Source organism: Apteryx mantelli, chromosome 5 (assembly GCF_036417845.1).
Source record: "Apteryx mantelli isolate bAptMan1 chromosome 5, bAptMan1.hap1, whole genome shotgun sequence".
Taxonomy (NCBI): domain Eukaryota; kingdom Metazoa; phylum Chordata; class Aves; order Apterygiformes; family Apterygidae; genus Apteryx; species Apteryx mantelli.
In genome coordinates, this window is record NC_089982.1 from 12798556 (window position 1) to 12930093 (window position 131538).

Genomic DNA, 131538 nt, shown 5'->3' on the forward strand with positions numbered 1-131538 from the left:
GATAGCTATAAAAATCGACTTTGGTAGGCTTTGGCTCAGAATAAGAGGAACATTGCTGTACAGCGTATATTAAAACCCAGAATCATTCAGATTAGGAAAAGAAATATAGGGATTAATTCCCGAACCCAGGCATGCACCTCCAGCATATTTTAATGCTGAACTGTCCAAGAAATTTGAAGAGGATATGATCTGTCAAGTTCCTATTTCCTCATGTAGTACCTTTTTCATTTCCCTCATTGGTACACTTAAATACCAGTGATAGAGCAGCCTGTATGTTTGTGGTATCCAAGTTTTATAGTTGCTATTAGGGAGTAAAGATTCAGATTGTTTGCAAATTACAGCATCTTCTTCCTGTAAATTCCACAGCATGCTTCTAGCACTGTGATCTATGTAGCCTTTCTTAGTTTCTTTTTTACATGCACCAGGTTGCTGGGAATAAGAGACTAAAATGAGAAAACTTTGTAACACAAACATAAGCAACTTCATTCTCAAATGCAATTACAACAACTCAAAGCTGAAGAGCACAAGCAAAGGAAAGCAAATTAAACGGTTTAAGTACTAATACTTTTTCACAGTTTAAAGACAAAAGGAAGCCTTGAGGGAAAGGAGCTTTGTAACCTCAGTTCAGTCTGTAGTGAACAGGGGTCCAATTACCCTGTGTCTTTTGGCATATTATATAGGCTAAAATCAGGAGTGGTCCAAAAACAATAGAGGTCAGAAACTTTTGATGGCTACAGAATCAACAGGCAATGCAAAACTATGTATACCTTTATGTTACACGTTCTTAAAAGTGAATTAAAAAAAGGTCTTTTTTAATGACCAAAGGCCAGAGGAAATTGCTAAAATAAACAAACTTTAATTCTTTTCTCCATTTGTTTCAAAATATCCTTTATTTAAAGTGAGAGGATTACCTTTTTTTCTGCAAATCAACGCCAGATCTGCTAAACCTACTGAGTGCCTACTTTCTTCCTGCCGACTGCTGCCAAAGAATTACTGAATAAAGCAATGCAAACATATGAAAAACTGCCAGAATCGAGTCTTTAGCTGATGATGATATGGTTTTTATTATTGCTCCTAAATAGAGTGGAATGAACTCTCTCAAGTGGATGTAGTATTAAAAAAATAATAATATCCAAATACTTATGGTTTAATCAAGCAACACCCGTTTGTGTCTGTTTTCAGAAGTGAGCAAGCAATTATCTGCTGGCTTTAACAGTCACATGAACAGTGAAGGAAATTATTTCTGTGCATACTACGGCACAGGACAGAAATTCAAAAGACATAGTATACACCACTAATTTTGACATGCATAATAATTTTTGCAATATCAACATTCAAAAAGAAGAAGGAAAATGACCCAGAAAAGAACAGACCAATTAAGTTGACATCAGTACCAAGTCAAATCATGGAGAAACTGATGTAAGATTCAACTGATAGACAATTAAAGGATGTAATTAACACTGTCAAGACAGCTTTGTGAAAAATAGGTCATACTGATAATCTCATTTTATTCCTTGAGGATTTATGGTTGGCTTGCTGGAGAGACCTTTGTATGTGTAGTGTATGTAGGCCTTGTTCAAGTGCCCAGCTTAGCTTTGCAGTTTGTTCTGATAAAAACTAGCTCATATAAGCGGATTTGACCTGACAGGCTGGCAGATTTCAAGAACACAGTCTTATTAAGGAACAATTCATAGAAATCACATCGTTTCTAGTGAGTTTTTGCATGGAAGTATATTAGGTCTGTTGCCACTCAATGTTTTCACAAATGACCCAGAAATATTTTCCAGAACTTTGATGATCAAATTTATAGATGACAAAGACTGGCAGAATGAAAATACTGAGATGGACAAGCCATACAGAGCAAGAGAGAGAATCTGAGAAGCTGGGCCTAGGCACAAAATTTTCATTTTAACAGATTTCTGGGCAAAGCACCATATCTAGACACAGGGACAACAGAACAAGCTTACAGAATGGCAGTCTGCATCCTGGAGCAGCTCAGGGAAGGATCTGCAAGTCAGTATCCTGAAAACCCACCACGAGCTTCTAACGTCATACTATTAAAAAACAAACAAACAAACAAACCCCCAAACAGTCCTGCAACAGAAAGAGTCGTGTATGATAGTGACATACATATGCATGTATATGTGTGCGTGCGTGTGCGTGTATGTGTGTATAAAACCTACATTTATCTAGGAATTTAAAATCCATCTGCAAAGGTTTGGAAAAGATGCAGAAAAGAGTTTCCACAGTGATCCAAGAGACATAGAATATGCCTTACACTTAAAAGCTTTAAAGAGGCCAATCTGTTTAGTTAGCATCAAAACGAAGATTGAGAGGTGATGTGATTACAATGTACGAGTACTTCCCTGGAAGGAAACAAGCCAGTCCTGAAGTGCTCTTTAATCTAGCAAGGAGAGGCGTAACCTGAAACAATTATTGGAAGCTAAAGCCAGAGAAATTCGAATTGGGAGAAAAGGACAGTTTTTAATTATGGGAACGATTAACCACTGAAGCAAATTATGAAGGAAAGCAATGGGTTCTCCAGCTTTGGATGTCTTAGTCAAGACCTGGTGCTCTTCTGGAGCACACACGAATGCAGCAGTATTAAGCTTGAACAAAGGCTAGCTTAGCGAGATAGACTGAGCTGTGGCCAGGGTAGTAGGAGAAGGGTTCTCACCATGGTCTGGGCTCTGGGAAGAGAACCAAGCTGGACCAGTAGCAGCTCAAGGAGTAGGGGCCATCCTAATGCCTGCTGGTGGAGACAAGGGCACAGCTTTGCTTGGAGGAGGCTTTGGGTGGGGGGCAGCAGCCCAGTTTATTCCCCTCTGGCCCAGACTCTGCCCACAGTTCCCTGACAGCAGTACTCACTCTGGGAAAGAGCTTTGGAGAGAAGGGTCGAGGTCCCACATGGACTATGGCTGTGCGTGCTCCCCCTGCCTGGCAGCTCTTCGACTCTCTGATATGAAAGAGGAGGAAAAAATGTGGCTGGCTGCTCACATTGTGAGCTCAGCTGGGCATAGCTCCTCCTGGGAGCATCTCTCCCACTCTGGTGGTGCAGGGCCAAGAGGAACTCGGAGTTGCCATTTCACGTTAGGGGCCTGCACACCTTGCTATCACTCTAATGCTTCACAAACACAGAAGAAAAAGTAGCATCTGCTACCCCTGGAAATCAAACAGCACGGACACAATAGAAGCAAAGCTACCAACAACTGGAAACCACAATTCCCATGTTTCTGCACTATTCACATGGATTTGCTTTAGAGGCCAATTAAAACAGCACATCAGCTACCAAATTAAATGTATCAGAACATAAGGATAAACATCACGTGCGAAAAAGGGTAGGCATGACTGCATAAACCTTACTGCATTTCTCAAGTTGAGCAAGGAAAGAGAAACTGCCTGGACACAAAGGTCTCCAAAACAAAGTCCTGCAACTGAGCCAAACAAGCCTATGTGATTCATGGAGTTAATGATCCTGGCTTCTGGGGAGATCTGACATCTTGTACAACAGCTGCAACAGCCAGCTGGACACAGATCAACCCAAACAGCAACAGCACCAATAGCACGTGCTATAGATGGAAACAATTAATGCTGAGGGGAGGTTCAAGGGTTTAATGTGCTTAAATTAACCTGCACTGTTTCAAATTTCTGCTCCCCCACCACCCTTCCTTGGCTAATACCTTCTTAACAAGGTTTCTTTTGCATTGCTGTCTAGGGGGATTGCAGGAGCTGGCATCTGATCCTGAATAAAGGCTATTTTAGCAGGAGGGGTCAGCTTTCAGTCACAGCAGCTCCAGTCTTGACCCTGGCAAAAAGTCAGAGCAACCTAGGCCTGTTCTAATCTCTGATAACCAGTTAGGACCACTAAAGGACCACTAACCATTAGAAATTTGGCATCTATATGAAACTCTTCCCTATTCCACTCTCATTCATCCTTCCAACAACATGCCTTCTCGTTGGAGACCTACACTATTAGGATTACGCTGATGGTCCTCTAAGGGCTTCCCTTACTTACTCTAGGTAGCCATAGCCACAGTCGTTTTTTGCACAGGCAGCTCAAAAGAACCAGATTACAGAGGAGGAACTGGCCTAATCTGTCAATTCTTTCTGACATTTCTAAAGCTGGGGAGACACCCTCCACATCGCCATGGGGGGACAACCAGTGACCTAAAACTGATACCAGGATGCTTCTGTAGAGCACAGAGGAATCAGATGTGAATGAATTTGTCTTTTTTAGAAATTCTGCCTCAATAATGGAAGGCAGCAATGGCCTCTTCCTTTCTCTGCAGACAGATCGAGTTGCTAAGATTTGTCTGCAGCACAGGAAGAGACTGGAAAAGCTGCCATCTCCAACACATGTAACAGACATTTTGCTTTTACAAATTCAATCTTTGGTCAGCTGTATTTTACTCAAACAGCAGTTCTTGCTCTCATACCATGCATAATACTGGGAGTTTGTAGCCTATATACATGAGCTAGAAAATGGAAAAAAAAAACCCAAACTCTTACCATCTTATATTACTGAAAAAGCCAGTGAAAAATATTGGGGGAACAAGCTCTTTATCCTAAGAAGTCTGGATATTAGTAAATTCATTTTTAATCTCTATCTATAAAGTTTCCTAATGTGTTCTTTTGTTTCACAAAAGCCCAGCATGTTATCTGCTTCAGGCACAAAACCATAAAAGAAATTCTGCTGACAGCAAAAGAACAGCTGCTATAATGTAAAAAGGATGATACATAAAGTCTCCTAAACACCTAGCTCTAGCCTTCATCTATAGTAACAAAGTTAGCAGGAGCAGTGTTGCGTCAAGTTTGCATATAATAACACTTGAAGACACTTTTCGGCATCTCTCCCCACCTATGACAGCCACTCAGGGCCAAGCACAGTCTCTTCCACACTCACCCCTGGTCCAAGATGCAGGATGTGCAAGCACACACAGTGCCCTGTTGGAGACAGCTAAGCTCATTGCTTCCAGATCTCTGCAGGAGAAAGTCTCCACTCCACAGATTATATTTGATTCAAAGAGCCCCAAATGTGGCATGTTACAGAACAATGATATAGATATCATTCATTTATATCTCATAATTCCTGAACTTGCAAGCAGATAAGGATATTAATATTGATGTCTGATTTTTTTCCCCTTCATCAAAATTAACCAGGTTCACCAGCACCAAACCAGGTCTATGACAGAACTGAAATGTTGAGTTGATTTGAGGCCTTTACATAAATGTCACATTACAACATTTTTCATAATCTGAAGTATGAAAAATCCTAACCAGGCTGCAATTATCCAAACAGCCAGTGTCAGCCATGGTTCTGTAAGCAGACAGCGTCAATGCTTATCAGCAGGTAGGCGACACACTTCCAGAGGAGGTGTCACACCAAGCTCTGTAACGCTTCCCTTTCCTCAGAGACATGCTTAGCATCCAGCTTCACTGGACAGAGATTAAAACCCCGAGTCCCTGAAGAAAAGCTCTGCAGCTGTGGTTACATGTGACATTTATCATATTGCATGAAAGACCTTTGAGCTCCAATAAATGAAACTGGGTGATCATAAACTTATTAAACATTGCCCTTTACTGTGCATGCAGACTGGTACAACATATTCCTTCCTTTTTCCGTCATTATGATATAATACCATTTTGTAAGGCAAATTTGCTTTAAAATTATGTGAAAAGTAGGCATCTGCCATTCCCTGATTCCTGGTAAGTGTGTAGCACCTGGCTTCTCAAAAAATCCGTACAAAATGAAACAAAATCAATAATTAAATGGGTGTTGCTTATCAACACAATGCCCCAAAGGAGCTATTAGAAAGCATTTGGAGCACAAAATATGCTGTTATGATTGTATAACATCTAACACACAAGAGTTTTGAATCCTGATTAGGCTGAAACCTGTGAGTACCACCACCCTGCAATGAATAGCAGCATTAATGTTAAGAATTAAAATACAAGCTCATCATGAAATGGAAAATTCTGCTATGGAAATTGCTCTCTGCTGATCAGACATGCGGTAGCCAGAGTCCACCCCTCTGCCTCAGCGCAGTGAAATCAATACCAAACGCAAAGTGAAAAAATGTTATTTGTTCACTCCATCCTGATCCCAGTCAACTCAAGACTGGCTTAAGGCCTAAATCCTAAAGTTTAATATCCTTTCCAATCCCTACTGTCACATTAATAATTACAGTTCTGGCGTACAGGACTGCCTCACACTGGTAATGTCACCAGCTCTGGAACATCCTTAAGGCTTTTTCCATGTTCTTTTCTTGGAGGGAGGCTCTAAGTCACATAGCACAACTGCAAGAACGCAGCTTTCACAGCCCCCTGGGGGCACATCAGAGGATTGGCCATTATACATTTCAAAGCAGGTAATCTAGTGAAAAAGATCAGCCCACAGTAGCAAAAAGCAGAATAGGAAGCCTTCAACCATAGCTTTCAGGATGCAGCACAGGCAGGCATTTTAATGTTGAACTGACCCTAAATTAAACGCGCTCTTTCGCTTTTTCCACAGAGAATTCCTACCGGCCCTGTCAGGCATCTGCCTGAGCATAAGGGTTTGCCCCATGCATTTGCATGTGTTTAAGAGGATATTTGAGCTCCTGAAACGTGTGGGGCTGTCCTCAAGACACACACATACACCCTTCTGAATAGCAGCCAGTAACTGGGAATGACAGAAAGGAAATGAGCATAAAATTAATTACAAAAATAAATAGGATTTATTTCAAAAAGGAAAGAAAAAGCCTAGCTCTCTCATGCAGCAGGAAGTAGAGCTACATGAATATTTGCACTAATCTTTATCTCAGCTAATAACATTTCCCATTGTATAACTGAACAAGATAGAAAGAAGAAAAATAAAGCAAAGAATCATATGGGGGGAGGTAAATGTGGTTATTAATTTTAAATCTTTCAAAAGCACAAACTTGTTGTCTTGACATAAACCACATCCCTTCCATTTCTGGTTTGAAAAAAAGACATTATATAATACATCAGGATAAACAATTCAAGGTCCAAAAGAATAAGAAAGGGCCATCCTTCACTGAAAATTCATATACAGGCACAACAGAGACATCTGAAAGAGCAAGATGATCTACGGACTTCCCCTCATTCATGTGGTAACTTTCAATCAGACTGTGCAGCACCAGGCCTGAGTCTGCCTGTGCACTGCTGTTATTTAAGGGAGGTGGCAGCATCTATCAGGTCACAGTTCTTCCAAAGCTCTTTGGCTGACTCCAGCTTACTGAGACACTGGCTGTCACAAACCCAGCTGAAGCCAAAAGAGGTCTTACCCCCGATTTCAATGGATTTTGGAGCAAACCTTGAAATATTTAAAAATTAAAGTTGCCTTACTCCTGACGATATATATATATATATATATTTTTTTTTTATTTTGGTGAAAGGATCCAGGCTAACTGGACTGACCATATCTGTTAGGGTTAGAAGAAAATCGGAAGGTACTCGCTTTGAGACACATACATTATTTGTCAGGCAGTCTAAGACATCAATCAGCCAGCCTTTAGATCACGCTGATTCTTTTTGCTGCATTTAACATAAACACTGCAACAGCTGAGTTGCTTTCAGGCCTCAGTTACATTCCAGAAAAAGATGGCAGAATAAGGTGAAAAGGAAATATGATTTTGTACAAGACAGCAGGATGGATGGGGTTCACAACAGGATTTTACCTTTGGAGAACTGAAACAAAATGCTGTGTGTGAAAGCAGTTCTCTTGCAATTACATTTCCAGGGATTTCTTTAAAACAAAACCTATTGTTTAAAAAGGGTGAAAGAGAACATGATTCATATTCACAGTATATAGTGTCTGGAATTTTAATAAAAGTATGTCATCTAGGAAGACCTTGAATTTTTTATTCTTTCTTGTCAAGAGGGGGAGACAGGCATTAAAATATCACATCTGCCCAGTTCTCTGCTGCTCTTTATTCCCATTTCTTAAGAGCACAGAAATGGGACAGATTTCCAGGGTGAACCACTCCAACCTGCAGTCCCTTAGGCACCCATATGTTCTCCCAGCCTACCATGAAGAGACACCGTCAGCTGCTTGCAGCTCTTCATGCAGCATCTAGAAGCATCAGATGATGTCAGGACGCTGCTGTTTTAGATATAGACCACATACTAAATCACAGTCCCACACACTGAGCAAGGCAGAAAGATAGATACTGTTATCCCCACCTCACCGACAGCATCCAAGGGAGGAGGGAGTAGGTGAATCGTGGTAGAGGAGATGTTCAAAGTCCAATGCTAAAATTTCCAAGCAGTTCTCCTTTCTTCTCATGCTGAGTATTTGCCAGGGGTACTTTCCTCAAGGTACTGTCAGAGTGGGATAAATGTGATGTAGGGCTGTAAGGCAGGAGAATGTGAAGGCTTTATAGGGACAGTCTCTCTGAATGAGACAGAGCCCATGCAGAACATAGCATGCACATGTAATTACAGTCAATTATTATGAATTCATACATAGGGGACAAAGACAACTTCCACTACTACTACTTTTTTGAGTACTTGACTTTGAAATCTTTATATTCATTTTGGTATACACTCCTATATATTTATTTTGTTAACATAGAAACAAACAACATTTAGAAATCCCATTATTTTTCATCTCTTCGGGAGATCATCACCATCACCTCCTCAGCAACTCCTGAGATTCTATAGGACTTCATTATAGGTTCAATCTTTTGATTAATTGCAGAGTCTTTTACCACTTGAGTTGACAGGGTAATTAAAAGTAGTCATAAACTGCCTGCCCCTGTGGATCAGAGAAAAAGCAGAATTAAACAATTTGCAGATAAACTTCATAGAAAGGCAGTGGAGAGGCCCAGGAAATAAGTGTTATTTCAGGAAGGAAATGAGCCAAAGTGAACAGAAATGTATTCATTTTCCTTTCCCCACAAAGCAGTCCATCTCCTGAGAGGAGGCTTGCTTTCATCTGTTGAGGGAAACCTGCATCTAACAATTTCTCATGGGATTGCCTTCCCTATAGTCCCTTCAGTTGCACTTGTACCTAAGAAGTCTTTGTTGATTTGTTTTTGTACTATTCTCATAGCTACTGGAAATTTCATCATGTGTACTGGGAGTTATCCCCCAGCAGAAGTGATTAATGCCCTCAAAAACACCAGAATGTTTCCTGAATAAAACATTAATTTTCTGTGGTGGCATGCTCTTGTGTTGATCTTCTCTCAGTATTATGGCTGAGGATCTTATTCTATCATTTTTCTGTTCCAGTGTCTCACATCTTTTCAGAGTCATTGCTACGATATCTAAGTCTTAGGCAATACTCCACCTTGTGAAATCATTTCTTAAAGACACACCTCCCTTCTAAACATGAGGAGGTAGTGAAGATATTCCCCTGTCCTCAAGCACACACACATCTGCAGCGATAGCTCACTGCACTGCCTAGACATTTGCATGAGGTGATGCAAGAGTTCCGCTCATTTCCCCAATTTCTTTATCCATGGATTGCCCCACTCAGCGCTCATGGACACGGAACACATCCAGATCAAAGGTGCAGTTTGCTCATATGGAGATTTAAGCAATAAAGGGTAGAGAGCAAGAAAATACATGTGTAAACAACCTCTATCTACCAACTCTCAGTCTTGCCCTGTGTGTGAGGCCAGTGCACACAGCCAAAAGCTATGCTGGTCCCCAGCTAAGCAGCTTGACTTTATAAACAAATGCCTAATGAATTAGATATCTCTCCATTCATATCCCAGTAATGTTTTGTACTCTTCCTTCCTTGTAGACAGTACATGGAAATATATTAATATTAATTTAAATCCTAGGAGTTATGAAAACTGTTTCAGTAAAATAGAGCTTGATAGCAGAAAAACTTCACTAGTCTTTACAAATAGAAAAAAAATCCATAACAGATAGGAAAAAAAGGATTAAAAGCAGCATTTCATTTTTCATTTAAAAACACCACCACCAAAAAACCCAGTTCTTTGCCCTGCCTGTAAGCTCCCCTATAGGAAGACTCCATCATTTTGCCTTAGTCTTGGAGTTTTAGCAAAAAATACTAAGAGAAGATGTAAGGATTACTCCAACAGACCAGTTTATTTAGAGTTTACTTTATGTATGAAAACTGGCACATATTTAAATCCCATAGGCTCCTTTGAAAAAATCCCTTGCTATATTAGAGCAGTGACAGGCAAGCCTGCTTTTCCTTTTATTGCTCTGAATTTTAACTGTTGAATATTAGGGTCATTGACTAGGGATATTTTTCACCCAGGACCTACCAATCAACTACACCTTAGTGGTGATTACTGAATGCACAGCAAAACATCATCCTTTATAATGAGAATACACTGAATATTAAGTTAACAAGCAGAGAACATGAGTGTATTAAAACCAGACTAACTGCATATAAAAATATTTGCAGACTGCAATTTGCAGCTTTTTCTTAACAACACAAGAGTATTGCAGTGAACACTGTATTTTCTTTAGTGTTACTCCTTTTAAGGCCATATATATTCCCCATAGTTTCACACGGTAATAGAGTTGCAGCCCATAAGATATATGATGCTCTGTATGTAATGCGTGTATTCCCCCCAAATTTCTTTCAAACTAGAATTCTGTTCACTAGGCATGCAAGTGTAATTGTGTGTGTGGGCAGGGAAGGCTTAAACTCAAGTGTAATCTAAGCCCTCTTTAAACTATCAAATCAGTGCATAAGGGCCTTGATGTAATGTGAAACAATCTATTATGGTTGTTATGCACCACTTTACTAGAAAAAATCATGGACTTCTAATTAACTGAAGATTAGAATTTATAAACAAACTTCTGATAAATCACTGAACCTTGATAAAAATATATTAAAAAAAGAAGAAATATATGTCTTTAAGAAAGAATGTAATTGGAAAATAATGATGAGTTTGACAGTGTCACTGTTCCAGCCATTGCCATCAACTGAAATCTTTCTGATTGTTTCTTGCAAAACATTACTGGAGAAAAAACAGATTTGGAAAGAAGAAATATCAGCAATGAAGACAGAATACTTTATGTCAAATAGAGAGAGAAGTCTGTGTCATGCCAGTATTTTGAGCAGCAGGGTATACTCAATACAGGCCTTGTCTGGAAACCTAATTTACTGTTTATATTTGACAGGCAGCTTTCCAGTAGCTGGGCCAATCATGTAACTATGTTTCTAATATTTTCAGAATGTTGCACAGAGATTTCAGGCAGTATGTCAGATACTCAATTGAGAACCCATGTACGGTACCCTGTCACAGTTGCTTCATCTTCATATTTTCCAAATTCTTCCACTATACAAGAATCACAGCCATACATTTGACTGGGTCAGCAAAGTAGCTGGAACCTGAACTGACAGCAGTTTCCCTATTGCCCACACGCAGTGACGGAGAAATCTTAAGAAGCCAAATGCTCTGTTTGGCCAAGTACCCAATACATTTGTGCGCATTCAAACCATGCAGTGAACTTCTGTAACTGAGAAGCTGGATTGGCAACTGCCTGAGGACCAGATCATGCACAGGCTTATTTTTAACTCCTCATCTAGCAAGGCTGAAAACATCAGTAGAACTATCTTAGTGTACTTGAAAAGAACTAGACTGACACTAGGCATGAAGAAAAATCCTCTGCTTTGGTAACCAAATGTGAATGCAATACAGCAACTCAGGAGCTTGTGAAAAGGCTACAAACCTGAGCAGAAGCGATAGAAGCCATTTGTTTCCATGCTTTCTGAATTCCAGCAAAGGTGCTGCTGGGAACTGGATGACAGTGAGAGATCTAGACTATATTGACAAGCTAACAGCTTCTTTTACTGACTTGTGATACATTCAGACCTGTGGAAAAAAAATGCCATTATAGAAGCCATTATGGAGCACTTGGTGTCTCAGGAGATCTGTCAGCATTATTTGTAAATATGCTAGCATTAAAAGCCAAAATTTTATTGCAACCCTCCAGCCCTCTCTCCCCCAGCACAGGTGACCTCCCCGCCATATGGTTCAATGCTCAAGGAGTAGGAAGCTTCCTAAGAGGTGACTAAGCACTGAAGGGCAATTTAAGAGAATGGGTGCATTGTAGCTATGCATGCCAGGGTTTATTTAAAGGTTGCTTGCTTGTCTTTTATATTCTGTTATCGTTAATAATGCACTTGAGATTTAAATGTTGCATACAAGGTCTCTGGTGAGAAGAAAAGTCTTTGCAGATAAATCATTTTAACTAGCCAACAGCTTCCTTTTCTGTAAGCATTGTCTGAACCACCAGCTGTGTCTGCTAGAGTGAGTGTTACCTTAAATAACTCCCTCTCAAGACAATTAAGGTGATGCTGGCAACAAGACAAATCTTCTTGGAACATGTTGGAAAAAAAGAAAAAGAAAAAAAACCCAGGCCGTTAAGAGCTCTGTAGAAGTGACAATTCTCACCTATCCCTTTTTAATTAATAGGCTGAGCACTTTCAAAAGGTGGAGCTTTACAACTAAGCATCTCAGTTCTACCCCTCATTGCTGAGGTCCCCCACATGTGAGACTGTGCCAGGACCCACCTCTACAGCTGTCGCCCCAGCACCCTGTCTTCTTTGAGCTTACCTGATGCGCAGCGCACAGCAGATGCCCGAAGCTCCCCTTATTCTTTCAGCCACGGACCCTCTTCAGTCAAGTTTCTGCCCTCTTCATTCTGTTGAAAGAGCTTTCAAAGCCTCTGCTGTGCTGTTCCTTAGCTTTTTCTACTGTGCTCATTTCTGTTGCTACTCATTTCATTACAGTTCTTCCATGTGCCCCAAATCCACTTTCTGTAGGATTTTTACCAGGCTTCACCTTTGCCTCTTCCCATTTCCCTTGCTTCTTCCATGATCTCAATGACAAACGAGTCCCTGTAGCAGCTGGAAGGTCCACAGTTTGCCTCGGTGCAGGCACCAACTTCCTAGGCACTATGCTCATTCCTTTGCTTAGGGAATGTGTATATGGCACTTGTCTTCTGAAAAATATGAAATAAAGTGTTGAGTACTCAGCTGGGAGTAAAGCTGCACCTCAGAGCATTGCCTTAACCTAAGTTTTCACATCTTAGCACTGAGCAAATACCCTAAAGCTCAAGGAGACTGACCACGACACAGATCTCTTTTGGGAAAAAAATTTGGCTGGTGTAAATATTTTTTCACTTACTAGGTAGTTATCAGCCTCCAGACTATATTTTACAGTCCCAAAATTCCTGCTGTTAACATTCATCACCTACTAACAGTATCAAAGGATCACATGACAGGAAAAAAGAAAAGCCCTGTTACACCTTCACACATTTACCAGTTTTCAGGTTTAGGGTCCTTTTTCAAGAGCTTTTGTTGATAAGAACAGACAAAAAATTCAAACCAGGGGAATATTTGTCCATGCAACCTTTAAGAGCAGTACATCTGGAGCAGAGAGGAGGACAAAGCCTGAAAAGAAGAAAACCTCTATTAGAGCAGTTACACGTCAGAATTTGTCAGCAGTATGACTCACTCAGCACTCATATCTAGTGTAATAAATTATTGCTTTCTTAGGCTTGAATTTTCTTACTTGCTGTTTTGCTGTGGCACTGCATGAAATAATCTGTTGTTGATCACACTGCAGGAATGCCACATGCAGTTAATCATTAGCAATATAATTTGGGCAAAGGATGGAAAAGCAAGGTAGAATGTACAAATCAAGAAATATTAAACAAGTAAATAAAAAAAAAGCAGCAGGTGGATTAGAAATAAATGGCATGGCATAATTACTGTATACTTTCTTGCACTAAGTCATCAATTTGAGTCCAGGCTGATTTTGTTAATGCTACTGCTTTAAAACAGCAACTATAGTAGTAGCCACAGTCCCTCTGAAGTGGCCAGATTTTCAAGCATGCAGAGCATACTCACCAGTAACTAGAGACAGAAAAAAAAGTGAAACATCCATCTGTCTGCATTCTTCCCTTCTTTGCAATAGACCTTTCTCTTGCTTTTTTCATTTGTTTCGTTTATTCAGCTTCACTCCATCCTCACTATGTCTCCTTTGTCCTAGTCTTTGCCTCGTTGGTGCAAGATCCAGCCAGCTGTTTCCTAGAAGCCACAGCTGGATGCTGCCAAGTGTCAGTGAATTCTGGAAGACTCCCAAACACCTGAGGTCACCTTGTGCTCCACAGTGGGTAAGCTGAGAAAGTCAAAGCTGGTGGGGGAAAAGGCATGAAAAAAGAAAGGAGGCTTCTGGTGTGAAAAGGACAAGACTGGTAGACTTGCCTTGTTGGATGTTTCTACAGTAGGTTTTTCCCTCAGGTTGTGGGCAGATAAGAAAAGTGGAAAAAAGCCAGTTCTTAGGGATTTGTTACTCCACCCCCCTCTTTTTTCAAAGAAATTCAGAACTAAGATTCAAAATCAGCCTACCAAAACCCCCCACACTATGTCTCCTTTAAAATGACACTTGAGAGCTAGATAGGCCAATGTGAGTGTGATGTGGAAGACGAGACTTGGTGAAAGTCAAGCTGATTCAAGAAATATGAATTCGCTAATAAAGGGTCTTGATACATTTAGCGCAGAGTTAAATGGGTGGTTTTAGAGTTGCTTAAACAGAGCAAGCCTGTTTTCTTCCATTTGAGCAGATGTTGTTTTTCATCTGAGTTACAAACTACATGCAACAAAAGGATCATAACTTCTAATTAACAGGAATTTAGAGAAATCAAGAGCAGTCTCTTCAGTGTGAGTGCTTGCCCAGAAATACTCTGCAGGCTTCAAAGACAGTAACCTCCCACATAAAAAGGCAAAACAACAAAACCTTACCAGTGGTCTCCATCACACAGGCTTCTGTCCTGACATCTCTAGGGCTAAAAATTTGAGATCAGATTTTTAAAAGTGCTCAGCATCCACAAATAGACTCCTATTTAAATACCTAGGTAAGGTGTGTTAGGTGATAACAGGGTAATCCTGGCTTCCCAGAAACGTGCTTAGACAAAAGGTTATGCCTGTTTGTAACCCTGGTATTTGTATTTCTATGTGTCCACTAGCAAATAATCTAAGGATTCAACCTGGAAATTCACCAGACTTCGAGTTGTTCGATACAGACTTTATCAAGTTCTTCAACTTCCCGTGACATTTCAGGCTGCATATACTTATGTCTCAAAGAAAGCAGGAAACACAGAGCAGGAGAAGCAGCAGGAGGCAGTGATGAGTAAGCAGAACTCAAATGTGATGCTGTTTCCACTGATAGCCCGATTTGCTTAGAATTAATTTAGTACCATTTTATCACTAGATTAACTGAAGATAGTGTTCTGTAAACAGAGCACTATCATTTGGTGAATCATTAGTTCAAAAAAGTCTTATATCTAATCTGATTCTCTGCTTCTCAGATCCTCTTTTGATGGCCTGAATGACAAATAGTGTTTAAAAAGAAGGGGGGGGGAAGATTTGGCATATTGGTGCTACAAATCAGCTGGGTTTTTGTTGTTTTTGTTTTTAAGTGTTCTTAGAAGAACCTATTCAAAAACTGTGTTTCTGCAGTAGGTAAATGGCTGTGTATGAATGTCCATTTGTGGCAGGATTTTTAAAATATATTCAGATGTAAAGCCCAAAAGGTGAGGTTGGTTTTCAAGATACTCTACAACAGGGGTGGTGCTTGTTAGTCTCCGAAGGTGGGCAATCACTCATCTAAAAATAATAGTAACAATAAATCTACAAAACCAGAATTTCCTGCAGGTGGAAGATGGGCCTAAGATATCTCTGTCCAGTAACTAATACTGACAGTGGAAATACTGGAAAGATCTTAGTAGAGTATGTAGTGCTGCAAGTAACACGAGAAATTTTTACAAATTTCCATCCAAACTAAAGTCCTTCATGGAGCAGAGTGAATTTTGCCAAAAACTCATTTAGCAGAAAAAGCTGAAGTTCCTAAGTATTTTTGGAAACATAAGTATGGATTTCCTTTCTGTTTTGAAACCTTCCAGTTTATAAACTTAAACTGTATTATAAAATACAGCTCTTATTTCAAAGAGTTGACACAGTGTTTATTCAGGACTAGCAGAGCCACACTCATTTTTAATAATTTGCTCATAAGGAACTAATGAGAAATAGCATGGTATTTGTGCAGAGTTTTCTGCTCTATGCTCAAGCCACTACGGGGTGCACAGCAAACTTTTCATTAGCTATAAAAAGCAGTAGGCAAGTCTTTGAAGGCTGATTATTCAGGGAGGTTACTGTTAAACACAATTGATCACTAGCACTCATACTCCACACATTCAAAGGCTTGGGCTAATAGGCAAATTAGATTATTGGTTCTCAAATAATGTGTCTATGCCACTGGGGATGCCCCGTATTGAATCTTTGCTCCTTGTCTGCGCTGTGGGGCGAGAATACCACTTGAAAAAAACAAAACAAAACAAAACAAAACAAAACAACCCCACCCTGCTTCAGCACTGAGTCACAGGTCCTCCTCTTCAGAGGGCTCCCGTTCCTGCATTCAAGAAGTAAGGCGCGTTCATCCCTTACAATAGGGAACATGTTTGGCCTTGGCCTTGCTGTGACATCCTAACAAAGAGATGAGCACACTGAGCACAGACTTACCCTGTTATCTTGTGCTCATTCACCAAGCATACTCTCAAGTTTACCTACACTTTAATCACACAAAATACAACATAGGCAAATATGAGAAAGAAGTTTAGGGTTACAAAAACACTGTACGCAAGGGTCAGTACACAGTCCTCAGCAGAACAACCTATAATCTAGTTATTTTTCCAATTGATTTGAAAACCAGTCCCCCTCACCCTCAGGCAATTTGAGGTGAATGGGGGACTGACGGTTTTTAAAGCAAAAGTATTTCACAGCTTTTCCTTGCAATGTGGTTGCTTATTTGTGTGACAGTGGGTCCGTGCCAGATGTTCTAAAAGTCACAAAAAACCTCATCTCCCTTTCAGCTTTGTAAACAGCATCAAATCCATTTACACTTTGTCAGATCTGTTTCTTCAACCAGATATTTTAAAGCTCCTGCCCCAGTCATGTCTGGGGCCTGGGGATGTTCTCCTAACACAGACAATAAATAATAATAATAACTGGAACACCTGGGATTTCATAGATATATGACTGCTATGAAAGTAAGATCTGAAACAAGCTGTGGTCCTGTCTAGAGAACCAGCGAGCTGACCAATAAACTGTACACTACAGTCACAAATACTAATTTTCTTAAAATCAGTACCACTAAAAATGGCAGCGAAGGCATACTACTGTGTGAACCTGTGTGAATGCCAATGGGAAACTGATAGCACACTCTATACTTCAGTAATCTTTTCTCAAGTGACAGATAAAGCCTTGCACACACAAAGTTTGTAGCAAATTACTTTTGGAGAAAGTAAATCTGATGCACACCAGCAAAGAGGAAGGCAGAAATCTGCAGCCAGGATATTCTCAGTGACAGTAAGAAGAAATGGGTTCTTTTAGGATCTTTGAATAGGCAAGTAGTGCATGGAGTGGGATTTAAAAACAGTAAGATGCCCACAGAATCCCCTCTGGAGAAGGAAATCAGATAGACGGGCATGAAAATAAACTTAGATCACAGTAAGCAGAATAATTAAATCTGGACTCTGAGGTCTGCCTGATATTTAATTGTCCCTATTATTGAAAAGGGACATTGCTTCTCTAGTGCCTGTTCTCACCTGGACCTCTTATTCCAATGTTCCCTCTTGGCTCAGCAAACCCAAACTCATTATACTGTGAGATGTAACCAGAATCACTCATACAGAAAGATAATTATGAAGAAGCCATAACAATGCTGCTTTCTGTTCTCTAGCTGTGTTGTTCTATTTCTCTTTAGATGTCCAAGCTACCTACTCACGAACCAGAAATATACCCACAAAATAAACACCTTCAGCTAATATTATTTCCACAGTAAATGGTTGTGAAGTTTAAAAAAAAAAAAAAAGAAAGACTTTCTTTACATCAGTGCATCTCCAATTGTCCCAACACTGTGCTTTTTGTATGTCATGTCTCTAAAGAGATTCCACTAGGAATGAGGGATGTGCAAAGTTATGACCCTAGAATAGTCAACACATTTTTGACTTTGTAACTGAGCACTAAAAGATCAGCAGAAATGTAAGGACAGAAGATAAAAAGATAAAAAGACATTATTCCTGTGGCAGGAGTGCTTTGGGAACAGCGTCGGAACAAACCATTCATTTCTGAGAGTGGAATTCTTTCCACACCCTCGAGGATTAGATGATCCATAAAATAATCCACTGTGGAAGAAAAACCAAAAAGGCTAGGAAGGATGCACAATATTCCTAGCACTCAGACAACAGCACCAGAGCACAAATTAGTCTTGCTGACGCAATTACCCAGTTCAGACATGATCAGAGCAAATCATGGCTCTCCTCTAGCTCAGGAGTCCAGGGGCCTTTGCAGTGGGGATCCAGGTCTCAGCCTAGTATAGAGGGCCAGAACATTGCATGTCCACAGATCTGGGAGGCTGGAAGCACTGAGCCAAAGATTATAAAAGCCCAGCTGACATTAATCTTCAGGAACCATTTTTCACCTGCAAGTTGATGTTGTGCAAATTGATAAGAACAAATTAAACACTCATGTTTCAATTTATTTCATGAGAAAACTGGGGAAGTTCCCCATTTTAGATTCAGCTGAACCCATTCTTTGTTTTCAGTTTAAATTTAGAAGTTGGAGGAAAAGATCTCTTGATCTTTGCCACCAGTAGAATGATAATTGCTATATTCAAGAAAACTTGTAGTTTTTTTTTTTTTTTTAAGTCAGCCTTCTGTGAGCAGTATGGTTAGGATAACTTATCAGTAATACCCGCATGACACAGAAGAGTCTGCTGTCTCACTCTTTTGCATTTTCAGGCTCAGTTGTCTTGACCTCATGCTGTAATTTAACTCCATGCTCTTGTGCTTTCCTTCAAGTCAGGATAACCATTCAGTTCTGGTAAAAGACAAAGACATGTGACAAGCATTAGAAGGCAGAGAAAAAGAAACATCCAACTGTAGAAATTAGCTAAAATTAATTTCTAGTTCTGCATTTCTCTCTACTGCATTAGGTCCATACTTGTCAAAGGCATCAGCTTAGCTTCAGAATTAGCAGTAATAACACCTCCCAGATCTGTGAACACTTTTCAAGTATGACTATGTCTGTTTTACAGATAGGGGAACAAATAGTCAGCTGGGGGGACTTTCCTACAATGACACCATGAGCAATTAGTAGATATTGAATTAAAGTCTGTCTCTATATCTTACATTACCAAGCATGCCCTTGCTGTGCATCCACTGATTACAGCTACCATGTTGCAGGATTTGCACTTGCCCATTGATTTTAATTTGCTAATGGCAATCCTTCATCCCCATCACAGACACAAGCAGAAGGCAAGCCCTATTTTGGATGCACTACTTCTGCAGGTACTGAAGAAACAGCAAAGCTGGCATGCCCCCACATATTTCTAGAAAGCACATCCACTTTTTGTAACAGTGCAGCTGCATGTTCTTCTCCATGCCTCCTCTCCTTACGTGTCTCCCTGATGAGATGAGGTAAATCTCACTTTAAGTCAGCATCTTCTCTAAAAAATTAGGTCCCTGTCAGTAAGGTGGAGAAAGAGCTGCCTTTAGATACTCAGCAATGGGAGCTGGGCAAGCACAGGCAATTCACCTTAAATAATGCCAATGTTCTTTGCATTTAACTAAACACAAACTTTATTTTACATGGCAGTACCTGTGTTTTGTATTCAGCAGCAGTAATTAGAAAGCTGGCAGGAAGTCAGAGAACAGTTTATGAAGAGTCTAAGTGGCCTGCAGGGGTTGAGAGAGCTGAACTCTGAATGAATTCCACCCACAGCATCCTCAGAGTTTCCAAAAGGGTCTCCAGAGGCAACATACTTGGCTCATGAACCTTCAATTTAACAGTATTATCCTTATGTTTCAGTTATGTTTCAGTAATATCTGGGGTCCCATTCTGCTAGGCAGTAAACAGTCATAGAACAGACAGTGCCCTTTCCTCCAACAGTCTTGTAACATATAAGACAAGACGAAGTGATTAAAGAGAGAAAATAGACAGGTGATTTATCAACATGTTAAAGGCAATTTCTCTCCAAAGTGCAATCCTCTCAGCCAATTCTTTCTCACTCCAGCCCTCTGTCAATTCCCTTCAGTGTCCCCAGGTTTCTTTTTTCAGATCTACCCACCCTCCTGTGCAAACTTGCACTTTTGATCCAATTCCATCAAAACTGGCTTGTATTAGTCAGCTAACACCCCCCTAAGAGCTGCCGTGCAATCAAGCTAATACTTTCATAGATGCCATAGGTGTTACAGGCAGAAATTCCAGTGTAGATTCTGTGTGAATTGTGAGAGAAGCTGACACAGCTGGGACATAGCTGCTCTGCTAACACTCATCTATTCAGGTGTATATTCAACTTCAAAATAATTTCCTCTATTTAAGCACTGTAGCTTACCTCTTCATGAAAGAGAGACAGACTACGCTGTATTTCACATGAGAGTCTGAGCATGGGCAGTTGACATGAATAACTTGTTCATGGTCACACAGGAGCCAACATCCCACTGACAGTCAGTGGTTAAAAAAAAAGAAAAAGACTCCTAGGAGCAGAAGGCCATGCCTACATAATAAAAGCTTGCCAAGAAAGCTAACATGTAGCTAGGTGAAGCCAGAGTTTCTAGGTAGGGTGCTTTTATTATCATGTTCAGTCAGGTGGAACTGGCACTGTAGCAAGCATTTTTAGGCCCTGAAAGAGCACTAAGCACAATGGGGGTGTGAATAAATATGGTTTTTGACTGATATAGCTGTATCAAGAGTACCTAAGCCAGAAGCATAATGGCAACAATGCATTTTTATTAAGATAGCAAATTTCACTGTAATGGTTATACACACTAAACTACATTGGTAACCCTGCACTGTTGCAAGGATAAGCCACTCCTGAGTTTATGCAGTTATCAGCAAAACTGCTGATAACCTGATGAAGACTTGGCCTGTTAAAAGCTTCCACATTCTAGCTTCACAGTTAAATACATTACCCAATGCTTGTATTAAATGCCCTTAAAAATGCACTCCTTGAATTTGGGATAATCTCCTCCCCTCTAAGGAAGACCATTATTACAATTCCAGCACTACTGGACTTAATAGTAATGCCCATACATAGACACATATGTAGGCACGCACACCCACACAGTATCCCTTCATAAAAAAAAATAAATATACATCTGTATATATTTATATATGTAAAAAAACACATTTTTAAAGATGGACACTTTTCTAAGGGAGGATGCTTTGAAAAGCACCCAAAGCAACACAGGCAAACAGGAAAAAAAGGTATCTACAACATTATCCATGTCGGTTTCCATAAGGATATATAAAATCTTATTTTAGGCACATTCTTTCATTTCTTCAAGCATTTTTCAAACAGAGTTCCCTGCAGCTCTCCATCAGGTGCAGTGAACAATAAACCAGATTATAAACATGCAGGCATTGAACAACAACTATTTAATGAGAGGAAAAAACCATCTGTCCATGAAATGCATTAATATAGGAGATCTGTCCTTTTAGTGCACAGCAGCTCTCTCACAGACTAACACACTAGAATCATCATATTTGAATTTGTTGAGCTTTCATAAAACTGAGAAAGGAAAAGAAAATTAAAGGCTTTGAATTCACCTTCATTTATTTCACACCTATTCAAACAAAATATATCACTGCTTTGCTGCAATTCTACGCCAAGAATGAACTAGATTTTGGAGTGAGGAGGCTGAATAAATGGGAGGAGGGGCTTTTATTTATATCAGTTTTGTTACAAAATCCCAGCACAATGTGATTAGTTACCCTAGATGCAAAGTATTTCATGGGAGCTGCCATCACCTTTTCTTGCCAATTACCATTGTCACTTAGTGGACTGAGATAACAGATTCCATTTATTTTTGGCCATATAATGTGGCATTCGTAAATTGGCCTTTACACTTTCACCATTAACACATTTGTTCTGTTCCACTCAACAGCAGTGTCTTGTCTTCTTGGTATCACTGCTCCTTGTAAGAATTTTTCTGGCTTTGGAAAATGAGCAATATAACTGAATCAGCACAATGTTGTCTTACCAAATGCTAATATTAGATGACCATCTTTGTTATTTTTGCAAGGCTTCTTGGAATTTTACAACTGAAATCCATAGGAGTAAACTAAGAATCAAACAATAGAGCATAGCAATCAGCATTGCACAATTTCCTTTTCTTTGGCATTGCAGAATTCCCTTTTCTATACAGCAGATTGATAAAATCAGCTTTCATACTTCGTGTTATATTTATTAATCTAGAACAGTCCCTTGATCAACCACTTTTACTTTGTTTGCGCTGAGGACTTCAGGTGGCAGAAAAATAGGAAAGGGAATTCGATATAAAAAAAGCTAGGTCTCCCCAGATAGCAAGGGAATTTTGCTTTGTGGAGAGCAAAGCAGCCCTATTTGGAATTTACTTGAAGTGCCCTTTGGAGCATTATAAAACCACACTATTTTTTATCATTAGTCCCTGAAACAAGAAGTGGTGTCTAGGGGAGGGAAGCAGGGCAGAGCAGGACGACAGCCAAATTTTTTACCTAGGCTTTCGCATCTATTCTTGCTTCTCTGACTTCCTCCTCTGCCTTCTTTAAACAGACACAGTGCCTTTCCTCGACAAAATACAGCCTCCATGCTTCACTGCTTTTGCGTAGTTCATGTATCTTGCCATGTCTGAGGATACAATAATCATGGGAGCATCTTGGAGGAGGACATGAGCTGTAGTCGCTCCTCAATTCAGAGAGAGGGTCAAAGACTAAACCCTGGCTCTCTAGGCACGCTTACAGCCTCACCACAATATATTAGAACCAACACTGGGAAAAAGATTTCCCAATAAAATTGACACTTGGCAGTGGGGACAGGGTAAAAAATAACCCTGTCTGAAAATTTAGATTAATGGAGGTAAAAAAAACAAATGGGAAAAAATGGTGAATAGAGAGGAACAGAAAAGAAGTCAAGGTAAAGTGCAAGAATCCACACATCCCAGCAGTTCCCTGGTCACACATTCTCCTTGTTAAATCTTTTAAGTTAATCAGAAACACATGGGTGGCTCTAGCCTCTTACAAACAGATCTCCTGTGGCACAGCTCAAATGAGCACAATCATAAATCTCAAACTTCCACCTTTTCCACAGGAATATACCATACAGATGTATCAGACAGTTCTAAACTATGACCTGTATAGATTCAAGTATTAACTGAAGTAGCCCAAAACCCACACTTTAAGTCTCCACTGGAGGAAACATTTTCAAAGCATTTCTTCCAACACAGAAGTCTCTTCCGACCTAGTTTCCCACCTTGTTTGCTACCTTCTAGCTGTCTCATCTGAGGTCCCACCTGCTGTTTCTCCATCTGCTAGGCTTTTTTAGATCAGAGAAACCTCCTGAGTTACACACTAAATGTCAAACAGGCTTAAGAAAGGTTGTTTACGTCTGCTTTTAAACAGATGATATTTTCCATTAAAATGCAGCATGGAGACACTAAAGGTTAAGATTTCATTTTTTTTGTTTTGTTTTGTTACTGTAATTCAAAAGTAAGACTGGTTATGTGAAAACAGATGCTATTGGTTCAGACCTGTGCATAATCAAGCAGAATGCTACCCTGTGAAGACCATTACTAGCATCGTTTCCAGTAATACTGAAAGCCACAAACTGGGGGCCAAAGAATACCAGATAGTTTAGTCAAGTCACTGGGAGCCTTGTGTGGACTAAAATCAAATCCAAATCCAGTACCATAATCAGAGAGCCATCTGTCCTTTCCCACTTACCTTCCAAGTTATGCTAGTGTAGAAGACAAAGGTTTAGTTTGCATAAATATGTTAGTAAGTGTCAATTTGCAGGAGAGACTGTGGTTACAACCTGCAAAGTTGCAATACTTAAGGAAACTACTCCATTCAAGCCCAATATCCAGGATAGAGCACTTTATAGTGCAGCATCTACAGTACAGTATTCTGCCAGTGTATAAGACTATATATAGCACTGCTGAGAAAGCTGGATGAGGTTTCAGCTGTGGGATTTTAATGTTTGTTTTACTGGTCCTCTTACCACTCTTACATATTTCTGCATAGGGACCTTGATGTTCTCACCTCTGCCAACTCTGATTTCTCTGCAGACTAAAGACAAGTACCAGGAATCATCCATACCCATGTAAATCAATAAAAAAGACTCCCTTTATTTTCACTGAGTCAGGGACAAGAGCCCTGGAATATCACCTCCACTGTGCACCACCTACCTGACAAAAGGTGCAGCAGAACCAGTGCTTTAGAAAACCCTAGAAAACAAAGATTTCAACAGTTATTCTCTCTCCAACATTTGTAGAGAAAAGAACTGGAAATTCATCACATCAGTACAGATGGCAACATGTAATTTGTACAAGAGGAGCAAATATATATTGGAGCTATGGGAATTAACATCCGTGTGAAGTTGGTAAAAATCTTTACATTGGTTTCAATGAACTTTGGCTCAAACCTAGAGGCAATTAAATAGTTGTGTAGTATATTAATATTTTATGAATATCTGTAGGTAGTTGTTCTGTACCTGTTCACTACAGTGCTCTTGAAAGAGTTTCAGCCATTAAATGCCCAGCTCTGAATTTTCCAGTCTCCCGGTTCTTGAAGACAGCAGTCTCTGCTCTGAATTTGATGTAGCTTATTGACCCACTGTCCACATGAGAGGCTTTCATACGAGAATCACTGGGTCTGGAGTACCCAAGCAATGAAAATCAAGATGAAGCAGGCCTAAAGAGTTTTCTCCCTAATTGCGAGGCTTTTGTGGTTTGCAGAGACCACATCAGGAATGACTTCTGCAGTAGCATCAGGGGAAAAAAAATAAAATAAAAATGTGGAGATGTTTTAATGGACAAGGAACTTCAACTAGAAAGGAAGGCATATCACCCAAAGAGTAAAATAGGTGCTTCTTAAGGATAGCTATGCAGGTTTTTCCTTGAGTTTTAGGACAACATAATTTACCTTAACTGCCTATTAATGTCTTGAGGGAATGAAGGGAAGTCCTCAGTGAGGGGAGGAGGGCATTTCTCGCTATATCCCTTTGACACATACAATTACTTCAAAGTCATTATACCAAAGGCATGTAACAAGTATTAACACTATGATTTACAGTAATAAAAACATTATTACAGTGTGTCTAATTAGGAACCATTACAGGACCAATTAAAACTGTCAAAATAGAAAAAAAGCAACAGCTGATTTTCCCTGGAGGACTGGGATGCAGTGAGACTCATTATTAACGCATTATAAATTGAGGACAGAAGATCATTTTCAGTTTGAGTAGAAATCTGGACTCCTAAGGAAAAGAGAGCTCTAAGTATACTCCTTTTTGGCAGGAATTGCTTAAGCAAACCTTACCATAACAGTATTTTTAATACCCAGGGCAGACACTTTTTACATCTGAATACAACAATTTCTGTTTAGTTCAGCTTTAGCATCTAACAGTTCTGACATTTGCAGTTCACATTTCAGTATTCATCACGCTGCAGGAAATAAGACGAAATGGCCTTTAGTTTACCTGAAAAGAATGGTTGGACAACCCTTAAGGACTAATTAAAATGCATCTCGTTACCACAGCACTGCATATCACTGCCGCTATAGTAACCACAGGTCCCATGGACCTTCAGGGCCATTTGAGGCCATGTTTGCAAGAGGCATGAGAACTAAACCTGTCACCTACAGTACATCTTAAATGACCTGAGAACTATGAATGATTTGCTGATGTTAACTTAGAAAATAATCAACTATTACAATCTTAGACAAGAGGCATGTCTCAGGAGTCAATTTATATATATGCACACACACACACACACATTTATATATAACATACTGCTCCCCACAGCTTTTTCAAGTGCATGACTTCTTTGCAGCACCTGAGCAACAAAATAGTTTGATTCCTTAATACAATAAACAATAAAGCAGTCCAGACCTGTGGACCAGGGAAGAGAAGACAAAAAAAAAAAAAAAAATATATATATAATATCTGCTATTTCCAAAGTGTTTTGACGTAGCAGGCACCTGACTGCTCTCATTAGCCAGGTAACTCAGTTGCTTCCTTTGGAGGCCCAGAGTCTCCGCTAGCATGCTGGGAAATCATACTACAGCACTGGGCTTTTCTTCCCCATTCCTTTTACTAAAGGAAAAAGACACTTATTCAACATTAATAATTATAAAACTGGAATCTTACATTATTCACTGTCCTGATATCAATTTGCTATGGAAGTAATCAACAGACTTGCTGCTGAGACCTCAAAACGAATTTCAACATTAAAGAGACGTCCACTTCAAGAGATTTTTTTGACATGCAGCCTATGAAGGAGAAGGAGAGCAATCAATAATGGGCTGTTGCAGATTATCACAGAAGAGCTCTGCAGAAAAGCATAGGAATCTAAGCTTCATTAAGCAATTTAATTATTGATGAAACTATTCATGAATTGTTTGAAATGACCAAGCAGATTCATTGTTTTTAAAAAGAACTTGACGACTATTCTTCTGAAATAAATGTATTTCCTTAGAAATATGGGGCTACTAAAATAGACTGGGGGATGACAAATATGCAAAACTGAAATACCAGTTTGCATTGCACAGTGAAACCAATATGTTCATGTGATTACGGATCATAATACTATCACATCAGCTCCCATCGTACACAACTGGGATGAGTGCATACCTGGAAAGATCTGTTCCATTCTGGACATGCTAATACCAGAAAGGCTGCAGAAAGCCATAAAGGAACTCAGTATGAGAACAGGTTGGAGACTTCAACCTCAGGAAACTTAGGTCTGTTGTTGCACACACCAGCGACATGCAGTGAGACTAGAGGCATAATATGTTATTTCTTTGTGCCCAAGTTTCCCTATCTGTAAAATGAAGACAATGGTATTTACCTGTTTTAAGATCCATGCCCTGGAACACTGGAAGCTCTAAAGAAAGTTCAATATCCTACCTAGGACTAGAAAATTTTAAATGGAAAAAACACTACATCATTCAGGTTAGAGGCAACATTTGATCCAAAATTAATAGCAGATAATAAAACATGAAAGAAGTAAAAATTTCTCCTTATGTTTAAATCCTTTTACTGTATGGGAAAACATCCAGGCAGCATAATAACTAAAATTACTGTCTCTAAAAACTGGCAATACTTTTTCAAAATAAATGAGACTTTATACCAGACATTCATTGCAACTAATCCATCACTTTTCTGGTACCCCCATATCCCAATATTTTAACCACCTTGAAACAATAGTTCTTCAAAGAGCCTCACAATTTCCTGATCATCTGCTGCATCCATTATTAATGACCTCATTAATTCTTAGGTTCTCTTTACAGCTGAAAGTTTATTAGCTCTACAAATACATCTATTTTGTCAACAGTTTACTCAAGCTGAGGAACTAGTGCTGATATTCTAATCCTTCATGCTGCTTTTGGTATAAACTGGGCCTCTGTTTTTGTTTTGTTGCTCTGTTTCCTTCACAAGAAGCAATATAGCCTGAATTATTTAACCTGTGCTCTTGGAAAGGAAATAAGGTGTTATAAATCATCACTAATCTGTAAGTTCATTTTTAACGGGTTACTTTTTATTTGCTTCAGTTGAACACCATTATTTACAGACACAAGTTAATAAAACACATCACAAAACAATAAATTTCAACAGTTAATATTTATAGGTGCATAGTTCATGCTCAATTACTTATATATTTATATATATATTACATACACATATATAAAGCTCTCACAATAAGTCATTTCTGCACAGAAAGAATAATTATAGGGAACAAAAAAATCTTGTATCATAAACAATACCAAATTACTGACAACCTATCAACAAAACATGTACAGAGTTAGAAATAAGCAGTAGACACTTAGGTGTTTTTATTTAATATTTTCTTAACTTTTAAACTTGAAGCCACAATATCCACAGCACAACAATGACCCTGCCAACCAGCTTTCATTTCAGCAGGAGGGAAATGCTGAAAACAAGGTGGATGCAGTCACAGATACTCCAATCATTGCTGATGGAAGACTTCAAAATACACCGTAAAAACTGTAAAAAAATTTTACGACTGGGCACATTGGAACTCAGCACTTGTACAGGATGGGACATCTTTGTTAGTGGATTTCAGGAGATATAAAGAAGGAAAGCATTCTCACGCTTCAGGTTCATAATCTTGATACTCTTCCTAATAAGGAGAGCAAAAATCAGTGCTAATAATACTGCAGATAAATACATCCTATTTTTAGTTCTTATTCTACTCATAGTGGATTCAATGACAAAATACCACTGATTTTCATGAGATCAGAATCTTGCCGTTTATTATTTTCTCACGTCTTCCAGAAAATGCATCTTTGAAGCTATGGTATTTACAGAAGAATTAGGCTTTCACAGTGGTTAACACACCATTCAGTTTCTGGGTCAGTTACCAAAATGACTCACAGCAATTAATTTGTGGATAATTCCCAGCAGGAATAATGGTCCAGGGAAGGGGAGAAAATCAGCTTGCTGTATGTGTAATATACATAAGCAGTCCTTTAGCTTTTTTTTTTTTAATCCTGTTCACTTTGGTGGAAGCAAGCTATTATACCTAAACCTCGATCCAGTAAAACACTTAGGCATGTGCTTCAACTATAAGGACCATGAATATTTGACTACATATAACAAGGACAATAGGTCTGTTTACAATGAATTACATGAACACGTCCTTGAAGAATCAGGACCGAAAACTGTCTTACAAGGGTCCATTGTGAAACTCTCCATACCTCAAATGGTTTATTTGGTCATCAGAGGCAGGTAAACATTATTTCCATACTGAATTTCAGTATGGACAATGAACAAATGAAATTCAGGCACATTATTTGTATCACTACAGAACTTGATCCATCTCATTCAGTTACACAGACCTCTTCTGGTCCCATTGATATTGCCAGGAACTCAGTGACACCACCCACAGCAATTCATTCAGAGAGGGAGCACCACCTTTGAGCTGAACAATATACCAGGTGCTCCAGATACACATACAAGTCAATAATCATTTAAATGTGTATGTGTGCACATGAGCAGTCCCATTAATTTCAATGATATTCAAGGTGTTAATAGTCAAGCACCCATTTAAGTTTTTTACTGATTATGGCCTAGTCTTTTATGACTCTTATTTTCAGCCTAATTATCTGTACTTCTGTAAACCTGCCACTTTAATTACTCATGCATTGTAGTCCCAGACATTGTAGTAATATTTTACATAGTAGGATCAGTATTGGTTCATGAAAAAAACAATAATTTATTCCCATAATTACATTAACCCAAGGGTATAATCATGAATCACCATGCTTTACGAAACATGATGCCAAGAAATATGTTAAATGGCCAACTGTTAAAAGAATCTATACAGATCTAGCTTTTCCCTATATTCCCTATTGAATGAAAGGTGCAAACTTACTGTGGATTATTCAGAAATTGAGGCACAAGTGTTTCCAAAATGCACACAATATTCTCCTGTTAAATATCCTTATTATAAAGAAAGTATCACAACAGATTTTCCATTTCCCAGCACTATACCCCTAGGAGACCTTGCTGAAAGAAGTCGCATTTCAGCCATTTCCTTGCAGCTTACAACACCCGTCCCGTCTGTGCCCAACCATGCTCTGAAGCAGAGGCACAGAATCACCTTCCTGTCTCCCACCCGTGACCTCTGCCGCACATTAACATCGCTCAAGCATGCAGTTGCTCTTGTGTGCCTGTGTTCGTTCACAGAAAATACCACAACAGATTTACCTCTGGAGGCATTTCGTAAGCCTCGTTCTCAGGATCCAGAGGAACACCTGTATTATTCACCATGCCTTCCTGCGGAATACCGTCTTCATTCTACATTTAAAAGAGGGAGAGAAAAGTGACAGACTATTTGCCTCATCATTTACTCTGAAACACATCTTTTTTTAGGAATTGTTTTCCCTTGAGCAGTAGTTACTGACTGCGAAGGAATTTTTAATCCTGTCTCATGAAGAAAGGACAAAAGCTCCAGGAAGTCCCACAATAACAGGACCCAACCTGACTCCTCTCCTCCAGTGTCTTGGACACTGCAGCTCTGTTAAGCATTTGACTGCTTAAGTGCCATGATGATTTCCATATAATTCAGTCAGTGGGGCTGCTGCAGTTGTGGGACATTGCCGGGGGTTGCGAAGGGCTAGAGGGTGTCAGTTCCAGAGAGTTGTCAGGTTTCCACAGGAGTATCCATGGGAATTACTCCAAACCTCTTTTCATAGAGCAAAAGTATTGCTATCCCATTTCTCTCCTGTCACGAATAGGCCAAGAAATCAATCTAAACAAAAAAATGATACTACCACCAACTTGCTGAATATCTTTGAAAACATTTTAATCCCATAGCAAATGCTCTGGTCAAGTCACAAAATAAAACAAGGGCTTTTTTTTTTTTTTTTTAAACCTCCTAAGACATTGATCTGGAAAATATAGTCCCAAATAAACTGCTCAAGTAGGTTGCTTCACTAGTTTCTGTTTAACTAGGCAGGGAAATACAGTCCCATGAATGCAAAAGCATTTGTAAGAGCAGATCAAAAGAACTGGGCAATATCAGGATACAAAACTGCAATAGCAATTCTATTATGTATTTTGTTATGCCACAGTCATAAATCACCATTTATTTTAGAGCTTTATCCTTTTCACAGAGTATGTTTCAAACAAAGCGGCCAGAAGAGGCAGAACTACTAGAATTCAGACTACTGCATGCTGCTTTTTTTCTTCAGTTGGAGAATCTAACTATATTGGAAAAAAAGAGTTTTTTTCCCTAATAGGTTATAGTTTTCAATGTTTTCTTATGTCAAATAGCATCTTACTCTTTGCAGTATTACTATATGATACATGACACTACATGATACACCACTGCTTACCTTCTCACACTCTTTTCTGGGCATCTGTTTTTGACCATTATAGAAGTGCTTTTATTTTATATGGCAGCTTTTAACAGTTACTAGAATTAACATGATTGCAATGGTGCAAGGAATAATTCACTTACTAAGATTATGGAGATGTCATCCTCGAACTAGAGATACTACTTACCATCTAAAACTTAAACACGCTTAAATTATGAAGGAAAGAACATGCCAGATGGACCAATTCTTGTAGCTGTTGTTACTACAGAAGTTCACAGGGAAGTATGAGCTTTGTCTGAGCAAAGGCTGTTGAAATTAGTCCTAAATTGTAAGCAAATTGATATGAAAACAGTCTGATTAGTTCAGTGCAACTACTGTGGCTATGCTGATTTACACCAGTTGACAGTCGAGAGAAATGTACTAAAAAAACAATTACAGGAACTCAGGAAGAACTTCACTTCAACCTGCATGCTGGTAGTGTAGAGAGAAATAAAAAATTAAATAAGCCACAGATAAGTCAGACTGAGGTAATTCCTTAAAATTTGGGATTTCTAGGATAGTCATGCTAAAGTAATTTTAGGACATAGATAAAATGGGAAAAAGAGCAGTTAAACCTGAAACTCACCCCTGCTAGTTTAACACAAAGTAGAAACTAATACACAAAACAGGTGGCACCAAACCCTCTCTACCTTCAAACTGTATTTGTCATCCTCCTTCAATGATTCCTGATGACTGTCTTAACTTTATGATAGATTAAGTACATGAGGTTGGCATCAGCTTCTGAACAAGTAATGTTTCCACTGTGAGAACCAGAGCTAAGAATTTACCTCTCCTATGACAAACAGCTATCTGGAATGAACACTAGGGGAAATGAAATGAAGAGATGGGCACATTAATCTTCAGTGTCATGAGAGATGTCATGCATCCCAGCGCTCCTGAACAAGGGTGGAGGCTGGGTGGAAATACATGGAAAATCTCCATATGATATGACTTTCCAGAATGCTCAGGAATGCAGCACAGCCATTTGGAGTATATGAACTATCTTTATCTTTACCTATTTCTGTAAATTTTTTGAAATAACAGGACAAGTGCTTAAAATGCTACCAGCTACTTCTTCAATGATATACTGAGATTTATGCAACTAAAACTGAAATTTCAATCTCAAGTTGAATACTTGTTTAACACACACTGACCAAAAATTCTTCATCATAACTGAATTCAGTCCCTCCATCTGTTCTTTTTAATTCTTCCTCCTCTTCAGCCTTTTAGTTTTCCTCCTTTTATTATCTTCTTCATATAATCATTTTGTACATCATAGATACAATATGTATTCAGCAACACCAAGAACCCTACGATGTCAGCACTGCAAACACAAGGAAAAGGAGATAGGCCTTGCTTATCTCAGTTTCAGGTTCTCAATTTCAAATACTTTTTATCCTGCACATTGTCCTACTTCAGACACAATTTTGAATGATTAATTCTCTTTCACTTCCCCTACTTTTCTCTTCCCCCCTTATAAATAAATAGCTTTTAGCACTGACTTCCATCTTCATTCAGATATTCCTTTCCCTCCGTTTGCTGTTTCACCCTTTTCATTGTTCCTTTCTAGTCTCATTCTTCTGCTATTCAGCCTTTGCCAGGTATTGACTCTGTCCTAACCAGGTGACCCTTTGTTATATTCTGTCCTTACTTGCTCTGCTGCTCCATCTCTCCATGCACAGATTGTGTCTTCATCTGCCAAATATGAATCTTTTTTTCCTTGGTTCTGTAACCTCTTCTTTTTGGCACTTGTGTACTCTAAGCCTATGATGTGCAGAATTTACTTCCATAATGTGAATTCTCTCTTGCTGTTACTTCAAACTAGTATTGTAAGCCAGAATGACAGAGCAGAGTCAGCAGCTCTCCTGGCACCTTTCTTTTATACCAAGACTAAAACCTCAATCAGATATGGCTGTCTCTTAGGAGAGAAGGATACAGTCTTTGATCAAGATCTATTGATGCCCTCCACACATGTGCCTGCTATAAATTAATGTTCTGTGCTGCTCTATGGCATAGGTAACATGGAGAATTTCCAAAAGTCAAGGGACAGTCATGAACAAAGCTGCTAATACCTTTATTTAGCCCCGTGTTTTCCAGAAGAACTAACAATTTTGGATGTTCAACATGACACCTAACTTTCCAAGCATGAAACTATCAGAAAAGCTGTTCCCCATTACTGTCCTACCCTGGCTTACCAAAGTATTCAAGCTCCTAGGATTATCTGATGTGTGACATTTAATTACTCTAGCTTATAAACAAATTTTTAGAAATATTTATGCCTACCTATTTCTGAGAAGGTGGATCAATCCCTATCATATTTGACTGAAATAGCTAAATAGTGTGCGTGATGCAATTTTTAAAGCCATTACTGTGCACCTCATCTAACACTTCTGTTCTAAGGACCTACACGTCCTGCCTAGAGCTTGCTCTTTTATTCCAAGTCAATATTTCATTTCTGCTTCCCCCATCATTAAAAAACAGATTTGGCTAGCAATCAGTATGTCAAGTCAACCTGTGCCCAAAATCAGTCTTGATGTTGCACAAGGAAGAAAGCATGCAGCTCAGTGTTATCTATAACAGGAGAACAGAAGGCAAGTGAAACTGCCAGGGCTATTAGTAAGGATGAAGCGAATGATTTACCAGCAGAATTTCAAAGAGAAGCTTCAAAGAGCAGTCACTGTTTGTTTGCTAGGGAGCTCCATCACAGATCTGAACTGTCCATCAGGATTGTGGAGACAAAATGCCTAAAAAAGGCTGAAATTAGCATGCTTAATTCCCTTAGCAAGTTCCAACCACAAGTTTAGGATGGAGATTTCTTTACAGCTTCAACAGCAACAGTGAAACACAGTGATCACAACACTAATTTTTTTGTGAAGCAAATCATAAGCCATACCAAACCACCAAGGGAACTCTTTGCCTGGGAATAGTTTATCACCTTTATCCAGCAGCAAACAGTAACCCAAACATGACCTCTCATTCTGATGTCATTGAAGTTCAGATGAGAATGACACTACTCGAGGTCACATTTGTTGCATTTAAACATGTAGCACATGTGGCCACATCATTTTTAATGGCAGTTTTCTGCCTCAGATATACTGTCCCTCCAAAGTTAGGGCATCACAAAAGTAAACAATCATCTCCAATAATACAGAGCCAGCTAAGGTATGCCTTATATCATCATTTACTTCAAACAAAGTATCATCAAAAAATCATTTACTTTAAAACAAAGAAATGCAATTTTACCTTCCCATGATCAGTAATTCCATATCCCCATTCAGTAAGGGAAGAAAAATACTACATAATAGAGCAATTCTTGTTGTATTATGAAAGACAAATTTTCTCTGGAACAAAATTCTCTTGAAGCTGCCACCTATATTTTTAAACTATACGGAAGGGCAAATCCAGAGGGAAAGCTTTGTATTAGAAGATTTGAAAGGCCATACATAAAGCTTGGAGATGAAATAAGATTTTGCCTGGAGAGCGTTAGCTCTTTTACAGTGAGAACACCTCCCCCCCATATATTTACAAATCATGTAATAAGCTGTTATAGGGACAGAAAGATGAAAACTTCCACTTGCCCTCTGATTCTTCCAAAAAACAAAAACAAACAACCCCCAGCAATGCCTGTCCATACCTTTAGGGAAACAGGATCACTTAGGGTGCTATTTGTACTTCTGCATTCTCCAGCCTTATGCCCTCAAACCCCGGTTTACAGGAAGCAAGCCTCCTTGGCTAGCCAGAACAGAGCACACCACACTGCCCTTCCCAGTTACAAGTAAAAGTATTAGTTTGTCAAGGCAGGAAGGAGTGTCAACAGCAGAAAGCTTTGTGATTATCAGACTTGCACAGTCCCAGACTTATGCTCCATCAGGCTGCCTACCCAGCCCTCCTATACATTCCCTGGGAACTAGCTGCTACTGGGCATGCCCGCTCTTCCAGCAAAACATGCTGTGTTCTCATTTTGAAAAGCAACTTCTGCCATTTTATAAATGAATGGGAGATAGTATCCTTAAGCTATCAGTACGAATGGTGTATTTGCACAACTCTAGATAACAGTTCTCAATCAGTGAACAGTTACAAAATAACTATACTGCAAGAGCAGTGAAAATAAAATAGGGTTTTATTATATACCTTATTTCCTGTAACAGCTCCAAAACTTCCTCCTCCTCCAGTGTGGAGTTTAATCCTACTAAAAGCAGTATGTGTGACAGTGTTAAGTGTCCCACATTTGCAGTAAAGTATTAATCAGTTAATAAAAAAGTCCATCTGAAGGTCTGACCCTGTTTAAATTATATGAATACTTGCCTAAATTTCAGGTTATACGTTTTACAAGGAAAAAGTAAACCAAGGATTTTCTCTTACTTCACTACTTTTTTTTGTGAAAAAACACATCCTGCTCCTTTCCCTCACCCTCTTCCCAAGTTCAGACCGCTGATGGTAGAAGGGAAGAGACTGCTGAAGCTCCACCACAGATGGAAAACAGACCAAGCGATCTGCTCATGCTATCCCATTTCTTCCAGCACCATGTAGCTAGCTGGTCATCATAAGGAGAGTGTGTTCAGTCTTCTCAGTGAATTGTCTCTGAATGCCAAGTTATTTTCATCAGAAATAAATCACTTCATCTCAAATAAAAAAAAAACAACTTAAAAAAGTGTTGTAATTGTAATTTAGCAGTTGATCTAAGCATTATAATTTACCATTTCTCTGGCTAGTAACACATTTTTTCTTTATGAATGCTAAAGGAGTACTGCAGTCATGTATGTTCTCAGGATTACTGATGACTAATTCCTGCTGGGGTAGCTTCACATTCTGAGGTAAAACCAGAGTACTGAAGTACCTGACCTTAAAAAGTTTATGTTGGCAAGAGAGGATCACCTCGAAAATCACAGAGACTCACAGAATGGCTGAGGTTGGAAGGCAACTCTGGAGATCATCTCATCCAACCCCCCTGCGCAGAGCAGGGTCAGCTGGAGCAGGCTGCCCAGGGCTGTGTCCAGCCAGGTTTTGAGTATCTCCCAGGATGGAGACTCCACAGGCTCTCTAGGCAATCTGCTCCTGTGCTCAACTACTCTCACGGTGAAAAAAGCTTACTGTTTAACAAAACTTCCTGTGTTTCAGTTTGTGCCCCTTGCCTCTTGCCCTTTCAGTGGTTGCCACTGAGAGGAGTTTGACTGTTTCTTTACCCCTCCCCAGTCAGGTATTTATACACATTGATAAGATTCCCCTCCCCCCTCCCACCCCCAGCACACACACTGTCATATCAGTATATCTAACACTTGCTGATTTTTTGTTTATTCTTGGGAAACCTGAAATTTCCCATTCAAATATTTTGGGAATAGTGTTTCTCTAGCAGAAACATCTACTGTCCATAGTCATTAATTACATACATAAAAATAAGGTGGGGGTGCCCTAAACACCTAACAAATTCATGTAAGATGAGAAGCTATAGCTAATTTCAACAAAGCAGATGATTATAAACTGAGTATTGGTTACACCACATGAGTTACCAGTCTAATTGTTATTGAGTGTTGTAATTATTAAGCAGTTGTGAACCAAGAGAAAAGGCACTAGGGAGAAAGCTGTAAACCAGAAAAGAGAAGCAACTGGTTTACATGATAATTTTAATAAGCTTTGTTCGCAAAGACATCTCAAGTCCCTTTTGTAAAGATCTTTGAGATCCCTAACAAAACTTATCATTTACAGGTGTTTTGACCACAAAGCCCAACTTTCCTAATAGGAGCAAAATTCCTCAAAATGGCAAATTCCAATGTGCAAAACAAAGACATGCCAAAATTGCTTTGATTCATTTGCTTTAGTCCTGATATATTCACTATGTGGCACTGACTGGTTATAGCTTCAAGTTGTAAGGTCACTTTAGGACACCCTAAAGGTCCTGCTCACTCACTGCAATAGTCAGTGCCTCCCCACCAGTGCACAGCTGGAAACCTCTGCAGTGAATGACAAATGCAGAGCAACAGCCTAGTGATTTCACCCTGGTGATACAGGGACATATAGGCAAGAAACTTATCTGTGCACTAACTAGAAAGTAGTAAACTTGTTTAATTATCCCTAAGCTAAACATGTAAGTGAAGAAAATCATGAGAAAGCATTATGGTTACATACAGCCTCAGTGGGGAGAAAACTGGCAGTTCCCATGCACGGCACATTTAGAACGCTAATAAGGAAGTGGGACTACTGCTCCTCTTCTCTTTAAACAGAGTTTAAGTGAAGCAGAAGAGACATTTAATTAAACAAATGCCAGAGCAATAGCACAATTCCAGTGAAAGGCTAGCACAGGGTCTGCAAGTGCTGCAGGCTGCATTTTCAGTCAGTTTTATGCCCTTCAGTTGGCAATGACAAAAAGAGCGAAGAGGATAAAGACTGAGGCCTATTCAGAAAGGAGTAAGTGTGGAGACTGCCTAAGTGTCTGTAGCTACAGGCCCATCTTGGTGTTCAGAAGTGGGTGCATTAAATGCTTGCTGTTTACAAGGGTTTACAAATTGTCGTAAATTCCTAGAAAAACAAGTTTTTAAATGTAGAATGTGTATACTACCTCTATTTCCATCCTTTAAAATTCCCCTTGTAGTACTACTGTGTAAAGGTGATGAGACTGAACTCCTGAGTAAAATAGGAATGTTTTCTTGAGCAATCAATCTTCCTCAAAATCAGAGATATGTTTTGCATTAACCAGGCTGGTAAAATTACCTAGGTAGAGCTGCCAGCAAAATTACCCAGTTAGAGCTGCTGATATTTTGTTATTTACTAATAAATGCATGCAGTTTATAGTGAGAACCTCTCCTTCTCCCAAGTCAGGAAGTCAGATGAGTTCTGAAGTGACAGACATACATTAATTGCAGGTGACCTAAATAACAGCTTGCCTAGGAGTTGAGTAAATGTACCATTAGTAATCCATATAAACAGATCCAGAACACAGAGCCGTCCCAGCTTCATCACTTTCAGTTTCCAAATCTAAGGTGACATTGAAAACTCCATAGCTAGTGAAAGAAAAAGCTAGAGTTTACCATTTAGAAAGACTGAAGTAATTTTTAATTGCAAAGTAGCAGGAATGATACATGCTAACTAATAGTCAAATCAGGGGGCATTGTTCACAGCTGCAGCAAAGCCCCAAACTTTTTCAGCTGCAAGGGGAGAAAGCTATAATAAAGACTTGTAAATAGGATCCAGGTCATTCTTGGCTTGTAAAAGCTGCCCAGAGTTTGGAGGCTCTCAGTCAAGTCATCAGTGAAGTGAAAGCTGAGTCAGGCATGTCAGATTTTTTCCAGAACCCTAAGAACCTGCTTATTTATGCAATTAGTGCCACCACTCAAGCCTTCCTTTAAGCTTTATTTTTTTTTCTTTAGTTAGTGGGAAGAAAGATTACAGACAGCGAGGACAGTCCTCCCTGCTTTCCATCCTACTCTATTATATACAATATAGACCATTTCCTTATTGAGAATGCCATATGCTATCATAAAGAAGATTCAGCCAGAGGTCCCTGAACTGTTTTGAACTCCCCAGGACAGACTATTTCATATCACTGCAGGAGACCCCTCAGGCTTACACAAAAAAGAGTGTTAGCAGACAGTAATACCTGAGAATTTATGAAAGATGGATGAGGAACTGGTATTTTGGAAGAGGGCCAACTTGTACTTATCTTTACTAAGAAAGGAAAGAAGGGTAGAGTTGGAGCATGACAGACTAGCCAGCTAAGTGCAGTTGCTAGAAAAATACCCAAATAAACAAACATCTGTTTGAAACTAACAAGAGAAAACAGAGAAATGGGTCCAAACCAAAATCAAAAACAAATCATGTCGAAACACACCATTTCTCCTGTGTCAGTGTAACTCTCCTTGTGGATGTCAGGTATCTTTATTTTACTAAAGGTTTTGAAGAGTCTCACTTGACATTCTGCTGAACAAGCTATAGCAGTATAGTCCAGTAAGAATTTTAATAGTAACAATAGTTACTAGTTATGGATGAAAAACCATGTTGATAGTGGTCATTGTTCAAGCAGTTCTTTCTCAAAATGGAAGTCTATCAACTGCAGTTTCATAGAGATCCTGAGTCCAATATTACTTAATATTTTCATTAAGAATTTGGAAGAAGGACCAAAGAGTACACTTATTGTATTTTCAGACTTTACCATTATGGAAGATAAATAGATACCCTGAATTTATTTTTGTTGTTCTTACTGCAACTCCAAGTTGCCCTGACAAAATTGAAAGTGTCACTGAAATAAGATGCAATTAAATAGGAAAAAATGTTAAGATATTGCACTTAGGCATTGACCAAATAGAAAAAGAGGAACAACTGGTTTACAGAAAAGAATTACAAAGTCAGCAAAGAATAATATGAGTCAGTCATGTCATGTTACTGCAAAAAGGCTGGGGCAATTCTCTCATATGTCTTTAAAAAGTATGTGAGATGATCTATTTGGTCTAATCCAGCCCAGGGATGCCTCCTCTTGAATACAGAATTCAGTCTACATGATGTATTTTAAGACAGATGTTGACAGAGCCCAAAGCAGAAAAACAGGAATGATCAGGAGCCTAGAACATATGAGGAAAGATGGAAGAACCTGTGAAAAAAGTATGAGTGAATGGGTTATATAAACCTAAAGAAGTCACCTGAATTAGAATTCTTCAAGAACAGGTTGGCCCTTCGTCTGTCATGAGGTCTAGGGGACTAGTTAAACCCAGCTCTCCTCCCCTTCCAGATGGGAGGTTCTGATCCCTATGAATCTATCATTGAGAACAGCCTCCAAGTATGGTATCTGAGCTTTATCTTCGTTAAATAAAACTAGAATATAATAGTATATCTTGATTGGTCATATGAACTAAACCAATAGAAAAAGTTTAGCTTTGCAGTCAGCATATGAATGAGCAGTGTTCAGAGTTGGCTCCATTAGGATTTATTTTAAAGTGAGTAAAAATGACTTTAAATAGCTTGGTCCCAAACAATGCTGTAGCTATTTTATCATACTTCACTAAATACTGCTTGAATGTCATAATCATATTCCAACATTACATAAGTTTTTAGTGCAGATAAATTCCAGAAGAGGTTATTGTGTAGACTGCTTGAGAATATATTCTCTTACTAAGAGAAGAAATTAAAGGAAGAAAATAAGTTTCCTCTATAAAAATACTCCCCTCAGATAAATTGTTTGTTCAGTGCTTTACCATTTAAAAGAGCAATTTCTGGAACATAATTAGTTCTTCTATTCTTAGAAAAAGTCCCATATATAGAGTCGCAGAACCAGTCACACTCTAGCATCATCAACAGCATGAGCTTCCTACTCTGTTACACAGTCCCAGAGACAGCGCACACCTCCTCAGTTCTGTAACACATCGTCTGTGTGTTGTATATTCACAAAATAATGAAGTAGCTTCACTCATTTGTAATTTGTCCATGGAAAAATGCCAGACAACAAAATATAAATAAATATACATGTATACATATACACACACATATATACACGCAAACATATAAGCCTGTATGTGTATGCACAAAGTCTAATAAAATCCCATTTGCTTTTAATAGAATCAACTTTTTACTGAGCAGCAAAATATTATAACTACAGTCAAATCCTGATATAATAGCTACTACCACAAATGTTCAGAAGAATTTTTCCAAAGGGATTCTTGAAGAAATTCAACAGATTCTTTGTGAGAACAAAAATGACAAATGTGAACACAAGTAGTCTGATAACAGAAACCAAAAAACTAAAACCTAAAACTTACTCAAATGAATTGACAGCATCTGCCTTGAGTAGTTAGTTCTATGGAAGGCAAAGCTTTTACATAGGCTTAATACTCACGGTAGTGAATCAAGAACTAACTTTAGGAACTTGAACTGTTTCAAGAGCCAAAAAAATACCACTTAACATAAGGCACAAGTTCTTTGAAATCTGATGCAAACCATTTTTGATCCAGTGAGATAGACAAACTCAGCATTTATCCATCTGTAATTATACAAATTAAATTATTGACAAGAGAGCTCTTCTACTGTGCCCTCTATGCAAGAGCAGTAAGGTTCACATAAAAGAACAACATTCAAGCAAAGAGTGCTATTTCATGTTCCAAGACCCACACAGAAACAAAGATTTATGCAAGTCGAAGAAAAATTTCAGAACGCAGATATGAGACAATGTTCCTGCAATCTAATGATTCACTTCACAAACAGAACCCCTACAGCACTGAAGTTACTTTTTATACAGAGCTGCTGATTACCTTGTGCAAAAGAAAAACGCTCCAGTGCTTTGTATTGTGTGGGTGATGCTCCCATTTCCCAATTGAGTAGCAGGTGTAGGTAAAGTATTCTAATTTGGCTTGCATCTCTACAGTGACTCAGTGCTCACTGAGCAAGTGGGAGGATCTTAAGCATTTGATATTGCTTCTCATGTTCTTGCTGTCAAATGCAAATATTACAGACTTTAAACTCATTTTTATCTTGCTATTTTAAAATCATATAGGGGACTTGGATCATTCAACAGCCTGTTAAATATTTGGCAGTTGGGAAAAGAGGGTTTTTAAAATTTTATTTCCCATGATTGCTTAACTGGTTTCAAATCTAATATCAGTTCCTTCATGTCAATATAATTTATCACGATTTGCCAATTTCTCCAAAAGTGATGCTCAAATTAAAAAGTGAAATTTCTCCTAAACTTGAATGAAAAAAGAAGGTAGAATTAGTATAGGCAGAAGATGGGGTTCATAACCTCACGAGCTACGCAATCTGTATGCACAAAATGTATATACCTTGGGGGCTTCCTTAAAGTACATTTTCATGACTGTGAACCCTTTTCTTCTTAAGTGCCTTGCAAATAGAGGCTGGACATATGCTCAGCTCATTGAATTAATATAAAATTAACACAGTCCTCTTCAAGGCGCAGGATGCCAGTCCTACTGGCACCAATACGTGAAAGCACTTCAGCATGTTAATCCTGAAATTAAAACCCTATGAGTACTCTGATTTAACCAGACGCGTTGGTCAGTCTCTCCTTTGTTAGCAACCTTAAGGAGAGACAGCTCCCTCATCCTCCCACACTGATGCTTTCCCATGCTTGTTAGCTTGTCTGTTATATTAATGACTCGTCTACATTATAAAACCCCAGTTCAGACTCTTCACTAATCACCCTGAGTGCACAGGGCTCTGCCACCGTTTGCACAAAGCCTCAGAATCCCTATTCTGAATAATTTAGGTTTCAGCCTTACAACACAGGGAAAGAATTCATGATCTCAGAGCAGGCCTAGTACTTTAACAATGACTTTATAACTTCACAGAAAATACCTTTCTGTCATAATCCCCTTTTTAACCCAATATTGGGCATCTCCTGAGCATTTGTTATCAGCCAAAATATTACGTTCAAATTGTTAAACTGCTTGAATGCCCAGGCCATCACTGCTGGTGTATGCCTATGTTCATGTATAGCCACAAAGAATTAGTAGTGTACCCAAGCCTAACCTAAGTTTCCTGGAAAAGTGTTGACTAGCTTGTTCAACTGTATGAAAAACCTAGAGTAAATAATGAATGCACTGTACTACAAATTAATTTCTTTGGGGGAGAAACTTTCTCTCTCAAAATATTCTCTAACAGGCATTATATACTTCCTGTGAATTAAAAGGCCACCAAAAAACTGCAGGTTGGAGGGAGGGCCGTTTCCAATAACCCATTGCCACTTGTTTCCATATCCCACCCACTGCTATCACATTATCATAACTGTGCACGAGACTACTGCCTTGGAGGGATTTTCTCCTTTCTGTTCAAGAGTAGGAAGAGCCAAGAAAGCAAACACCATCACCCTAAATTAGTTAAAAACAAGGTTTATGTAGACCCAAGTGTTTCTAGGAACCAGGCTGAGGTCTCTCTTGCAGCAGGCAGACTACATTTATTTGCAGGTTGCTGGGAACAGCGGGGAAGGGGCCAGCCCATGCAGCCTGCAGCAAGCGGAGTTACAGGACGCATGTGGAGATGGCGCAGGGAACAGCTGGGGCACAGGCTGGAGTCAGGCACTGTCACCCCTAAGCCCCATCTCCCAGGTCACTCTGAGACACCATGCCAGTCCCTCCATTCCTCCTTTGTCCAGCTGCAAGCCTCCAAGCTTTGGCCTGGTGCTGGCAATCATCCATAAGAGAGAAATATTAATCCTACTACCCCGAATGCGAGTCTTTCATCTAAACTGATCTTTCTTCACATCCGATAGACAGACTGCATTATATGATTCACAGCTCCTTCCTTATATCCCTTTTAATTTTAATTAACTCTTAGCTATTTCTGCAACATCACTTTTTTCCCCCCATTTGGCAAAACACTTCCTTTTATTAACTTTAATCACAAGTAATTTGGCCTCACACCCTAGATTAAAACTGGTTTCACACAGGGCAAAGTGCACTGTTAGCATAAACAAGTGAAGTGCAAGTGATGTAAATTTATGTCAACCCAGTTAGCCCAATGTGTTCTTTGCTAAGACTTCAAAATCATTGTCAGTCACGCTAAGCACTCAACAGCCTTTATCACACAGACTAATAGAATAACTCTCCCTTCTAACTTTTTACTACCAATCAATGTATTATTTGAGATAGTGATTAGAGCTCAGACATAGTAGCACAAGAAATAAGATGGATATGTAAGTGATACATCAGGGCTGTACAGCTCCTTGACATATCACTTCCTTAAAATCTATATTTTCTAAGTATTCAGGATCACATGCTTAGCAGGAATATATCAGAGCAGTTCCACTGACAATTAGATCCCATGATCGATCACTGCTTATCTACCAAGATTATAGTTTACCTCAAGTCATTACAACTCTAAATGTGAAACTCACTAAGGTTACAAACCTCTTTGGAGAGGTTTTTATACAGTTCTAATTGAACACTTCAATGCAAGATTTAATTAACTGGAATATAAAATACTGATACAATTTCAGAGAGGGAGCGTGAGTGCGCGGTCAATCGTATTTCCACAGACAAAGCAGCCAAGTGAGAAACAAATCTCAGTATACACAAAATAACTGAAGATCTGAGATGGAGATGGTCCTGATTAGGCATAAACACTTTCTTGTTTGACTACATTGTGCGAACACAGATAACTCCAGCAGGGATTTTCTTCTGAACGATCTCACTTGTTCTATTGAAAAACAAGCTGCTCCACAGCAGCTGATGGAGTTTCAGTTGTACACAAAACTACATTTATAAGCTAGTTTTTATAGGGAACATACCAGGGAGAATAACACAAAAATCTCAGGAACACTATCAACAAAAACAAAGTTCACACTAATGAATATATGGATAGAATTTCATGAAAAATAGTAATTTTCTTAATATTATACAGCTAGCTATCCTCTACCATGTTGAGGAAAAAATAACTTGCATCAAGTAATAGAACTTTAATTATGCAAATGATCCTAAATGAGGAAATATACTCATTCTGTCACTGAGGGCTCACACTGCTGCAGTTAATCATTTCCTGGGCTTTACTCTGAAAAATAGTGCGGCAATCTAAGCTCTCCTTTTGCAATTACCATGGCTAAAACAGTCATCTGGATATCAGATTTTGGGCTCGTGGCATAGTAACCATTCCTTACTTTTATGTTCTGGTGTTGCTCCATCATAATTGCTTTTAAATGACACAGTTTTAAATCTCATATAAAGCAATGATTTTTGGTTTTCTTCTTTCTTTCTTTGAATGGGACAAGTAATTTCCACTTCCAATTATAAAAACTGAACTTTTACAGTCTTAACAATTGCCTTGGAAGTTCCAGACTATAAATTCAGAAGAAAGAAAAGATTATAGCAATATAAGTCTGTTCAGGAGGGATGAACATTTCATAAAGGAACAGGCCAGGACCTCAGATCGGGAAAAACAGGTGTCATTGAGCATCTGCTCCAGAACATTGAGTTTAATTGCAGAAAATTTTCCTAGAGTCCACAAAGATTTGCTCAGATATTCCTGGTCTCCATTAACACTCACAAAACTGTGGGTTTGCTTGCATTATACAGTCAAGTCAGAATGTTTGCAGCTTTATCTGATAGCTTTACAGTACCAAATGATTTGACAACTCAGTTGTCACCTTGCAATAAGTAACTAGGAAGGTTTAAATTGAGGAATATCTCACTGTGGTGTGACATGTAAGACAGATGGAAATAAGTGACCCTGAGTCAAAAAAATCATAAAATCAAAGTAACCTGGACATCAAGTGAGAAGGCGCATTTGCATATTTATGGACCAAACACCACCTCCCACGGAGTTAAATTCAGCTCCAGCCAAGTTTGCTTCAGCCAAGTCAAAGGCACAAATCCTGATGCATGGCTCACTCCAGACAGGAGGTGGAAAGCTTCTTCCCTGAGTCTGGCTGCCAGACTCAACCCACAAAATCCTACAGGGCAATTAAGACAGGATGGGTCAGTGGATAATTTCTTAGCACCTGTGCCCTGGATCCACTGTTCTTAATTTCCTCCTACAGGACAAGCAACTCTACTCCTCAGTTAGTCAAAATAAATATTCATTCCTCCTCTTGCTTGCCTGTACACCCTTCTGGCATAGAAGTGGCTGGGCACAGAAAATAACCTACTTTATTCATGCTACATGCAGTGATACGTTTTGCAGTCAGACGACAACCTCAGACCTGAACACATCACAGAGCAGGCAGCCCACAGCTGCCAAGACTCCAACCCAGCTGAGCTCGTGCCTTGTGGGGCTTTACTTTTCTGCCTGAAATATATTTGTTTTCCCTTCTGCTTTTTTATTTTGAATGTGTTAGGCTTTTTAGGATCACAGTTCCCAAACCCAGCAGCCATTTGATGCCTGCTCTCAAAGTCACAGCTGATCTAGTGACTGGTTCTTCAGGAAGGACCTCACAGTCCTGGCCTCACTGAGCTACTTTTCAGTTTGGGGAGCATCAATCCACAAACACCAGCCCCCACTGGCATTTGTCAGCCAGCAGAGCCCTGTCGCAACGAACAGTCCTGTGGCGAGTTACACGGGCAAATATCCCAGCCCATGGGACCAGAGCTGCACTTACCCAGCCTTGAAAGAAGCACCTAAACCTGCTCCAAGCCTCAAGGTTGTTGCCATTTGTCTTTTCATGCAACAGCTTCACCACACTGGCCTGGTAGTTGAAGACTGCCAAAACGCAGCATTGTTCATGTTCCCCAACATCCCACCAGTTCACAGGGGGTGCATCTTGCCTCTGCTCCATCATTCAGACTCTACATTTTAATTGACCATGAGATTTGAAATCTGTTCAGTAAACTGTCCATTAGGTGTTTAAGTGCTTTTATGATGCTGGGATACTTATCCAAATACTAAAGGAACTTTCCAGTTTCAAGAAGATAACTCTTCATCCCTTTCCACAATACATTTCTTGTAGACCTGGTAATCTGACTGGTGCTCTGCTCAATAGCCCGTATTTAACTAATTGCAAAGTAAAAGTTGTTTTTCAGCATAAGAGTTTAACAAAGTAATTATCTCCAGATACCGAGCTTGCTAAACTTCTGAGTGAACACACCATACAGAAATCTCAGGCTGAGTTTCCACTGGAAAGTTTTGCTGCAGTAGTGATATATACATTGAGATTATGACACCAGTTGGTCTTTACCGGTATGTCTAAACCAGCAACAACTCTTATAACACAGCTCTTTTGCCAGTATGGCCTATTCTGAGAAAGTTGTTTCAACTACAGCAATTTTTTATTCTTAAAAACTATTTTGACATTTGGGATTAAGTTGCTCAGGTAGTTTTACCAGTATATCCCAGCCTTTTAAGTATAATCAGCTCCACAGATATCTATCATGAACCTTTCACATATACACAGAATCTGTTAAGCTTTCCATACTTTTAGTGAAAAATTTAACCCTGCTTTTGGCAGGATTAGGATTGTGTAGGTCTGCCAGCACTTCTCCCACAACATTCCTTTCCTTTTCCATTAATTATTAGACTATGAAGTTAGCCGTTTCATAACAGTCATGTTGCCTTGGGAGAAAAGAGCCTATTTTGAAGCCTGCAAAATTCACAAACAAACTGTGCTTTGATGCTTGCTCTTTAAGAGCTGCACAGCAGGAAACAGCTCCCAGTCCCTCCCCTCCATGTGCAACCTCTCCATTTTGCAGACTGCTTCTTAAGGGCCATTTGAAGTGTGATGAACTCTGCAGCATTACGCAGCCAAATAATCCCAGAAGCTGCCATAGTTTTGAAGTCAAGAGCGTGCCATGTTTACTTACACAATTTTTATTTCTTCAGGAAATCTTGGAGGGAGAAGTTAAAATAAAATACTCGCTGCTGAGATAAAGCAGTGCCTTCCAAGTGCAAACAAATCTTCATACACATGAAGAGACACTTTAAGTACTGTGCTGTAACTTTACTAGATGTGACCATAACACAATCTGCTTTGAAAAATTCACCTACGATTTTCCTCACTTTTTTTGGAAGAAAAAAACCCTGAAATTCAGGTAATGTTGTTCTTCAAAGGGCTACGTTAAAGATACAAGCTAAGCGAAGCACCGAAGGAAGGAAAAAAAAAAAAAAAAAGTGAAACACCATCTGCTCTCCTCTATCTAATATGTACCAGTATTGCCAACATTAGTCACCCTCCTCATGATATTGGGTGTTTTTATCATCTCAGCTCCTACAATCAAAATTACACAGTTGTGCTTTACTTCAAAGAAAAAAATTTCCAACCCACGTGATGTGTGAGAAAACTAGTGCAAAAAAGTCAAAAGCTCAGAAAGCTTAAGCTTTAAGCTTAAAACTATATGTTACTTTTTATGATCTCAAACTTAAAAACTTGTCTTTATTATTATTATTCCTGAGTGTAAGAGATTTTAGACAGGTTTGGGCTGGTAAACCCATGATACTAACTATACTCCAGGGACTATTTTCCAAAGTAATTCAACTTGGGGTACCAAAGGAATAACTAGATTTAAGGTCCAGAGTAGCATGTTGAGTCTTGAAAATCTGACCTTAACTATGACCACAGAATACTTGAAAAATCCAGTCCCATTTTTATATTGATATAGCTCTTGACAGAATTCAATTTAACTCTCTGCCTTTGGAAGCTAGACAGTGCTCAAACACTAAAGCACGTATCTATCATAAGTCTCATTTCCGGCTTATCCAAGCACAGACTGCATTAGCATCTAGAAGAAAGGAGTGAGAGTTCTGCCTTTCCTGCAAACTTCACATGATCAGGATTAAGTGCTATTCAGCTGCTTCGCACAATTTTTATTTTTAAGTGAAGTGAAGAAGGGTTTTGCTATTCTTAAACAAGAATTCTGTCACAGTCACTGTCTGCTAACGCCACAATGCAGTTCATAACAAGCGCTGTAGGCACTGTGCTTTAAAGGTACCAACACATCCTGGGTTTGGCAGGCAGAGGAGGGAAGCACCACCAGTGCTGCTCACAAGTGCTTCGCGTCCCCATCAGTCAGCACAGCTGAGCTGGGTCCCATGTCAGTTGGATTCCCTTCGGTGTAGCTGGAACCATGAGCTAGGAACTGTCCTGGCACTCGGGAGAGGCACCTGACACCACACTCTGCATCGTACCCTGGGACAGGTTCCAGCCAAAACCACAGCCCCAGCCCAGGCCTTTAACAAGATCAAAGTCCTTAACCCTGTAATTCTGCTTGCTCGTTTGAACTTGAAAGTGTATGTCGTGCTATATGAAATCAGTTAGTTCTTGCCAAACTAAATTACAGCCTGTATCTTGGGAAGTGTAAAACACTGTGACTAATGTCTGACTCACGTAAGGCCTGCATCACTAACAGTATCTATTACAGTCAGAAATCAAAGTACTTTCCCTCAATTTAGAAGACATTTTGATGCCATATGTGCTAAGGAAGAAATATGCACAAGCCTAGATATCTGGTGCAAACAGTCTTGAAAGACCACCAAAAATAAGAGTATCATAAGGAAAAAAAAAAGAAGTAGTTGAAGTAGCCTATGGAAAAAAGCATTCTTTGAAATGATTATACTATCACCTATGTGCTAGTTTAGATGAAATGGTGTTTAATTCTCTTGTTCCTTCCAAAGAGATATTCCAAGTTATGAGTGGAATACTTCTACCCTTCTTATAAAAGGTTAACAACATAAATAGGCCTTATCTTCATATTCAAACAATGTTTCTCCAGTTTTCAAAATCTGACTGTTTTGCTAACTTAAAAAGTTGATACGGAGACTTCTGCAGAGTGATTACTTTGGAGGCAAAAATTAACAGTCACTATTTTAGGGCAAATAGAGAGAATAAGCATACATTGTACTCACCTAGAACACAGATAAATCACCCATACTGTACATAGTCAACTTTCTCTTACCTCAACTAATGCACCTCATCCTTTAAGTTTTACCTGCGGAAATCGCTAGTAAAAAAGTTACCCTTCTTTGCCAAGATTTGAACATGAACTCCATGGTCTTCCTTCGGCCCATGCATTTAAGGTTTTTTTGCACAGAAACCACGGCATAGTGAGGGCTAAGGCATACTTTGGGCCACATGCTACGATGGAGCCAGGCTACTGACCCCAGACCTGAGAACTAGGAAGGCTCCCCTCACATCAGGTAATTTAGACTTTGTTGAGGCAATTTCCAAACTTCTTGCCAGTGTTTAAATTCCTTGCTGGACTAGGGACTAAAGACAAAAGGAAGGAGAGAAGAAGAAGAAGAAGAAAAAAAAAAACTCCACACAACCAGCAAGTCTTTTTTCTTTCTCCCATTACATAGTATCTGAGGCATCCAATGATTTTCCATGTGCCTATTCCAACAACACTCCTGGGAGCAACAAGTCCCTATCGCAGACTGAGGAATAAGAAAATCCTCAGACACTCAAGGCTATTTAAGTGCTTAAATCCGTTGTTTCTTATTACCTTAAACACCAGATACACAGGAACCTGGAGTTTCAACTAATGATGCCCACCAGCTCAACTTATTTTTATCATCAGCACCCTGATGTCCTGATCCTGCTTCAGATTTTACATACACACACACACCTAAGTTTGTGACCACGTAGAAGAACAAAATCAAGCACACACATTATCCTTTTCCTTTGCAGGAACTGAGCCATGGGTTTCTTTTCATGCGACTTGCGGGAGGCAGTTTTCAGATTAGCTTATAATATGCTTTCTGCATTTTCCAATGTGAAATAGTGCAGTCAGTAGCTTCTTTATAACACTTATTTTTCCAATGGAGCTATGAAGAAAACAGTACTTCAGAATGTTTGAAGGTTTCCTATAAAGTTACCTCCCTCTCTCTCGTTCACTGCAGAGATTCCAATCCCAAAACAAAGCCATTCCTCCCCCATTTTTAAAAACCAAGTGGATTAACTACTTAATGAATTTTATGCTTTCCCACAGCATGGCTCCAGCTTCAGCCTATTTTCAAAATATCAACTTTGTGTGTCACTTATTATCAGTTGTTGCACAAAGATTTCCCTAGGTGTCATGTGGAGGGAGATTTTTTTTCCACAGTAGGAAATGAAGTGCCTAGAACAGCAGTATTAAAATTAGTATTCAAACACTTATTTGATATGTCAAATCAAATAAGTACCAACCCCAGAAGTTAAGTTACATTACAGTGGCATGAGAAAAAAAAAATGGACAGAAAGTATAAAATACACTGACAGTGGGAAATTCTTGACCTAATATACTTTTGATGCTGGATGTTATCAGGCATATTATGTTTTGCAATAGAAGTTACATGTACAGCAGAGCAGAACTGCCTGAACATTAGACAATTATACTATTGGAGAAGGAGAAGAGGTTGGGGGACCTCTGGAAAGCAGTAGAGGAAAATATTTTCAAGGGTAACCATGTCACCAGAGACTGCAAGCAACTAACAAATAGCTATAGAAGAACTACAAGGAAAAAGAGGAGACTGAATCTCTGCCACAAAATTATGGTCTTGTCTCTCAGTGGTAACATTTTTTGAGGCCAAAGGCAAGCCAGCTGTCCTGTTCTTCCTGCCTGTAAATTGGAAACAATTAGGAATACTATAAAGCCATTTCCCAGCAACACCTATGCTTAGTAAAGTATCCATCTTTTCTCCTATCCCTCTGGCCTCAATTTTTTTTTGTTTTTTTAAAGGAACTTTATCTTGGCATTCCTATAATACTGTTCAAATTAGAAGTGCGGATTTATTTTTATTTCCTGTGGATAAAATGTTTTTCTTTTAAGTGATTACTTAAATACAGAAAATCATTTATATTATCTATTTACGTTAATCAGCACCTAACAGTTTGGTATAAAAACCAGAGCAACATAATACAATTAAACAAAATGCACAGGTATTGAAAGAAACAATCTTGAGATCCTACTGTGTAAAATCAATATGAAAAGGGAATAAACTGGTAAAACCTATCGTTACTAATCCAACTTCCGTGGTGTAATGAAAGGAAATGTCTCATGGTAGAAACTACTGGTGAAACTATTAAGTCCTTATTTTTGATTGCTCTGTTCCTGTAGGGTTTCTGATAGGAAATACTTATGGGAACTAAATGGGGAAACAGATCTCCCAAGCACTTAGAATCAATACGGAAACAGAGTAAAAAAGCCAAAGCTAATAAGACATCTTCAGATACATTCCTACATTCAACCCCTCCTCCCATCACCAGCATACAACTCTTCAATGTATTTCTTTTATAATATTACCATTATGGTAACAGCTGTGCTACCTATGAGCCCCACAGTTACCGTGAGAGGTAATTTTCAAAGACTCCATCTTCACTCAGTCATCTGGCAAATAGATCACACAGCACAAAACATCCAGCATTAATGTCTTGCACGTGAATGATTTTAGAAAGAGTTATTCCAGGTTTGCAGTGTAGTTAAAGCAAGATCAAACAGTCTATATGCCACCATCAACAATATCCCAGAATTTTTGTGTTCTGAATACTCTGTACACTGTATTGATAAAGTATTTAGTTTTGAACCTCTAACTCAATCTTGAACATGCTTGTAATGGCAGCATAGCAAGCACTTACATTCTGTATAGGCAAGGCAGAAACATTACTACAAGCTCTGTAGGCAGTGAAACTGGGTTTAGAAAAATCTCCAGTGATTTAATGCAGTTATGATAGAGCAGGGCAATTACTCCTTCTGGAGTGGTCTCTGTCCAATGATTCAAATTCCAGAACAGCTCAAAATGCATCCCATGCATTTGAAGCCACAGAATTAAAAACTTATTTCACCTAGGAACGTGCGCCCTTAGGGTATCTTCTTTTCATGGAAATTGTTTCAGTGATCTTTTTCAGTATAGAAACAGTCAGTATTCAGTACCAGCCATTTCATTTACAACTGGTACTGGAAGGACCTGCAAAAAGCTTCACTTCATCCATCCAATCTTGAATTCTCTTCCTGGTTTCCTAAACTGATCCTTAACTGAAAGTCACTGTCCTCATTTCCATAAGAACAACAATTCATGGAAATTGCTCAATATTTCTTTACAGTACAATATAATACATCCTTTTCTGATTTTTCCTCTCATGGCATCCTGGGAAGAAGCACACAGACGTCACTGAGGGGTCACCAACTTCAAAAGTCAGTTCCCATATTTCCATGGAGCCTCTCTTGATTACTTGCTTCTCTGCCATGAGGCAGGCTATTATGCCTTCTTGCCCATTTTTCTGCCTGCTCCTTCCCAAGGGCAGAACATCTATTGGTACCGATTACATCCCCAATTTTCCTAAAGGTCTCCCAACCTCAGCTGTTCTGGATGATTTCACACTTTTTCCAATGTTTATCAACTTCATAAGTATCCCTCAAATCAACTGAGGATGCTTTGACAAGGCCTTCAGAGGTTTCATCTTCCACAGTTTTCTTGTACAAGTGACTGTTCTTAAAACTTTGTCTTTTATTTTGTGAAGGAAGTCTACTGTGCTTCGCATATATAGCCTTTACAGTCCTCAGCTGGAAAAAGGAATATAAATCAAGTAAAAAGAGATTTCCCCATTTAAACAGATTTTCAGTGGGAGCCATATAAAAATTTCTCCATCACCCAAGTAATTCTCAGAAGGAGCTTTCCTAGAAGCATGTTTTTAGGTTTGGGATCAAAATATTCTTGGTTTTTTTTGGCCAAACACATCTCAATTATCACTGGGGAAAAAGGAACCCTTAAACTATTTTTCAGCCATGTTCTCCACACCAGATACCTTGTTGAATTTTTGCTGATCATTTCTTATGCTGTCCCTGCTTTTGCCTGTTGCAGTTCATACGTTGCTAGGCACTTCCACATGCTGTCCTCCTTTAGAATAACACAGACTGCTTTCCCACTGTATGCTGCTCCCATCGTTATCTTAGCCACAGCTTCTGTATAGCTGTTCAGCACAATCCCCTCATTATACAGTGTAGGTTACAACCTCCAGTGTTCATTCAGCCCCCACACAGATTTTTCAAACACAGACACAGCCCACCAATTACTTAGCTATAGTCTCTCACTGCAGGAAGTATACTATCTGTAATCTGCGGCACTCTTTTCTTACCTCTGTTCATTGCTCTTAAAAATAAAAGGGACAGAGTGCAACGGTACTGTTTGGATTCTCTACTGCTTGAATCACTAAGTAGAATTATTTTCTCTCTTTCTAGAGAAGAATATGAAGCAGACTCCTCAAAGTGCAGCTAAGAGCATCACCCAGTAATCTGTGAGCTCCACCTCTGGAGATTTTGTAGGCCTGCCACCAAAGCCGTAGGACAAGGCTTCACCAGGTAGCTCATGTCATGTTTGGATCGTTAACAGCAGTGTTACGTTGGTAGAAAGTGCAGTCCCAGAATTCTGTTGGTGCACTGAGTTCTTGGCCAGTTTCCAGCAGGAGTCATATTTCATTAGGATGTTTGGAGAGAAACGCTGACACGTTGTAGCTGATTTTTTATTTTCCAATCAATCCCCATTCTACCTGTTTCTCTCGATTCTTTTTCTTAGAGAGTATCTTTAATATTTCCCATATTGTTCAAATAAATCACTAAGAACCATAATAAAACTACTTCCTCACCAAATTATGAATCAAAATGTATTTCTAATGGGAAAAAATGAAATATAGACTATATCTAACTTTCAGTAGATACAGAAAAATTAATAAGCCAACATATAGCGCACAGCCTATCTCAGGATCTTCCCAAATAGAAGTCTTTCGTCATTTAAGTGAATGTAGCTAGAGACTTTAGAAAATCTTATGTTTAAATTTTTTCTGGTTTCTCTCAATTATGCTTTACCACATTTGTTTTGAAAACAGCAACAGAATTGTAAATTTCTCAAAGGCTCAGAGAAATGAAACCAATGATCTTATTTCATTCTCTCTTCCTAAAAAAAGCAATTTCACGGCTGCACTGTAGTTCATGGAACAGCGTGTTGTACAAATTAAATAGCAAGAAACAGCATTCCCAACAACACACTGCATAATGCAGGATTCAGAGATTTACTATGTTTTTCAGGAGCCTTAACATACTGTACTCCTCTATTCGCATTGTACTGAATCCTGTTTCAGAAAAGGCTCCTACGCATTCCACGCTAACAAAGATGACATTTATGAGTTTTACCATGAGCCTTTTTTTCTCCTCAACTAGTTTTGTCATGGTGGGAGTATGTCACTTATTTATAGCATGCATTTGGGTGGAGTGTGGGGGTTTTAAGCACTGGCTTGAGAAATTCTTGTTGTTGGACTTTTTGGCCAAGTCTGTGTTCATTTAGGAGTAGTTTATAGTAACACACCAAGGAGCCCAACTGGAGGCTTTTCAGAAAGATCTATTTTAGGGCACTTCTAATTAATCTCAAATTGGACACCTTGAAGCTGAAGTTCTAATTATTGGTCACTCAACAGTTATCTCCACCAGTCTCTTTATTTTTAACACTAAAATGACATCCCTTATTTTATTGCTGCTGAGAATGAAACAAAAATAATCATTTGTAAAACACAACAGGATAACTAGCAATTTAAGCATCCATTTCCTGAAAATATTGAAAATTGTATTATGTGCAAATAAACCTTCAAACTGCTTTCTCAGCTGCAAAGTTAGGCTCCCACTGCACTGAGTAGAACACCTGCAGTTGATGGGAGAGAATCGTATCAGAAGAAGCCAAAAGGGGTTATGTTATTCTACTTTCTCAAGCAGACACTGCTTTTTTTCTTTCACAGCCTTAGACCAAGAGCATCACATTTGAAAGCAACCTTCCCTCTAGTCACTTCAAGGAAGGGAGTAGAATAATCAGGACAAACCTGCATACACTCTTAAGTGCTAGGTTTTGGGGTTTTATTTTCATTCGGTTTTCTGTGGAGAGATAGAACTTTCCCCTTCTCATTTTTTATGAGAAGGAAAAAAAAAATCTCTGAAAGAGTGTGTCATGTTTGTCAATAGAAAAGCTTCTCTTTCCTGCTCATGTTATCTTTATGGAGCTTTAGGAAGCCAGATTTGTTTTATTGAAAGATGAGGTACGTGTACCTGTTCTTATCATTTTTCCTTCAGAGATCAGAAACAAAACAAACAACATACTTCCAGCCATCTTTGCTACAGAACTGCAAACAATATGGAACAAAGTTTCTGAACACAGAAAAAAACAGAAGTGAAATGCCATGGTTATCTTGAAAAGTTAATCACCCTCCTAGCAAAATTATTAGCAAACACTTGATGGGATCTTCAAGTGGTCTAAAATAACCATCACTGAAAATCAACAGACAACCACTAAATCGCATGATACTCTGGCACTTTAAGAACAAATAATTACACATGTAGGGTGGGCATTTGAGAACCATTCCACATAGGGCTAGAGCCACTCTCACAAAAGTGATCAGAAAATATCCTACTGACTGCACAGGGAAAAGATTTAGGCCAGCATTATACACATCTGAAAATCCCAGGCCTAGAGGGAAACAGAATCATGAGCAGTAACACACGTGGCCCTGTAAGAGCAAATCTTGCCTGACAAAATTCTTTTGGACAGGACTGCAAAATCAGTGCAGTAAGGGAGCACTGCAGAATTAACACATTTGGATTTAATGAAGCAGCTGGTGTTGTACCTCACAATCTTAAGTGAAAAATTAATTCAAATTGATTTGAATAAAAACAAGGTCTTGTCAACTGAAAACTAAAAGACTAGAAAGAAAAGGTAGGAAAAATGACAGTGTTTCATTTCAAAGGAAGGTACCTGATGAGTTAAAGGGATTTTGTTTTAAAACATCTTAATGATCTGAGAGAGAAAACACAGCATGCTAATATAATTTACAAATGGTAATTAAGTGAAAGAAATTGTGAATACCAGCAATTGAACAGGAAAACAAAAACCCAGAAACTGAATCTCAAGGACTCTACAAGTACAGAAATTGTAGAATATATCCCAGAAACACTATCTGTATTTGTTCTTAAGTAATGTTTCACTTGAATTGTTTCTAGCACTTGTTAGAAGGAAACTTTAAAAATGTGAACCAAGTGCAACTGGCACACAGGTGTTCACTCAAAACAGCAGAAAGACTAGAATGACAGCTCAGAAATGCTACCCCTCCCCTTCACTTCAGGCTGTTAAGTCTGAAACCTTAAGACAACAGTTTAAAGGTCAGCACAAGTACCTATTCCATAAGTCCCACCACAAAAGAAGCCTCCAGCTAACATCCACACAGTGACAGATTCCCTTCCTTGCCAAATTTTCAGCATCAACTTTGGCGATTCTTTACATTGAAACATTGTTTACTCTTAAAACGGAATGAAGTAGACTTCCAAATTATCGCACCAGAGCATTCTTATGACAGACAAAGTTGTGTGCAACTTGCCAGGGACTATGAGGGAGTTTCACATAGAGATGTTTTTTTAAAAAGGCATTAAGAAAAACTAAAGGTGGCTTATCATGCACAAACAGCTAATAAGTTTCAATCTCAAGGATGCCTCGAAAAGAAATTCAAAGACTTTGCATCTGTCTTGAAAAGTATCCAGGAGAAGGTGTTATAACACTAATCCATCAGAAAATATTCCAGAACACTTGTGTAAATACAATTCTTAACCATTTCAATTGCATTCACCATTCCTTTTATTTACATTCTATTATCATACATATGAAAAACCACTGCAAATACAGTGCAGTTATGTATTTGCACAGTCTCTTCAGAAAGGCTCTGTGAGCTTGGAAGACACCCAATCCAAGAGCAGAAACATTACCATGCAACCAGTGACCAAACGCACAGTACAAGCAGCAAACTGCAAATAAACTCAGAGCAATCAATAGGCTGCAACAGACAAATAGTTTTTGAACAATGGGCAAATTCATGGTAATTCAGATGTGCTCGCATATCACTTCTGGACACAAAACAGCTAAAGTTTCACTCCTTTTTTGCATAACGCAATACTTTTGAACTAACCTCTAGAAAATGTGCTACAGGAAGAGACCTGTATTAGGAACAAGATGAATGAATTATCCTTTCCTTTTTCCCATTTATGATCAAAGGCTCTCTATGACACCAAAAAACACATCACTAGTGATCAAGTTAACTACAGCAAAATGTAGGACTTCTGTCTCCCATGTTATTACATTATGATTTTTTTTTGGTAGCTGAAAATAAAAACAGAAAGCCAACTAATATCAGAAAATATCAGCACAAAGAGTGACTCAAAGAGCTCAGCTCTGTTACTTTTTCAATCATCAGGTTGAACTTCACATGCTAAACAGCAGATAGCTGAGCTATCATTTCCTATCTTCAGATGAAAACTAATGAACATCAAGTAAAATCAGCAGTGCCATGTTCAAAACAGATAAAAGTGCTTTTCTTACATGGCATGTAGTTATGCTGTGGAACTCCTTGCTGTAGGACAGCGTGGCACAAAAACATTACTTTGTTTTTTAAACTGATACTCATATTTCTCTGAAGGAGAACATCCCTGTAGATAAGAGATAGAACTAAGGCCCTTTCAGTTTTTAGTACGAGAAGCATTCACTTGAGGAAGCAAGTCACAACACCCTGTTGTGGTAGACAAGTATGCCACTTAAACGAACCCCAAACTTTAAACATCCAAGTAATCCACTAACAACATCTGTTATGCTGTATTGACACATATGATGTGTCCTTAAGTGCTTTTTTAATTCTTGACTGCAGAATCAGTGTCTACTAAAGCTCCCTGGCTGGCAGGGTGAATCCTTACTCTGACTTACAGGTGTGGCCTCAGTTCACAATAGCCTGCTGAAGTCTGATCAGGCAACTGTCTTTTGCCTGGTGTCTTACACTCACATCAAAAAAGGTCAAAACTAACGGCAACTGAAACTACAACTACTGCCACTAGCAAGTATGAAATACACTGCTGGGCAAGTTCCTTAAAGAAGGAAAAGGGACAGAAACACTTGCTATGTGCTTGCTTGCTTTGTTTTGAAAATTCTTCCCTCCTCCCCCCGAGAAGGGAGATGATTCCTGCCCTCCACACTGAATGCTCACTGCTGTCATTCCCAGGAATTATTTGGGTGTGTAGTTAGGAGTAAAATCTATAGCAATAGAACAGTGTCACCTGCTGAGTATGAAACATGTCTCATGTTATGAGCCATCATTCCAGATGGAAGGATTACCTCAGCCTACTGTCAAATCATAAATGAAAACGTACCTTTATTCTGACCTGGTTCATCACAGCCAAAAAATGGTAGCGGCAGCTACACAAAGTAGTTTCTAGACAGACAAACTAAAACTTGTAGACTTACGTCCCCCCCACTTTTTTTTTTCTTTTTTCTTTTTTTTCTTTTTAAAAAAAAAAGACTTTTCAGGCCAAAGAAACAGATAAAGCTATGGAAACATGTCAGCTGAAGTTCCAGCCATTTGTGTCTAGTCTAAACAGAACCAAATAGAAAGATTTTCCTTTTTGTTCAGCAGTCAGGCCAAAAACATTTCTCCTTCCAAAAATCCATTAAAACATTAATGCCATAAGAAGCTGTAAGAGTTTCACTCTAAGAGTTTCAGTGATTTGATTATAATTTCAAGAAGCACAAAAAGAAGTCAAGTCATTAGTGGATCTAGCCCAACTCTAAACACTGAAGCAGCAGTATCAAAAGATGCAGTTTGAGTCTAAACATGTCATATATGTATTTTAAGTCAGTCTGTGAAACTCCATTGCCTTAGAAACATCTAAATAGAAACAAAAAGAATGCTACTAAGCTTTGTTTTCCTGTTACTGTAATCAACTTAATCTTGAAAAAGCCCAAGACAAACAGCCATCACCCAAATAAGATTTAGTGAGTTTAATTTCAGGAGGATGAGCAATTCATGGGCATTGGGCTGTGCATGAATGCAGTTGGCATCAAGATTTCTTTCAGCATTTGCAAACTGTTGACAGCACTGTTTTTGAAGTGCTTTAGGAGTGCTGGAATGATGGAAACAATTGCTGTGGAGGAATACACCACTGATTGCCCAACTGAGGCCTCCCCAAAACTGTTAAGTCTCCCTCTGAAACAGACCTATGACCTTGCATATTTTCACCTCAAACTTGAGTATCCTGCAGCAATGTTCCTGGATTAATCTGTACTCTTGTGCAGAAAGAAAATTCTGCAGTGGGTTTTAGCATGAAGAAGGTTTTTGGTCCTTGGACATGTTATAAAGCCCCAAAGGATGTTCTAATAAGCCATCTATACACTACCCGTAGGTGCTTAAATCAATATTGAGGTAGTGAATCTATACTTACATACCCGTCTACATTTTGCAGACAATTAGCCTGTTCAGGTTTCCACCTTTGGCATCAACATTACTAATTGGACTAATTAATGTAGACTGTATTCTTCTACCCCTCCCCCATGACTGAAATCCAAGCTTCCTGCCTCACATTTCCAAAAGACTAGAAGCATCTGTTCTAAAGATTAAAAGTGACATTTGGCTTCTAAATTCTTCGAAATAATCTGCACTTTCTTCAGAGAAGATAAGAACTGATGATTTTTGTCAGCTTAAATGTTTGAGTCTCCTAATCTAATGAGTTATACTTCTACTACATTTCTTCTGCAAAAAATACAAAATGCAAATACACCTACAAAGCCTGGACTACTGTATTTCTCCATCCATCCAAATTACACTCTTTAGGATAGAGTAACTTCAGACTACAAGTTCTACATAACTTCAGGTAGAGTATAGGACTCCTCACCAAAGATTACTGAAAAAAGTCATGTTCTACTTACAAGCTTTTATTTCAGTTCATCCTTGAGGCACTGTGGCTGCTTAGCACACAGCCCCTTGCGATGAGAGGTGTTTTTGGTGGATCTGGCTCAGGAATGTAAGTGTGGAAAGAGAAAAGCATCAACAATGACCAGCTTCCCTAACACTAACTCATGTGTCCTTCCCCCCCCCCCCCCCCCCCCAAAAATATGACCCATTAGGGTATGGGGCATCCTCCTCCCCAGACACACAAGAGGTGAAGCAATTCATTCTCCCCACATGGATTGGTCTTGAAGCTAATGCAGTCAATGCTGAAAGACTGATAAAGACCTCATAGTGCTCGGCATTTTCTAGAATGCAGTTGGACCACAAAAATCCAGTTGTTTCTGCAACATCATTATCTGTCTGGACTGATCAAACAAGTCATGAGCCTAGGGTTGCCAATTCAGGCTGTCTGAATGTTTTTTTTTTTTAAACCACTAACTGGCACTAAGCACTTGATTCAGTTTCCCATCTCCTATTTCAAATAGCACTAGACATGTATTTGCAGGAATTAAGCCATTCCTGTCTAAATAATATGCAACATAGAAGATACTGTCAAAACAAACATGCATAGTATGGTACTGCTATCATACTTCATTCTAAGGAATAGGTGTTCTGTTAACAAGCACTTCAAATACAGTCCAAGTGCTAAGATGTTTAAATCACAAGGATGAGAGAATTAATATGCACTGGAAGGTATGGGAAAAATAAGCAAGGCAAAAATTCTTGTGAAGTTTTAAGGGTAATCACCTTGGTGCAACATTTCACACATCTCTCACCAAATCTTTAATAGCTGCAGCTCTGTTCTGAAATCCTTCCCTGTTATAAACTTGGTTCTGTCCTTCATTATTACTAGTAATAAGACTGAATAATCTTCAAAGCCACCAGACCCCACAGGAGCCAAAGCTTCCCTCTGTTTCCTTTCAGTCTAACTCCCTTTCCTTCCAGTGGTGGACTTGCATTGAAGGACATATGGCTAGAGCAGCTGCTGTTCTCCCATTCTGCGCTCACAAAACAACTGTTAGAGAATCCAAAGGTGACCAGTCCTATGACAGTTCTGTCTAGTGTCCCCATGATCTATACAATGCTTTCATCACGATGTGGTAAATGGACTGTGCTTTGGCAATCTGAAGAAGGCTTTAACAGTCACATTGTACTTCAGAGAAAATGGTAGAGAAGACACAAGCTGTAAGGTTGGGAAAAGAGGAAGGAGGAGGAGGAGAAAGCGGAAGCAAGAGACAATAGTTCTAAATTACTACTTACTACAAAGTTCAAAAGTGTGTACAGAGCAGGAAATGCACTGGTCTTTCATAAGGAAGAAAGTTAAAGGGCAGTATGCACCATTGCTGACCATGGCATACACAATAGACTAAATGCACACCGATAAAATATTATTTCAAGGAAACACATGGTTGTAGCCTGGATGATCTGAACAATAGCACTGTTCACATTTGTGCTATTTTTAATTGTAAAGCACTTCTTTGCAGTGCTTGACTGAACATTTCATATATTCACAGCTGAAGAGCCAAATCATTTTCTGACAGGAACATCCTATTCCCTGCTTTTATATTTCCTAACTTTTTTACTAGTATCACAATTAAATCAGTACTGCTGATCAAGTGCAGTAAAATATCAAGTTAGAAATCTGGCCATGCATCAAATTGTTGAGAGATTGAACATCTGAGAATCTGACAATCCAGAAAAAAAGTGTTTATATGGCATAATTAAGTACTCAAAAGCTGGAGCAATCCTGAATAAAGCAGAATTTGCCATACACCAAGTAAATAGAACTCAAGCTTTTCTGTTCATGTTTGACTGACAGCATTATTCCTTTGTCTTTCCTGGCCTTCCATATGAACTCACCCTGAGTGTTAGTCCACATGGAGGCAGCTTAAAAAACACTGAAATAAAACTTGAAGTAGGTTGAATAAAGTTAAATTGCCACCTTTACCCTGCTGCCACCATACCACAGTCTTAGCTAGCCTCTTGGTCCTAATAATGGATTTCTTTGACTTCTTTAAAATCTTACTGATGTTCAAGACACATAGGGTTGATCAAAGAAATAATGGTATCTTCTGAAATGACAGTCTATAGGCTCAGAACATCCCTCCTTTACACAGCCCAAGTCTCAGTACAATGTGATTAACAAATTTAACACACCCTATCACTACTCTTGTGTAGAGAATGATATTACTTGCTGCTTTGGACTACTCAGGTGTTCTCCGTCTATTGCTTGATTTCTGGAATGTAGCACCTGCCCAGATGACTAATGCTGAACTCCCACAGTAAAAGCAGAAAGCAAGACACTCAAGACACCATGGAAGAATAATACAAACCAAAGTATTTTCATGTCACATTTTAATGCCAGAAAAAAACCACACACACACACACATCCTGTTTGTTTCCAGCCTCCAGAGACTTATTTCTAATCATTATTCAATAATGTAAACCAAACTTCTTTGGTTTTTCAAGGACAATCACTATAATTTTTCTCATGCACAATTTTACCAGATAATGGCTGAGATTATTAACAGAAGTTTGAATATTAGAGATCTGTAGCATGAATTGCTCCAATAGTAACAGCTTGGCAGAAATACTTTACAGCTGTTCTGAACAGAGTCCATACCAGCAACAATTCCACAGGGAAGCATCCCTCTAAGAACAGACTTTGTATAACAAAACAATGCACTCAAGTGTAGCCACTCTACTTAGAGACCTGATTAAAAGCATACTATTAAGAAGAATTATTACAAAAGACAAAGCTGTATCACTGATGATTCTGCAGTTCCATTTGATCTATTAGACATATAGGCCCACCTGTGTACATAGTCTAGATTTTGCACTATCAACATGCCTATTCACTTTTGCTTGTTTTTCCTGCAAACACCAATTAAATGCTGAAACTCTTCCTTACTTCATAAGCAACCCTGCTGACTGCAGTTCAGTTTCCTTGCTGACAGAAGCACTACGGAGGCACTGAAGAACAGAAGAGTCTTATCCTTGATGCGCTTCTAGTTTAATAGCAAGGTATTAAAGCAATTAACCCTGTCTAGCATTCCTGGACAAAGCTAGTAAAAAGCATGCAGTCAAGCATGAGCATGCTTTTTCAGTGAGCACTGTTTTCTCATGCATAACCCACTGGCAAATGCATGTCCCAAGACCCCCCCCATGCTACTCCACAGATCACATGAATTCATGAATTGTTAGACTGTCTCCAGCACTTTGATTTTGAACTGAAGCAGGCTGAGTCTCCGAGATCCACAGTTGAACTCTCCCAGCATCAGTCAGAAGGAGTTATCAGTCACACTCCCTAACTCCTAAGCTTGTCAAACTTGGATTCTACTAGCAGGCCCTCCAAACTTCTCTTCCTAGTTACCCATCCTGAAATGGATGGGGAAATCTTCATGTAATGCCTCACTGTGAAGAAACAAGCTTTTGTACGAAGACAAACAGTAATTTCACGCTTCACTGCCTCCATTTCTCCAGTCAGTCTTCATGAACCATGGCACACGCAGAACGACATTTTGTCCGAGTGCAGTGTGTTCTTTTAACAAATGAGCCAGTGATCAACAAGTAGCTGAGTATTTTGTAAGACATGTCACAATGTCTGGGGATGAGCCAACTGAATTCCTTCCTCCCCTCCAGAAGATATTTGGAGAACAAGAGAATCCAATGTGTCTCAACTACCATAATCTGGAATTAGATGATAGTTTTATCCTTCTTTAATATACTACATACAGTAGCTTTCAATTGAGCCATGATTTTAAAAGCCACATTGAAATGATTTTTGGAAGCAGAGGACAGTTCATGTCAAAACAGAAATTAACTTGTTTCAAGTTTTCTTCCTTCTAAAAGAGAAATTAATTCCAAGTTTTCTTCCTTCTAAAAAAATTATTAAAAGGCTATCCAAGGTGTTTTTCCTCATTGAATGTCAGATATGCTCAGCTACGAGTAAGATAAAGCACATAAGTCAACCTGAACCTTACTTCTTATGGATCATGACCATTAATAAAGATATTTCTAGCAAAATTACATCTTCAGTTTCTCTTACATAGGCACTGGCTTAAAATAATGCACCTGTTTACACCTATGCAAGCAAATTTGTTTTTGATAGATTTTAAGTAACTGAAATTGAGTATTAGTGTAACAAAGAGCTTAATTTGACTTTTAAGTTTGATTTGGAAGAAAAGCAGGAAGGCATCAAACCAGCTCCATTCTTTTACCAAGCTGTCTTGGCTTGGTTAAACAGATTAACCTTAAACTGATCAATTCTGATATGCAATTTGTACACAATTAGATTCAGATTCTATTATGATTTATTCTTTATCCAGAAAGAAACAGAATTAAGAGGAAAACAACTTTCTGCAGAACTATCAAGCATAGTATATGATACATCTTGGAGGTATTAAAAAGGAAGGACAGATGAGAGAGTTCAAGGGGAGGCAATGGTTACAAATTGGTAAATAGAAACACAGATTCCTGAAACAGTAAATATGGATGAGAGGAGAGAGAGCACTTAGATTCTCTATTCTTTGTTGAAATTCTTGGCACTTCAAGTGGCAGCATCATGTCCAGTGATGGACAATCACTGCCCTTGTCATCCTGTTTAGGGGCAGATTAGCATCTACTAACGCAAGCTGGCCATCTTTACTACCTCAGGATGGCTAGAGAAATCAGTGATATAGCAGGGCAGATAACAGCACCTCTGCTGTTGCTCTAGACTGGGGGATTAGCTGGTCAAACAGCATGCAGTGCACCACAGGCAGATGAAGACACTAATCACTATAACCTTTGAAAGGGGGACTGACCTGAGGTCCAGTAAGAACAGATTTTAACTCAGTGAGAGTTTCGGAAAATGTTTAGGTTTTTAATGAAAGAATAAAACAAACATTTATAAGCCACATAGCTATAGATTTTTCTTAAACCCAGAAACTCTGAAAATGACTCTTCTCCTTTCTTCATGCATGCAACTCCATTTAAATACCAGGTCCTTAGAAGCAGACTCAGTGGAACCCAAATACCTTCTCCCTGAGGTAAGGTGTACTAATTAGGTGAGCTACTGAAGTGTCAGCCACACAGAATCCAGCAATACTTGGGCTGATGTGATGGTTCATATAGCTCAAAATCTGCTTTGGACAGGGAAGGTGGGGAGAAGATAGAGGATACAACATAATGGATATTGTCCAAGTCCTTTCAGATAAATTAAAATCTTAGCTGAATCTGAATCCCTAAAAAGCTACCACTAAGCTCTGCTTTCTGAACAAAGCCAGAACATGCAAACCCCCAGTTTTAAGTATTAGGGTGATGATATTCAAAAGCAGTCAGCACTGAAAGTTCTGCTCCAAATAAGTCTCCAGCAGTTACCAATGGGATCAGCATTAGGATTGATGCAGAGTGGTTATACAAATAGAATTCAAAATGCAACCTCTTCCCCTATAAGATTAAAGGGAATGATGAATGTTTGCAAAGGCAGCAAGAATCAGGCTGAAATATTCAAATGGCAGGGCAGCTAGACTTCTGGTACCTATTCAGAGCTACTATTTTGCTGGTAAAAAATAAGCAGCTGGGTATAAGAGAAAGGTAAATGGGTTGCAGGCAGCAATATAGGCTGAGCGCTTTCTCCTCCTTTCCCAGCAGCCTGGGAGCAGAAACAGATTTCTGGAGGGGGAGTTCTGTGCCAGCACCACATACTCCAAGGAAACAGGAATAAGGTTGCCTCACAGGGCCTGAATGTCAGGGGAAGAGAACTACCCTGCCTCACACACAGCCACTTTCCTTCACTCACTGACCATCAGATCTCCAGTCCCTCCCACTCCCCCACCTTACCCTCTCTATCCTTCCTGAACCCAAATTGTCCCCACAAAATTGACTTTTGCTACCAAGAGGATACAGAGAAAAAATTCAGAGCATTTCTGAGGAGATACCAGTACTAGGTGAGAGAGAAACCTGTTGTTGTGTGTCCTATAGCTGCAATGCATACTTAGTTTTAATACCTATTCACCCTCTGCTCATGTTGACCTAAATGACTCAAGTACTTTCAAAAAAAAAAAAAAAAAAAAGGAAGGAAAAAACTTTCTTGCTCTCCAAAAAAATGTTAGAAGCAAGTCAGCATTTAAGAAAAGATGTGAAGCACTGTCATTCCACAGACAACTTTAAGCAGGTCCTAAATCCTCTGTGCATCTTCCTCCTGAAATAAAGAAAACCTTTGACAGCATCCACTGCTATAATCAGTGTCTTGATAAATTCACACATGAATTGCAAGATGGAATCAGGTTCTGACATGGGGTGCACATTACAGCCTGCAAGCATGTGTCACCTGAAATAAGGAACATTTTCCTTCTGATTTCTCCCTGGAAAGGATATAAACTAAACAGCTTTAATATATATATTTGCAACGTTTCAGAGCCAAGAAACTAAGCTGCTGCCTTCAATGCTATCTTAGTGTTAAGTACCCAGCTATTGTAATAAGAGTTAGAGGGCTAGCCTTCAGATTGTCTTTGCAAAACTGTCAGCTGCCCTCATCCGTTTGAAGCGTTCCAGTAAGAGTTGGCCCTAAGGCCACCTCAGACCTACAAACAGGCATGACTTCAGTGTCAATGACCTCAGAGATCTCCAGCTCTAAAATCTGCAGCTTTTGTTACGTTATCCTGCCACTTGATTTAAACTATTGCCAAAGAGCACAGTGGAACTGATCAAGGTATTTAACATACTGTTAGCACAAATTTCAGAGCCATAGGGAGAAGCAGTGACAGTGTTATAAACAAAACATCACCTGCCAACTAACCTTGTTTTCCTTTCACTGACACTAAAAGCATCACTAGTTATATACTTGGCTTTGTGACACGATTATCACAGAGTACACTACCACAGTAACAAGACTTACTAGCTGAAACAAGGTGCATCAGCAGCTTTCAAGAGCGTTTTGTCAGTGGACACTGTCAGGGTGGATATAGAACTACTTGTCTTGATCAAAACAGTTTTTCTGGCTGATTTTAGAAGTGAAGGTGTTCTTTAGCACAGACAAAGCTTTAAGTAACTATGTCTTTCACAGTCTGGGCTAGTACACAGTAACTTGTGGAGATTGCCATCACTATAGGTATCTTAACCAGCTACGTTATCTCATCTTTATTTCCAGTACGACCTATAGTCCTCCCTGTTCCCATCTCAGTCTGCATACCAATCTGAATTGCTAAGTCTGATTCTCCTTCAAGAGGCCAGTGAAAGATTCAGTTTAGTTGCATTGCTTCCTATTATGTACCATGCATAAAATCTAGAGAAAATTGAACTGAGCTGAAGATCAAAGAACCCAGGAAAAGATGAAACAAACCTTCTACTACCCTCATCTTAACTGTTGTCAAGGTGTTTACCACTTAAAATAGATTCCAAAGCAAGATGCAAGTCTACTTTGCTTTTTACACTAGTTTTATTTATTAATTCCCTTATTTCTCACTTTAGACAACAGCAGGCATTTACGGAGTTTCTCCCAACGATAATACAAAGCAGACCTGTGAGAAAGCCCTGAGAAAAATCTGCAAAGAGAACCAGGAGACTGAAAGCCTCATCTCAGATGCATATATGGTGTGTAGGAGGTGGAAAGAAGTACTGCTAAATACGTTCCCCTTCCTGTGAAGGATCAGCACACCACCCCTTCCAAAAATAGACTATTAAGGAAACATGCTGATGGCCATGAGCTCTATTTGAATGTATTCCCTCCTTCAAAGCTACTAGAATAGCTTTGTTTTGTTTAAAGTAAACACAAATTTATTTGAAATACCATGTTTGAAAGCACCTTATCCTCATTTGAAAGGGCTAGTTTATGAGTTCTAAGCTGACAAGAGGAAACAGCAACTGACCTAAGTGAAACTTCTAGCAGAAGTCTACATCTTCTGCCAGTTGGGCTGACAACCCTCTGCTACACTTCACAATAATCACTAATCCCCCCTGTCTCCATGCATATAAGAATTCAACTGTCCTCTCCCTTTAGCTTTCTATTATGCTTATAATGCTTATAATGGGGCAGTACATAGCCTCTCACCATGATGTGAGAAAGGAAGAGCATCTAGCCACTAAACATATTGGTCCAGCACCTTCAAACACAGCAAATGCACTTCAGATAAGTTTAAGAACATGGTAAGGGGAAGGAAGGGGGAATCTTTCTTCAGTCTGAGGATCAGTGTGAAACACTCATTTACAACACCTTCCCAGTGACTTCTCTCGACCTGTTAGAATAATTTCTTCCAGAGAAGGAAATTAATGCAGCCTCCAGGTCTGTTTGATCTCTGATCTTTCTCTACAAAATCATTTACATACCGTACATCTATCTGAACTCTGTTAATTATATCTTGAGGGACTTGTAAGATTAAATACTGCCTGCACAAAATTAAAAGTGATTCAAACATTAAAATTGACATTACTAGAAATTTGAAAAGAAGCATTTGTTCAGGATCAACTACACAATGCATAAGCTAAGTCAGACAGGGGTTAAAGAAGCATCTTAGAAGGCAATTCTTACATGACTAAGATATGCCGAGTGTTAAGTAATGAATCAGAGTTTGATGCCACAGTATAATCTTCTTATTCTTAATTGCCATAAGTATATTCATTAGTACATGCATAAGTGTTTCATGTGCACAATATCATCTATAAACTGCATATGGATACAAATTGGAGAAGGCTGTGACTTCTGCAACATTTAAGATTTGGGTTCAAGTAAGCACTTGAGCATGTTTCTACCAAACTGGGGTTTCAGATAGGTCCAGTACCTCAATACATGCTTAAGTTAAACTACATGTTTCAACACCATATTAAAATTTAAGTATTAAAGTAAGCTGATAATTTATAAAGTTGTTACAAATACTTCATGTTGGAAACTATCATTAGCTGGTAGTGGACTGCTGACACTAGAGCTGCTTTTGATTTTTACAGCTTCCAGCCTCCTGCCTGCCTAAATACTCACACAAAATTAAGAAAAGCTTCATATCTTAAGTGGTCCCTACTCTAGCCCAATTACCCTTGTATTTCTTCCCTAAGGTTATCTTGCATTTCTAGCAGTAAAAGTCATTTTCTTTAGAGGAGATAGCTTCCTTCAACCATTGGCACTTTTCCTTCTTTGGCATGAAGGGACAATTCCTGTTAGAAATACCATCTCTATGGATAAGAGTACATTTCTCATAAGCACTACTCACCCTGACACACTAATTGAATTCTTCCCACCACTCTACTGCTATGTGCTTCCATGTAGACCAGAGTGGGTCCTTTGGGCCATAAACCCATCACAGGCAATCAGAAGTAAAAAGTCTCTGCCATTGTCTTCTTTATATTTAACACGAGGAAAGAATTACATTTTGCAGTGCAGAGATACAGAAAGCACTAGCTAAAAAGCCTCAAGCCTTTACTGTCCCACAGCCCCAGAGAGGAAACCCACATAGTTGAGGTTATATTAGCAGAGTATCAGCTGCTCTAGGTGATGTCCCTTTCACACAGGATGGAGTAGGAGGTGGCAAAGACAGACTGAGCAGCCCTTTTAAAAGCACAAACCCTGTTCTATGCATTTCTGAAGAAAGCCCAGACAGTTCCTCCTTTTTTGTAGCTAGCCTACTAAGGAGGGCAAGAGAAGTTCTTTATTAGCTGTATCTCCTTATCTTATGCTGACAGTTTGACAGTTCTGATCCAAACCTGGCAGATCTCCCAAATATGTGCTAAGCATGAACAAACCATTCTGTGAAAGCTAACACCAAAAGCTTGGAGGGCAATGAATATATCCAGTACATTTCAGAATCAGGTTTTATGCCTTTCACTCTTACCAAAAAAAAAAACAAAAAAACAAACAAACACCCCAACCCCCCCCACAGTTTTGGAGGACATTAGCACCATACCTCCTACGTTTCTTATGAGAAGATTTTGCATTTGCCACAACAAAGGAAGGTTTGAAACCTACATTTGCAGATGTATGAGATATTCAGTGTAGCTTTCTCCAGTAACAAACAGCAATCTCTGCTGTCTATACTATAGACATATCTATAGACTACAATCTATCACAGAACCTTTTGAAACAAACACTTTGAAATAAGTATTTAAAAATTGAAAAGTGATTATCAATAAACCTGACACAGGCCACTTAAATCTATTCCTTAGAGGAAGTTAATACAGCTGAAAGCAGGTGAGGCTCACACAGTTTAATGGTAGTTTGCTATAGAAAGCATAGATCATCATTTCCTTTCTCTTAGTCAGGTGCTAGTAGCTTTGGAGAAGTCTCAGCCACCAACAGGCTAAGCATAGGCTTTTATCTATTAATAAAAAGGTTCTTTAGAAAGTTCCACTAGTGGTCAAAATAACCATGGTGTATATATCATATGGTATTTGGTGATTATCACTAGTCCTCATACAAACTGCTTTACTATTAATAGTAATAACTACAACGTTGCTCATAATTAGGAAATCCTAATAAAAGCTTCCTGCCTTCTTTCTTTCCTCCTCCATTTCTTCTTTTAACCTACAGTTAATTTCTAAGGGATGACATTGGACTGAAATTCTGAAAACACAAATAAATATTTATCCACAGAGAAATACTACCTCCACATTTTAGCCCTGAACCATTTTCAAGTTTATGCTACCCTCATCACCACAGCAGTCCAGGACTTCAATTTACCACTCATACCTATTGAGCAAGCCACATCCCATTGCAGTGCCCTGCTGAATAGAGACTGGCAAACATGCTGCAGTGCTTCGCTGAAATGTCATTTCAGCACCTGCCACAAACTTTCATAGCTAAAAAACCTGTCAGCTGCAATGTTTGCTTTCTACAGTATCAAAGTGGCACCAGCTATCTTCACAAGTCCTCTGAAGATAATAACTTTCAGATGGGCAATGAATCACATTTAAGATCCCTGCCTTCCTGAGTTACCTGAACTAGGCTTAAACACCTAATCTTGGTCAGCAGGGAAAGGAACACTGAAACATGGCAGAAGATGCTAAGGAGACCATTATTGTAATGCAGTGATGTTTGCAAGCTTATAAAAGTCTATCCTTTAATAGTGGTGTTTTCACACAACTTAAGTCTGCACAACTATTACGGGTTACATGAAACTGTTTCCCTTCTGAAACAGCAGAATCTTTCATGCAACAGTGGGCAGGAACAGAAATAGTTGGCATGAATATGAATCATCCCCAAACGAACTTAAACATATTCCTCTCAGCAGGCAGCTTCTTCCTGAATTTTTAACTTGCATTTGGCAACTCTATTTAGAGCAGGAAAAAATATATTACCATGAACATTGCATGAAATCCCACAGACTGATACCTAGAAAAGAATGCAACACTCAAACGCAACTGGTGCCACATTAGCTTGACAGACCTAAATAACAAAATATCTCTATAAGCACAGTAAATAGAATCAGAGACAAACACAGCAGCCTGAACCATGCTACAGGGGCATATTAAGTTAGAAAGGAAATCAGAAGAAGGATATAGGAGTTTGAAAGGAGACCAGAGGAAAGAATACAAGAGGAAAAAAAAAGCAGAGTGTGCAAAGAAGCAAATCCCCTAACATATACACAAAAGTCAGTCTCCTGATAAAAGGATGAGGAGCATCTCTTGCCTCCCCCACATTAGAGAAAGAAATGAAAAACTCTTCTCCTATATACAGATATTTTAAGTCTCATCATGACAAGAGGGCATTGGACTACATCTCCAGAGATCCCTTCCAACCTCAACCATTCTGTGGTGTGTGATACATGAACACTTCATAGCCCAGAATACATTCATCCTTCTATCAGCTAATAAAAAACCTATCAGCTAATAATAAAAAACCCTTATTTTTGGAGATCAAAGCACAAGCACATACAGTTTAAGGATGTGAGCTCCATTATTTGTCCAGTGTCAAAGCTAAAACTGTAATTGCTAGAAAGGAAAGAGCAACATGAAGCCACTCAAGAGCTACCTGAACTAATTCTTTTGCTAATTAGTAATACTTTATGGTGAGATATACTGAAGGCAGCAGGTAGACTTGAAACATCGCTAATCAAGTGTTATCCAACAGCAGGAAAATCAGCAGGAAACCCAGAAAGCTCATGAGACCTTTAGATTAAACTCATTTGTTCCTGCATTAATGAAGAGCAATAAATTTCAAGACATTTAGATAACAACACACAAACTGTCTTGTCAAGTAACTGCTGGTTGAGTCAGATGCATTGAAATGCACGTTCATGCATTGCTTTCAGAACATGGCCTTTCTTTAAACACTGCTATTTTGCCCTCTAAGAAAAACATTGACAATATGCACCTTAACAGGAAAGGCATTTTTTCTGCTAACCAGAGAGGCTAAGCACAGACTGCAATTCAAAAGTCTTCAATGCTCTGACCAATAAAAATTGGAACTCTAACACTAACTGGAATTATCCATCTTTCCACTATTTCTTCGTTCCTAAATAGTATTATTTGCTATGCATATTCATCTCTATTGCTCAGCCTAGCTTTAGATATTTCAAGTAATGATGTTTGAGGGGCATTATATAAAGTAACTTATGTCCAGAAGGGCTACTAGAAGGTGCGCTTACTCATCTGAGAGGGAAGCGGCAGTAAATATTTTATGACAATGCAAAAGAAAGGTAGGAGAAGAATATGGAATTTCCTGGTTGGCTTTGTATTCCCCCCCCCCTCCCAAATGTCTGGTCACCTCCATGACCTTCCTATTTACCAGCCTATTTTCTGTAGGCATAATTAGCATATTTCACCCAAAAATTGCATGCAAGTGTAAGACTACTTCAGTAAACACTGTATGCTGTTTTTTACAATGCTATAATACAACATCAACATATACTACTGCATCTAAATCAAATACGTGGGGCTTGTCTACATGGAGACAAAGAAAAACAAAGTGCATTAGTGAAACCAAATTAAGGGGCCTCAATTCTAACTGTCAAGTTTATTTTGGAACAAGTTACAAATCAGTAAATCAAAGTCACTTTCATTCCAAAACAGTGTGTCCACACAGGAGCTTAATGCAGTCTCACAAATCTACTCAAAATTTACATCTCTACATAGCCTAGAAAATTTCCTCAGCATTCCCATCCAAAAAAATCCACTGCCCTCAGTGGGGGCATTGACCATGCAAGGAAAGCAGATTCAGATTTTCAGTATCTCTCCTACTTACAGATGCCTTATGATTCCTAAGGAATCAGTTTTTTACAACTTGTTTCAATAATAAGGATTAGCTTTTCATAATTGTTTCAATATAGTTTTTTTAATACAATACACTGATATTTTAAGACTTGAAGAGTTCAAGTCCCAGTAAGAACAGTCCAACCAAAATAAATCAGTCCAGATATACTGCAATCAAAACAAACAAGTCAGTTCACTGCTAGCCCTGCTTCTGTCACAGGTTCCAAGAAACAGCTCACAAATGCTTTCTCTTGGGAAGTCTGCCATGATTAAACTGGTGACCAATGTGGATTCCCTAATGTGGGGTCTTTTCCTTCATTCGTCCACTCTCAATCCATCTATATATATTTAAAAAACAAAGCAAGCAAGCATCAGTATTTCCTGGTAGGCATCCTTTGTTTTGCAGCAGTCATTCACATGTTATACATAGAGCAAAATATAAAATGGGAAAGGAAAAAAGTAATCCTATCAAGTTGTGTACTTCATGTACTTTGCTTTAAAGAGAAGCTGACAGCAAGTATGGTGTAAAGGATGCTCAGATGCTACTATGCAAGCAGCCCTACTACTAGGTTTCTTCTAACACCACCTCAACACGGCTTCCCCAAAGACTTGTTCTCTGCCATCTATCCTACAGGAAACCACAGCATACAAGTTTTCCAGAAGCACAGAGCACTGCTGTAATTGCCCCCACACACTGAGCATGAGTGTCACTGTCAGAACCAGTCAGGCCCATGCTGAATATCCAAAAAGCCTACCCTCTGCCTTGCACCACAAGACAGAACTGGCACAGCTCACTGTTCAAGCATAGAGGGTTAGACCTGCTTAGCAGGTCACTAAGAATATTGTTTATGTACACTAAATCACAGACTTACCTATTTTCTACTGTAATCTTATTTCAGGGCCACAGATGGTAAAAAGTAACAGAGGGAAGTAGTGAAGGATGAGGAGAACATGCTGCTGCCTCTCCTCAGCCTACCTGTGCTACAGAGTCTACTGAAAAGCATCAAGTCCATAAGCCAATAAGATAGGTTTTCTTTAATTGCCATGCTGAAGTCTTATTAAAGTTTCCTTTCTTAATTCAAGGCTTGCCTTTCTCACAAAAACTCTACTTCAAACTGGAGAGCCGAGTCAACCTGCTTATTTCAACAAGAAATAACAGTTCAAGTCTTATTGCTATTCATTCTCACTTACTGTCCTGCTTTCTGTTGGGGTCTGTTAGCCCCTTGGGACACCAACTAGCTGATAGCATAAAAAAAAGGTGAAGGACTCCTCAATTCCCCTTCTGAAGAAGGAAACAGGGCATCTCCTCAGACAATACGTCTACCCCATCTCTATTCAATAGCTTTTCCTTTGCATTTCTGGGTTAAACTTTAAGATCACTCATCTCACCCACAAAATGGAAAGACAGGGAACTGTGATCCTTCAATGAGCTGAGCATTCTGTAGAGCATAAAGATGGTCAGAAACTAGGTGAGAATCTTACTCCATCAAAAATCATGGTTTCATCTAAAATGTTTTACCACAGACCTATTTGGAACCTTTACAAAGAAGTGTATAAAAATAATTAGCAAGATGAAGAATTTTCCAAGTGGCATGTCAGTATTACAGCACAGAAGGAAATAAAACATGGAACATACATCTCAAAGAAAAATAAAATAAAATGCTTGTTAGTTTTAGGTGCTAAGGAAGACATTTATACTGTCTGCAGGGGACTACTAAAACAATGAAAGGACTTTAGTGTTAGGCATTTAAAGAGGACTGCTACCCAAGATAGTTTTGATAAACCAAATATTGATCCCAAGTTTCTGGATGTTTCAGCATAAACTATGTATAGAAGGATTTCTAAACAGAATTCTGTATTTTTAAAACAGTCACATTATAAGTCATCTCTCCATTTTTTTTAAAAACTAAAAATGGTAATTAATACCTTTTGGGAAACACCCAAGAAACTTAGGTTGCAATAAGAAATGACAAAATAATAAAAACTTTAGATGATGCAGTATTATCCATATTTCAAAATTTAATAAAGTAAAAAGGAAACCTCCATTGCCACTGAAAAACAGACACAGATTTTCAAAGGCACTTATAGAATTTGCATCCCTTCTCCCATTCAGACCGCCCAAATGAGCAAATAATAGCTGATTAGAGTACACTGTGATGCTTGGTATCTTAATTGAAACTGATTTGCTCTCATCTCGGAATTAAAAGGTGTATTTCACCATGCTTTTATTCTCAGCAGTGCACAATGTCTCATGGAGCTTCCCTGTAAAAGGGAAGAAAAAGGCTTCTATGTTATTGGCATATTTGATTATGGCGATTCCCCAGAAGGGATTCACCTTGGCCCTAAATAACATATATGGGTCAGTAGAGAAGTTCAGTTGATCATAAGACTAACTATTCTAGCCAAAACAAGCAATGCTCTCCATCTGTGGGATCTACTTCACTGAATATTTATGATAGGACACTGAATTATGAGGAGTCCCAAGAAATACAGGATGGGAGAGGGAAAGAAAATATAGCAGAGTTACCATTACTTTCATGCTTCTGTAATCATTTTCATAATAAAAGCAACTAGCAAGGGCTTTTAGTTAAATAGCATTTCCTGTTGAAAAAATTGCCTAATGCTTATGTTGACGGCCTAATTTATGGTCATCTTTTCCCCTGAAAGACTTAAGTCAACGAGCTATACTATCCAGTGTCTTCTACTGTAATTCTGTATTCTTAAGTGCTATCCAGACTGGAGTGTGTTAACAAATTCAGAGTCACTACAAAAAGCAAAGGGATTCAGCAGATAGATACCAAACACGCTCTTAAGGAGAAGGCCTGCGACTGTATAACAGCAAGCTCATCAATGCAGGTAGTCCACCTAGCCCTATCTTTGCACCATACTCAAGTACCTTGAGGTTTGAGCTTACCTGGGGATTTTGGTGCTAGAACAGTACAAGTAAGTGTTATTCATCATAGAAATAAGAGAATATAGCAGCAGATTTATTCCTGAGATGCTAGGGAACCAAAAACATGGAACAACATGAATTTAGTGGGGATAACAACTTCAAAATGACTCAAAGTAAAAATGGCAAGTCTTATAAACCTTAATTTGTTATCAAGTGCACCATATACTGGATAATCACTACCTAGCATCCCCTAGTACTCATTGGATCTATACACGTGTACTGGACTGAAAACAGAACATTCAAAGAATCTCACAGCTTTCCTCAGCTTAGAAAGACAAGTTCATTGCTCCAGTAAATGTAGTTTTATTTAATCTTCCTTTTTTCTTCAATTTTTACGTGATTTAGAAGCATGACTTAGTGCACATAAATGAAATATGTACAGGCACAGAACATGCTGAAAAGCAGATGTATTATTTATATACCCCAGCATTTCATTTGTCTTCTCTTAACAAAAAGAGAAAGATTTTCTGCTTCCAAGAGTCTCAATCATGACAAGTAACAGTATTCTTGCTGGCAGATTTTGAGATTAGGCTCAGTTTACAACTTGCTTATAAAGAGTTAATCCATTTTTAATTGGTTTATGCCAACAGCAAGTACATACTAAAAATGATTCATGAGTAAATGCATGCTGCCAATGGCACAAAAGAACTTTGGATTCTCATCTTAAGAATTGTTTTGCCATTTATTAAAACACTACTTGTAGTATATTAACCCCTTCTAAAATTAATACAAACCTAAAAATTGCAGCTATCCTTACTGTATACAACAAGTGAGCGTCTTCCAAAGAGTAAATCCTTTAGGGAGTTCTCAGCATGCCGCTATTTAGTCAGCCCTGTCAGTCATTAGTTGCATCTGTCACTTTGCACTGCCTACTTGCATTGGTTATAATGTTAGGATTTGGGCTGACAGTTCAGTGTGAGAGCAGTCCTCCAATCTGGCCTCAGTTGGATGATAATTACTGTTCTTCATGGTCTAAAACACTGTGCAGAATGGCACATGGCCAGTGTTATTAAGGACTATACGAGGCAGCCTTGGACAGATGTGAACTTCTCTAGAAAGCATTTTACCAAGAATCTGCCAAGCATTTCCCTTGCACCAATATTCCTGTATCCACAGGTAAACACAAACATGCCATCCGGCCTTAGTCTGCTCTTTAATGAGGGCTGAAAGTCAAAACCAGACTTCTGTTAAGCCACCAGAAAAATGCCAGTCACAGCTCTGGATTACAGGCTTTCGCACATGCAGGCAGATCACTAATAGGAAACCCTAGCAATGGCCATCCATTTAGACGGACTTCCAGGCACATGTTTTGCAAGGCTGATCGTACTTATATCTGCCCTGATCCTATCATTGATGGCACATAAACAGACTTCTGCAGTTGCTTGGAGGCCTGCTGAGTTAACAACAGTCCACATGATAATTCAGGTTGGAAGGGGTCTCAGGAGGTTATCTAGTTGCTATATTCAGTTGCAAGATCAGGAGTCAATTATGTGGGTGTACGTGAACTGGAAGAGCATCTGTCAGAAGTTTAGGGTCCAGCAAAACTAGCAGATCGCTAGTTAATGCCTTTTAGTCTTCTGAGGAAAAACAAAGTTATCCTGCAGTGATGCTTCTATTCATTTTTGTCAAATCCTGTAAGCAACTTAAAGTGCAAGCAACATAAGCTTTCATCTTGCATGTGGGATACACAACCATTTGCTTGAGCAGTCCCAAATGGACGTCCATAGGAAGAATAATCTGTCAAAGGCACTGGCTAGCCACACTCAAGCTCAAGGAATCAATTTGATAGTAGTGGCCTCTTATTTCCAGAGGAGAGTAGACTAAGGATATGACAGACAGAAGTGACATAACTTGACAAAGTTAAATGGATATTTTGATTGTATGCCATATTCTTACCTTCTCTTATTTCAGAAAGGCCCACTTAAACAAACAAATAAACAAAAACAAAACAAAAAAACAACACGGGACATATTCCAACTTCCAGGCTAGAAGTGCTCACTGGGACAAAGCTGCCCCATACCCATGGCTTGCCTTCTGAATATTCGTACCTGGACCCCACCTGAATTTCAGTTTACTGGGAAAATCCAAGTCTTGTGTACATGTCTGAAGTGCACACGTAAGTAAAAACACTAGGTTTTAAAATATCTATAAGTGATTGAATTTTGACCTTAACATTTTCCTAGTGGCTTTTCACCCCTTGCAAAACCAGTAAGGCACAGTCTCAAAATAGTCCAGGAGCTGCAGGTGCTAATCAGCTAGATGACCATACCCCATAGATGACTGAGAATCTCAATCTAAATAAAAATGCCCATATCAGGAATCAAATGAATGTTTTTACCTATTTAAAGAACAAAGCCCTGGTTCAGAATAATGATGCTATTTACAGGACTAAGGAAAAAAGTGCAAGCACAGTATGGACGTTTTTTAATTTCACAGCTGTGATTTCTAAATGTGATTTGCCATCACATTTCATATTTAAGCTTTACAGTGTATAGAACACAAACAAAAATCAGTACAGAAGTTTGCACTATACTTTATAATTTTAAGCGTATACTAATGTTCTATTAAGATGAAAAATGCTAGGTATGGTCAATACTAAACTCAGTAACTGCATATTACAGCAATGATACTTATGAGACCGAGTAAAAGGTTTCAAGACCTACCAACAGAAAAGAATATAATTCCCAGTGTAAAGCTACTGAGGAGATATTCACAAACTTTAGCAAAAACTAAGGGCATAGACTACTGGGGTCATTCCATACTCATATATCCCCTGGCAATTCCTTAGATACTCAAATGCATAAGTCTTCGGAACAGCTTACATAAAGAACCATGGCCACAGGAAAAGCAATGTTTTCTTTATATCTGAATTTAAAAAGTACTAACTCTTCCTTCCCCCCCTCCTCCACCAGATAACTGCTTTGAAAAAGAACAAAACCACTTGTAAAATGTTTTCAAGACCAACCAACTGCAGTGGAATGAATGCCTGTTCACAATGTAATTCCACTTTTCCCCTCCTTCTCTAAAGCACCAATAGGATTTTTAGGTCAGACAGAAATATGCTTCAATTACAGATAAGGATAAAGAGTTCTTCTGAAAGGATTCAATTTTAACAGCTCCCCTAGATACTATATGGAAGAAATACACCATTGAACAGCTTATTCATTCTAGAATCAGTATGACGCCCATCTTTGGGTCAATATTAATATTCCTGATATCCTTATTTTTTCCTAACATGTAAACATTCATACACAAAACAGTACAAAAGGAGATGTTTGTCTCTTGTCTCCAAACACTAGCATACACATTTCAGAACGCATCATTCCCACCAGCTATCAGGAATCCTACTTTTCCCCAATGTAACTGGAATACGACTGCTGTATACCAGCAATAAAAATGTAGTAACTCCTAGTATCACACATCGCACACTACTTAAACTTCACCTCTGTGCTAAAATAAAGATATCTACATTTGTTTTTATATGATGTGCTAGAGCAGAATTAATCTGTAGAGTTCAGAGTAGTCCAGAGGCATTTTTGAGCTCACGCCATTATATTTATGGAAGACAGGAAATCTCCAGTTAGGTCTTAATTCTAGATTCACACTTTTTCAAAGTCTAAGGATGCAAGTGTCCAAGTAGTGAGTGGATTGGTACATGATCCCTTCTGCTCCTCATCTGTGGAGGATACAAATTGTCTCGTTAAACTTCAAGATTCAGCTGTTTAGTCTTTCAGCTCTAGAGGATTCCATTTCAGTCCTGAGTCTATCTGCAAAACAGTTATCTTCACATTCAACTGTTTAGCAGTTTTACAGGTGCTGGCCCTCAGTAGAGGCAGCAAAGTTGAGTCATCACTTGAGTACACTAAACTGATGATAAAATTTGACTTCAGATTAGCCAGAAATTAGATACCCAATCCTATTCAAGTTTCCAAATCCTGCAGGCCACTCAAACTAGACAATAAACAGCAGGTATTTTCTTTGTTATTCATTTGCTTAGCATAACAAACCATCCTACGTAAATACCATTGACAGTTCCAAAAGACATACTCCATCTCCCGCCCAGTTCAGGGAGGCCACTCAAATTCTATTTACTCCAGCTAGAAAAGATTATAAACAAACCTGCTTAGCCAGCTGATCCTTCTTCACCAAGCCAGTAGCTGCTGCAATGTTCCCAGCTCCTTCCACTGTCTTCTGGGCTACTGCCGTCACTCCTGTCACCACAGCTCCCCCAACATTAGATACTTGCTCTTTAGTCTTCTCAGCCACTGAGGAGAAGAAAAATATGAACACATTACAGCTCTGGGAGCTGTAAGCTACTGAGGTATTCAGAAATTTCCGAGTTTTACTGACAACACGACATCATGAAAAGCTGTGGGGCCATTATACTTTGTGTACCCCAAGTGGATCACAAGAAATGACACTATCAATCTGTTAATACCGGAGCAGCAGCAAAGGTGGAAATAAGGCTTATTTGTGGCTCAATTTCTTTTGCTTGAAAGAGACATTTGCTGTTTCCATTCACATCTAGTTGTACTGTGTGGAAGAAAAGCCACTGCTTAAGGGCCCTTATTACACACAGGTCACTGTATAATGTATAACACTTGCATTCAATATAGCACAATTTGGAAATGCATTCCATTTAGTCCACGGAACACACTTGCTGTATGTTACAGGGAATGGAAGACAACATTTTTTATGTTAGAGACAAAAGCCATTAATTATTCTATCATTTAAAACATACTTGATTAATAAGCAGAGCTACTGCTGCCTAACCAGAGGCTAATACAACCTTTTATCTATGTAATTTTTGCCCCACTGCTGCTGTTTCTATCCATAATGTACTAATCCACAAAGACTGAATGAGCAGAAGATGCCAAAGCAAACTAGATTAATAACTGACTTCAAAGCCCCAGGGAGACTACAACTCATTTAGCCTACATATACATCAGTGGTTGCTGTTCTGCCTTTCAGAGTATTACACGACTCTTTCTGCTCATTCATTCCCATGGGCTCTTCCCCGCAAGCAGCTTGCACTGTAGTGAAATCACTAAGAAGAAAGATCAGATGACTTCATGCCTTAAAGTTACAGGATCAGATTTGCAGAAAACTCAAGCTTCCCTTTAGTCATCTAAACAAGAGACTGTTCTTCAAAAGCATCCAACATTAAGCATTGTAATGCTAACTAACCCTACACTTTTTCCTAGCTAAAACACTACCTGACCCATAAAACATTCATAACCCTAGGTACAGTCTTTATGTATGCAGACTGGACTCTGCTTAGCAAATAGATGACTTTTTCAGAAGTTTTTTGAATACACAAAGAAGATTTCTATAGATAAATTAGATTTAATTCTTTACATAAAGAGTATCAGCTGTCCATATCACAGGGCACACTGTATAGATTGCAATAATTAGCACTGAATAATAGCAATTAGGCAACAGTTTGAAAAATAAGCAATGGGCTTGTTATGAGATTTTATTATGAGATTAAAGACCTGAATGATAAGTATCTGCTGGCTGGAAATGGAAGCAATTCACTTAACTGTCTCATTCTGACTTTCAGTGAAAAATTAGTAATGGATTATGAGTATTTTTTTACATTATGACCAAAACCAGGAGCTTTAAATATAAAGCAGGTCAATGAACACCTCATTACATTTCAGTATTGCTCTTTCCCTTTTTCCAGTCTCATTCCTTCTATGGGAAAGAAGGAAAGAAGAGAAAACCAACAGAAGATATAAAAGGGATCTTTGCTTACATTTTCTTCTGTGGGTTTTTTTTTGTTTAGGTTTTTTTGTATGGAAGTGTCATACACTAACTTTTGAAAACTTCTCCCTTTTCCTAAATGTTGAATGACAGAATATTTAACAGACAAATTTAGCAGGCTTGATATTGTCAAAGCACATGCACAGCTGCTCTTAAGCAGACTGATCCTCTTCCCTTTGATAAAGTGATAAAGTACAGATGCATTGTGTTCAATATAAATCATCATAGTTAATTTTCTTATCAAGATCTTCCTCAAACAGCATCAGTAGCAAAATATGAAGAAATAGCAAAGTTTGGTGCACTGTGGATGCCTTAGCTCAGCTGCAGTATAAAATGCCTAATTCCTGATGTCACTATTATAACCACATTCAGATTGTCATCATGGCAAGTATCAAGTATGACCACCTACCAAAAGCAACTATCAAATGACTGTAGTTCCCCCTGTGAGAATGTTTTGGAAAATTGTCCAAAGTCTGTTTTCTCCTCCCAGAAACAGATTACTCTAGAAAAGTCTTAGTACACATAAAAAAAAAGCAAAGAATCGGGCTGCTAACACTGTTGTTGACACAATAACAAAATACCTGATAGAACTGGCAACAGAAGCAGTGTATTTAGATGTACTTCAGCTTCATAGCATAAGAAAACAGACAAGAGGCGCCACTGAAGATCTCATTTACTGTATCACATAGTGCCACCAGTTATTTTCACAGTCCTCAGGAAGTTGTGGTAAGCCAAAGTAACATCAAATTATATTTTTAACAACTGTTGTCCATAAGGCAAGCAAACAGAAGTGCACAAAAATTGCAGATGTTGAACATTTCCTCAAGTGTGAGCTTCCTTCTGTGTGTAGAAGTGAAGGCGTATAAATGTTCTATCTGACACTGTCTCTAGACACTGCAGAAAGCACTGCCAAATCATTACTCTGGGCAAGCTGGTAGTAATCACTGACCTCGACAGTCATGATCATAAGACACTCAGCCACTAGAAATCCACCTTCTTAAGGAAAGCTGTGTTCACAAGACAAGTCTTAAAAGTGTTTTCACCTTGAAAGAATGAAAGCAAGCTGTTCTTTGCAGAACACAAGCATGGCATCCAAGCAGCATCTTCCATCTCTAAAATGCAGTTCTTGTACACCACATTGGCTCTGCCAAACATGAATTTAGGTATTACTGAGTGAAAACTTCAAACACACAGAAGTTGATGGCCTTAAACCAGATTTAGGGCCCGGTTTACAAGCATATCAGCATATATTCAAAACATAATGGGCATTTCTAGATATCTGAAGATGCTGAAAATTAAAAGCCTAGCATGTTAAATATTTCATAGCAACTTATCCCTTGAAATAAAACCGGTAAGTTGGTTTTCCAGTAAGACACCTTCACAGCTCAGATTTCTGGAGGACAAATCCAAACTACACACAGTATAAATTCAAAAATGTACTCTTCTAGTGGTAGGAGAAAGTCCTCTTTCCTATCTGTAAGATATATGTAACACTAAGTTATTACCAGACTGGTTCTGTAAATAAGCTCTAACTCTAACCCTTCCACTATGGAACCCTAGTAATTGGGGAAAAGAAGAATAGGTTTCCAATCTTAGGTATTTTACTGTTTACACTAAGTAGTAACAAGGGAAAAAGCACACAAACAAATCAATTCAGAATGCAGTTGGTTGATAACAACTAATTAAATCAATCTGAATATCGGACTGTTTAAATGGTCTTAAATCGGTAAGTCTTTAAGCTGATGTCTGCTTTGCATCACAGGGCTGAGAGCGTAAAATCAGCTTCTACAGAGCTCTGCAGTGCTATGGCTAGATGACTTCTGCCAATCTACGGGGAGATATCCCAGCCAAGTAAGTGATCTTGGAACAGTATGCAATGATCATGCTAACGCTAACTTTGAAACTGCAGTTCTAGTACTGACTATAACATTCTGCAAGTCAGTTGTTGAAACTTTCTTTTCACTATTTATTGTAGAGTACGGTGTAATATAAGGCATTAACATGAAAACTTTCAGAACAATTCAAAATGACAACTTGTTACTTCCAGTATTCAAACAATAACTCTGGATGAAAACATGATATCTCTGGATAATGAAATTATCCAGAGTGAAATGATAATTCATTAAGTATATACCTTGTATATGTATTTTAGACAAAAAGACTGCCTGAATTCATTTATAAAAAGCTACTAATACACTGCAGGTTCTTGTATTCACCTGCTCATTGGAAGCTACCTAATGGAGTAAAGGCAAAAGCAGGAATACCAATGCAAGGAGACTAAGAACATTAAGAAAAAGTAAGAATGATGAAATAAAAGAATTGCAGAAAAAGCTGACTATGGTTCCTCACTGTTGAGACTGTTTTCATTCAGCTTCAGGAAACTGGCATGTGGTTGAAACATTGATGGAGGGCTTTTGTGCCCTGATCTTTTATGCAAATTAGTGTTTTACTTTGTCTGGTTATTAGGAAATAGTAAATACTGAATCATCAATACTGTACATTTCTGGACACTTATTCTTGGGAGATTAAGAAGAGGGATGAATTACACACTTGTAGTCAAAGGCCAGACATGTTAATTAGGCTGGCAAACAAGTCAAATGCACAAGCTAACACCATATAAGACCAGTAAGCAAGACTTCCTCCTTTCTCAGAGCTTCTAAAGATGGTGACCTGACAAATTCATGTTTGCTACATTCCTGTGAATTACAATGACGCATCCTCATTTTACAGTGTCTTGATACTGCTAAACATGGTACAGTCTAGTTGTGCTTTAAAGAAACAAACTCCTAAGTCTAGTCTTTCTGGGTTTGGAAAGCCACTAACTGAAAAGCATATTTAGTTGTTCACTAAACAAAAGCACTTTGAGGCATGTCAGTTCCTGAAGCCATTCACCAGCAAACAGTTTTAAACCAGAAGCTATTCAAAAAACAGCAAAGCTAACAAGACCTTGGAATTTGAACAGGGGGAAAAAAGGAGTAGTCACACACCCATTCAACCTTGCCAGGAAAGATTCTGAACTGTAGATAGATGCTCCTAACTTCCCTTTCACATTTTGACACAACAAGGTGAAAGGCTAGACTGTACAGCACAGTAATGAGTTTTCCCCAAAACACACAGCCTTCATGCTCAGTTACAATATTAAAGCCTCTCATGTGACTCTTTTTAGAACACCCTAGATTTCTTGTCCAAGTCAATATCTGGAAAACAGAGCATCCAGAGTCTTCAGTAAGAGACTTACTATTTCTCCTCCCCAAAAGGAAGAGCTCACTACTTTTAACTCTTCTTTCCCTCAAGAAGAAAGAGTAGCCATCATCCCCTCTCCTCACTGGGCTCCAATAGGGTGGTCCTATTGGTCTCCCTCTAAGCATCATCTGAAAGGTAGCAAAAGGAGATGCTTACATAGGCCAACCCTATAAAGCATGCATACCACAGGCATGCACAGCCAGAAACACATTTTGGTCTATGATTCTGGTTTGTATTTGACCATCTCCAATCTCTCAAATTGTCTTTCTTCACATGAAGCATTTGATTTTCTCAGGTTTCACATGAAATGAATACCCCAGGGCATTAAAAAGCCCACTAGAATTAACTCACTCCTAGTCCTATGAAAAGAGACAAGTAGGCCTTTGAGTGTCTTCAAAAGGCAGTTATATCACAAACTTAAGGGCATTTATTCAAATGCATTTGATTTCTAAGACAATTTCACTAGCATTTCTTAGAGGACCCTCACATTTTATCTCATAGCATTACTACAGTGAATCCAAATTTTCACCTACCATCTCTGCTTCAAAAAACAACTCCTCATAGACTTGCATCATCTTTTTAAAGACTAGAGCAGTTCCTCTATTCTTAGACTATTTAAGCCCATCCTGTTCCATTTTAGAAACTGTGCTGTCTGTATTTATCAAGTCCCCTTTTCTCACTGCCACATTGCAACTTACATGTCTTCTATCCATTTCCTTTTTCATTCAACCGCCACCTTCTGAGTTTAATAGACCAGAAATAAGCAAATTGTGGCACAATTCCCATTAGCTTCATCCACTTCATTTTGTCACCAATTTCCTGAAGTGGGTGATGAGCTACCACTGTTCCGCCTAAAATTCTCAACTCCTTTATGAAGATTTTACTTAAAGCAGCAAGATAACAGAAAAGACCTCCTCATGTTTTCCATTATAGTCTATTTCATGCATTACAAAGAAGTTTAGCATCTTTTCAAACCTGTCAAAAGTTCCATTCATCTGGTTCAATTTCTGTCTTGCTATGAACATTACAATTGATAAAGACAGACACTCACAGGATTCCAGAAAGTTTTCCCTCAGCTTTATGGGAAACTTCTTTCCTTCCTCCTAACCTGCTACAGACAGAGATCCCAGTGCTTCAGAAAACTTCATACATGTGCAAGTGTCCTTGACTTTTATTCTAAGGCAAAGCCTGGCTGGTCAACGTCACCTCAATTAACTTGTTAGTGCTATCCAATGCTGTTTCCACCTCTATGACATTTGGATATATGCAGGCCTCAGACCTCATCTCTGCTGGTTACAGAGATACTTTGCTTCTTTCTTCATTGAGGTCCAACAGGCTGCGATTCCAAACCCTACAAGAACATGCATCTGTTAAGCCTAAAGCTAAATTATGCAGGATGATCAGATGTTCTGCTCAGTTTTACTACTAAAAATACTCTTGGCTTATTTCTCAACCATTTATTTGGGGTATGATATTAAATACTGCCAAGCAAGTCTACCTACAGTTGTCTGTCTTTTCTGAGTTGGCTTACTTGAGCACAGATGAATGATACCATACACAGAGCAGGAACAGAAAAATCTTTAATAACCCTGCCTTTGCCCCTACCCCCCCCCCCCCAATTTGTTTTCTGACTTCTTAGGGAAAAAAACACCTTGAATTTCTTCATCAAGCATTTTCTCACATCTCTAGAAGCCCCATATTCTACAGCAGAAAATTACACATTTTATTCAATGCACTGAGGTCAGCTGAGGTTTTCCCGCACGGTGTAGAGATCAAAGAACTCCCTTCATTTTGCCACTTACCAGTTAGTCCACATTATTGATTACCGATTTCAGTTCATTCCTAGAATGATCCTCGCAAACCAATTTAATATGCAAGTTTACTTTATTTTTCAGTGTAGAAGTACTAATGTGAAAATATATGCACAGCATTAACTTCAAAGTTGGAAAGTGCTGTTGCCATTGAGAGATTATGCAGTTCTAAGATATCACTTTAAAATCCTCATAACTGGAATTGAAACCCCTTTTTTAAACCTAAGACTCTGAAATTTGTTTCTTTCCAAAAGCTACTTCCCTTCTATCTTGCCACCCAACCTGGTCCAGTGAGACATGAGTCACAAGAATCTTCTAGCAATAGAAGAAGTGATGGGGTATGTCCAGACTGCAGTCACAGCATGCCTGCGGTGGCAGTAAACATTTTATCTGAAATTACACTATTTATGCATTGCTGGAAGCAGACCTCTGGCAAGGATGAAGAAGCCACCAAGAATATAACACTCAAGTGTTAAGTTCATATGGAATTCTCTACTGCCACAGCTACACTTAATCATACCAGAGGTAGTCAGTTTTAATGGTAATTTAGGTATAGCCACACAGGCCATAGTTACAGCAACAATTGTATTGCAAGTCTAGAATTAGAGACTACAGAGGTGAAACTCCATTTTGGATCACAGTTTCACTGGGGGTAACCTAAAAGACCTCAGCATGGACAAGCTGCTGACATTGTTCTTTGCCTTAAATGCAAAAATTATAGAAAAATCTTTCCTTTCTACCTTATCTCTCAATCACTGCTGTATGAAGAGGTTCCTTCTGCATTATTTCCCCTCTTTTTTAATTTGTTGCAATAATCCCCACCTCTTCCAGTAGCACCAGCCTTGTCTGACTGGTTCTGCTGAGACCTTAAATCATCAGATGGGAGTTCTCCTGACATATATCCAAGTCTCTTCCCACTTTGCCTTCCACATTCCTCTTTCAGTGGCATTCCTCTTCTCCACTCCCACCTCCATACCCCACTGTTCTTCCTCCTCAGCTCACAAGGACACAGACTTTGTCACAAGAGCCAGGCTTCCAGTTTCTATAGGCAGAAGTTCTTTATAGCAGTACAAATCACGACAATTCAATTTTATGCCAACTGGTTTATGACATTCCAGCATAGAATATTTTACCTTTGACAAAAAACAAAACAGGAAAACCCTTGACTTATATACTTCTAAAAATGTAGGCTATTTCTTTCTGTTTAGCTGTCTGCTTTTATTAGTCTCCTGGCTCATGCCAGCATACCTTGACTTGATTTGGAACATGGCTGAAAAACCCATCTCACACGAGCAACTATATTAAATTTAAATATTTGTTCTTAAGAGAAAACTGTATGGATTGACAAAAGTGTTGCTTTCTATTTCCCGATTCTTTTTAACTACAGGTTTTCTATCCTTCATAAATTGGCATGCTCAAAAAAAATACAGTTTTTAACAAATAAATTATTAACCACAAACTTAGGGAAGTGATTGAAATAATGTATTAATTTTCTTACCTGTCGTGACACCGTGAACAACCCCTTCCTTGGTCCTGGAACCTAAACAAAGAAAAAAGTGTTAGACAGGAGGTAATGTTAGGTTGCCAATATATTCCTAAATACTGGTGAATGATGAAAGAGGAGATGACTGATTAAAATCTATCTACTGACTCCTCTTTCATTAGTTACCTACAATAATTCTTAAGACTATTAAAATTAATCCAAAAGAGATTCAGTCTAAGGGAAAGGCCAAAACCATCAATAAAGAACAACTGCATAAGGGTATTGACTATGGAAACAAATATTACAATACAGGAAACACTTCTGTAATTTGTCTTATATGTACTGATTTCCTTGCCATTTTAATTATCATGTTTATTAAGCATCCCACTCTGCAAACATTCATGGATGACTCTGCATGGAAGACATGTTATTGTTAAGACCCTAAAGAGACTCAAGCAAGCATTTTCAGAAGATGAGAGCAAAAGTTTCCAAAAGATCCTTACAACTCCATCTAACAACTCTTACTCAGGTCTCAGTTTGCAAGGGTTAACAAATATTACTGAACCTACAGAAAGTAGAAAGAAAGGTGCATTGATTATAATTATGGGGAGCTTGTAGAAATGTTAGCCAGGATTAGATGGAAAATAATCTGAAAGAGAAACATTAAACAGGAGATAATACTTGAACATGAAAATGACACTGGGGTCAAACCCAAGGTCTCCCTAGCATCCTCCTCGTCACAGGCATGTACAGACTATGCAAGGACTCTGCACAGACAAACCTAGAATTAGTACTAGACTGAGCCATAACACTAGATCTGTTTGAGCAATGCAACTTTGTTACCCTAAAGACCAAACAATTTCTGGAATGCCTATGTAAAAATATGACTTTTTGGCACCTTGCATGAAAGGGGAACAATCTCTAGCATCTTCTGTGATGACAGAAGAAAATTAACACATATTGCTTTTGAAAACAATCTCATGTCTTTTTTCCTACCAGAGTTATTTATCAGAGTTCTATAATTTGGCTATGTTTCAGGGATTTGTACTCATCTGTGGACTATGAGACTTAACGCTGTGCAATTAAGCCTTACAGAAACAGTTTAAGCCTCTTAGTTCATTATCTTGCCCCTGGTCTGCCAGAGACAGGGTGATGTTTTTACCATGAAATAATTTACCTTGTTACACACAATTTGTCTGGATGCTAGTCAATATTTGGGACATTATCATTTATGCTTCTAACTTTACACTCCTAACATCCATATAATTTTAGTATATCACTATGCATAAAATACTATACTACAGGTTCATATAGAGGTAGATGCACGTTTTCATTAAAACTAAAAAGCTACTAGTTGAAACCTGAGAAAGTGGACTTCACATACAGTATCTATATCAGGGATGAAAGGTAATAGGGAAAGCTGGGAGGATTAATATTCTTCAGCATTATAAGAAAGCAGCTCTTTCCACTATTCTTTACTTTCGATATTTAGTTGTATTATTGTAAAGTACAAGCTCATCCACCAATGTTTTACTTGCTGCTAGTGGCAACTTTTGGAACTTAAGCCATGTATTTATGGCACTATCAGAATGCTAACAGCATTAGAAAGGCTTTGTTAACGAGTGAGAGCAGAAAAAAACTGTTGCCAAGTAAAATGACTGTGTTCCTTATAGTGTTATAATTGTCTTGGAAAAAATGAAGCAGCCAGACCCACTGAAAGTGGTTACTTTGGAAAACACTGGCTCCTGGTTTGAAAATTAGTTAACTAGCTAATGACCACATTAAACAGCAGAGAAGCTCTCCCCTCTTATTCTCATTTGCTATTTAAAAAAGCTTTTCTTTCAGTGAAAACATCTATCATTCAAAGATTCGTTCATTTGATTAATCCAAGGTGGTAGGATCTTTTTAATGTCCAAGAAATTATTTTAGGACTTTGATTCTCAACCTTGCAGGGTCATGAGATCTGAACAAACAATGCACTTCAAATACATACTGAAATTTAAACAGATAACTAGTTCTACCCACTTCTAGAAAGAGACTAAACACCATTTTAGGGCTTCAGTGGGTCTATTGGAATGCTTAATATTAAGCATATACTTATAAATGCTTTGTTAGATTGGAAAACAACCTCATTCATCTTGAAGTTAGTCTTCAATCCTGGGCTAGATCATCCAAGCTATTCACATGCCAACCTGTGAATAGCAGATTCTCAGTCCCTTGGAGCTGATAAAAGAGAACTCACTGAGGAGCTCTACACTGCACACATCTCCAGAAGAACACCTGCAAGTTGATTCTTACTTTGCTTACCCTGGTGTAACACTGCTATAACCACGATTAATTTAAAAACACTAGTCTCCATTATTGAAAGATATGTTTTTCTTTAAGGAGAGCATGTCTAACAGACCCATACAGAATAGATATGCATAGCCAAATCCATCCATTGACAAATAACCAGCTAAGCAGTGGTCCAGACCTTACAGAATGTTAGACTTAAATACTATTTGCTCTATTGCAGCACACTCGCATAGAAGTTCTTTGCAGTCACAGCTGTAACAGGATCTCTAAGTACAACAATAGGATCAGCCAGAACAGGGCCTAAATGAGACAGCTGCATTTAGTAAGACAAATTCTGGCTAGCAATGAAGGAAAGCTAGTCATCCCCATAAGTTCCTGATAGAAACTAGCTGTCTTTCATACTGGCAACCCCCAAAACATCACAAGAATCTTGCTCATTGTATCCTGCCTAGCAGTGGGAAATGGAGAAATCAGAGCAGGAATGGTAAAGGGACCTGACACTGACTGACACTGCTTAGGTGATACAGGAACAGTTGTAGTGTATGATAATGCTACTTTTCCTCGCTATAATACACATGGGGCAGGGCACACCAAAACCAGAATTTTTGATTATTCTATTTTTTGGTGATTACACAAAGGCATTCTTTACTGAATTCTCACCACCATTAGCATTCAGTAAAACTGTTCTGTATATCAGCAAGCTGGCAATACACTCATTTCTGGGCTCTTTAGGTGTAAAGAATATACCAAGCAAGTTCTCCCTGGAAATCAGGTCACTTATTAACAGCTGGTTGAAAACAGGGAACTTCAGCCCAGATTCGGGAAAGGAGAAATCAGCACCTAAGGAAGATATTTGCTACCAAGTGCTGCCTACTTAGATTTTCCACAAGGACTTTTGAAGCCCATTATTCCACCAGATGGACCTTGAATGCCTTGACTACTCCACTGGTCTTTCTTTTACCGAAGAAAAAACCTTATGAGAAGAGATTGCAAGAGAGGAATTTGGATGATCTTGCCAAATGGTTCAAGACTGCTGTTCTGACCAGATGCCAGTAAAGCACAGGGAGCAGTAAACAACTCTTCTGCTACCTACTCCTCTCCTGATAAACTATTCCTTTCTTCTATGGTATAAGACAGTTAAAGTAATCAACTCAGGAATTTCTGTTCTGGACCACTGAAAACGCACTCAAGAGACAATTGAGCAAAAACTTTAGCTCCCTGGTAACAACACAGGGCTCAAAGACTCTTAGCAGTGTATTGCCAATAGTATGCAAGAGCAGCACGTTGTTGCTGTCAGTTCCCAGTCTCAAAATGAGTGGGGGTAAGGATTGCAACTCATTTCATTACTGCTTCACACCCACAGCTCTTGAAGGAAACATGGAAACCCAGTTCTAGATGTTATAGCATATGCGATTCAGGACTGCTGAATCTCAATCCTCCTTTCTAATCAGTGATCACACCATTGTCTCATACATTAGAAAAAGCTCCTGATGTTCAGCTTGTATTACTCAAGACAGAGCCACTGATTTCAGCTGGCCAGCACTGAATTTTATCAGAGGAATTCAGGAAAAAACTGAAATCCTAAAAACACTGTAGAGCATATTGAACAGTGTCTCAGATACTAAAAAGCAGGACAGAGACCACGGGAGGAAAGAACAGACTTCAGTATGGAGGAAATAAAATCCCCCGTTAATCCTCCCACAGCCTTTCTTTGAGAGTCATATGTTCCCCCTTGCGCCAAGAAAAAAAGGAAATAGTTACAATAACATTACACCCCAAGCAATAGCTTGTTAATTACAACTCTTACATTATAACATATAATTCTATATAGTTTCAAATAGTTAACCACAATCTGGACAGAAAGGTACAACTGCTCTCAATATTTACTTAAATTCCACTTATTTCAGTGAGAAACTAAGACCTATGGGAGCTAGGCCAAAGATACGGCATCTCATTAATTCTTTCTAACAATGGAAGGCTGAATGTCATGGAGATGACTGACTGCTGAGACTGAAAATTATAAACAGGTTCATCTCAGCCCCAATTTGGGTAGAATCTTTTGCAAGATGTCAGGTAGCTTTCATAGCAGAGTCTGCCTTTGAAAAAACCTCATATCTGAAAATCCAACTATGGAGATAGGGAGAGGAAAAAAACCTCAAGAACTCTAATGCGATGTGCTGCTCCTTCCCTCCACTTACAAAGGGGTTTCACCACACTAAGCCTTTTGGATTGCAACCATTATCAGTCAACAGAACCAAGCTTATCACCTCAACCTTTGCTAATGCTGTTCAAGGGAAAGAGTTACCCCTACTGTGCACTTGGAAAATAGAAAGAGAAACACCTAGCTCCTCTCTTCCCCTCAGAAAGAGAAGGCAATTCAGGGCAGCCTAAAAACACTGCTTTGGCAAGGAGCGCAGAATGGTGACCTAGTTGCAGCTGGCCTCTGCCAGAACTGAGCCTTCATGGAGGTCCCAAACACCATTACAACACTTCAGAGTCTCTTGATTTCTACTGTTCTCTAATGTTTCATCTGGCTTTTTCAATTTCAGCCAGAGAACCCAAGGAACTAGCAACCCTGTAGGCCTATCACTGCAGTCCTTAACTGGTCAGTTGAAACCAAAGTTGAAAGATCAGCTCGGGAAATTGTGGCTTCCCTGATCTAGAGATGGGCAGGTGCACATCCAGACAAATTAGCTGCTAGAATTCCTGGAGAGAGCTGCTGACCAGAGACTTCTTTGCCCGTGCTACTGAAACAATGTATATAGCTCTTTCCTCCTGTAAAGAAGTCATCTGCTCTGGAAGGGATCAGTCACTATTATTACAGTAGTATGTGTGGTTGCCTATCACGGCTCAGGGCTCAACTGTCCCAGGTATTTTATTCTTGAAATAATAGCAACTCTGCCCTCCAAAGGTCACTCTCAGCAGAAGCATATCTGAAGACAATAGGAAATCTGTTGCCTTTGGGAGCAGAATTGGGTTCCAACTTGACTGCAATTAGAAAGTTAGATCAGACAAAGATTAATTCAGCGCACGATATAGGTTTCTAATACAACAAAATCCATGACCCTAGAAGCATGGTCAGGAACTACAAGAAAATGAAATAAAAATGGAAAATCCTACCCCAATAGCTGAGTGCACTATCAAATACAATGTACAGTGAAATAGCAACAGCTATTTTGATACTGAAAATGAGTAGAGGCTCATTTAAAAGATGCACTCATCTTACAATTAGTTGCCAAAATAACTTCCGTTTCTGTTGGCAAGAACACCAAGTTTGCTACGGCTTAGCAGGAGAAATGTATATTCAAAGCGAGCAGTCTAATCGATCTGGAGCAGAAATAGTTTGGTACAGCCTAGTGTTAGCCTGCAAGGGCAGAGGGAATCCCGCCAAGGACTTTGGAATTACAGAGACCTCAGTGATCCCTTTTGAAAGAAACGCCTCCAGTTTTCAGCTCTAACTTCTTTGAACCTGTGCACACCTCCCTCAATACACACAGCATCCATTACAAAATTGACCTGCTGTAGTTATCAAAAAGAACAGACTACCAAAAAGACTATCTTTTCCTTTCCATTCTTCTACAGCCCAACTTAATTTGATGAACAGAGAGGCAGATCCATAAGTGTTTTTTAAGCAATCACTTATTCATAATCTTGACAGATTCTTCTCCTGTGAATTTTTCATGGCAGCTTTTGCAAGATAGTCCTCTAAAGCCTGATACTAAGTAAAGATTATGATCTTGCAGTTACAGTACTGATCTGGATTTGTACAGAGTATCATCCCTGGCTCTGTGCGAAGTTATTGTGTGGCCCAGATAAGTCATTCAACTGTTTCCCCATTTTCACCATTGTTACCTGCTCTATCTCAGTTGTAGTAGCTCTTCCTCAATGAGGCATGGAGAGAAGCTGCTATGGATGTACAGCTGTGTTGAACATGAGCTTAATCTCAAAAGACAAGATGATACTGACACACAAAGTGTTACTGCCGAGGATCTTAAAAACTGGAAGAAGAGGGAACAGGCTCCTTCCTAATGAGTGCATTCCCTTCCACTTCATTTTATTCCAGGACAAAGCAGTCACCATGGTTTATGATCAAATCCTGAATTAACCTCTCAAGCTTCTTCTCTTAAAAAAGCTACTAAAACCCCATAGGTTCTACAGGATTCTATAAAGCCTCTTTCCATTTTAGCCTTCATATCATTTTGTTAACTGTACCAATCACCTCTCCAACCTTAACATAGCAGACTTCTTGAATAGTGTCAGCTAGTCCCCTGTGCTGTAAGGCACCATCTGTGATGCACATCTTGTTCTGTATAGTGTTACATATATGGCTCCACAGTGTAGTAATACACAGCCAGCACAATGCAACAGCTTAAAACCAACATTCAGCTTCAAAGAAATCATACCCAGGAGGGCTCAACTCATCTTGTTTGTTTTCCAAGATTCTCCTATGAGTGCTTATTCATCTTTTATTATCATAGAAGAGTAGTTTTGAGAACCCAGATTTCATTTTTTCAGATGAGCATGAACATCAGGGAACACCAGACTAGCTGTGTTATCTCTGCTGCCCACCTACCCACATAGAGGACACCCTCTTTCGTCTTTCCTGCTGCTTCTGCCACACCCTGCTTGGTTTTTTCTGCTGCTGCTACAACTCCCTCCTTGGCCTTGGAAAGTCCTTTCATGAAAACATCCATGGCTGAAGAATTTCTTCACGCAGCTCTGCAGAAAGAAGAAAGAGGTCAAATACTTCAAATAAGAGGGGTTTTTGCTTTTTGAAGAAAAGGAAGATTTTCTTCAAATTGATTGGAATCACAATTATTTAAAAACTCATTATATATAATTTATACCCAGGTATTTTGTAGCTTTCATCCACATTTCTCTAGTAATACACACATACCTAAGCTAGCATTCAGTATTTCAGGTAAAACTGTTCAACAGCTAAACACAAGGAGTACTGTTAGGTCAATCACCTTTACATTTTCTGACACACTGCCATACACAGCAAATTAAACAGCACCAGAAGAGCAATACTCTCACAAGCCAAGAAAGGCTTGAGAAATTTCAACAGAAACTGAAACCTATAAAGAGGCTGGTGATAATGCGGGTTCTAATAGGCAGACGGATTCATTGCCTCTACCGAGGCACCATTCCCTTCAAAGTGAAGTTCTGTTCATACACTGATTGCAAGATTTAGCCCCATGATTTGATGACACACCACATCTCCTCATGCAGGGGAAAAAGCCAACATAAAGAAACACCGCCAGCTTTAAAAAACCCTTCTAAGTGACAAATGTTCACATGCTGTTGTTACGAGAAACTGCTGTTATAACCAAAAGGACTAGAGCAAATAGAAAATACTGGTTTTTTTTTCCTCCGGTAATCCAACATTTTGTGCACAGTCAGTGTTGCTCTTCTGGAAATTGAGTTTTCCTGTGTGTTCTTTGCATGCATCAGGAATGAGAAAAGATTTTACTTAAGAAAAACAAGAATACGCATTTTTTTTTAAAGCAGTAAAGCTAGCAAACGAGTTCTGTGACAGATGTGCAACCCAGCACTACGTTTAAATTAAAATAACAGTTAAAACTAAGAAGTCAAGTTCCCTTCAACAAGTCAGTTATCAATAGCCTTTTTTTCCTTTCTCCACCCACACAGAAAGAAGAATCAGTGCCTGTTATTTTCTCTTCTGTGCTGAAGGCTGAGTAGGAGGAATGGATGTCTAGGAAAACATCTGGGCTGCTGCAGCTTTCTATTAACTTGTGATGAGCATTTGAAGAAAGGGAGTATTTGGGCTGCACCGAAACGGCCTACACTCTCTGTCACCCCGGGGGCAGGGGGGAAGGGAGGAAGCGCCTCTCGCAGCGATCACACTTCAAGCCGCAGCCGCACACGCACCGCTCCCCGCCACCAGCTCCCGGCGCAGGGCCCAGCCCGCGGGACCCCCCCGCTCGCCGCGGCGATCCGCGCCGCCCCTGCCCCGCGGCCCCGCGCGCCGCCCGCTTCGAGCGCCGTTACCCAACGGCCGCCCAACGGCCGCGCGCCCAACGGCCGCCGGCACGTCCCCGCCCGCCCCCAGGTGCGCGGCGCCACCACATGTATGTTCATACATATAGGCACCCACAGAGAGTGCAGCGTGACCATACATAGAGGCACCTGCAGAGGGAAAGAGCGCGGGCAGGGCGAGGTGACCGCGTCTGTTATATACACACGGGCACCTAGCGAGGAGGAGGGCAGGGCGACGTGACCAGCAGGGCACTCGCAAGCTCCCCCGGACGCAGACAGAACAAGGTGGCAAAACCTCCCGACTTCTTCTCCCCGCCACCCCCGCCGCCACATTCCCTCAAGGTGAGGTTCAACGGGAGGTGTATATGCAAATATTATACATAATACCAAAACCCAGCGCTAAGCATTACAGGAAGCGAAAGAGCCGTTCCCGGCTGCCACGCCACACGGCGCCCTCTCCCCCCACCCCGGAGCGCCCCGGGGAGGCGCCGCCGCCGCCGCCCCGCAGGGCAGCCGCGCCGAGGCGGGCGCCCCCTCGCCCCCGGCCGCGCCTCAGCGCCACTTACCGCCGGCTCGGACCCTTCCTGAGGGGGCTCTGGAGCAGGGAAGAGGGCGAAGCGCGGAGAGGCCCGAGGGGAGCTGCCCCCTTCTCAGCACATCCCTGAGGCGCGGGAGAGCGAGCCGAGTCTCCTGGCGCCACCCCGATGGCAGCGCGGCAGGCAGCGAGTGTGAGGGAGAGGCAGGGCGAGGGGTGGAGAGAGAAGCACCGCGGGAGGGAGCGAAGGAGGAGCGGAGGGAGGCTCCCGCCACGCTCCCCCCTTCTCCCGGCCCACCGGTGGTGGGGTTTGCTGCGGGGGGGCGGCCCCGCCGCCCGGCCCCCGCGGGGCAATCGCGTCGGGGGCCTCACGCATCTCCGGCGCCCACCCCGTGCTTCGGCAGTGAGAACGAAGTCGGGCACACGCTAAATCGGGAGCGATTTGTTTTCAGTCAAGGCCAGCGGTCTCCCTCACCTGTGGCTCTGCCCACCCACCACCTGCTCAGAACAGAGGCTTTAACCCCTGGAAGTGTATATAAGTATTTGATGGCAGTTGCAATCCACCCATATCCCACTTTGCTCGGGCTTAAGTTTTCCTAAACATCTTGCTACCTTTTCCTCTGCTTCCAAATCTTTGGTCCTAAATGACTTCAGAGTTAAGTACCACTGCTTCCACAATATTTACATTCCCAGCTCATTTTTAATATGGAGACTGATGCTTTTGAGGATGTAATTTGACTCTTAGTCCTATCGCATGAGAAATCTGCGCTGCAAATCAGGAACACTACAAAAAGCCCAGCCCAGCTCCTGCTTAGTCACTGCTACTCATGTCTCAATCCGATGCATAGAAGACACTTTTTCCCCGGGAAAGCTGTCAGACTTGTTGTCTATTTTGGTACCACAATTTAGGCATGAAAAGCCAAGACCAGCAGGAGACAAGGTATTAAAACAGATGGACCTGCAGCCTTAGTGCACTAGTTCATGCACTGTTTAAAATCCTGCAAGACCTACAGTTTCCTTGCCTATTTGTTTATTCCACTCCAAAAGGAGAAACAAAACATGGCATAGATAAAATACAAGGATCTGACTTGCAAGAAACATCTTGCATTCCTCATCCTGTGTAAGAATTTGCTGCTCCCCTGGTTTTATTTTCATTCTGAACATGCAGCTGGAAGATTCCTTTAGAAGCCTTAATACTTCTCCACTGTATGGTAAACTTCCATTTGGTTTACCCCACTACCAGTTTTGATCAACTAGGTGTTCAGCGATATATTGTTTTCATGCAAGATGCCAATTTAAAATACAAGTCATTCCCTCACAATTCTGCCTTCAGGAAAGCCAAAAAAAAAAAAAAGCATTACATTATGTAAGGTACCTCATCTCATTCACCCTGTAAGGAAACATTCATTCTTGATAGGGAGACTACTAACTTCTGGGCAGAGAAACATGCTATAATTTATTAGACAGTAGATCAAAGGGGTGTGCTTTCCACACATTGGGAATTATTCTTCTTGCCACATTATTGCAATTTACTGTAGCAGAATTCCCCCAAATCAAGGTATTTCTACTTAATACTCAACAAAAAGCTTAATCCCTTGGAGTTCAGGGTTCCCCCCACATACTTGACACAAGAAGGAAAAAACATCTATGGAAAGCACTGGTAGCTCATCTTTTTCACTGACCATATATGCTAATTCTTTCTGAACTGTCTAAAATGTGTCAAAACTGATACACATGCTCTAGAAAATAGTTTGACTCTTTGAAATCAAGGAAAGTAGAGCATCTGGAAAATTCCACATGTAAGCTATCTACACACTGAAGTGCCTGGGATCTTTACAGAGTTAGGCCTTTTACCAATAGTTCTTAAGTTCCCAGCCACCTTTTAAAAGAAATAATTCCACTAACAACCATTTTACAAAATTAGTTTCTAGAATATAGAAGCTTTTCTGCACAATACAGTTGACAATCTGAGACTCAGTGTGCACAGATTCTGAGACACTGCAACATTTACCATGGCCTTCCACCAGCATTTTGCCAAGTTTGTATATGAGCTGTTTTGGATGCCTTGGAGAAAGGATTTCAGCAGTATGTAGGAGAAGCACACTAATAGAGGGTATTTTTGTTTTAGAAAAGGGTGTTACCAGACCTTAATCTTTTCATTTATGACAGCAGCTTCTGACACTCAAAGAAGTCAAGATTCAAAAATAACCTGTGAAGTTCCAGGTCAATAGACAGGTTGTAGAAACTCAGTAAAAATTGACTCATGCTTCAAACCATTCTGGGAAATGGACAGTTATAAGAAACAAGTCAATGAAAATCAGAAGTTTTTGTCAGAGAAAAAGCAGAATTGTTAACTGCATTTTTATTTCAGTTATAGATTTAACTGAGCATTATATTTCGGCTACTTAAAAAGAAGTAATAGTACCTGAAATGAGAAAGACTTTTCTAGGAATTCAAAGGATAAAATTCAGAAATACAAATATGTTTTACAGACTCCCTGGTAGGCTGCAATGCTGCAGAACCCCAGAGATGTGGGAAGTTCTCTGTTGGCCTAAAATGCCTCTGTACATATGCATTACATGGCAGTGTGGGAACCAAATTTAATAATGAAATTTTTATCAGTGAATAGTTCCTTGTTGTTTGCTCTACTTGTTTCCACAAGCTATTTCAAACATTCTATTTTCATTATATTGTTGCCTCCAGGGACAGTTTCTTTCAGAATAACAAATATACAAATGCCCTGTAGTTAGTTAAAAGACACAGAATCACAGAATGGTTGAGGTTGGAAGGGACCTCTGGAGATCATCTAGTCCAACCCCCCTGCTCAAGCAGCGTCACCTAGAGCACATTGCACAGGATTGCATCCAGGCGGGTTTTGAATATCTCCAGAGAAGGAGACTCCACAACCTCTCTGGGCAACCTGTTCCAGTGCTCTGTCACCCTCACAGTGAAAAAGTTTTTCCTCATGTTCAGATGGAAGCGTCTGTGTTTCAGTTTATGCCCATTGCCTCGTGTCCTGTCGCTGGGCACCACTGAAAAGAGTCTGGTCCCATCCTCTCGACACCCTCCTTTCAGATACTTGTACACATTGATGAGATCCCCTCTCAGCCTTCTCTTCTCCAAGCTAAACAGGCCCAGCTCTCTCAGCCTTTCCTCATAAGAGAGATGCTCCAGTCCCCTAATCATCTTTGTGGCCCTTTGCTGGACTTGCTCCAGTAGTGCCACATCCCTCTTGTACTGGGGAGCCCAGAACTGGACGCAGTACTCCAGATGTGGCCTCACCAGGGCTGAGGAGAGGGGGAGGATCACCTCCCTTGACCTGCTGGCAACACTCTTCCTGATGCAGCCCAGGATACCATTGGCCTTCTTGGCCACAAGGGCACATTGCTGCCTCATGCTTAACTTGGTGTCCACCAGCACTCCCAGGTCCTTCTCCGCAGAGCTGCTTTCCAGCAGGTCAACCCCCAACCTGTACTGCTGCAGGGGGTTATTCCTCCCCAGGTGCAGGACCCTGCACTTGCCTTGGTTGAACTTCATGAGGTTCCTCTCCGCCCACCTCTCCAGCCTGTCCAGGTCTCTCTGAAGGGCAGCACAGCCCCCTGGTGTATCAGCCACTCCTCCCAGTTTTGTATCATCAGCAAACCTGCTGAGGGTGCACTCTGCCCCTTCATCCAGGTCACTGATGAAGAAGTTGAACAAGACTGGACCCAGTACTGACCCCTGGGGGACACCGCTAGCTACAGGCCTCCAACTAGACTCTGTGCCACTGATCACAACTCTCTGAGCTCTGCCATTCAGCCAGTTCTCAATCCACCTCACTGTCCACTCATCTAACCCACACTTCCTGAGCTTGTCTATGAGGATGTTATGGGAGACAGTGTCAAAAGCCTTGCTGAAGTCTAGGTAGACAACATCCACTGCTCTCCCCTCATCTACCCAGCCAGTCATTCCATCATAGAAGGCTATCAGATTGGTTAGGCATGATTTCCCCTTGGTGAAGCCATGCTGACTACTCCTGATCACCTTCTTTTCCTCCACATGCTTGGAGATGGCCTCCAGGATGAGCTGCTCCATCACCTTTCCAGGGATGCAGGTGAGGCTGACTGGCCTGTAGTTGCCTGGGTCCTCCTTCTTGCCCTTTTTGAAGACTGGGGTGACATTGGCTTTCTTCCAGTCTTCAGGCACCTCTCCTGTTCTCCATGACCTTTCCAAGATGATGGAGAGTGGCTTAGCAATGACATCTGCCAGCTCCCTCAGCACTTGTGGGTGCATCCCATCAGGGCCCATGGATCTGTGGGTGTCAAGTTTGCTTAAATGATCTCTAACCCGATCCTCCTCCACCAAGGGAAAGTCTTCCCTTCTCCAGACTTTCTCTCTTGCCTCCAGGGTCTGGGGTTCCTGAGGGCTGGCCTGAGCAGTAAAGACTGAAGCAAAGGCGGCATTCGGTAACTCTGCCTTCTCTGCATCCTTCGTCACCAGGGCACCCACCCCATTCAGCAAAGGGCCCACATTTTCCCTAGTCTTCCTTTTGCTGCTGATGTATTTGAAGAAGCCCTTCTTGTTGTCCTTGACATCCCTTGCCAGATTTAATTCCAAACGGGCCTTAGCCTTCCTCGTTGCATCCCTGCATACTCTGACAACGTTCCTGTATTCCTCCCAAGCTGCCTGTCCCCCTTTCCACTTTCTGTATACTTCCTTCTTCTGTTTGAGTTTTGCCAGGAGCTCCTTGCTCATCCATGCAGCTCTCCTGCCCCCTTTGCTTGACTTCCTACTCATAGGGATGCACCGCTCTTGAGCCTGGAGGAAGTGATGTTTGAATATTAACCAGCTCTCTTGGACCTCCCCCTTCCTTCTAGGGCCCTAACCCATGGGATTCCTCCAAGTAGTCCCTGAAGAGGCCAAAGTTTGCTCTCCTAAACTCCAGGGTTGCAATCCTACTTAGTGCCCTGCTTCCTCCTCACAGGATCCTGAACTCCACCATCTCATGGTCACTGCCCTCAAGGCTGCCCCCGACCTTCACATCTTCGGCCAGTCCTTCTCTGTTTGTTAGTACGAGGTCCAGCAGCACACCTCTCCTTGTTGGCCCCTCCACCACCTATGTCAAGAAGTTGTCACCAATGCTCTGCAGGAACCTCCAGGACTGTTTGTGCCTAGCTGTGTTGTCTTTCCAGCAGATATCGGGGTGGTTGAAGTCCCCCATGAGAACCAGGGCCTGGGATCATGAGGCTACTTCCAGCTGTCTGTAGAAGGCTTCATTGACTTCCTCTTCCTGATCAGGTGGCCTGTAGTAAACACCCACAACAGTGTCACCCATGCTAGCCTGCCCTTGAATCCTTACCCATAAGCTCTCGACTCGCTCTTCATCCACCCCTAGGCACAGCTCAATGCATTCCAGTTGCTCTCTCACATAAAGAGCAACTCCACCAACTCACTTTCCTGGCCTGTCTTCCCTAAAAAGCACATCATCCATGATGGCACTCCAGTCATGCGAGCTATCTCACCATGTCTCTGTAATGGCAATGAGATCATGGCCCTGCGACTGCACACACATCTCTAGCTCTTCCTGTTTGTTCCCCATGCTGCGTGCATTGGTGTACAGGCATTTCAGGGAGGTGATTGAGCATGCAGGTTTCCCAGGAGGGGTAAAAGAGGATCCTCCATAGCCACATCCCACACGCACTTCCCTGGCTGCATTCACCTGCTGGAGGCATCCCGACTTGAGCTGTCTTTTGCCAACTACCCTGACACTATAACTCTCCCCTTCCCCTGTCTTTCCTAGTTTAAAGCCCTCCTTACCAGGTTGGCCAACCTGTTGGCAAAGACCTGTGTGCCCCGCCTCGTGAGGCGGATCCCATCTCTCCCCAGCAGTTGTCGATCTTCAAACAGGGTCCCATGGTTGTAGAAACCAAAACCCTGTTGCCAACACCAGCGGCGCAGCCAGTCGTTAACTTGGAAAGTCCGTCTCCTCCTCCTCTCATCCATCCCCCCCACTGGCAGGATTGAGGAGAAGATGACCTGGGCTCCCAGACCCTTGACCACCATCCCCAGAGCTCTGAAATCCTGCTTGATGGTCTCCAGTTTGCCCTTGGTGTCATTGGCGCCCACATGGAAGAGCAGCAGTGGGTAATAGTCCGAAGCGTGGACAAGCCTTGGCAGTCTTTCTATGACATCTTGTACATAAGCCCCTGGCAGGCCACAAACCTCTCTAGACATGAGGTCAGGTCAGCAGATAGATGTCTCCGTCCCCTGCAGCAGGGAGTCCCCCACAACAATCACCTGCCGCTTCTTCCGGGCGTTCCGGCAAGGCACAGGGTCTGTTGTCCCAGGTACTTCCCTGGCAGCCATGCCCATCTCCTCCTCATCCTGGAGGGCACTAAACCTGTTCTTCAGCTGCAAGTCTTCGGGAGGAGTAGGAGCCTTTCTCCTCCCACGAGCAGTGACCAGTTTCCAGCCTTCTTCTACGATGTTATGATGTACCATTTCACACAGCACAGAGCCCTTCGGCCACTCCACTGCTGTGAGGGGTTGGGACTCCTGAAGCTGCACAGTCTCCGAGAACACCCTATCTCTTGCTCATCTTCTCGGACGCTGCGCAGCCTACTGACCTCCTCCCATAACTCCCTTACCTGAAAACACAACTCACCAACAGCAGCCCACCTCCTGCAGGAGAGCTGGCTGCCAGCCCAGGCCTCCCAGAGAGGCCCCAAGCACTCCCTGCAGCCTGAGACCTGGAGAGCTGCATCTGCTGTCAGAGGGTCTGTCTGGGTCCAAGCCTCTGACACAGCAACTCCAATAGCCACTAATCAAACCACAAACCATCTCAGAAAATGGATAACCAAACAGTTAAAGCTTCTGTTTTCCGTAACTAGATATTCTGTAACCCATCATTCAGCCAATCCTCAAATGCCATCCAGAAAATACCATAACAGTAACTGCTTTCAGTTTCAAACCCCATTTTTCAATTTAAAAATTAGGGGTAAACTAAGGAAATTTCTAAGTCTACTTTAAGAAGCACCAAGGTGCTTTGGGGAAAAACGTAGTATTACTGAGACTAGCAAAATGGTCTTATATCAGTTACCAAAACAAATTTAGTTTGAAGAAAAAAAGCATTATACTATTAAACTTGAGTGCTCTGTTCTGTAATGGAGTTGCCCACTGCCTTTTGTGGCAAGTAGTACCACTTGCACTAAAGCAGGTTCTTCTGACTAAAATCAGAGCAATTTTTTGTGCTGTAACTGCTATTTTGCTCATGTTTACCTCTTGCACAGGTTCCACAAAAAACAAATCACTAGCACAAAGTCTGGGCTCAAACTTAGTGCTATTAGCCTTAGGTGTTCTTATATAAGTTGCATCCAATTTTGAAGCTAGCTCACTCTCTTCACTTAAAGGGACATATACAGTTAGAGCCAGAGTCTTAGTATTGTTTCTTATCTTGCTTATAGTCTTTTACAACAAGAGAAGATAAACATGGAAAAATAGAACAACATCCAAATGAAATAACTTCTTCCACAGTGTTTTTTTTTTTTTTTTCTTCAAAGCTGTAAGAAGAAGTCTTTGATAGCATGGTAGAAAACTTAAGTTCAAGTTCTACCCTTCATTCTGTCACTAAAATAATTCACTGCTTACTATAAAAGCTTTATTATAACAGACTGTTTTAAAAATATTTCTTGTAGCCTCAGAAATACTATACTAAAGACAATGTTATATCTTACCCTTTAGTAGAAGCTTCATACTGGTAGAAAGCTAACTCTAACAAAAGCATACAAACAGGTTAGAAGAGCTCAAGGTTTACTCACTCACCCTACACACCAACTTTGTTGTTAGCCAGTCCAGCAATTTATATACTTCAGGGCTCGTTGAAAGTCACTCTTTCATAATTCCTTACAGCTGTGTGAAACTCTGCTACCCAAGCTTGTAACCTTAGTCCCTAAATTAGAATGCTTTTATAAAGAGCCAGTATTGAGCACTTTATTTAAATGTTATCTTCTAGGTTTGAAAATAAATTTTCTTTGTCTAGTATATGAGTATGAAAATAAATTATTGCTTCTTGTTAAATTAATATAAATCTGGATTTATTTTCTTAAAACTCTGTGAAGAAAAACTTGGATGTTTACAGCTGCTTCTTAGTCTTTATAAGGCTTCTTTTTTTATCTTGTATTTATCAAAGAGAAGCATGTTGTTCTAGTACTAAACAAAACAACAGCTTGAAGGATAATAAAAACAGCTAGTTAAAAATAGAGAGGCAAAGACAAGAGGGATCAGTTAGCACAGTAGAAATAAAATTTAAAAACTCAGCTCTAGGATTCAAAATAGCTACCTCTGACAAATTCTGGATCAGAGGATGAGAGACCCCAAAGGAAAAAAAACAAAAACAGGAGAATGAATATGGTGTAATAAATTCTTCATTCTGCAAAGGGATGGGACTTAGTGAAAAGCAAAATTAAATATAGTAGGGAATTAGGACTACATCTCCAAGGTTATTCCTGTTTAACCAGCGTTATCTACAGCTGTTTTTTGGGTTGTCTCCACAGTACTATTAGTAGAACTGTAAGTTCTCCCCTGAAGCCTTTCCTGTCTGAAGAAAGGATAGTAGCAAGCAGATTGTCCCTTGATCACATTTAAAACAAATCTGTTTAATGGCACTGTTTACTTTGCATGAGCAGCTAGAGCAAAATCAATTAAATAGTAATAAAAGCTCCTGAATCAATCTTGCATTGTAGGATAATTTATTGGTTTAGTTGCTAGTGATCAAGTAATCCTACTTTAATCACTATGAAAAAAACAATTACTGATGACAAATATTGTAAAGTAAAACTGATCTGAATGTACTGTCTTTAAGTTAAAAACTTCAAATATAAAACTCTTCATGCAGAAACACTGAAAAGGTGTTCCCTTGAACACTATATACCAAATTAAAAGCATTTCACTATAAATTCAAAGAATGCCTCACACTCTCTGTGTTTCCACAGGACTGGACTATGATGTGTTATTCAGAAGAAAGGCACCTTTGAAAACCTGAAAAGCTGCTGTATGAAAGGAAGCTGTCTTAGGCTACAGTGACACTACAGAATGACTGAAAATGGGCAGGCTGTTCACAGGTAACATTTATTATTCCGCAATGGGGTTCTTTACTGGCTGCAGATAACCTGAAAAATGTCTTAATTTCATAAATTTGTTAACTATGTGAAACTATGAGCAATTTTCATGCAAATATATTGTAGTCTTTAGATTTCTTACAGAACTCTTTATTGTGTGTATTACTTCAGACACAACTGAAAATTCAGACTACTTTTATAGATTCCTGCATTACACCACTTGAATTTCTGTTCCTGCTCTGGTCTCTTTGTGGGACACTGCTGTCTTCATTGGCCATGTGGCAGCTACCAATGTGGATGAGCAATTGCTGAGAACTCAGAAACATGTTTGACCTCAAAAATTTGAGTATGACTTCTCATTTGCTTACAGATAAGCATGAGGCTTAGTTCATCACTCTGTTAAGATCTAGCATGTTCGTAAGTGCTTTGGTTATAATCTAACACTATAGCACATGCATGTGCTTCATTTGCATGGTGTTTCCAGTTAGGTTACTCAACTGAAAATTAAGCATGTGTATTAAGCCTCTGCAGGATCAGCTTGTAAGTATCATTTTAAAGAGTAAAGTTTCCAGTGCAAATATTCTATTTATTAATTTAAAATTCATATACATTATTATGCAGCAGTTACCATTTAAAATTCACTACTGTTGCAAACATTTCTGCTCATGAACTTATGTGCTGGACTATTTATGAAAATTCATTGCAGAAGATAGGGCCAGATATGGCTGGGGGCTGGGTTGCTGCATGTCCACTGTCATGCCATGTAACTGTTGACAAGAGACACAAACAGAGCTGAAGCAGGTTTGTTTTGAGTTCAGATCCACATTATCTGTCTCCTTGTACATGAACAAAACTTCTTCATCTCAGATCAAAAACAGTGTGTGGACAGAACACTTCACTGAGATGTATCTCCACTACTAGACCTAGCTCCAGCCTTTATTCTTGTTGCTTCTAGTCCGTAATTTACCTGTTTCTCTCTGGTCTTGGGTTCTTTCTCAGAAATCTCATTTCTCCGCAGTTCTAGCTGTTGTCTTTATCGTATTCAGATCAGGCAACCAGGCAACGTCAGTCTAATCCTTCCTGCTCTCAGCTCAGGTGCCCAGATCTGCACACTGCGCAGCATGTGCCATCTCATGTCTGCAAACTGCAGGCCAAGTCATGCTCAGCTCCGGGCTGGAACATGTCCAGTGCAGGTGGACTCATAAGGGATCTAACCAAGAAAACTCTCAACTGGGCATATAAATCTAAGAGAAAGGAGGGGTCCTTCCCTAAATTTTAACATGTGACCAAATCTGGCTGGAACTAAAAGCACATCTAAAAAAGGTGTATCTCAGCTGAGACTGCTAAACCTCAAACTCCTTCTCCCAAACATGAACAATATAAACATTCTCAAACAAAAAATTCACCATAATAATTTAACATAGCTGAAACATAATATTTGCCTCCAACCGCTACTCGGACATAGCTCAGCCATTTTGGCTGATTTCTTCTTATTCCTTTTATATATATATATGTGTGTGTGTGTGTCTGTATATATGTTTATATATAAATAGAATATCTATAATCATATGTATTTAAAAATTTTTGAGACAGATATATATGCCAAAATACTATGTTGGAGGTATGTGCACATGCACGTATTTAAAGAAGGCTGAGGTACGTCTCTGACATGGTAAATCTTATCTCAACTTTGCTAATCCTGGCATAACTCTGAGCGATGGAAAGGAAGGTCCTGCAGCTTTATACCAGCACTGTTACAGGCAATAGCTGTCAGACCTCCACTTGCAGTCAGTGTTGAAGTTAGAGACACCACATTTTGTATAAGCATCAACAACATTTCATAAAGTAATGAATTCTTATGGGCTAAAAATTCAGCACTGAAGTGCAAAGCAACATTGCCTTTTGCACCTGGGACCTTAAGTGAAGCTGTACACTGAAAAACAACAGCTCGAGTGCTGAAGAGGCCATCTGGCAGTGTGTTTCTACCCAGAGACATCCACAGCATCAGATGAGGCTGACCTGAGGGTGGCTAGCAAAGTGAATGTTGATAGTTCGTTAACATGTTTCCCATTTCATAACACCAAAGAGATGATTCTAAATGAAACAAAGAATCTCCCTCACATGCGATGCAACCTGCAAGCAATATCTGATATAACTGAAAATGCTAATTTTAATGCTAAAAAAGTGGGAATTGTCATGCAGGATCAGGCCTGAAGCCTGTCTAGTCCAGAATTGTGTCTGAGCTAGAGGTCAGCACCAGATGTCTCTGTGGTAGATGTTAAGACTGTGTGCTCTAAAGTAGCCTGCTGCAAATCTAGGTATCTGAGTCAGTGCAGGCACAGCACATTAATTACCGGGATGGCAGCATTTCTCAAGAGAAGCACCAGGAAGGCAGCAGCTTTAATTTAGATACTAAAGTTAGTCATCAGCAAACTGTTTAAACAAGTGCAAAACCCAGACAGGAGCACACTTCATTCTATCAAACTGTTCTCTTTCTACAGTCTCTAAGGAAAAATACGCATCACACAAGAAATGTAGCAGTTTTCAACTAGACTGCGGTTTTGTCCCTACAGATATTTTCCAGGTATTAATAATCTGGAAGTGATAAGCATGAGCAATCCAAGCACTTGACTGCATCTTCACACAGAAATTCCTGTTTTTCATATTGCTTGTGAAGATGAAATATGATTGCTGATGTGCCATTATGGATCATTACTCTGCTGAAGTTTGCTTTATTGCTTCAAACAATCTTATCTGATACATTTAATAAGCAAAAGTTCTGTGTATCTGATGTTCACCAGCATTTGCCATGCAAAAAGGAGATTCATTTGTTGAACACTGAGTTTTGGAAAAATTATACAAACACATAGAGAAGGAATATGTAGGGACTTTATTATGTTTTGCTGTATTAACCCATTAATAAAACCTAAAGTCTTCTTTAACAAAGGCAACACATCATTCTCTTCATGTTTCTCTGATTCCAAAGTGCTGGTTTCCCAGCCCACTAGATCTCTTAGATACTGTTTGCGGGTGCTGCTACAGTGACCAAAACTGATGACACGGTCATCAGTTGCCAGCACTTTTTTTTTTTATAATTGTAACTACAGGGCCAGTTCAACTCCCATTCATTTTGATGTTAATCCAGAGATTTACTCTGGGGGAAGTGAAAATAACAGGAACATAAAGGAAAATATCTGTTTAAGAACATTATCAGCCCCATTTTCTCTGGCTCCATTTTTTATTACACAGAATCACTTATCAGTATTGCTCAAGTCTTCCAGTCTTGGTGCAGTCTCCAGTTCGCAGTCCTGTACCTCCTTGCCTATTTTTTATTGCAACAAAATATCTAGATATATATCTGTCTTGATTTAAAATTTTTAATTTTCAAGGCACATGTGGAGTATAAACATTTACCTATATGCACCACTGAACAGGGCACACTGTCTGCAGGGAATAGTTTCAGAGTTCTTCTCAAGAGGATATAGAGTTAGGCTTGGGCACTGGAGACAATCAATAGAAAAAAGATTATTTTTCCGCATATTCATGCACAAAATAAATGTACCTGTTTGTTTAATTTAATTTGCCATTATAGGTACAGCCTTAAGCTTGGATCTTGAAAAAAACCTAAGTCATTAACATTTAGTTACTGTGAGGCTCTGTGATTTGTTTCAATTCACGAGCAGTTTGTCTGAAGCACTCACATTTACAGTGAAGCCCAGGAGGAAGGAAAAAAGGACTCAAAAGATCACTTAAGTAAGGGACAAAAGGAGGACAAAGCCATCAAGAACGCAGGGACACAAAGCAGCAACAAGGTAGTAGTGGTCACTGTGAAAGACAACAGTCAGACTCAAATGAAATTTTTCTGGGCATCTTACTAAGGGGTGTGTCCAGAAAGGATTTGCAAGGTGTCAGTAGGCTAACTAAGCAGGGTTTTCCAGGGAATCACCTTTTCTGCGCTTAGATTGATGGGGGAGAAGGCATGAAACATTTTCAAACAAGCATTAGACAGCATGGGCATCTGGCAGAATAGAGACAGGAAGTGAAATCCTGGCAGCAAACAGGAGGTGGTAGGTTTGGTAAGGACAGGCGACAGAGCTTTAAGGTGTGCTGTCTAGGAAAAAAGAAAGGACAGTGAGGATATGCAAAAAGAGGTGACGTGGTGGAAGCAATGTGCTGGGAAAATGATTTCTACTGCAGCTTATTAATGGGATATGAGTGGGAAAAGACAGTATTTGTCAAAGCCGGAGAAGAGGCTGTATTTGCCAAAGCCTAACATACAAGCTGTCAGATGATCAGATCGTTTTAAATGCATCAAGCCAGGAAAGTTAGTTACAGTAATCATGTTGTATCTCTACTAGGATAAAAGTTCAGAAGACCTGGCTGTAGAGTTGCTTGCTTCCCAGACCACTTGTAACATCAGTAGCTCAAATTAGGTGACTCATTGTCAGGCAGAGATACTCACATTTTAATGCTTGGGTGAGTGAAGTCAGTCATCGAAAGTATCTAAAAAAGTGTCCAGATTAGTGGAGTCACTGCCAGGACCAGCCCAAATTCAGCTGTCCCAAAAACACAGGACCACTGAGTTAGTTATTTATATAGGCATTTTCACTTAGATAATTAAGTCTAGGAATTTTAGACATGCTTTCATGATCTCTCCATAAGACAGATTATAGTAATAAAATTGCAAGACAGCTTTACTGTTCTTATTTCATTTATTTTGTAAACCAAATGTCATATAACTTGCATTACTATTTACAAATATTAGTAAATTTCAGATTCAGATCTCACTCAGAGCAAACCAAATTTCATATTGTGTATGGCGCACACCTCTGGAGAAATCTACTTATGCAAGTTTCACCTTTCCTTCTAGATTTCATTACTAACTGCCAAAAGTACTGTGATTGTTTTTAATCAACCCAGGTTAGGAGCTGATACAGATTTAAACCTAAACATTCTTCCCTGACTTGCTATGAAGCCAATTATTCACTTGTTTGTGGATTTTAGGAAAAAAAGGAGTAACAATCATAGAAATCAGTCACTGCCAGGACTATGCAGTGTGAACTTTTTCTCTAAAATAACAAACACAAATCCCAAATCTGTAGCAGGGCTTTCTAAATGTTTGAAGTTTTTCAGATCCCTGGATTTTGTTCAGGCTATCGCAGACACAGGAACTGTAAATAAAAAGTAGGTCTCAAGTGTGATTCACTTTGCACTGTCGTGATGTTACATTCAGTACCCATCCTTGTGACTCAGACCCATCAGTAGTCACTCCCTGCCATGTACGCTGTGCAAGAAATACAGCTGATCTTGCCTGAAACAGCTGAATCTCCTTTTTTAAAACAAATAATCAGTTCCTCAATATTTCCAGAAAACATTCTATTCAAAGACTGTTCAGCTTTCACGTTGGGCATCTGCATTTCTCCCTAGGCCAAATACAGGTTTCTTCTGTACTTCGAAATACAGATACAAAACCATGATTCTACAGAATCTGTGCAGAATCAGTGTCTCTCGGGAGTTCATCTGCTCCTGATGGTCCTTATTTCATGATATTCAAAATCTTTTCAAAGTTAAATTTGTCTTCCTATCAATATACTTTTGTATTCACTTCTTGCTCATAGCACTCACAAGCGCTTGCTAAATTCCCCATTGTGCTTGATACTTTACAACATTAACAAACAAAATTCTATGCTGAAAAGAACTTATTTGCTTGGTTTCATGACAAGATACAAACAGGCAAATAAAGCACAGATGAAGGATATGAGAAGGGCAGTGAGAGTGAAAAAGGCAGACCAATAGTCACAGCTCATTACCTGCCTAGGTACCAACTGCCCTGTGAAATGAGAATTTAGCATCACTGTAGCTTTTTCCTTCCCTCAGTGAACTTGGAATATGAAGTGACTTGTTTCTCTTAAGCTTCTACAGCAATCTCCTCAGCTGTTGGCAGTGAAGGTCCACACATGTTCAACCTGTGGCTAACACTCCACAAGGTGCTGTCTCTGTTGCCGTCGTTGCAAGCTGTTCTGAAAGACTGATCTGATTCAGCATATAATTACAAGATTCCTGGTTATGCAGTTGCACAAAAATGTCTGTGGCAAGATGCATTGAACTTGATGTGTACTTTAATATGCCATCCAGAAACCCATTCAGTATCTTCTTCCTTTCCATACTGTCAGGCACAATACTGTCCTCGTTAGGGACAGCAGACACTAACTGCAGCATTGATCCTGGCCCTCTTGTAAGTAACGCTGTTCACATATTTTGGCTATGCTCTATGCTAAGCTTTTGTATATACACTATTTTAAAGGGCTAATGTGTTTTCAATGTGTGAATTGATTGTTAGTAATTGTTATTTACTGTTAATGTCTAACAAAGCAGTAAATTGCTTGCAACTGTGTACTATCTTCTACTAGTATCCTCATAACCATCTATATGACTAGGTATTTATGCCTAACTCCCTTCAAATATTAAACTCCTTCTGAAATACTTGAAAAGGGCATAAAACAGAACCTTAAAGTAAAGAATTTCCTCATGTTATCCACGAGCCAAATACAGCTTTTTTTATTCCATGACTAGCCTGAACTCTCTGCTGAAGGAAAGCATTCCCCATCATGAGCAAGCTTGTGTTTCAATTTGAAATGTATCTGATGACATACTCTTAATCTCATTTAGGAAACTGAATAAAATTTGACTCTGCTTAAAATCAGAGTGCTGAACACCTCAAAGGAATGATGGGTATTATATTTCTGTTTAGTGATTTTAAAAGATTGTGTTTCAGTTACTGCTACATTTGTCCATCCTGGATAATATTATCACTCACTCTGTGGGGGTGCAGTAAGGTACTAATAACGTCAATAAGAAAATGAGACTTTGAGACTTCATTATTCTCAGTCAGCTATATTGCTCCCGTTCAGGACTTTCTCAACAAACATGATGATCTAACTTTGTAATTTTGGTACATCTAGGATACAGTTGCCCAAACTGTCTTTGCCTGTATTTGACTTCAGCGATCTCCCATTTCACTGAACCACTCTGATTGGGGCTCCCTGTTAGTTCAGCATCATGGGAGACTGATTCCTTGCAGGGACCACAGAGCTAACTTTACACATGGCCTGTTATGAGACCCTAAGTCAGCCAAAGCTTTGAGGTGGATCTGCCTAGTCCTTTTCCCTATAGAAACTCCCTAAAGAAGACAAAAAGATTCAAGAAGCCAATTATAATTTGAATAAAAGCTAGAACAAAAACAACTTGCTAGTGAAGCCCAACTAATTAGGGAAGAGAGCAGAAAATAGTTTACACCCAACTTTCTCCCTCATCACCATCTCCTAGCAGCAACTCTTGCCTCCAGACTTGCTTTCAAAGTAACTCAGTGTCTTTCTGAGTTGCAGTAAACCCCACACATTTCCCTCTGGTCCTTAGGAAGTTCTTTCAGCCCCACCTGAGGCCTGGGTGGCTGTCACCTTCAATACTGTCTCTGCATGAGCTGCTGGCTCCCAGCTCCAGGTGGTGCTGCATGACCCTGTCATCTTTAGCGTCTTCTCTGCCTGAGCACAGTTGGTAGCTCCACAAGAGAGGCTGCAATCTCCCTCCTCCTTCTAGAAGATCTTCCTGATCTGCTCTTCTTGGGTTGTCTACACTAGCAAGTAGTGTGGTATAGTAGGAAAGGATCTGTAGAGAGAAGCAATCAGTGCTAAGGGTGCAGTGTCTGCAACACAGGTATTTTGGAGAGAACAAAGGTGTTCTAGACTAGCTCTAATTTGGTTCCATGGACAGAATACTCGTGGGCGGAATGAACATGTCTTTCAGTTTAGTTTCATTCAAAAGGAAAAGTTTGCATGCTCTGAGACTGCTCTGTGATGCAAACCACTAACTCAGGCTGAGTAGGAGGTTTGCTTCAAAAGTACTCCCTAATCCAATCTAAAACAGTCATGTAGATTCACTGATGCAAATCTCATCTAATACAGTTGTGAATAAAAGAAAAAATATATTATCATATGGCCTAACCCAATTTTGAACACAATTCCCTAGAAAGGAAACAATGGATCCATCAATGCATTTTGTACAGCTTGCTTCTGTTTTCTTCTGAGTTGTACAAATGTGCACAGCCATGGAATTGAGCAAAGATTCATTTTATTTTAGTTATAGCATGTCCCTTTGTGGTCTATTTTGTTGTTAAAAATCTGGAATTGGGATTGTATAAGATAATGTCCTGATATTGTGTGATAAATTCAGTACATGTTTATTGTGGAATTTGCAGTATTTTCAGAAAATGCAACTGTTGTATTTCAGTTATACAGCAACACAACCTGTTCTTCTATGTCTTACTCCAGGTTATCACTATTAAGAGAGGAAAGTTGGGTTAGTTTTAAAGATAATTGGTATTGATAGCTTCAGATATTGCATAAAACACATACCAATTAATCCGAAACCTGTAAAACTGAATCTTTCAGTGATGTTGTAGGAAGTCTGTTGATCCTAGTGTAATTTCAGTTATTATATTCAGCAAATAAGGAGGAGATTGAGGTTTATTTCATTTTTTTAGTCTGATCACTTACTGCAAGATGCTCAAAAAAAATGAAAGGAGTTCTGCTGAATAAGCAGCAATGGGTAGAGGTGCATACTTGAACTGTGTAATCTTTAAGTACAGTTCCTGAACCAAATGCAATCCTAGTAAAAATTTATGAAATGAAATAGAAGACAAAGTCTGAATCTACTGTCACGCTAGTGTAGACCTGATGAAATGCTGAGAAAGGGGAGAAAAAAGAAGTCAGGATAGAGATGAACTGGGGACAGAGCAGGATGTGATAGGCTGGGAAACAGACACGGAAGAGCTAGAACTGCATCACCCTGTTTCTCAATTTTGTCTCCTTTGGTGTGATAATTGAGATGAGTTTGATCAACCCTGGAGATGAGACTAGAAATTCCAGCCCATTAGCAAATCCAAAACTTAACAAGATAAAGGGAAGTGGAGAGAGGGCAAAGCAAGAAACCTTACTGGCTGTCTTTCCCACTTGCCTGCCTTCAACAGAATAGCTAATGAGGGCAAGAACTGCAAATGCAATCATCTGTTTTTATAATAAGCATTGTAAATTTAGCCAAGGGTTTTCCAGCAGCACCTAGCTGTCACTAAGCACTTCCCAAGTAAAATTTCCTTGGGATTTTAAGGAGAGTAATTTATGCTGATGATAAAATCAAATGGAATAACAACTATTTCAGGACAAATAAAACAGTAAGTGTTTTGGTTTTGGGGAGTTTTTTTCCTCCACTTTAAACCTTGCTGACACATTTAGAATAGATTATAAATCCATTATTCTATGGTTTGATGGAGCATAATTTAAGCATGTGCCTCATGAAGGATTAAGTCCTTTCTTGGATCGAGGCCTTAACAAGTTTGACCCAGAATTTTAAAATGTAATGGAATTGCAAGACATTTTACTGTAATGACTTATGGGTTTTTGATTTGTCAGAAAAGGATTAATAGCATTGAAAAGTTGCACACCATACTGAAGAAGAAAAAACTCACAAGAGTAATATGAGATAGTTATATTCTCAAAATGTATTCATGATGGGGTTTAAAGAAAGAACAGCTTAGGAGTCCTAGAGATATCCATCTATAGAAAATAGAAAATGGTCACTTATGTCAAGACTTAAGTCAATGAATTGGGCATTAATCATATGTGAAATCTGAGTTGCTCCTGTGTGTATTTTAAATTTAAGAACATGCTGATGTGCACTGTTGGATAGAGGAGTCTTAACTACTGGTTGTCTTGCATAGGTAGATTACCAGACAAAACTTCTTGGAATGTAACATTTTTTAACCCTTGTCATATTGCAGGATAGGATGAACTATCCTTTAAAGGCTATTATATATTTGGTGGCACTTTTGCATGTATAATTGTTGAGAATTGTATAGTTTAGACTGAATTTTGAGTATAGCATTAAAAAAAAAAAGAAAAATCCCTGTTTAAAAAAATCATCATTAATATCTACTCTCTGCAGTCATCCACCAAAAGCTTCCATGCTTCGCACTATTAATGTAGAATGTGGCAGAACTTCTTTCTTATGAAGGAGTTAGGATCAGTAATTAATTCTGCTTTGATTACTGATTGCTACTCAAGGAAATTGGTTTTGAAACACACTTGTCTATCCTGATACAAACCTTGTTGGAGAAAAGCTCCCATTGATTTCTTCTGTTTTGTGATCTGATGTTTGATGTAGAATTGCTTAAACGAGAGGTTTTCTCTTTTGACCTGGATAAATTCAAATAAACAACTTGGAGGAAAACTGCTTGATATCTGACATTTTGAATTCCTGTTGGAAAACAGGCACATGTAATTGTTCATGTAATATTTGATTTCCAGTATCATTTTTCAGTGAATATTCAGAATGGAAATGATTGTGGAACAGGGAGGCACTTCAAAAGAAAATGTTACTTCTAAGGTATACGTACTGGTTGTTAAGGTAACAGAAGGTGGCACCAGTAGAAATTCTCATCTAGGCCAAATTCTCATTGAACTTGATGCATTATGCCTGACTAGAGAGTTCAGTATCTAAAAATTGGAAAGAGGATAGCAAAAGGTCTAATACAGAGAAGTGTTAACCCATTGGAAAAAAAGTTGATGAGTCTGCTCAAGTTATTGAATCAATTTTACTACCACAGTTAGAAATATAATGACATATTCTTCATGTGCCACTATGGGAGTCTTGTACTTGCTTTAAAAAGAGAGAAGGAAGATTGTACTGACAAAGTGTAACAGAAAGATAGGAGATGCAGTGACACAGCACAGCAGCTTAGAACTTGAACCCTGGGAAGCAGATGTAGAGTCAAGGTCCTAATGTTAATTGCAGTTCACATGTTGGGAAGGAAGCCTAGAAGGTTGCAAACTAGAATGAAAGATGATTCTACCATAAATAAGGCAAAAGCTGGAGAAAGTAATGTGCGGGAGCAAGCAAGCTGAAGTCTTGACCTAATCTGGTGTAAATGAGATTCACTGACAGTCTCATATAGGCTGTATCAACACAGGCAAGCTCAGTTTTCCCCTAGCTAAGCCTGCAAATGTAGAATACCTTTGGATAGAGCGGGCCATTTGTTTGTATGCATGCTTGCTTAGATCTGGAAGCTGTACGTCACACTGAGCCTCGGAGCAGGGCTGAGCTCTCCGTCAGTTCAGCTATACAGCCTCCCAGACTGAGCTTGCTCTCTCCAACAGATGCAGGTCTTTACACATGCTGATGCAGACACGTTGTTGAGAAAAACACACTTGATCGCCAGATTCTCAACTACTCTAAACTTGTCTTTGTGGACTTACACCGACAGGGATTTATTGCAAGGAATATCTCTGTCCTTTCAATTACAAAGGAATACTGCAACAGGATTCTCTTGTTCTGTTACGTAATGTTATTTTGTTGTTTCTAGTATGAGTACTAAATGCCTTGCTCTCTCAAGGAGCCCTGTTCTCTCAAGAAGCCCTGGCTCTGTTTCTTGCCTCTGTCATTAACAGCCTGTCTGTCTAAAACCTGTAAACACAAAAGCAGATGAAAAAAAGTGTGGAACCCTGCATTACAGTTTAGATAGACAGCACAATTTGCATTTGGTTCAATGCTCCATGCTATAACATGTAATTTTCCTTGTGTATGCTCAGGCCATTCACCATCTTCAGTGTGGGATTTTTGTTCAGTGTTTGAGCTCTGTAATATCTCCAGATTTACAAGGATGCACATGGCACAGATGCTTCTCTGGAATCAAGCGCTTTCTGATCAGTTGAAGGGTGTGTTATTTAAATGATCAAACATTTGGAATCTCAGGCTAGCATAAAGAGTCTGCATGAATGTTTACATGGCTGATGAAAATAGTGTCAGGGCCCTAAGGGTACCAATAGCCTTAACTGCCCTTAGCCATGTCATCTGGGGCCATCACCCCATGCCCTCTGTGCAGGGGCCCAGGAGCCCTATTTAAGCGCAGTCCTCACTGTGAGGGAGCAGCAGGTGTGGGGTTGCCCCACACGGCAGGGCTGAGCCAGGGCCCAGAGCGGTCCTAGCACAGACAGGGCAGGGACCTTGCTGGCAGGACAGGGCTGTTGGCAGCCTGGCTCCCCCCAGCCTGGTGACCACCTGAGCAAGGTGAGGGGACGAGGCAGGCTTGGGTCAGCCTGCCAGAGCCGGGACTGGGCGCAGCCTGTGGCACGGCTCACGCAAGGCCTGGCGCCAGCCTGAGCTGAAAGGGGCTCTGGCGCCCCCAGGCAGCCAGTGCCTGGTGTGAGCCCGGTAGGGCTGCTCGGGATGAGGAAGGCCATTGGTGCCCGCAGCACCTTCCTAAATAGAGGGGCTCAGCTGAAGATTGCTCACTTTCTCCGCAAATGATTTCTCCAACTAACTACTTTTACTGTCTAAAAATCACATGCAGAACACACTTTATCTTCATGATGAGTGTCAGAGGTTGCTGTTTCTGACAGATCTAATCACAGTAGGGAGAAAAGAGCTCAAGAGCAACTAACCAATCATAAGAAACACTTTTCTAAAGTTTGATTTTTATCATCACCCTTTTATGTATGTTTCAAACCGTATCCAGCTTCATAGCTAGTCTTGATGCCACTGAAGGCAACTGAAATTCAAGTGGGAAGGTATGGACCTTGAACTTAGGACATCTTAATGTAATGATATAGTGTATATACTTGATAATTTTGTGGGGAAAAAATCTGTGAATGTAATGAAAAGGTGTCCCTTTTATAAGGAGACTGAAAACAAAAGAAGAGCTTACATGTTAAGGGAAGTGTGGGGCTTTCTTTACAGTGAATTTACAATTTGAGTAAGGCATATTATATCACTAACATAATTGCTGCCCTGAGCCAAATGTCCCATTTATTGTGCATATAGGAGACTGGCCGTGAGCCAGCTTGAGCAAACTAGAGTTAGAGGGAGCAGCCACAATCTGGACATACTGGAAACACAAACAATTTTGGACAGATTTTCTGGTTGGTGAAATTGAATGGGTAATGAAAATAGTGGTAATGTAAGTCTGTCAATCACTGTAATTTATGTAATATAAAATATATTTAATATATTTAATGAATGCTTCCCTCATGTCCATATCTACAGTACCTCTGTTCTCCACCAGTCCTACTAGAACACCCTCGTGCTTTAATGGTGTTCTACCTATTAGGAAAGGAAAAGCAGGTCAAAGTTCAAAAACCCCGTGCAAATGTGCTACTAAAATGGAGTGGCTCCTACTTCTGAGGCTCCCCTTACTTCTGTTTGGGTAAAGAGAGAGTTGATTCCTCTTCTACTAACATACAGTTCACAATACAAAAGGAGGAATACTGGTGAAATGTAACCTGGTCGAATTAGGGGTCCTTACCCACCTCCTGACCTCTCCTTCACAGCAAGGATATGCTTTTCCCTGTAGTTTGCTGGTGGCCCTAGGAAGGAGATCCAGCCACTCAGACTAGGGAAACTATGTTGTACTGCTACCCCACACCTCATGCGGGCAACAGTGAGATCAAATGCTTGGGCATGCCACAGGCAGTATACACAGATAAATTTGTTACATGCCTGCCACTGTGGGTGAGTCAACGTGATAATGCAGGTGGTCCCTTCAGTCAGGTGTTCCTATACTCTCTTGTGTACCCTACAATGACTACCTGCATGGCTGTAGGAAGGCTATAGCCTGCTGCTTTAGACATGTATGTTTTGTTGCACAGCAACAGCAACCATCCCAAAGTACAGCCGTCTATTTATGCTCCTCTGTCTCACAAATTTATCACTGTTAGGACTGATTGAAACTGAGCAAATGTAGCTGGCAACGGCAAACCCACAGTGAGGCAGAACATATAGAAATTGGAACTGGGCTCATAGGGAAAATTTTGTTATTGCAAGGGGTGAGCATAGCTCATGCACAATTGTAAGCAAATATCTTAGGCCCCTGCCTACCATATGACTGTAAAATGTGCTGCTCGGTTCAAGCAGATTGAAAAGCCAATAATAAGTCATCATCGTTTCATTTTACTGTGGCTCTTAATTTGTCAAGCCTGTATTTCCCAGCAGACCACACATTTTATAGAACCCTAGAGCTTCCCAGGAAGCCAGGCACAGTGCAGCATGTTCTGTTCTGTTACATTTTGTCTGAATTTTCATTGTCAATGCATGTCATTAACAGCGAGTCCTTTTACAAGGAAAGGGTCTACTGAACACCCCCTTCCAGGAGCTGGACACACCCTTGAAAGGCCGCAGTTATGGGCAAGGCTTGTGCTGGACTGGAACAAACACTGATTTTTTTCTCCGCTATTTCCAGTCTGCTATTCTGGGTACAGGCTCTGCTCTGCACTATGTTACAAATTCGTTGCATCCAAGTTACAGACTAGATTGCCTGAATTCTCCATCAGTTTGTTATACTCAAAATGTTTTCATGAGCAAAAAGGGGAACGCACCTTATGTGCAAAGCGGAGAACTTGTTTTTAGTCTAAATAAATTCTAAGCAGTCAAAGAATTATTTTTAGCCCGGTTACAATGATGCTTACACAATTCAAATTGTATACAGTTAAAATGATACATACACAAACTTCCTCATACCTACCTCTTTCTCTGGTCCTTGCACTGCCCCTCTGGGTCTGAAGGCTGATGGTTCAGGCTGGTGGACAGGGCATTACAGCATGATTGGGGAGGTATGATGTTGATGTTGATTCTTCCTTCTCACTCTAGGATCTGGCTGGAGTCAATTTAGTGTTTGCCAAGAGGGTCTACACCCTGCTCTTTCTTCCTTGGTCTTTGATACCATGTTACAATTGTGTTTGTGTTTCACATATGTTACATACTGATTTTGTTCTCTTCCTTTACCAGTAGAACTGTTTTTAGCCAGTTCCCAAGGCTGCTTTCTTTTCATGACCACTAATTGACCGTTCCTGACTTGTTCTTAGCCCTCTGGCCTCTGATATCATCCTGTGCTTTCAAAGCCCCTGCTCTCTTCCCATGCCTGTGCTCTTTTGTGCTTTGTCTTTTATTTGAAGGTTGTAGATAATTCATTCTGCACATAATAACTGCTTGCTATTGCTGTGGGTTAGTTACAGATAACAATAGGTGTTATATCACACAGTCGTACAAAGCTAAGCAAAAACTAAAACGAGGTCAGTAAGTAGTTACCTGGTTGTTATATAATTGCTGTTACAACCAAACAAGCCAAAAGAAAGCTTTAGGGAGGCCAAGACAAGTCCAAAATCTGACAAGTCCCGAGGCCCATGTTAGCTGAAAGGCCTATAGCCAGTTGCAAGCAATGGCAACACCATGTTTACTGGGCTACAACTATGTGCACCACTGAGCACAGAGAAAATATCTCAGACAGCTCCAACCCTCTTTGAGGAATGCTTTTTGGTACACAGAGGGAAGTGAAACATCTAGTCCACCCCCCAACCTCCTTCCTCTGAATAGGAAAAAGAGCTATGGGAGATAGAAATAACCAGTCCCCAAAAAGCTCAGAACTCTGGCATTGCCCAGGAGCAAAGAGATACTTGCACATGCAGTAGGATCAACTGGAGAAAGAAATTCTGCAGATTTTGAAAGAATAGGATACATCTCTCTATTAAAATTAGATGGGAAGAGCTTAAGATCATGTAGAAAAGTTACAGGGCCTTCCTCACACGTGATATTTGCTGTGATACAGTATGTGAAGCCCCAAGGCATCCTCCTCCCAGGCCAAAAGGCAACTGGTCAAATTAGTGGCTGCTTTGTTTTTTCTGAGTCTGAGAGATCCTGGTGCTTATGGCTCAAGAATATGACTTCCAATGAAACCCCAGAGTTGTCTGTAAGAGAGGCTCCCTGTTCCCTCTGGAAAGGGAAATGGATTAAGCTGGAAGATGGAAATGGATTAAGTCTGGAAGAGAAAGGGAGGCCTTTCTCATTTCCAATTCTTCCTGTGATCCATCCCAAAATTGCTTCACCTTGGGCACTCCAATAGTCTGTGTTTCCAAAGCCCCTTTGCTATACCTGCACCAAGTTTGAGTAATGCAGTTGCTCAATGCTTGGAAAACATCTTTCCCTTTTCTTTTTCATTGTCTGAATGTGATGTAACAGGCTTGAACAAATCTCACTGTCTTCCTGGAAGGATCCAGGAGGCTGCCTGATCTTTTTGTAATCATTTAAGGGCATTCCTGGAAGATAGATCAGACAGGCGCTTCTCTGCCCCTGTTGCTGTACCTCCTCTAGGAACACTGTGTTAGGTGCCATTCTGAGGTCTTGTATTACTCAAGTGCTAAAAGAGTTGGTAGCAGGTATGACCTTGCAGCTACGCATGATAAAACATATCAGGTTCAGTTTGTCTCCAATCTACCTCTGTAGCAGAGCTGATAGAAGAGAGGAAAAGGGTTTCACAAGAAGCTTTGAAACTTAAATTCTTGGCTTACTAGGTAGAGCAATTTTACATTCACTGGGGGGGGGGGGATTTTGTCTGTTTGTTTGTTTAGTGGGGGAGGGGGTCGAAAGATTTTTCGCAGTTATTCAATTTGTTTTTCTTCCTTTTCTTCCTATTTCATCTTTTCACCATTAGCAAAGGTCAGGGAGATTAAAAAAAGAAACATTTTAATTAATTTGGGAATTTTTTAAGAAAAAGAAGACCCAAACATTTTGATGAAATAAGTCTTTATTATGATTTTTACCTTTTTAAAATATAAATAAACCTATTTTGTAGATTTATTGGCATGCTACTGGAATTCATTCTGATGTGTGAACAAAACAGAGAAGCCATGGTGGGAAGTAAGAGATCATGTTTATAGCCCTGATACAAGGTTTTCTAGTCCATCCATTTGAAATCAGTTGCTGGTGGCCATTGCTGTTTGCTGTTGCCTCCTTTGACCCTCTATTAACCTCCAGTTTTCCTCTTATTGATACAGCTAGGGGAGAGACACCTTTCAAACCCAAACACTCATGTGGCACTTCAATTGTGTCATGGCTAGTACACGAGCTACATATATTTAGATATAGTGCTCACTCTGAGAGCTCATTATTTTCTAAATTAGGCTCCTTCAGGCTCCAATCCAATTCTAAACTCCCAGCTGCAGCAACCACTGCACAGTGCATTAGTCAACCCTCCTTTGCTTTTTCATTCCAAGAAAAAAATTACTCACTACAACAAATCTACAATTGTTCGAATTGGGATTACACACAGAGGTTCCTTTTGCCCTCCTATGTTTTTTCTCCCAGCACATGTCAAGACCACTAACTAATATTCTAGGAACAGAATTAATGGCATGGGCCAGAGAAAAGTCTTATAGCTCTATTTTCCATGTGTTTGGAAAAGCTACTCCAAACAGCAGAAGGTTCACTCCCAGGGTTTGGAATTACATCCTTCTCCCTGCAAGAGCAGAAGACTGAGACTGTGCACAAGCTTCACACATTATCAAGGTTTCTGGGTAAACAGAGCACAACCCTATGTACTCCTAGCAATCCACGTAGTGACAGAACGTGAGGTCTGCAAGTTCAGAGGCTTCAAAAGGTATTTTTGAAACCCTTCTGTCAAAGGCCACAGGCTGCAATGAAGTCAGTTTCAGCTTGTTTGGCATTATTTTCTGACAAAATAAATCTGTGACTTTAGGCTTTCCCTATGGCCATACACCTTTTTTTTGACTGTGGAAAATTAAAATAAGATCTCACTGGACATATCTGGATGTGATTTGCCCTACCTTCAAACACTGAATCTTTAAAGAACATAGATCCCCAAGTACCTTTGTAGGTAGAGAAGGGAGAACAACATGATCAATTCTATAAAAGAAACTGAGCAGTCTAAATCAAAATCTGTGTCGGAAGTTGGCTCCAGCCAGCCATTCCAAAGGATATTAATCTCTCATGTTGGCATTCAGAACCCTCAGTTCTTCTATGAAACCTACTTGTATAAAATCCTGTTTTCAGATCTAGCCAGACAAAACATCTCTCTGCCACAGGTCTGCTCCAATCTAGAGGACTACTCTTACAGATCCCACTGCAACATGCAGCTAACTGGTTCAGTTCTGTGATACCCACCTTGCCCCCAAGTCACATCTGAATGAAATTAAGATACTACTATACCTTGACCAATTATATTTCCAGCCACAGAGATTCCAGTTGGGAAACACCAGGCAAATCAAGCTGCTTTCCCTAGGGAAATGGAACCTTATTATCAAACCAAAGCTCATTACAAAAGCTAGAGTGTGACACATTCATTCTTATGCAATTTGTCTGCCTACCCTATGAACAGTAACAAGCTTTAGTCATCTATACAATCAAACCTGGACAAGCTTCAAGCACAGCAGTGAAAATAAGGAGACAGAATTATGGATAAATTTAAATTTATGTATATTGAAATGCCCACAGCTGTATCACCATCTTTGCTTTTAGACCTCTATTCCACTAAGCCATTTCAAATGCCCCAAGCAGTGTTTGACACTAGGCCATATCCCAATACATAACAAAAGACCTTAATACTTACCTGTGAGCTTCCAATTGCAATATTGTGACCTCAGTGCTGAAAAACTGAAACAAAGCAATTCTGTGTGTAAAAATGAAGAAAACTAAATTGACCCACAGATGAGCTAAATGCAGAGAAACAAAACAAAGATCAGAACTCCTACAGCCTTAGGAAATCACATACAGGCTTTTTACAGCAAATTTTTATCTGATCACATCCATTAAGACTTGTTTTTTGCATATCTTGCACAATGTTCCCTCTGCTTAAAAAAAGTAAATTTGGAGAATTTTTTTTTTTTTAAAGCATTAAGTTCAGATTCCTTCACAAAGCTCTAGTCACTCAACTCAACCTTATCTGATTGTTTAGAACTGTGATTTGGCCTCTCCTTGTCCCTTTAAGAAACTGGGACTCTCACTCCAGACTGAGCTGCTCAGGGAGAGAAAAAATAAATCTATTTTTCCATGAAATACATTTCTACATGAAAAGTGATAAAAGGAGGTGGTTGTAGAACACCAAGTCTGCATATTTGCTATGGAAACAGCAGTTGCAAGAAACAGTGATAGGAGGGATATCAGCTGTCACTTCAGTCTGATTATTCCACCATGCAGACATAGCCAACTGTAGGTTGTTCCTTATGCAGTTTGATAGACTCGCCAATTTTATTAGCATGGTAATTATGGGTTGCTTCTTGCTGTTACTTTTGAAGTGTCACAGGTATTCTTAATTATAATCAGGAACTATAAGGAATGAAATGAAAAGGAGAAGGCAAAGGTGGAAAGGGCTCTCACCTAACACTGGGCTCTCGCCTCATTTTTGAGAGGCCAGTAGTAGCCCTGATGCACATTTCATTTATCTAGCTTCATCTTCCTGTTTCTTTCCATCCTGGCACAGGCATACGTTATGAGAAAAGAGAAGGACTCCTTGGAGACTCCCAGGAGACAAAGCAGTGTAGGTCTTATTCTGGTGTTCTACTTTTTAGTTTCATCTTTGTCAGGAAAAGGTTGAAACCAACAGCACCTCCAGGTTCTAAGGAAACTTAATCCAGGTTACAAATCCAAATTTTAGCACAGAGTTCCCTTCCCAGAACTGTTACTACTCCCTTAATTGTCATCTCTCTGATCTTTGCCTCTTTCAATTTCCTTTGCCTTGCTCCTCTTCAGTCACCTCTCTCTCACTTCATTATTCCCTTCTTTTTGCTACCAAAGCTATACTGGCAGCCTCCTGCTCTCCCTTCTCCCTATTGATGTGAGCGAAAATACAGCAAAACCAAGCAACCGTTTTTGCCAAAGGAAAAACAAACACATGCTGAATACACCAGACTCTGCAAAACAGAGATGATTCACAATCTGGAGGAATTAGCAGCATTTGATGTCCTGCCCATAATAAGCATGCCATGAGGTTTGGCTGCTTCCAGTGTTAGATAAATGCCATTCTTTTAGCCATTTGTAGCACTGCTGTTCAGGAGGGTTCATAGTGATTACTCTCTTGCAGAGCCACCTTCAGCTGTGAGAAAGCAGCCCAGCACAGATTTGAATGTATGCTACCAACAGAGGAATTTCTTAATGCTCTAGTCTTTTATCACAGCTCTGGCTTCCTTCTACTTTCCACAGTGCATTATTGATCAATACATGAGGAAATGAGTTAGCATGGCAGCTTTTCTTTGCTTATCTCTAGCAGCACCTGTTTGTTTTCCACAGTATTGCTAAACAAAGCTTTGTCACTAGCAGAGATGCATGGAAATTTCATGCTATCAGACAGAAGAAAAGTCCATCCAGGAAGTCTGTCCTTCAGAAATGATTAGTTAGTCCTCAGCTTACCACACTCTCCTGAATTAAATATAGTAAGGTAGAGTGTTGCCAAGCTTTTTTTAGTGCTGGATTTAAAGGATTTTTAAGTAACTGCTGCTTCCCTATGTCTTTGCTGATTTCAAGGCACTTGGGAATGGCTGGTCTCCAGCCTAATTAAGCATTCCCTAAGCTTAAACTGTCTTTTTGCAACATCCTCTAGTAGAGCTTATGATGCTCAAAGATCACTGCCTCCATCATACTTAGGAGGCAGTACAGGGAGGGAAATGGTCAAGGTTGGAGCTCAGCACCAACCAGTGTTGCTGATCCTTTGTTCTTGGGAAATCCTAGTGGTATTTGATTTGTTTACATATATGAACCACTTCTAGAAGGGAAATGTTAGAAACAGGTCACACCCCTTTTTAAAGCATCCCAGACCACAGCCAATGCCCAGTTCCCTGATGTCAGCTTTACCCCAAGAATTGACTGAGGCACACAAAATACATGTTCCCATTATATAAATACATCCCTGAGGACTAAAAACTTTCTCACAGGCAAAAAAAAAAATAAAAAAATTATTGGAATACACTTTAAAATCACAGCTAATACACGATACTATAGCAAAGACATACTCAAATACTATAGGGTATTTTGCTTGCTTAGTTTGATCAAGGAGTGATACTGAGGACAGACTATGACTGTGCTTTAGCTGGATCCAGACTTTAGCTGAGTCATCAAGAGCACTAAGAATTCATGCTGTAGTCACACAAACTTAACACACTGACCTTTAGTCATAAAATCCCTGTGCTCTTATGTCCTCTCTACACAAGGTACTGATTTTTCCTTTTACTACTGTTCTGAGTAAGATTCAAAGGCGTTATTTTGAGAGGGACAATCTGGTCTGTGTTTATGCAATGAAAACAAAATTAAAGAAAACATTATTTAATTCATCAAATCCTATTTTAGATGTACAATTTGAATTTACTACATTAATTTTTATGAAGTAGTATTATTGTCTGAGCACACAATGGTTATAATTAGTAAAATGCAGCCACTTTGAACATGACAGCATGAACATGACTCTTCTGTTGTGCCCCTTTAATTCATACTTACCAGCCATATGCATTGGATATGGGCTGTTAACTTTAAATAAATAAAATTAAATATGGAAATTCAAAGTTTCTCAGAAGCCTTGGGTATGCTTTGAGGGCCTACAGGGAATGTTATGAGGAGAAGAAACTTTCATTTCTCTTCTCCTGTTGAGGGATATTAGAGATCTTTATTTAAGTCCAAGTTGACAAAAATTTTCTTCAACATGGCAGAATGGCTATATTAGTATCCACAAGAGAACTTGTTTTAAAAAGTTATTTTTAAAAACAAAGTTATCTCTTTCTGATCCCAACGTAGCTAATGTCATATCCTTAATGCTTCCTTATCCTATTTTAAGAATCTGTATATGACAGAAGAAAGCAAAGTAACTCATCCACTGTACCAGCTCAGCTTAGTGTGGTTTATCTGAGGCAAGGGAAAGCCAAATTCTTTCAGCAATAGGCACAAAAGAGGAATAAAACACTATTCAGTAGCAGATCTCTCACACAGAAACTCACATTTTTGACCCATATTTCTTGCCACACTAGGTGCTAAGCAGGCATACATCCAATGGCTTGAGCAGCGTTTTACAGCTGTTGTTTTAGCTGCCAGCGTAGCTAGAGAGAATGATATGGCTGCACACTTCTGGGCCTGGATAGTTCCAGGCCCCTTGGCCCCTGTGGCTTCCAGATAGCTTCAAACTGCTCTGATTAAGACAGGGAACAGCTTCACTACTGGCAACTCCAAAGAAGGAGGATGAGAGAGAGTGGTAAGACAGGGTGTGGCAGTGTAGCAGACACGAGCTTATAAACAGTTCATGGAATAATTTGGTGAATCAATAGTAGCTCTGCCAAAGTGGTTGTTCAGTTGATAACTGCAGAGGAGAGCAAACCTTAGGCTCCCTTTGCTGGGCGTGGAGGGAGTCAAAAGTCTCCAGAGAAAATTCAAACCAGCCCATGAGCTAAGTGGAGATTGGTCTAAGTCACAACATTGAGTGTGCAGCGTTTAGCAGTTGCTAAGTACAGAAGTGTATCTATAATCCCAGCCTTTTCTCAGCTTGCTCAGGCTTCAGTAAAGTGCCTTCCTCATCTGAAGAGCCATAGCTGTGACCCTACAGATAAGTGGTATTCTCTTTCTTCCAGAAAACCAAACAGGGATGGCTCTTTCACAAGGAGAAGGGTACTGCTCTTATATATAATGTATCCTGCTAATTTGAATGCCCACCAGGAGTTCAGCTGCATCTTCAGACCATGTCTTCCACCTCCCAGCAAAATGCTTCTAGTACCATCCTATGCTATCACGGGAGATGGAGAGACTTTCCATCCCTCCTGCTGAATATGCCAATATATGTAACAGCCAGGATTCATTGAGTGAAAGAATATGCATACAACAGCAAGCATGAGTAGACACGGTGACGGGGCACTTACTAGAGACTGAGAACTTGAGGTCCAGCTCCTGCTCCAAGGTCAGTTTCTGAATTTTACAGTAGAAGTCCATGAGGCCAGCCCAATGTGCAGGGATTTTAGTAACATTTAAACACAACTAATAAAAAAAAAATTGGCATTAATGGATATATACATATGGGAGTAAGTAGCAGATTGAGTGGGAGTTTTCAGGATAATTTTGAACCTATTTCCACCTAAGTTTTACTAAATGCATCCAAGTACTTATCTTTTCCTTTTTCCAGCATGCAACAATCTGAAAAGTGATACCCAGAGTTTCTTACAGTCCCCAAAATTTTCAAAATAAAATCGGTTCACCCAATTTTATCTTTTAATCAACAGCCTAGACATGCGTTAATAAAATTAACTTGACAATAAGTTTTCATATAAGAGTATTCAGACAAGGAAATAAGCATTTTTGTAATGAAATCTACCAATCACCAAAAGCCAGATTCTGCTACACTGTTCTTCTTTGCACTGGTGGAAATCTGCATTTGGTCCACTGACTTTAGAGGCATAATTAACACTTGTAGTGGAGTAACTCAGAACAGAATACAAGCTTTGTTTGTTATTAGGTGCTCTGATTGTATAAATAAGCACAGAGTGCAGCCGTTGCAATTTTTTTAAAGCTATCTTACATTTAATATTCAAAAATGGTCAAAACTAATTTACCTCTCATTTTATTGTGACATTTCTAAAAATATCAGGTGACAACCACTAATTCAGGTAATAGTATTAATTCAAAATCTCAAATATAGAGATCAAAAAGAAAAGCGCTCTCAGGAAATAGCTTATATTAGCCTTTAAATGAGATTGCTCATCAGACTGTCTCCTGTGTCCTTCTACATACAAAGGGCATTTACAGATTTTCAGTATGAATGAGGAAAAAGAGAGGAAATAAATTCTCCTAAAGGAAACACAACTGTATTTCTGCTCTATCATGTTATATCACAAAATGGCAGCTGTTTTACTTGCACAGTAAAATCCTACAAATTACAGAGACAATAAAACAGAAAAGTAAAATAATAACAAATGGAAAACCCAGCCCACTAGCACATCTAAAGGGCCACACTGTCATCTGGGAACTGAAAGCCAGAAACTTATCCAAGCATCTCAGAACAGGAACAGCTATCACACTGATTTACTTGACTGCAATAAGAATTAGTGTTTTATCCTCCATGTTTTTCTTGAAAATGTCTTCTCAGGAACACTTATTTGGGCAAGTCATTTACCAGCTTTTCCATAGTGTTGCTGTTATTCACCAGATTTTCCTGGAATGAGGATTTTGCTTCCCTTGTCGCTTCCGTTTGCTTCCCAAATAACACATAGCATGCCCAGGAGATGCTGTTCTGTTCCCATGTGCGTATATTTGCTTTCATACATGCATTGTCCATAGTCCTGAATGCAGCCCTTGTGTCAGCAGCTAGAGACAGTCTGAAGAGATCAACAATACTCTGTCAGATCTATTCTGTTCCTGACAGGTCTATTCTGTCACTGATTTGTCACTGCTTTAAAACTTCACATTACATTTCTCTATGCAATTCCTTGGGCAATGACCTTTCTCCTCTCCTTCCCTTACAAGAAACTAGCTCTCCTTAGTCTCAGAAAGCTGGGGAATGTGAGTAGAGGAGAAAAGATTCCTTTTCTCTTTCCTGACTGCACTATTTATCATTGCAGCTGCTAAGCATAATTTCCTAGAAAATAAAGTTTGGAAGGGACATCCCAAAGTCAGTCAGTCACCTGGTCCAACTCCCCACTCAAAGCAGGGCCAGCTTAGATCACGTTGCTCAGGGTCTTGCAAGCTGAGTTTTGAGTATCCCCAAGCATGGAGATCCCGCAGCCTCTCTGACCAACCTGCTGTAGTGTTTGTCTACCCTTGTGGTGGAAAAAAAATTATTTTCACTCCTTATACTGAGTATACATCTCCCCTAGATCATTTTTGCATGTAAAGCTCACAATATAGTGTTTAGACTGCAATTAATACTGTCTTAGAACAGCGCCTTATATTACTTAGCCTCTGTTGGGAAGAGAATTTCATGCCCTGTGAGGTACTGAAACAACTCAGAAGTAGAAGTAGGAAAAAAAAATCCCAAAACAACCTTAATTTTAAGATCAAGCTTGAAAGGTTTATGAAGGACGTTGCAGGAATTTAGAATATGCAATAAAAGGGAAGTGATGTACTCAGTGATTCAGGATATTCCTCCCACTCTTATCTATGGGTGGAAGTCAGATAGCAGATTTAGACATCTGAATTTAGAGGTCTGCATGTGAAATAGGTGTCTAAACTCCCATTACAGAAAATGGAAATCAAGGATGGGATTCAGTTGCTCCTACGTAAGCTTCTAACATCACCTGAAATGCCCTCAAGTATCCTGCCACCAGCCCCTGCAGAAGGGCATGTGTTTCCCATAGACCATACGCCATCTCTGCC

The 131538-nt window shown here is 39.7% G+C and overlaps 1 protein-coding gene across 1 annotated transcript; it reads right to left on the minus strand.

Moving 5' to 3' along the window:
• Nucleotides 1-27566: 27566 nt before the first annotated feature.
• SNCA (synuclein alpha) lies at nt 27567-97464 on the minus strand. The gene is made up of 6 exons (XM_067297073.1): nt 97308-97464; nt 95315-95460; nt 88462-88503; nt 80263-80408; nt 29766-29855; nt 27567-28176 (listed from the first exon to the last, which is right to left on the minus strand). The coding sequence occupies exons 2-6, from the start codon at nt 95433-95435 to the stop codon at nt 28144-28146; spliced, it is 432 nt and encodes a 143-aa protein (XP_067153174.1). The 5' UTR covers nt 95436-95460; nt 97308-97464; the 3' UTR covers nt 27567-28143.
• Nucleotides 97465-131538: the final 34074 nt, after the last annotated feature.

What these genes read in the sequence shown, in the direction of transcription:
- SNCA (XM_067297073.1), bottom strand. Translation starts at nt 95,435, where the DNA reads ATGGATGTTTTCATGAAAGGACTTTCCAAGGCCAAGGAGGGAGTTGTA. An exon ending in AGAGGGTGTCCTCTATGTGG is followed by an intron (nt 88,504 to 95,314) that starts GTAGGTGGGCAG and finishes TTCTTTGTTTAG; the next exon opens with GTTCCAGGACCAAGGAAGGG. An exon ending in AGGATCAGCTGGCTAAGCAG is followed by an intron (nt 29,856 to 80,262) that starts GTTTGTTTATAA and finishes TTTTAAATGTAG; the next exon opens with AATGAAGACGGTATTCCGCA.